This window comes from Calliphora vicina, chromosome 3 (genome assembly GCF_958450345.1).
Source record: "Calliphora vicina chromosome 3, idCalVici1.1, whole genome shotgun sequence".
In the NCBI taxonomy this organism is placed as follows: Eukaryota; Metazoa; Arthropoda; class Insecta; order Diptera; family Calliphoridae; genus Calliphora; species Calliphora vicina.
The window spans coordinates 2,672,519-2,816,697 of NC_088782.1; the positions used below are offsets into that span (position 1 = coordinate 2,672,519).

At 30.3% G+C, this 144,179-nt stretch overlaps 5 protein-coding genes across 6 annotated transcripts; 2 read left to right on the top strand and 3 right to left on the bottom strand.

The window, feature by feature from the left end:
- The first annotated feature begins 3,031 nt into the window (after window positions 1–3,031).
- LOC135953359 (agrin) lies at window positions 3,032–27,095 on the top strand. Its single transcript, XM_065503225.1, has 6 exons — window positions 3,032–3,332; window positions 22,267–22,643; window positions 25,231–25,337; window positions 25,409–25,921; window positions 25,994–26,191; window positions 26,260–27,095. Exons 1-6 carry the CDS (start codon window positions 3,047–3,049, stop codon window positions 26,801–26,803), a joined length of 2,025 nt encoding a protein of 674 aa, XP_065359297.1. The 5' UTR covers window positions 3,032–3,046; the 3' UTR covers window positions 26,804–27,095.
- Window positions 26,938–33,408, bottom strand: Exo70 (exocyst complex component 7). Its single transcript, XM_065503224.1, has 9 exons — window positions 33,269–33,408; window positions 33,033–33,198; window positions 32,450–32,967; window positions 30,573–30,634; window positions 30,048–30,507; window positions 29,690–29,981; window positions 29,290–29,612; window positions 28,452–28,585; window positions 26,938–27,194 (listed from the first exon to the last, which is right to left on the bottom strand). The coding sequence occupies exons 1-9, from the start codon at window positions 33,314–33,316 to the stop codon at window positions 27,092–27,094; spliced, it is 2,106 nt and encodes a 701-aa protein (XP_065359296.1). The 5' UTR covers window positions 33,317–33,408; the 3' UTR covers window positions 26,938–27,091.
- Window positions 30,901–31,587, bottom strand: mtrm (matrimony). Its single transcript, XM_065503226.1, has one exon. The coding sequence runs from the start codon at window positions 31,525–31,527 to the stop codon at window positions 30,901–30,903; it is 627 nt and encodes a 208-aa protein (XP_065359298.1). The 5' UTR covers window positions 31,528–31,587.
- A 1,531-nt stretch (window positions 33,409–34,939) lies between the features above and the next one.
- LOC135954625 (uncharacterized) lies at window positions 34,940–41,356 on the top strand. The gene is made up of 4 exons (XM_065504819.1): window positions 34,940–35,069; window positions 36,885–38,242; window positions 39,985–40,163; window positions 40,275–41,356. Coding segments are annotated over exons 1-4 (2,097 nt in total). The 5' UTR covers window positions 34,940–35,067; the 3' UTR covers window positions 40,833–41,356.
- A 7,026-nt stretch (window positions 41,357–48,382) lies between these two features.
- On the bottom strand, window positions 48,383–59,057 carry tow (target of wingless). 2 transcript variants are annotated; one of them, XM_065503816.1, is made up of 5 exons: window positions 58,890–59,057; window positions 52,770–52,944; window positions 52,649–52,691; window positions 51,602–52,579; window positions 48,383–48,779 (listed from the first exon to the last, which is right to left on the bottom strand). In XM_065503816.1, the coding sequence occupies exons 1-5, from the start codon at window positions 58,966–58,968 to the stop codon at window positions 48,537–48,539; spliced, it is 1,518 nt and encodes a 505-aa protein (XP_065359888.1). In that variant the 5' UTR covers window positions 58,969–59,057; the 3' UTR covers window positions 48,383–48,536. The 2 variants fall into 2 exon arrangements, with proteins under 2 accessions (XP_065359888.1, XP_065359887.1); XM_065503815.1 differs by having other exon boundaries at window positions 48,384–48,779; window positions 52,649–52,706.
- Between the last annotated feature and the right edge of the window lie 85,122 nt (window positions 59,058–144,179).

Below are 144,179 nucleotides of genomic sequence, written 5' to 3' on the forward strand. Positions count from 1 at the left end.
CATCTATCATACATACATACATATGTACACAGAGTACCGTGAAATATTATAGCAGTGCAAATTTGAAACGTCAAAAAAATTATGATATGTACATAGTTGTCACGTTGACACATGGCAATCACATATTTATTTGTCATGGCGATGTTTATTCTTACAACCGTTTTGTAAGATCAAACAGCAATTCAAATAAAATACAACTAATTATCTGCGGTGATATGTCCTAAGAATTAAAATTCTTACATATGTATTTGATTTATTGATTATATCATTTTGGCAATATAATATAATTAATAATGTATTATTCATTAGTTTAATGTCACGTATTATGTACTATTATAATAGAAAACAAATGTGTAAACGATTTTTTAAAATCGTCAATATTTTTTTATTTTCTAGGAAATGTACATATTTTTAAAATTTACATTGCTATAGTATTGCTCAGTTCTGTATGTAGATGTGAGCATGTACATTAGATCTGCCCTTAAAAAATTTATTTTTTTTGAAAGGGCCATATTTTGTTCATTGTTAGCTAAAACTAACTAATTTGAAACAAATCAGATATCAAGAACACATGCCATGTCGCAAATCGATTGAAAGTTGTGAAATTGGGATAATGTTTTTTTTTTTTTAATTTGTTAAACAGAGAAATTATCAACAATGAATAAAACATCAATATCTCTCAAAGGAAAAAAGAACCAAGTAATTAGCATTTTCTAACGTCGCACAGTGGCTCAGAATCGTTTTTGATTGGCCAAAGCTCTGTAACTTTTGAATAGATTTTATAATTTTTTTTTGATGAAGAGGTATTATTATTCTCCAGTTTTAATTTCATTTAATTTTTTGTTATTTGAATCGGCTGTACTTTTAAAAAAAATGTTATAAGCTGATAAAAAAAAAATATTTCAATAATACCCAGAATAATTTTGTGAACAGGTTCCACTAGAACCGGTTCTTAAAGAACTAGAATCGTTTTTTATGTTTATTTTGTTTTTTATTTAAATAAAATTTTTTATAATAACTCAAAGTTTTTTAATGTTTATTTTGTGTTTTATATAAATAGCAATAAAAGAAAATTATAATTATTACTCATTTGGTTGGAAAATAGCCTGCAAATATTCTGTCCTCTAGCAGCCCTTTTGCTTCTTCATTTAAGTTATACTTTCCATTAACTTCGAATGCTAGAGATGAGCGGATCTGACGTTGCCAGTAATATATTAAATACATCTCAATTTGTTGAATTTCGTGATAATTTTCTGGTATTGTGATCTCTATAAAATCTGTAATACTTATAGCATTAATTTATTCATTGCACACAAGTACATCGCACATTTTTTTGGAATCTTGAAGTAAGAATTATATCAACACCTATTATTTCAGATGCTCTTTCGGGATCTGAAAAGAACCTTATTGCTGTGTTCCCATCATTCGTATCAACCCATATTTGAGAAATTCGTTAGTTTTAGCTACTAAAGAACATTCAAAGCAAATCTATTTTGCAGGAGCAGGTCTAATGTAAATACATATGTATGTATATTTAAATGTACATATGTACATATATTAAACGTGATCTACTACAATCGAAAACCCAAAAAAGCTTTTCACGACTTACAACAATTAAAATCATATTAGTGTGTATATTCATTAAAACTTGATGCACTTAGAGAAATTTAAATACAGCTTTCATATGAGGGGTATAGTCTAAAATAGGCATAGTCTAAAATCTCCTTCCATACATTTCTACATTTTCGAGAACTTATTTTATTTATTTTCAAATATGTATGTATGTACTCAATATACATAAATTTATTCAAAGTATTGGCAATTTTTTCCATCCACTATCGGATACCTTGTTCCAAAGTGAAGCGTATCCCAGAGAGAGCGTTCTAAATCGATCGAAACAAATAGTAGTCGGACGGGGCACGGACTGGAATATAAAGCGGGTGAAGCAAAACACTTCATTATAAATTATTTTTAACAGGTATTGCAACATGTTGCCGAGCGCATATTCTGGGCGTTTTTCGGCCAATGCTCGCTTTAAAACGAATCAGTTGGTCAGATTTCAGCAGCTCATAATAGATAAGACCATGTTGCTCCTTACCCTAGCGCCATGGATATTTGGTATCGATTCGGCTGGTTAGCCGGGCTTCACGTACGATCTATAAAGGATCCATTGAACATGAAGCCGCGGTTTCTCGGCTTTAGTTTAGTTAAAGAAACCTAGCAATTTCTATGAACACTTTTCGAAATTAATATGAAATGTTGTCTTGATCGTGCCAAGTTTTAATTAACATTTAGACATTTTGTTTCGTAACAATTAAATCTGGTAAGAAAATTATAACTGTTCAGACCTGACCATATTATAATGAAATGGATGTGGCTGCAGCAAACCACACTAGATCGTAGTATAATAATTTTCTAATTTTCTAATGTTCTTCTATCTTTTCTATAAGTGTATATGCAATGAATGTACATATGTAGGGATATGTACTATTATTGTTACTGCAGAAAATCTCTACATGCACGGATGAACAAACAAACAAATGACTGACTGACTACTGGCTGGACTTGGCTTGACTAAGTACTTATTTACTACAACTGACTTTGCTGGAATTTTGTTCTATTAATTGTTTAATTTGTGTCTTAATTTTTATAATCGCATTTAACACTTCATACTCTGTGGGGCAGTCTAATAGAGAAAACTACAATATTAAATTGAAATTTCTACTGAAAAGATTCAAAAATCCATTGTGGCTAAAACTAACAAATTCAAATTGTTTAAAAAATTAAAAAAATTAAAAAATAATAGTTTTTTTCTTCATGAGTTTATGGTGTGTTTTTAACTTTCTTCTTCGCGATTTTTATTTCAAAAGCTATAAAACAAAATCATAAAGACTTGCAGAAACTCTTAAGGCTTTGAAAAGTTTTAAAGAAACATTTAAAGTATAAAAATTCATAGTAGTTGTTAATTTTTTGGTTTATTTGAATTCAATTTTGTGAACAGCAATTGTTAAAACAGCGAAAGCGTTACAACGAAAGTGCAGTGAAAATGTTTCGACTATTACCAGCAGCAGCAGCAGCAGATGAAGCAGCAACAACAATAACAACAACGACTACAACAATGCCAACCACAACAATTAAAAAAATGAATACTTTACCAAAAAGTGTTAACATTAAAATCAACAGCAACAAAACTCTACAATTCTGGCACTGGCATCAGCAACAACAACAACACCACCACCACCATCGCCACCACCAGCAGCAGCAACTTCATCCTCTCATTTTGATTATTTGTATAATACTGGCTCTTTGCCAGCATGTTCATACTGCAGCAGGTAAGTGCAGCAAAGTGTATTTTTTAAGCACCATTATAATAAAATCAGAGAAATTTAAAAAAAAAAAATTATTAAAAATCATAATAATAATAATAATAATAAATATGTATGTACTCGTATTATAATACTGAGTCTACTACATGTACATATGTATGTAATTTGGAGGGCAAGAAATTCAAATTAAGAAAATACATATATTTTCTTCTTTTACACTAGAAAAAATCTAAGAAATTATGAAAATAATTCACAAAGTAGATAGATAAATCTACAAATTAAAATAAAAATCGCATAACTTTAATGAAAAGTGAAAGATATTTTGCAAACACACCAAATCAATCAATCAATCAGTCGGCGAGGCAATTTAAACAATAATATTTATTGCTGGTTATAGTCCATTCAATTGATTTGTTTTTCTCTGGCAAAATCTCAAAATAATAAATTAAATAACTTTATTGTTTTTGATAATTTGCGTTGCCAATTATGCAACTTTTTCCTCATTTACATTTAATGGAAATATTCGAATCGAATCACGTTAGTTTTCAATTGCCATTAATGCTTATAAAATATCTAGTAAATCATGAACTAAGGGAAAATACATAAAGGCAATAGATCGACCGACCACCTTACAAAGACAAAATGTTTGCTATGGTCTCATCATCATATTAAACTTAATTTGATTATCTAATTCATTTCTGTTTACTTATTTATTTATACCCTTTACCAATTAATTTGATTATCTAATTAATTTGTATTTACCCTTTTGTAAGAGTGGTAAGTTCCGTCTGAATATTTTCACAAATTTCCCTTGACTAATCAACTGATAAATAATGTAAAAACAACTTTAATTTAAAAGAAGTAAGAAAGTATTGTCGGTCAAACGCGAACATATGATACTCTACACATAATAAACACCAGCGACTTAAATCTTTTTTTTCAGAACCGAATCTATTGTTCAGCCCAATTGTTCCAACAAACCGAAGCTTTTAAATTTTAATCGATGGATAGATTTTATGATTTTCATTATCTTAAAAAAAAATCAAATAATTTGTGGTGTTTACTCACTTTTGAGGCTGTGTGTCATTAGCGATTTCGCAGTTAAAAGGGTTTTAGTGGATCTCATGGAGCGCTTTTATGAAAACTTATTGCTTTTGGTGTCGGTAATAACTTCTCTCGATTTATATCGAGATATTTCTCAGAGATCGCACTATACGAGTTGTTATAGATGGAATCTCATCAAACGACTTTAAGATCAAAGCTGGAGTACCGCAAGCCCTCTCTTTTCTCCTACTGTACTTCTTATCATTCTAAACGACCTTCTACGTCAAACTTCCACTCTACTCTTTTGCAGATGAAAGCATATTCATTCAATAGGCTGTCGGGGATTGGGGCACTGAGGCAAAACATGAATGATACGCTTAACCATGATCTTGTGACAATCTCTGAATGAGTCGATTTTAATGCACACAAGACTCAATGTTGCATGTTAGCACACAAACGCGCAACAGATCATGTTGCTCCATAAATATTAAGGAATCAGAAGCTATTGATGATCTTGGCATTTGTATGCATTGCGATGTCCGCTGGACAAATCACATTTTTCATGTATCGAAAGAAGCATTCAATAGCCTTGGTTTTGTAAAACGGTGTAGGAAATACTTCACTCCATCTGATCTCCTTACTATTTACACCACTTATATCAGACAGGAGAGGTCGAAGGTGCTTATCGGTGACAGTAGGGTATCCAGTTCTATTGACTCGCTGGAACATCGTCGCAATGTGGGTGGTTTTTGTTGTACCGATAATGCAATAGTATGTGCTCTGCTGAAATTAGACACACGATCTTCGGCAAGGGCTCATCAATTCGTTGTCGACTGGACAGTGGATCGCACAACACACTACAGGGAAAATTCGTTCTTTAACCGTCTGTCCGTATGGGAAATAAGCTTCCTCCTGAAGTCTTTCCTGTCACTTATCAATATAGGAAAATTCAAATCAAATGTCCACAAACACTACTCCCTCTATCCTTCCTCCCGTAACCTATTTTCATAGTTCCAACACAATGCAATGCATGAGTAGGGGTCATCCTCTGAGTGCTGGTCCAATAATAAAAAGAACAACCTCTGATATATATAATTAATAATTCAAATGTTGGATGCAGTTGTCTGTAGATGATTCATTCGGAAGGTCAAACTTTTGATCAATATTTCCAGCATTCATATCTTGTGAATTACTTGTGAATTACTAACTACTTCTGACTTCACATAAGACCAAATAATGCAGAGGTGTGATATCACACGATCTAGGATATAGGCCAGTTGATAGGTCCGTAGCGTGAAATTAGCTGCTCACCAAAAAGATTTCTCAAGAAAGGCATTGTTGCTCGAATAGCAAGCCAAATAATTTGGAGACGTTGTTGGGGTGTGAGTTAAGATAGATCTGTGCTAAAACAACTGAAAATTAATCATCCTATACTTCAGATATTTATGGCCGATTACGACCAATTTCGGAAGGACATTTGTATGCAGACTAGATGAAATAATGGACCGATTACAAACATTTTCAATAGGTTACGTTCTTGGCCAACTATTGTTGTATGATATTCAAAAATTATTACAACGTTTGATTAGGTATTATTGCAAAGGCCAATAAATCGAGTAAACAAATTATTTTGAGTGGATTGGAATACTTTAAGCTGGAGTTTATCCAATAATTATAAACATCAGCTCAAACGCATTACATCCTCCCGGTATTGTGAAATAACTCCCCACGAAAAGATGAAATAACACCCAACAAATTTTTCATACAACTTAGGACTTATTTCATTATGAAACAACTCCTAACGCATAGGGAGTTATTTCATAATTTTGTTGTTGGGAGTTATTTCATAATGCAATTTTATTTTGGGAATTAGGAGTTATTTCACTGTATTGGGAGTTATTTCATTTTTGTTGGGTTCTACTTTGCAAAAGCAGAACCCATAAATATCAAAAACTGGCTTCACTCAGAAAAGTTTTTTACATTGCCGGCCTTCTGCCGGACGCTAAGGTTTTCTCCTCAGGGGTGTATCAAAAATTCTGGGGTGTATCAGAAAAGATTATTTTTACATCGTCGGTCTTTGTCAGGTTGCAACGATTTCTTAATCTGGTGCGACATGAAAATCGGCTTTCTGAAATATTATAAAACCTTTCTGCAATGAAAGAAATCTTTTCTGAGCGAATCCAGATTTTTATACACCCCGGAGGAGAAAACCTTAGCGTTTTGCAAAAAAAAGTTTGGCAAAAAAAATTTTTGGTAAGGAAGGAATAATTTCACTTTTGAAGTTCCTTTTTTTTCATTACATAAATAAATTGCTTCGGTTTGGGAATTATTTCATTGGGAGTTATTTCGCTTTTTTGGGAGTAATATTTTTAAAATTATGAAACCGCCGATTATTGGGAGTAATTTCATTTTACCCTTTGGTAGTTATTTCATTTTTCAAGTTTGGGAATTATTTAATTTTTGATGGGAATTATTTCATAGGGAGTTATTTCATTGGGATTTATTTCATTTGGGAGCTATTTCACGGTACCCATCCTCCCCACTACGGTGGTGTAGGGTAAAAATGAAAACTGATATTTTAAAATGAGTGTAGCTTGGCATAAACATCTTGGCAAAAAACAAATTATAAACTTTCTTCATTTATTTAAAGTGTGAATTTATTCATTCATATTCACACATCCATGATGTTCATCATACACAAACGTACGAACAACATAAACACACTCATTATTACACGAGTGAACATCAAATTTAAAAATAAGTAATGAAAAAAAAATAACGTTGAAATGCCCTTTTGTTGCTGCTGTTGAATTTTTCTAATTCTTTTCTTTTTTACCAACCACCTTTTGAGTGATTTAATTGTTGTTTTCATTAAATTGTAATTTGTAAACCATTAAAAGAAGAAATACCATCTAAATACATATAAACATACATACGTATGAATGTATTCTATTGTGCGGTACAATAAATAATGAACATTTGAAATAACGCATTAAATTTAAGAAGAAGAAGATGAAGAAATAACGGTTTCATTATGCATTCATTCATTCATTCTTATATTTTAACGTTTAATTTGAAATTACATATTTCTTATTTCTTATAAAAACCAAACTTTAAAACATTTTGAAAAATAAAAGATCATCATGAATGACTGCGCAAAATTTATTATTATTATTATTGTATATATATGTATGTATTATGATCAAATAAGCTTACGTTTATTATTATTTTATTAACTCATAAAGAGAGATTTGCTAAATATTTTTATTTAATTTAAAATTCAATTAAAAACAGCCATATTAAATTGGACCTAAATATACAGTGGTTGTCAAAACAATGGAAACTTTTCAAATATTCAATTAATTGGTAAAAATCCCATAAAATTACTAAGTAATTTATATTTTTCTAGTACATATTTCATTAACAAGTATTCAGTATTATGGTATTGACTAAACAATGGAAACTTAGGTTTAATTTTTACCAAAATTGTCTGACCCTTTTATTGACTCATTATTCTGTTGGATATGATTGTTTTTATTACTGCTTCACAGCGATTTTTAGCCCGTATTTTGCGAATTTCCAATATGTTTTCTATGGGATTGAGATGTGCCGTTGCTCATATGTTGATCCAAAGTACCGCATTCGATATCGGTAAAATTTATAGAATTTTTTTTATTTGGGATTATGGCATTCGATTCGAACAAGAAATTTAGTATATTTTATCATAATTTCGATATTGCAATTATTTTTCGACACGAATGCGGCAATTCGGCTCCATTATTCGATTTCTATCTCGACCAGTTTAAATGTTTATTGGCAAATTGTATACGAGAAGTACGATTTCTTTTAGAAATAAGTATTTTTTTTTTGCAAGCAAGTCCAGCCTCAATTTCCAATTTTTAACATGCCCTGGAGTGGTTTTACGAGTACTTTTTTTATGTTGATTAAAAACGTTTTTGTTTCTTTTAAATTTTCACAAATCTTGGCTGTAGCCATTTTTACTAACTGTTTAAAAAACTTATTGTGCGAAAATTATTACAAACATAAATGATCAAATATAAATAAATATTGAAATGTAAACATGATTTTTTTACATAGTTTTCTTACATAGTCTTCTTTCTTGCAGAAGTTTTAAAGTATCTATTGTTTCACCAATGATAAGAAGAATAACCACATTCTGTAAATGTATTTCTTTAAAACTTAAATATTTAAAAACGCTGAAATTTACAACATTTTAATAGAAAATCTAGTAAATTTGAATTATTATGAATTTATCTTGAATTACAAATCGAAGTTTAGTGGATAATATTAGTGATCATAAACTTTTAATATTTTTCCCGACATTTACTAGAGACTTGAGATATTAAAAAAAAGTTCAAATTTAATAATATCATCTTTTGGGACCGTTAATTTTCCCTACTTCTGAAAACACGATCTGATATTTTGTTATGGATCAAATCAATTTACTGGGGTATCTATCTGCCCTGTTCGGATGCAATGAAATAAACAGTTTGTAAACAAAGTTTGTTGTTTACATTCATAAACTGATCTTAATTAGAAAATATTTAAATGATCGTGCTCCTACATACATATAAACAAATTTAGATTGTTTGCATGTACTCTAAAATTTTTTTCTAAAAATAATCTTTTCAACTCGCTGTTATAACTCAATTTTGAATGCAAAACCCCCCAGAACTAATTAGAAATTGTATAATGTCCATCAATTAAAAAAAAAGTCGATTATTATGTAAGTTTTGAATTTAAAACAATTAAAATTGTATCATACAACGACAACATTAACATCGTTATAACGATCTTTTATCTTCATTTCTGTAGCAATTAAAACAAAAGAAATAGAAAAAGTCAATTTAACATTTTCAAGCGATTATTAAGTGGCATTTTCTACAGCATATACATCTGTATGAATGAATGTACATTAGCCAGTGATTTTTTAATGAAACCACTTAAAATAGTAGAAAAAATTAAAACGAATGAACTAGTGTATATCGTACAATTATATACAGTGGGTCTGGTCAGGTCTGTTGTGCTTTTTTTTTACAAAATAAAGTGAAGAGCATAACAATCTTCATAATTTGAATGTTGCCTAAACAATAAGAATGAAGCATTTCTGTGGGAAGTGCTTTTTTGCTCTTATATTTAATAATATTTTAAAAAAATAATAAAAATCAAAGGGGAAGAAAAAAAATATTTTCATTCTGCAACAGATCATGATCACTAACGCAGTTCAGTATTAAGTGCGAATAGCCTTGCAACATTGCAAAATTTGATAGGTTGTAGTGTGTATTTTACTTTTATTGGGCGTATTGGGATCTGCAATAGATGGCGTATCTTTTGAACAAAGCGTCATGTGCGGGAAGTTTTGCTTTACTTTTTTAATTTGAAAAAAAGTGCCGCTGAAGCAAACCGATTGCTCACCAAATCTTATGGCGAATGTGTTTCCACTTGCGAGATATGGTTTGTGCTGTTCAGAAGTGATGATTTTGACAAGGAAGACAAAGTTCGCCCTGGCCAGCCAAAAAAGTTTAAAGACCAAGAACTCCATGACGATTTTTGTAAAACTCAACAAGAGCTTGCAAAATCATTGGGAGTTACTCAAACAGCAATTTCAAAACGTTTGTGAGCTGCTGGATTCATCCAAAATCAGGCTAATTGGTTACCATGCGAATTAAAGCCGAGAGATATTTAAAAACGACGATTTTACATATCCGAAATAATGTTTGAACGCTATAAAAGAAAATCATTTTTGCACCGAATCATTGCGATAGCCCGAAGGACATATGTGAAGCTCGGCCAACCAGCCGAATCGACACCAAAGCGAAATATGCATGGCGCTACGGTAATGCTGTGTATTTGGTGGTAGCAATGCTGCTGAAATCTGCCCAGACCATCACATGGAACCTGTACGGAACGAAACTGATTCGTTTGAAGCGAGAATTTGCCGAAAAACGCCCGAATGCGGCCAGACATGAATCCCTAATATTCCATCATGACAACGCTAGTCCACATGTTGCAATACCTGTTAATATCTATTAAGAATGAAGGGGTAGAGAAGTTTTGCTTCAAAAGATGAGCGGTTCTTTTGGTTCGGAATTCATATGTTGCTGGAAAAGGTTTAAAATAGCCAATACTTTGAATAAATGTATATTGTACAAATGTTTCAAAATAAAAGCTAAAAAATCCCGCATTTTTAAGTCATACAACCAATACTATCATGCAATAATGTTAGCACTTAATACTGAACTCCGCTTATCTTTAAATATTTCTTAAAATATTTGAATTTTTAGACAAACATGTTTTCCTGGTATGTATGTTGAATGCAGTACATAATTGCAAACATACATACATATCCCACTGTGCACAGCATATAATCATCAGACATACCACACTAATATTAGTTCACATTCTTTATTATCACTCACTTTATAGTGCTGAGCAGAGGAAAAAGAAGTCAGCTTCTTATAAAGGTGTTAAGCTGGTTTCGTTATCTGGCCTCTAAAATATGCACACCTCTTGCAACACGAAAGAAAACGTTGAAAAAAATAAATAAACATTGGTTTAAGTATAAATTATGTTGTTAAGAGAATTGAGAGTAGGCTGCTTGTCTTAAACACATACAGCAAACTAAACAATGTAAATATCTATCTATATATATAAAAGAGTAACGTTACTGACTCACTGACTGACTGACTGATTCATCATCGCACAGCCCAAACGACAGAAGCTAGAATCATGAAATTTTAACTGTGGGTACCTCCCTCCCCAAAACGAAAAGGGATTTTTGGAAATTCGAACGTTTAGGGGGTAAAAAAGGGTAAATTCGGTAACCTTATATCTTAAAAACTAATAAAGATACAAAAAAACTTAAATTGCATGCTACTCCAAAAAATAAGTGTTTCGTACTTTTTCGAAATTCGAAACTTTTAGGGGAGAAAACGGGTAAAAACTGTATTTTGGTACTTTTTTGGTACCCTATGTATCTTTTAAACCAATAAACATAGAATCAAATTTTAAATCGTATTCTTTACTCATCAAAAAATAAAAAATATAAGTTTGGTACTTTTTGGAAATTCGAACCCTTAAGGGATAAAAATTGTGTTTATTTTTGGTACTTTTTCATGAAATATGTTTTTCTTTAATTTGACATAGACATACGAATATTTTATTATGAGGTCCCACCACGTTACAGAAATTTATTTCAATAAAATTGTACCACCTCAATGGGTATAAAAAAGGCACCAAAAAGGGGATAAAATCGGGAAAATACATTATATTTGAAATTATTAAGCCAAATTTGATAATTTTTTTAAACGTTGGTTCCTGGATTCATACAAAAATTAACTAACAGGGTGTTATTTGGAACACGAGTACCAAGGTGTATATTGGGCCAAATCCGGGTAAACAGTTTGGTACTTTTGTTAAAACATATTTATTCTTGGGCACATTAACACAGATTTTAATATTTTGAGACATGCCTGTAGCATAAACAATTTTGGCAAAATTGAATATTTTTAAATTTCAAACTTGACGGGTGTTCAAGGAAGAAAAGGGAAATTGGTACTTTTCTACTAATGGTACTTTTTTAACATTTTAAATTATTTCAGTTATCGACATTAAAGTTAGCTGATATGTATCTGAGTGAAGTTAGTGTTAGGAATAGGGGATAATATTTAGGTACCAAAATGTACTTTTTTGTTCTTCTAATGGTACTTTTTTGAAATTTCTATAACAATGGACTTAGAAACATGAAATTAAACATATATGGTCCTAAGTGAGTGAGAATTCTAGGGGTAGACTTTTTGGTACTTTTTCCTAATTGGAATCGTACTTTTTGTAATTTCTTCACCAATGAACCTAGAAACATGAAATAAAGCTTATATATAAACCGAGTGAGTGGGAAACCACAAGTGTGGGTTTTTTGGTACTTTTTCTATATTCTAATGGTAGTTTTTTGAATTTCGTATAATAATGGACCTAGAGTTTCCAAAAATCTAAGAATTTCAAAAATTAAAAACCGATCGGTTTCGGTTTTGTGATAATTTATTAAATATTAAGTATTATAGAAACAAAATTAGTTGATAATATAGGAAATGATATACAAATCTAAAATTCAAACTTGAAGGGTTATGGTTTAGTGAATGCGAATTTAAAAGTGATAATCAATGGTACAATTTGTTTATTGCAATGGTACTTTTTGAATATTTTATAATAATAAACCTAAAAATTTAAAATTAGGAACACATTTTGCATTTTCTATAATAATGAACCCAGAAATATGAAATTAGACATTAGACATTTACAAATAGATTCACAAAGTGAGACTTGATAGTACTATTTCTTTCTTCTAATTGGGGTGGCGAAGCGCACCGGGTCAGCTAGTGTACTATATAATAGTACGTAACAAATGGATCAGGGATAAAATGTTAGGAGCTTAATGAACTTTTTATATATGGGGCATTTCATGTCAAGTGAACCAACTTTTGAAATCGATGTCTTCCGATCGGGATGAAATTTGCACCAAGGTTAGCTCTATTTGATAGTAACTCAGACACAATTTTTCAACAACATCGGTCGAGAACTCTCTGAGTTATAGGGGGTAAAATTTTGACAATTTGGTCAAACAGGGGTTTTTTCTTATCCATGTAACTTATTACCTATTGTTCTTAGCAAAATGTGTCCCAAATAGTATAGATAGCTATTTCTTCGATCTTTCGAAAAAAAATATTTAAATAAAAAAATAAAAAATTTTTAATATTTTTTTCCGAAATCAAAAACTTTTTTGACTTTTTTTTAAAATACGTCATTTTTTTATTTTTTTTTTTTTTTCTTAAAATAAAGTTTAGATATTTTCCTTGAACACCTACTTGGTCGCTTAGTGGGATGCGAGTGGGATATCTATCAAAATAAATATTTTGTAACTCAAAACATAAAATTTTTGACTTTTTTTGCAAAATCAAAAACTTTGTTGACTTTTTTTTTTCAAAATGGACCCTTTTTTAATCTTTTTTTTAGGTCAAACAAAAGCTTAGATATTATCCTTGAAGACCCTTTTGGTCGCTTAGTGGGATGCGAGTGGGATATCTATCAAAATAAATATTTTTTAACTCAAGACTTACAATTTTTGACTTTTTGTTTTGCAAATTCGATTTTTTTTCCAAATGGGCCCTTTTTTTAAAATTTTTTTTGTAGTCAAAAGAAAGCTTAGGTCCATTCCTTTAAGATATTTTTAGTCCCTTAGTGGGATGCGAGTGGGATATCTATCAAAATAAATATTTTGTAACAATTTTTTAATTTTTTTTTGCAAAATCGAAATTTTTTTCCAATATGGGACTTTTTTTAAAAATTTTTTTTTTGTTCAAAAGAAAGCTTAGGTCTTTTCCTTTAAGACCTATTTTGTCACTTAGGAAGATGTGAGTAGGATATCTATTAAAATAAAAATGTTGTAACTCAAGACATTCAATTATTGACTTTTTTTTTGCAAATTCGAATTTTTTTTCAAAATGGGCCCTTTTTTAAAAATTTTTTTTTAGTCAAAAGAAAGCTTAGGTCCATTCCTTTAAGATATTTTTAGTCCCTTAGTGGGATGCGAGTGGGATATCTATCAAAATAAATATTTTGTAACAATTTTTTAATTTTTTTTTGCAAAATCGAAATTTTTTTCCAATATGGGACTTTTTTTAAAAATTTTTTTTTTGTTCAAAAGAAAGCTTAGGTCTTTTCCTTTAAGACCTATTTTGTCACTTAGGAAGATGTGAGTAGGATATCTATTAAAATAAAAATGTTGTAACTCAAGACATTCAATTATTGACTTTTTTTTTGCAAATTCGAATTTTTTTTCAAAATGGGCCCTTTTTTAAAAATTTTTTTTTAGTCAAAAGAAAGCTTAGGTCCATTCCTTTAAGATATTTTAGGTCCCTTAGTGGGATACGAGTGGGATATCTATCAAAATAAATATTTTGTAACTCAAGATATACAATTTTTGATTTTTTGGCAAAATCAAAAACTTTTTTGACTTTTTTTTAAAATGGGCCCTTTTTGTAATTTTTTTTTTTGCTATAAAGAAAGCTTAGGCCTATTCCTTTAAGATGGTTTTGATCGCTTAGTGGGATGCGAGTGGGATATATATCAAAATAAATGTTTTGTAACTCAAGACATACAATTTTTGTGTTAAAACATTTATTTTGATAGATATCCCACTCGCATCCCACTAAGGGACTAAAAATATCTTAAAGGAATGGACCTAGGCTTTCTTTTGAGCAAAAAAAAAATTAAAAAAGGGCCCATATTGGAAAAAAAATTTGATTTTGGAAAAAAAAATGAAAAAATTGTATGTCTTGCGTTACAAAATATTTATTTTGATAGATATCCCACTCGCATCCCACTAAGGGACTAAAAATATCTTAAAGGAATGGACCTAAGCTTTCTTTTGACTACAAAAAAAATTTTAAAAAAAGGGCCCATTTGGAAAAAAAATCGTATTTGCAAAAAAAAAGTCAAAAATTGTAAGTCTTGAGTTAAAAATATTTATTTTGATAGATATCCCACTCGCATCCCACTAAGCGACCAAAAGGGTCTTCAAGGATAATATCTAAGCTTTTGTTTGACCTAAAAAAAAAGATTAAAAAAGGGTCCATTTTGAAAAAAAAAAGTCAACAAAGTTTTTGATTTTGCAAAAAAAGTCAAAAATTTTATGTTTTGAGTTACAAAATATTTATTTTGATAGATATCCCACTCGCATCCCACTAAGCGACCAAGTAGGTGTTCAAGGAAAATATCTAAACTTTATTTTAAGAAAAAAAAAAAAAAAAAAAAAAAAAATGACGTATTTTAAAAAAAAGTCAAAAAAGTTTTTGATTTCGGAAAAAAAATATTAAAAATTTTTTATTTTTTTTTTTAAATATTTTTTTTCGAAAGATCGAAGAAATAGCTATCTATACTATTTGGGACACATTTTGCTAAGAACAATAGGTAATAAGTTACATGGATAAGAAAAAACCCCTGTTTGACCAAATTGTCAAAATTTTACCCCCTATAACTCAGAGAGTTCTCGACCGATGTTGTTGAAAAATTGTGTCTGAGTTACTATCCAATAGAGCTAACCTTGGTGCAAATTTCATCCCGATCGGAAGACATCGATTTCAAAAGTTGGTTCACTTGACATGAAATGCCCCATATGTATAATTCCAGTTTAAAAAATACAACAATGTTGGGTATCGTTAAGCTACCGTTACCGAAATAACTGCAATTACAGTTTCGTACCTACATATATAATCGTAAATATCGTTACCTCTAAATAATTTCAAATAATAATAATTGAGGTTCAATACATTTATTGAATTTAAAATAAAATCAAAATTAAAATTATGTCAGACATTTTATTTATTTTATAATTCCACCACTGTGTGACATTAATCACACAAAGCATGATATAGACCAGTGGTCCACACTCATAGCCTATGTCAACAAAGTTCATAACATATAAAAATCACATTTGGTCAATTCACAACGTCTCTTATCATGTCATATTGTCATAATGTCCTAAAATAATACTACTCTGTATGCTATGTTTACTGTGTTATCGAAACCAACCAGCAGAGACCTCTTCCGAACGCCTAAGAGTCGGTTAAGCCGAGCCTCCGAGTCATGAAATATTAGGACTTTATGACAATATGACTGATAATAGACATTGTGAATTGACCAAATAAATAGATCAGATTACAACATATAATACCAGCCCAATTATGAAAAAAATATTCCCCGGGAGTTTTTTCCCTTTTCGATTTTTTAACATAGAATTTGAATAGGAAAAATGAGAAAAGGGAACAAAAACTCCCAGGGAATTTTTATTCATGGGCTGTACATGTTCCATATTCCCTTTTAATCGACCACTTCTATAGATAGACCTTTGTCTTTATGTTCCATAAATCACATGTCCGTAACTCCAGATATTGGAGGTGAAATGTCACAAAAAAATCTAGTTTTTGCATATATCTTATGCTGCCTAAGAGTTTAGATAAAATATTTAGAGAATAAAATTAGCTACATCGAAAATGTTGGTACAATTCAATCAGAAAAAAAGTACTTTTTCTGATTTCGTCGTACACTTTAAAATATTTTTTTCGCATCGCTAATGTGTGTCGATTAATAGTGAAGAGTGTTGACCAACCATTACATTGCACTAACAATGTGTTAACATGTCATTAATAAAAATTATTAAATTGTTTTAATTTTTCTTCATTTTTTATTTTTTCTTGTTATTAAGAATTAAAACTCGTATAAAATAAATGCGGTGGCAGTTATTTAAGTGGTAGTTTAGTTATAGTTATAACTACTATAGTAGTTAAACCAACTGACTAACTACTCGTACATACATATGTACGAGTAGTAGTAGGTTACACATGGAACAACCATATTTTGTATGTTAAACTAATTGAATTTTATTATGGCAAAATCAGAAAGGAGAAACCAAACAACTACTAACATACAGCCACATAGTAAGTAGTATTTAGCAGATACTTGTGCAGTATTTGCTTATTTTCATATGAAAGAAAGTTAGTATCGTTTTTTTATTTTTTTATTTTTGGGCTGTTGTAAAAAGAAATGAAAACGGATTACTCTAAATAAGAGCGAGAAAAAAGTGAATTACTATCATCAACATTGTCATGTTACTTGTAGTTATTATCATATACACTGTGTCCAATCGAAATTAATATTTACAAATTTATTTTATGATCTTCAATTTCGAAGAAAATGACTAGTAGGATTCTCAATAACCCCGAAAATAATATATTAAGCCAAAAATCAGTACAATTTTTCAAATAATCTGTATACACTTTTGCTAAAATAGAATCTGGATAAAATTCGTTTCGTTTTCATATCAGAGTGTATACAAACCTTATACAAGAATTATTGTCATTAGGTTTTTTATACCCTACACCACCATAGAGGGGAGGGTATTATGCGTTTGAGCAGATGTTTGTAACGCCCAAAAATATAAGTCTAACACCTTAAATTATACCGATCGACTTAGAATCACTTTCTGAGTCGATTAAACGATGTCCATCCGTATGTCTAAAAATTTAATTGCAACATTATACTAAAACTATTGCAATTTTGTACACTTGCATTTTTTGTAGTATATTGTAGTATATTGAAACTGGCTGAAATCGGTTCATTATTTAACCTAGCCCCCATACAAATGTCCTTCCGAAATTGGACTTTATCGGTCATAAATGTTTAATTTATAAATGTATCTCCACAAATTGCGCTCCAAATAAGTTTTATATATACAAAATTCATGTCACCAAATTTTGTTACGATCGGTCCATAATTAGTCATAGCTTCCATATAGACCCGCTTCCGAAAATCACTTTAACGTTCATAAATCGCTTAAAAATGTTCGTATACTCACAAAATTTAACATATTAAACTTTCATATAGACATAAATCACACGACCCAATTTCATGGTGATCGGTCCATAATTGGTCATAGCCCCCATATAAGGCCCACTTCCGAAAATCACTCAAAAATATAAATTATTGAAATTTTAAAAGAAAAATGTTTTTGCTCTTTTACTTAGTGTAGGGTATTATATGGTCGGGCTTGAACGACCATACTTTCTTACTTGTTAAATATGAATATGCTTAGAAATTTTAATGATTCCTTTAAGAACTTAAAATTTCAATTTGTGTTAAGTCGGCTTACTACAAAAGTAAATTTTCTTGTTTTAAATAAACGTTTGTATTTTTCCACTGAAATTTATTGTTGTCCGCCTTATGAAAGTTAAAGATATTATTATACAAATAAAACTATAGAGCGAATTAAATATTACAGAAAACTATATAGCGAATTAATTATTACAGACACTCAAAGTTTACTTTTAAAATGTCATAGCTTAGAGGAAAAAATAATTAAGAGAGCTATATTCGGCTGTGCCGAATCTTATATACCCTTCACCAATTATACTTTACAATAAAAATTTTAAATATTTTTAGGTAAACAAAATTTTTTTTTCCAAAGTTGCTTTTAATTTTTTGTAAAAAATTTTTTTTCGAAATGTTTTTTTTAAATTAAAAATTTTTTTTATATTTAGCGAAAAAAAATTTTGGTAAAAAATTTTTTTTCCGATTTTGACTCATTGTGGATCCAACTTACTATATATCGTTGCAAACGTGTCTGAAATATCTATCATTAGATATCTATGTTGTCTATATTAATGACTTCGTAATCCAGATACAGTGCCGGACTTAAATATTCACACAGCATGCAGATTTATCTTTAATCGTCCATATTTTGTGCGGATTTCAACAAAAATATTTATTTACATATAACGTATGGAAATATATGGAAAAACTAAACATAAGGTAGCACATTTCAGAAAAATAATTATCTAATGTTTCGAAGTTCGATTTTAAGGGGGACAAAAATATTCACACAGTTTCTAATTTTTAATAGGAAAATAGTTTAATATTTTGTGGAGTAGCCTATCTTTTTAATTACTTCTTTTAATCGTCTTGGCATTGAATCGACCAATTTTTGGTGACGTCAGCTCCAATATTTTGCCATTTTTGTAACAGGACTTCTTTAAGTTAAGTCTTAGTAATAATAGGGTGCTTTCCTACACGTTCCGCCAATTTATCCCACAAATGTCCTATGGAATTCATGTCAGGTGTTTGCGGAGGAGTCGAGAGAATGTGGGGAACATGATACACTACCTATATTCAGACGTCATGGGCAGTGTGTTTGGGGTCATTGTACTGATGATAACAGAAATATTCGCAAGCTTTAACTTTAGAGCGCATTGTAGTAGGTTTTCTTTTAAAATATTAAGGTACACTGTTTTGTCCATTGAACCGTTGATGAAAACTAAGTTTCCTACACCAGATGCAGCCCCACAACATGACCCCTTATCCACCATGTTTGACAGTGTTTACTACATTGTTATTTTCCAATTCAGTGTTTGGCCTTCTATTAATGCAAAAGTGTTCTACAAATGGTGTGAACAAAATATTGTTAAAAGTAAATATATTTTGTTTGCATCCTAAACATACTATGAATACACATATAGAAACTTAACATTTAATAGTTATAGAAAGAAATCATGTTTTCAGCGACCAGGCCACCAGCAGAATCAACACCAAAGCCAAATACCCATGGCGCTAAGGTAATGCTCTGTATTTGGTGGGTCCAAAAGTGTCCTATCTATTTCCGTTGGTTGGTTCACTTGACATGAAATCCCCCATATGTCCGTTCGTCTGTCTGTCTCTCGATTGAAAACACGATAGGGCCCAAAGGAAACCTTATGAACACAAATATTCTGTGTTGATTAGGTTTGTTTGGTATTGAAAATGGAAAACACCAGTCCATGTTTTCACATGCCCCCCATACAAATGTCCCACCGAAATACTGTTTGAGGGTTATAAATATGTTGATTATGAGGCAATCACTCTGAAATTATACTTTATTCCTCGTCCCCATACTATGTACCCTTCAGAAAATTACTTCTTGTGATATATTGATGGTGGGCAAGCGCGGATCCAGCGATTCCCCCACTTGGAAGATATAGTGACCATAATTTTAATTTAATTCCATATGTATGTATATAAAAATGAAATGGTCCATGTATGTTGTAATGGCATCACGTGAGAACGGCTGGAGCGATTTGGCTGATTTTTTTTTTATTAGATTAGTAAAGAAACAAAAATTAAAAAAAAATCGGAAATTTTAATTTTTAATATATTGCCTTCTTTTCACTTCTCACTTTTCTTCATAAGATAAATTTTTTGGATAAACTTGAAGAACTAACATTAGTAAATAGCTACCGGACGAAGCCGCCTAGCTATATGACCGCCCTAGTATAAATATAAAAACCAAAGAATGGCAGATATATTGATTATTCATAAAAATAAATGGTTTTTCTTTCTGAAGTACGAATAATTATTGAAAGATAGAGAAATTACAAAAATATCAATAAAATTGCACACAATAAGTTTTTTTCGTACCACAAATGTAGGCTTGTTTGCTGAATATTTTGCCATCACACATACATTTTCATGGACATCTAAGATAAAAGGAATTAAATATAGTTAGTCCCTCTGTAGAAATATTTGTTCAACTAAACAACTATAAAAATTGGAAATGGTGTACATTTAAATGCAAATATAGAAATGGTAAAAGTAACAATCATATCATGTTTTTAGTAACAACTTACAACAGATTTTCTGTTGGTTGTTTCTTTCTTAAATTTTTGCTGGTTGGAATTGTTAGCAATTTGTAACAGGAAAAACATTCAACAATCATAAATAACCATGTTTGGATTCTTTATTTCTCTACATAAAACATATGGTGGTTGGATGGAACCTACAATATTTTGATTTCCTCTATGTTCAATTTTTGAAACTAAAGGTTTCGTTGATGGTTTATCTTCTCTTCTTTTAGAAGAGTCGACTGTCAGACTGACTGACTGACTGACTGGCGAACTACACATAGTAAGAGTTCAATCATAAAGATCTTTTATTTTTTGTTTGTTTCTACTTTCACTTTTATTGTTATTGTATAGGTACATATAAGTATACATATGACTTTTCTTTAGAGCTGTTTTTTTCTTCTTTCTTCTTTTTCGTTTCGTTTGTGGCACATTTGAAGTGGTGGGCCATGCGTCTGATTTCGTTATCTTTGACTTTGATGTACATCATAACGAAGTGGACGTATGTATGTATAGTATAACTATGACTTCGAGCAATGTGGTGGTCATTCTTCTAATGGTTGAAACATGAAAATATGCGCACATAAATAAATGTAAGAGTATCAAAGACATAGAGTTTGTTTAAATTAAAAAGAAATAAAATGATAAAAAAAAGAAGAAAGAAATTAATCTTTAAATTAAATTCCGCACATGATCGTTAAATCAAATCATGCACATGGCATTTATTTAACTTTTTTACTCGGCGAATGACCCATAGTATGATGAACATTTAATGGTACGAGTATATAGAAGATTGTTATAACTATCTAGATACATATGTATGTATGTATGAATCTACTACTACATATTGCGTTTTAGTGAACCAATAACTAATTTATGTTATGTAAACAGTTAATGATTACAAAATATAAACAAATCGAAAACAAAATTATGCTCGTGGGTTATAAAACAACAAGTTGAGTTTATGTTCAGAACTTAATTAAAAATGATTAAATAATTTTGTTTAAATCTAACCTTCAGACTATATAAAGTATCTACATAAATTTGGGAGGAAAGATGTATTTTTGTAACTCAGTAACAGTAAGAACTTTTTAGCGATCACTTAGTAAAAATGTTCTAAAGAAATTTTTAGCGATCACTATAAAATTGTATAAAGAAACTTTTAGCGAACACTATAAAATGAGCTATAGACATTATGAGCGATCACTGAAAAATTTTCAGTAGACATTTAGAGCGATCACCACAAATTCGTCTAGAAATTGTGAGCGATCTCTACACAATGAGTTATAGAATCTTTTAGTGATGTATACAAATTTGTAGAGATCACTGACATTTTTAGCTAACTATAGAGCCAAAATATTTTTAGAAATATCATAAAACAAAACAATGATTGTGGATGGCAACCGAACTTCAGTTGCCTAAATGATATTACAGATGGCAACGGGCAGCTATCATTTCTGTTGTAACCAGAAATTTGTGGTTGCCCTCTGTCATCGCAACTGAAGTTCGGTTGCCATTCATAATCGACACACAAGGTTTTTTGAGGTCCATATAGTATATTATAGTATGCGAACGTAGCCAATATAAATATAATGTTAAAATCAGGAATAAGCAATTTTTAATCCTCTTTTATTGAGCCTAGCAACTAATTAAAGTTCATTTTATATTTCCAGTTACCGATTCTCCAATAAAAATCATAAAATTGCCTGCACAGGCTCCGGTAATACGTTATAGTCGCATTGAGCTGCAACCCGAAGAAAAATTACCAGCAGCAAATGAGTCATTCATAACAACAACAGAAGGTGCTGGCTTGATGCAGCAAACAGATGCGGATTTTCAAAATGACGATCCTTTGGGTTTGCTCAATTTGAGTGGAGCAATAAATTCGTTAATACCACGCCAGAATCGTGGTAGCAACAGTAACTGTCCAAGATCCTGTCCGCCTAGTATGACAGTGGGTGCTGAGCCAGTGTGTGGTTCGGATGGTTTGATTTATGCCAATTTATGTGATATGAAAAAGAAAACTTGTTCCAGAAATGGTGCCATAAAGGTGGGTTTGTTATACATATATATTATAGTCTACCGAGGAACAGTTTCTTTGCGAATGTGATGTATAAATATCTCTCAAATGATGCATGAAAGAGTTGATTATGGGAAAATCTAAAAAATAAAACAAGTAGGAGAGCTATATTCGGCTGTGCCGAATCTTATATACCCTTCACCAAATTATACTTCAAAATAAAAATTTTTAATATTTTTAGGTAAACAAAAATTTGGAAACATTTTTTTTCGATTTTTTTTTTAAATTTTTTTTGTTTTTTAATTTTTTTTTTTTAATAATGACAAACTTATATATAGTGTACTCTCTCAAAAGTGGACACGTCCCATAAACGGACACTTTTCAGTCCCAAAAAAATTCTTTGGAATTATTTTCTACTCTCAATAGCGGACACCTCTCAAAACTGGACAAATTTGTGAGTCCCTTAGGTGTCCGCTTATGAGAGAGTACACTGTATACCCTTCTCACGAAAGTGAAGGGTATAATAATAGCACAAAACAAGAGAAGAGAGTACAATAATAAGAGTTATTTATCTGAAGGTGTTTGGATTTCGCTATTTCCAGTATTATCTAACGGAAAAACTCGGAATGTTCTATTTACTTTTAGAAATTATTGACCGTTCGCTATCGTCCATATACGAAAAAACCCAAATAGTGGTTTATATTTTTGTGTTAAAAATAAATCACTGAAAATAATAGTTATAAAATGATTTTTATTTAAATGGTTGGTATGACCTTTATTCGTTTTTGTTGTTTTTTAATGGTTTGGTGTGAGAGTTGTTACTAGTTAGTAACAATTGTTACTGGAAAAGCGTTCATTAACTCAAAAAACTTGCAAGTAGAGAAAAATTCAAGAGCGTATAAATTTTTGAGAGTGCTCTCTCGTTGCAAACTATTACAAGTTCTATTTTGAACTCGTAATAATTAGCAGCTTATATTTCATATGTTTTGTGTTATTGTTTATTTATTTTCAATTTTATTTTTGTGGTGAAAAAATATAAAAAAATAATTTTCAATAAAATTGAAGAAAATGTGAGTATTTATAAATTTTAAAAGGAATAAAATATGAAAATTGTGTGTATAAAACAATTGTTACCAAGGTTGCCAACTCTTCAGCTCAGAAAATGGCTAGATTTAGAATTAAAAATGGCTAGAAATGGCTAAAACCCAAAATGACTGAATACAAATTCATAAATATTGTATTTTTATTTAGTGAGATCGCCTTTACTAGTATGTATATAAAATATTACATTTCTTAGCAGATTAAAAAATTGTAATATCAATATAAATTGGTTCCTTTTTGGTAAATTAAACAAATTTCTGGGCACTTATAAACAAAATCGGATCCATTAAATAAATGCAAAATTGATTTTTGAATATGACTGATGTGTTTGCGTTGGAAACAATTACGCAGCCTGTTCTCATCAAATTCACTACGTAAGATTTTTTTTAAAAAAAGACTATTTCTTTGTCATTTGATTAAAAATAATAGTATATTTTTTAAAAAAACTTCAAGAAAAGTTTAAAATAAAAAAGGCTAGGACAAAATAAAATGGCTAAATCTTCCGGCTAGATTAAATCTAGCCATTTTTTTATGGCTAAATGAAAATAAAATCGCTAGATCTAGCCGGAAAATGGCTAAATTGGCAACCTTGATTGTTACTGGAAAAGCGTTCATTTACTTTTTACTATTTTTGAGATTTTAAGAGAGTAATTTTGTAAATTTTGATTTTATTCTCTCGTTGCAAGTATTTACTGGGAAAGTAAATGAACAGACCTATTATTAGTAATTTTTAACAAATTATGGAAATAATATAACAACTATGAAGTAATGAAGTCTGAGTAACAGAAATGAGAATTTTTATTTAAATTGTTATTAATCTTTTGATAAATTTTATATATTTAAGCGTTGATTTGCATAAAATGCATTTTTGCGATTTATTTTCATGTTCGCAAATAAAAGTCACAAGCTAACCTTTACGAAAAAAATAAATTATAAATCACTCATCCAGATTAGTTGTGTTTGTTTCTTTTTCTCTCAACCCCAAACCTAAAATGTTCTCGAATAAATCACTCTCACAGTGATATATCACAAAAAAATAATTTTTAAATGGCTGCGAATGAGAATTTACCATTGAAATGAAAGTGAACCCGTTATTTTCGGTATCTGGTTAGGAGATATGGACCGATTCTAACCAAATTCGTCCCTGGAGGGTCTGTTTAATTAACCTACGCTTAAATACCACTATGTAAAATCTTGATAATTTAGTGAGGTAATTACCCAGTGTTTAATTCAGTACTGAACTGTTTTGTTTTATGTTCGAAATATGCAAATTTTTTCCTCAAATTTTCATTCATGAGTTTTGTCGAAAACATTCAAAATTATGTAATTTTTGAAGAAAAAAAAAGCAAATGTTTTAAGATGCTGATTTTCAAATTGTGGTAGGGAACTGAAGACCTTTTTTAATTTTTTCTGTTATCAGCTCACTAATACACATCGTTGGAGAGGTATTCCTAAAAACAATTTAGGCGTAAATATATACATATAATCACTGAAAATTTGTTCTTATTCCATTTAGGATGTTAGTAATGGTTGTGAAAGAGCTCGTGGTTCAGATTGTAAACATCGTTGTCCCAGTGAAAAGGATCCTATATGTGGTACAGATGGTCGAACTTATTTAAATAGGTCAGCAATAAAAACAAAAAAAAAAAAAGAATAAATCGACAAATGTTTTTATGATTTTTAATTAATTACAGATGCATGTTACGTGTACAAGCTTGTCGTGTTGGCATGGCTGCGGTAAAGATGGCCCATGTAGGACCCTGCAGTAATACAAGCGCCATACGTGAATCTTGTCCCGTGGACTGTAACAGTGCGCCCAAAGATGGTCCTATTTGTGCTTCAGATGGCAATGTCTACAACTCCACCTGCGAAATGAAATTGTTGACCTGCGGCCAAGGTGTGGTGAAAACCAGCCGAAAGCACTGTCAGTCAACTAGAATGTGTCGTGAATCATGCTGGCGCGTGGCTCGTCCCACCTGTGGTTCAGACGGCCGACTTTATGCTAGTCCCTGTAAAATGCGTTCCTCCAACTGTGGCAAACATGTGTTTGAAGTGCCGCTGTCTTTCTGTATGCCTCAAGAACGCAATGGAAATCAAGTGGAGAACTGTCCCACCGAATGTCCCAAAACAGATAGTTCGGCTTATGTGTGTGGCAGCGATGGTAATATTTACTCTTCGTTGTGTGAATTGAAAATGCTAAACTGTGGGTAAGTAAGAAAATGGAATTTAATTTTTATTGCTGGTTATTTTTTCTAATTGTCCGAAATCTCTGTTTATAGGCCACAGCGCAAGTCAATACAAAAAATGGGCATGGATAAATGTAAATCCCGTCTATCCAGATGTAAACAACTGCCTCCCTGTAAAGATTTTAATAATCTGTTTGGTTCGATATTCTCCTCCAAGAAAAGTGATAAATTATGTGGCACCGATGCCAAGACCTATAATAATGAATGTGAATTGGCTCATGCCACATGTTTGTAAGTGTTTTCAGTTTACATTCCTCAAGAAATGTTATTTAAATAGTTTCCCCTTTTTGTATTTGCAGAAGAGGTGTTAATTTGGCGCACATTGGACCCTGCACTGATTTAAAATCACCGCCCAAGGATTGTGGTGAACGTTGCAACAAACAAGATATCGAAGGAGGACCAGTGTGTGGCTCAGACGGCAATACTTATGCCTCTAATTGTGAATTTAAACGTAGAACCTGTCATTTAAGAGTTGTTCAAGTATCCCTGAAAAACTGCCTTTTAACAGCTGACTGCGAAACCGATTGCGATGCCCAACCACCGAATTTCGTGTGCGGTTCGGATAATAAATTCTATAAATCAGAATGTCATATGCGTAAGGAAAATTGTGGCAAACATGTTTTCGTTGTGCCCCTGAAAAGATGTCTGAGTAATGTGCAATTTAAGGGATGTGCCAAAATATGTCCACCCGACTTTGAACCAGTCTGTGGTACCGACAACATGACTTATTCGAATGAGTGCTTTTTGGATATGGAAAACTGTCATAGTAACAACACAATAGCGATACTACATTATGGTGCTTGCGGTCGACCAGAAGCACCTTCAACGAATTTCTTGTATTAATTGAATATAAACAAAAACAAAACAAAAATCATATTTCCATATTGTTGTTGTCCAGTTGTCAAATTAAAAAATTGAAGAACATACTACAATATATTTAATTGCTAAACGAACGATTGATTATTTTTTTACATACATACATACATACATATTTAATATATTTATGAAATTATTTATTTATTTGCTTAGTTAATAATAATTGTTATACGATAAGACATTTTTTATATCTAACTTTATAATATAAATTTAATGAAATTAAAAACGGAATAAATAAATTTGTGTGATTATAAGTTAAGCAGAATCGTCAAAGAGTTTATTAAGGCAGGCCTTAATTTCATGCGGCTTATATTTAATATACTTATCAGGATTTTTACTAAATTGAATACCAGCATACCTACAAAAACAAAAGAATATATAGAGAAACAAGTTTGAGAGAGTTTTTTCCATTAAAAAAATCGGTAATTAAAAAATAAAAATAAAAAGTGGGTAGAATGAATGAAGTACATATATAAATAAATTAATGATGCAGCATAATATAGCTTTAGTTGTTAGATTTGTTAGTTTCCGAAATATGTATTAAAGATTCAACATACCGTCGCCTACGAAAAGATATATGAATTTTCAACAACTTTTCAAGAGAGCAAACTGAATAAGGACTTTTAAAACCCAATAAAGATATTTTAAAATAGTTTGGTAAGTAGACGAACGATCAATGGGGCTTTCAAAAGGTCGAATAAACAAATATTTAAATTTCATACATAAATCATTTCTCCATCCATTTTCACAAACTTTTGTTTTTTTTTTTTTTTTTTTGGTTAAAATTAAATAAATAAAATAATTAGACAAATTTTGCGCTATTACATATTTCACAAAGTATGTAGTTCCATTTGGCTGAGGCAACAATTTTGCAATTTTGACCAGCAAAAAAAGAAATGGACCACTTCTGCATACCTCAATATAACAAGGAGAAAAATAAAACGAAATATAGTTTTTTAAACAAAAGTGGATTTTTACTTATTCTTCAACAATATCCCTCTGTCTATTGATATCAACTATCAGAAGCTACAAATAACATACAGACATGTGAATTTATCAATATATGTATAGGGTCTGATCTCAATAATTATGGTACTGAAAACAAGCAAAATCAATCCAAAAATGGATGTGCAGACATCTGAAGCATTCCAAAAATGGTCAAGATATATAAAAAAAAAACTTGTAAAAACTATTCTAAAGGGAAAAAATCGTGAAACCCAAACCAAATAAAACGATTTTTTTTAAACTCCTAACTTTTAATTCTATATAGATGATATTCCTCATGTTATTTTTCTAAGCAGTTTGGTAAAAAAGTAATGGACCAAAATGAGAAGCAACCTCCAATAAATTAAATAGAGGTAACAACTTTCAAGTTTCAAAAAAATCAAGAATCAGTTGCTAGGAATAAACGGAATTGGTATCAAAAATTGAGTCTTGTTATTTAAACAAAACTGTATGCTATTAAACATTATGGGAAGAGCATTCATTGATGGGTATGTAAAATTCGGTTTAGCTGAACAATTTTTACATTATACAAATATTGAAATGCATTTATTTAAAAAAAAATAATAGAAAAAGAAAACATTAAAAGTAAAACAGAAACAAAAGTACTTACATATTGAAAAATTCATTATATTTGGGTAATATATGTTCCTCATTATCACGCTTAATACCTTGTCTCAACATAACATCCGGAATAGAGATGCCCCTTTGAATTTTACAAGCTTCTTCAAAGTCTTTGTTGAAAGTCTATAAAAAGAAACATATATTAATTTATTATTACACATTAGACCGACTCGCCGAAGAAAGTGTTTTAGTTAGCTCCCTTAAAACAAAATTTGGTTTGTTTTATGATACAAATATTAAACACCAAATAAATAAATTAATAATAAAAAATGGTCCAAAGAGAAGAAAATTAACTTCGATTTAAATAAAAGTTTATTTAATCGAACATTTAAATAAATGCATGTTTAAAAATGTTTTTTATTATTAGAATTTTCGAATATATCTTTAAAATCTTATTTATTTTGTTTTTTTCAAAACTTTTAAGTTCGAAATTTTAAAATGATATAATTTCGAATTTTCGAACATATTGTAATATTGCATTGTCATCAGATTTATGCAAGATTATTTAAAAAGCTTTAAAAAAATTTCGAACATAAGTTCGAATTTGATTTCGAATTTTTGAACATTTTGATCAAAATTTCAGCCTATTCGGCCTACGAGAACTGGTCCAAAATTAAGTTAAAATTTTTTACCTAAACAAACATACAAACAAACGTTGCAAATTAAATAAGGTCCAGCTCATGAACGCTTATCACTTGACTCAACATATTTTGGGAAATATCATAAAACAAATCAAAGTTTATTTGTTTATTTGTAACAAAGAAACGTATAGAAATAAAAAACTGCAACACTCTAATGTTGTATGTCTTTCCTTTAAATTTACTCACCACAAACTTTTCCTTTAAAATACTGCGGTCTTTATCTTTAACTTTACCCTGTGTAGGTTTGGGCAACTCATCTAAAGGCGATATATTCGATAGCATTTTCGACCAAGTTTTTTGATACGAAAATTTCAATTCTTTTATAGTTTCAATATAACTATTGCGACAATCGGGTTCGGCAATCGTCACAATATCAATTAAATTCGAAGTTATTAACGAATTTAATATATAATTGATGTTATTTAAACGGAACAAGTGTTTGGTAGCCTGATCATTGTATTGTTCACATTTATTCATTATGGAGAGATTTAATTCAGCTAAAGCTTTTTCTAAAGGAAAAACAAAAGCAAATGAACATTTATTGAATTTTTAAAATGAATTAAAATATAAAAAACAACTTTCTTACTTATGTAAATGGCCAATAGTGCCTTATTGCGTTCCTCTTCGGGCAAAGGTTTTTTCATAAGTATTGTATCCAGCTGTGTGGAGTAGAGTACATCCGGCTGTAGTATTACACCAATGACATCGTAGTGATTTAAAAGATTTTCTATAAACCATATTGTGTTCGATGTTAACTCGTGCACAGTAGCGTCCTTAGGTACATTGACATAACCCAAAGTACTGGAATTCATGCCCACTATATTTGTTGTTGTATCGCCTCTTACGGCTTCTAGGAAATGTTCCAAGGCTTTGGCACCCTTGAAAAACATAAATAGTTTTTTTTTAAAGAAATAAACACTTGTGAATTAATAATTTTATCTTACCGTGTGCTGTAATTTATTTAAAACGTTTGTCAATTGTTCTCGCTGTTGAACATCATAGGTACGATCGATATCGGGTTGTAGCAGTAAAACATTTTTCAATGTCTTAAATATACCTAAAGCCGAAGTCCATTCTTTGCGTGTGATGCTACGCATTATGCGATTTGTTATTGCTTCGGCATCTTTAACCACCATATCAAGCGATTTGAAGGCGAGTTTAGCAAATACATCGGATTGTTTTGAATTCGGTATTATCTCTTGCATTAAAGCACGTTCCCAGTTAAGAAGACGCTGTAGTCCAAGCAGCATGACCAGATATTTATCTAATTCTTGATCACCATCAGCATACTCTTCAGAGGATAAGTGCTCTGAATGAGAAGTGGCTTTTTTAATTGAAATGCCAGTTGATTGTTCCAAAGTTTGGGTGGCTTTTAAATACAATTTATTGGCTTTACGTTCAAATCTGAGCAGAGAATTCAGTGTATTTTCAAAGTATAAATGCAGAATACGTATATAAAAACTACTTACATTTGTTGTAAACGCATGGAGGGACTTTTTTTTGTTTCCTGGCGTCCAGTATGACGAGATTTCTACAAGAAATTCAACACAACCTCAATAAACATCTTGTAATCTAATGAATCTTTTTTTATTATTATTATTATTGTTAAATAAAACAGTCTTTTTTGATCAGTAAATAAATTTATTAAAATGAAATAAAAAAAATATATAAAATTTATTTAATTAGGTAACTTTTAAAAATACAAACATATTAATAGTTATCAATAGGAACACGTAAACGAGGCTAATACATTTTCTCAAAATGGCGTATTTTGTTAAAAGGTTTTTTACATTTCTTTCAGGTTGAAAAGACATTTTGAAACATTTCCATAATGCAATCACGATCCTCAACAGACTTAATACCTATACCTTGCAGATCAGAAGTTTTAATATCCATAAGGTTCTGGCAATCAATGCCTGCTCTTTCGAAATTCTCACAGTAACACTCCAGGCCCAGAGTTTTTAATAATATTTTAAGCGTTAAAGTGTGATTCAGAACCGAACTATTTTTGCTATCTTCCAATGGAGAACTTAAACTGCTGACATCGGCATTGCAATAGGAGGGCGAATGTGAAAAATTACTGCCAAAAGCTGGACACGGACTTAAGAATGTTTTTTTGTCGCCATATTTGGGTGATGCTGTATAAGTGACTACTGGTTTCGCCAACAAGCTGGGTTTTTTAAATTCCATAAAAGAGGAACTATGGTGTTCAGTTAGGGGACTCGATAGGGATCCGGGCAGCTTATAAATGGGTGACAAGCAGGGTGATCGAAAGTTGGTATGTACCGGTGTAAAGCAACGTTTGCTAGCCATGATGTTGTGAACTTCTTGATAAGTGTGTGCTGTTGGAGTCATGGCTGTAGGAGTTACATTGAATTTAAACTCTCTGACAGTGTCAAAAGTCGGTGTACGACAATCTTCCATTTTATTATTTTTAACTTCTTTTTTTTTGTTTTTGTTATCTTTTAAATTTGATTTATTATTTAGAATACACTCGAATGATTTAAACACATGTAAAACAGTTACGAAACTAAATGATATTCTAAATAAATAAGTTGGATTGTTATTTTTTCTTCAAATATTTATAACGGTATGCGAGTCATTGGAAAATGAACGAAGGTATTCACACATTTTGCTCTTTAGCAAGAGAGACAAGAGAGTCATAAATAGGGTTCTTAATTTCCTGGACTTTTTACATTCCCGGGAAATATTAAAAAATTCCGGAATATTTTTTAATAATTTGTTTCGAAAGAGAGCTTTTTCAAACCAGAATGTATATAAACAAATTTAAACCAGTATAATGAGTATTTTATCTAAAGCGAGTCGTGCTATCTACTATGGGGATTGCGTATAACTATGATTGTAAATCGAATAAATATTAATAGAATAATCGGGGAAAAATATAATTTTCAATTTATAATAAAAAAATATTCTATTAATCGAATAAATTAATTTTCAAGTTAAAAATAGAAAAACTAGTTTATATTAACAAATATTATAAAATAAATTTTATGAAATTATTCGAACAATATTTTTTACATGTTATATTCGTTCGAATAATCGGGGAAATTTTAAAAATTAATCCATCACTCGAATAATAAAAAAATTATAAACTTTTATTCGATTAAAATAAAACTCGAATAATTGACAAGCCTTGTATCTATGTTCTATACAGGTTTACTTTTTTGTTCATACTTATATTTGAATTCAACTACATATGTATTTGAATTGAATCCCTTAGTACATTTTGTGGGTATGCCTTCAAGCGTAAAAACTTTTGGGTGTATAGTTTTCCATAAGGCCCATTCATTTTCATTATCAATAAGGCAATTAAAATTCAACTTACCAATGCTTCATTGCCCCAACTGCTACTTTTCTGATGATCTTTTAAATTTTGCAACGAACGAAATACAACTTCTCCCCGTTCGATGGCATAAATCACAGTATATTCGAATCTTAAATTCTGCTCCAACCAATGTGATATTGTAAACAATTCTTCCCTAGTACTTTGAGTCAACTGTCTAAAAGAGGTGTATTCATCATTTGATGAATCATCTTCATTATAGATGAGATCCAAAATGTCCACAGGTTTTAAAGGCGATCCGTTTTTCTTCAACAACAAACGATAGTGATTGTTGAGGCCTTCGCAGCCAGTATTAAAAAGACTGGTTACATTTTCCAATTCAACGCTCTGGGAATTATGATGAAGAAAATACTCCATGGCAGAGCGCAACCTACCCAATGCTTCGAGAAATATGCCCACACTACCCTCGGTTGGACCTTGATGTATAAGATTGCATACTTCTTGTGAGACATCATAATGGGACAACACTGTTTCCAAACAATTGAGAGTGGCTTCCAAATCTAAATTAATAAATATTTATTGATATACAATTTGTTGTTGATTTTACAGATAATTTTTTGCTTACTATGCTGACGCTTTTGTAATTGCTCAGTTTCTTGATAAACTGGTAGTATGGTTTGCTCAAGTTTTCCCAAGCGATTTTCAAACACTGTTAGGATATCGGACATCTGATTGGACAAGTCATGGTATTTATCCACCCTCTCGCGTAACAAAACCAAATTGGAAGTCTCCTATAATACAGTATAAAATTAAATATATTTTGTTGCTACACAATATTGCACTACAAGCATAATAATCTACCTTTTCCAATTTAGAATGCACTTGCAAACTTGTATCTAAATTATTCATATTATATTAATAATAAATATTTTAGCAAAAACTTAAGAAGACAAACTGATTAATAAATAACTATGAGATACACTGCCTTATCTGGGGAACTGATTTATCGACATCAGGTTTGGGCAAAAACTTTACAAGTTACATGTGACAGTGATGATATTTTATGTGTAATGGATTAATTCAGTGTTGAGATTTCGATAAACTTGGATAAAGTACACATCAAAAAGTTTCTCTAAGTCTGCTTTTACACAGGGCAAGTTTACTTGAAGCAAGTCTCTTCGATTCCCTTTTAAACTTGCTCGTCTGTTTACACACAGCAAGTCTGTGAGCAATTTTGTATGTCAAAACCTAATAGACGCCATAGTGAAAATGAGAAAACAAAAGAAAATTGAAGAGACTTGCCAGTACAAGCAAGTGTGTACCCAAAGTAAATTAATAAAGTAGCGACAGTACTACAACAAATACAACATTTACAAAAACCACAAGCAATTTTGTTTTTGGTTTAAGGTCTGAGCTGTCAAAGTTGCCTGTTGTTGTTTTTGCTTTTGGGCTTGTGGTATTTTTCGCCACAACAACCACAAGTGAATTGACAGTTCAGACCAAAGTAAAAAAAATAGTCAGCTGTTCTACTGAGTCTACTTTATTAATTTACTTTGTGTGTACCCCTCTTCTTTCTTCTTGCCTCTCTCTCCTATAAACTCTAGACTTGCGCAAGAAAACTTGCCCTGTGTAAAAGCAGACTAAATTTCAGAGTAACCTGGCGTTTACACATGCAAGTAACTGAATACATTTATACGTTTGCACTAACACAAGCACTATGCATGTGTAAATTTGCACAATATATTAGCGGTATTCACTGTTAACTGCGAATGGTCTAGCATCATTGCAAATGCAAAATTTTACCGTAATCCAATAACAAAATACACACAAAAACATTTACAATGATGCAATACCATTCGCACTTAATACTGAACTCCGCTATTGTATAGTGTTAGTGCAAAAGTATGAATGTGTAGAGTTTTTGCAACTGTTACTTGCATGTGTAAACGCAAGGTAAAGAAATTGTTGATATCAATAATACTTGGTTTCTCCCGAATGGGAACAATTTTAGGTATTTTCCAAACATTTAACAATTATTAGTAGATATTTTATAGAATATATAATATCTGAATTTTCGGTATTTGCGATTATATCGGTAACGGAATTTTAGCGTTAACGGTAGTTGAGCGAGTGCGTATGTTAGAGGTTTTCCTGTGCATTTTTCTCTAAAAAAAAAGAGAAATCGTTTTATCTCCTCCTGTTGTTTCAAATTATATGTTTCTGCTCAAAATGGTTTATTTTTAAACAAGTTTTATGGCGGCATCTGACTTATTACAACAGATACAATTTAGCTCTGAGTCAACTATAAAAATATGAGCATAGCAATTTGAATGAAGAAAAAAAAACAGAATACATCTATAATGTACATACAATTAAAAAAAATTTTGAAAATGTCATGCTTTGTAAACACATGAAATAAATACAAGCAAAACACAGCAACTAAAAGTAACCAAATCTGTTTACAATCTGTAAATTCGCTTTACTAATATGGTAACACTGGCCGAAAGTCTCATCACTGATGCAGACTTTCGTATTTTCTCTCATTCTTAAAAAGTATTTTTCCGTAGTAGGTGAATTATTTGTGCTCAAGATAAGAAATTAAAAAAAACTATTAAAATTAAATTATTACATTTATTATAATTCACAAAAATACAATAAAAATGTAAGTAAATAATTTTATTGCAAAAGATATGCATAAAATACAATTTAAACTCAAGTAAAACACATTTTCACTTCGTGCCTGATGGAGATAAAAAAAAGAAATATTGTATAAAGAAAACAAAATGGCCGACCTGAAAAAATCAATACCTCTTGCATAAAAATTGTTAGCAAATGCATCATCACTTTCAATTTACAAATTTATAAAGAATATATGATACACAATCCAATTAGGTGCAAAGGTCATTAATTTGTAAAAATAAATTGTTAAAATTTATTTAGGGACTTGTGTGTTTTAGTATAATATATTTTTACATAGTATACATTTTTTTCCCTTGATAAAATTCAATTACGTTTCTTTTTTATGTATTCAGCGAAAAAAAACCGAAAACTATTATACATACTGACAATTCAACGTAGTGTAGTTATAAAAAAATACAAATTTGGACACAAATTGTCTACAATATACTTATATTTTCACACATATATGTATAAATATTAATAAGCGTAGTCTACAGTATTTTTAGAGGGGGTTTTTATTTCAATTTAAACAAAAAATTTGCTTTATTTTAGTTACTTACAACTAAATACAAACTTTCACACAAATGGTCTACAATTTATTTTGCATATGAATTTACATGTAAGTATTTACAGTATTCAATGATTTGATACATTGAACCAGTGATAGGTATTGATTTTTCAAATAGGTAGCATTAAAAATGTCATCCAAAATAATGTATTGATTTCTTTACGCTTTTTTAAATTATGTAGTTATTATTTTGTAAGATAAGGAAAATGCATTCTATCTTAAGAAAAATTCTAGCAAAACTAGTAAAAAAGCATAATTTTACTAAAAAAAAAAATACAATTTCTAAAAATACAGTTTTATCCTATAAAATTATTTAAAAAATTTTAAATCTTGTTAAAATTATCCGGCAAACGAACAAATTGTGTGTACAGTATTGTTCGAAACCTAATGAATTTTTTCTGGGAACATATCATATTCGTCTTATAGGTATATTTTTAAATCGTTTTATTAGATATGAAACATTTATTTTTTATTAGATTCTATTGAATTGACCATTTCAATCTCCAGAATAGAATCACATAGTGAACCTTTTCTGTATTCTGAAGCGCAGGGTCGGAACTCACCATTTTAGTAATAAGCTTCAACGCTTCAATTCTAACAAATCGTATAGAATCTATGCCAATATGATATTCAACAGATATCATACTATGTATGTCATAAGTACTGAAAGTTTCTAAGGATTTGAACAGTAATATATAGAGATTTAGTTTTGTGTTTGTGGTTTTGCTACTTGTCAGGAAATGGAATTAAAGTTTTGTTATTATTAGAATCTACTCAATAATCACAAAATTTAAATACAAATGTTTATCAACATTTAAATACAAATGTTTTAAATTATATTTAAGTTATATATGGCTAAATATTCACCATTATTCTATTAGTCGCTGTCGACACAAAGTCACGTTGACAGCAAACAAATTTTATATGTTTCGTTTTTAGCTGTCGACGTGTCTTTGTGTCGACAACGACTTGCAGAATAGGGATGATTTGTTGTATTTTTTGTAAAATGAAGAGAAATACACAGAGCGGAAAGTAGAAAAAATTCAAATAAAAACTTACTCAAAATAATCACACATACACAAGTGTTGTTTTTGTTTTCATATAGCTTTTTTACTATGTAATAGAATCTCACCACTTTGTAGATTTTTGACAACTGAGTTAGGTCTTCGACATGAGATTTCTGTATATGTATTTAGTACGTTATAACATAAATTTCTTTTTTTCTTTCAGGTTTGAAAATAATCAATCCAATATGCAAATGAGCCGTCATGCTGGTGGACCACCTGGAGGTGGTTTCCGCGATCAGCAGCAACATCGTGGCGGACCTATGCGTCATGGCCCTGGTGGTGGTGGTGGTGGTATGCAACATAAACGGCCAACACCATACGGTCGTCCACAAAATCCTCAACAACGTAATAACGGCCCCAAAGATATGCGTCCATTCGAAGGTGGCAACTCAAATTCAAACAATACATTCGCAGCAGGTGATCGTTTGCCAAACATCATCTGGTCGGAGATAACTCTCACTCCGTTCAAGAAGAACTTCTATAAGCCGTGCGACTCGGTGGTGGCGCGCACCCAGACAGAAGTTGATGGTTTCTTGTCGACAAATGAAATCACTTTGAAGGGTGTAAGCATTCCAACGCCAAGTATTGATTTCGATGAAGGTGGTTTTCCCGAATACGTTATGAGTGGCATAAAGAAAATGGGTTTTGCTAAACCAACAGCCATTCAAGCCCAGGGTTGGCCAATCGCACTTAGTGGGAGAGACATGGTGGGTGTGGCTCAAACCGGTTCGGGTAAGACGTTAGCATATGTATTGCCAGCCGTGGTTCATATTAACAATCAACCACGTTTGGAGCATGGCGACGGCCCAATTGCTTTGATTCTGGCACCCACTCGTGAACTAGCTCAGCAAATCCAGCAAGTGGCAAACGAATTCGGCTCCCAGACGCATGTACGCAATACGTGTATATTTGGCGGCGCTCCAAAACACTATCAATCTCGAGATTTGGAGCGGGGAGTCGAAATCGTTATTGCGACTCCTGGTAGATTGATTGATTTTCTTGAACGTGGTGTTACCAATCTGAAACGTTGCACCTACTTGGTGTTGGACGAGGCCGATCGAATGTTGGACATGGGCTTCGAACCCCAGATCCGTAAAATCATTAAGCAAATTCGCCCCGACCGTCAAGTATTGATGTGGTCCGCCACCTGGCCTAAAGAAGTGCGCAACTTGGCCGAAGAGTTCTTAGACAACTACATCCAAATCAATATTGGCTCGTTGACCTTGTCGGCCAATCACAATATTTTACAAATTGTCGATGTGTGCGATGAAAATGAAAAAGATTTCAAATTGATTAAACTCTTGGGGGAGATTTCCTCCGAGAAGGACACCAAAACCATCATATTCGTAGAGACGAAAAAGAGAGTCGATGAAATAACTCGCACAATTTCGCGTCAAGGCTGGCGAGCATGTGCCATTCATGGTGACAAGTCACAACAGGAACGTGACTATGTTTTGGCTTCATTCCGCAATGGACGCAATGCCATTCTAGTGGCTACTGATGTAGCTGCTCGTGGCTTAGGTAAGCGTTATGTATATGATTTGCACATTGCACAATCAGTGTTCTTATGATTTGTTTATAATGGCAAAGCGAGTGATGCTGTGGATGAAAATTTTTATTAATGAATTCTTTCATTATTTGACTTTGGTTCCTCTGTGATTCCTGTCATTGCTGAAGAGATGTTCTCAGTGTGAATTGCAGTATGAATCGAAACTAAAACCCAACACCGTTTATCTTTTTCTTTATAAATTCTCTTCTTGTTTCAATTTCAATTTGAAAGACAACGATAGTAAGAATTAATTGTAAATCGCGTTTACTTTTTAAAAAAAAAAATTAACAATCGAGTAAAACAAATTTATTTGAAAAATGGAAAAACTCTCAAATTTGGAGAATTTTCTGTTGAAAAAGACAAAAAATCATAAAAATTATGGTTAGGTGTATAGTTTTTTTTTGATTGTTTATTTATTTGTTTTTATTTGTTACGTTTGTTTCGTTGCTGGTGTGGGGTAAATAATGAGGAGAATTTTTTTTTCCATACATTGCTGGTTAATACATTGTAACACACATATTTATATTCTGTATATGGGTCAGTCAAGGACAAAAAATGAAGTCGTTTAAAAAATTTAAAAGGAATTCAATTTAAGAAAAATAACTTAAACAATAAGATCAGTTGTAATTATAAAAATTTGGAATAACAACTCGAAAGCTGATGGACCAACAAAAAATGGGCTTAAAAACTGTTAACAACTGTTATACCTACTGTTCATGAATCCAATGGTTTTCGAGATGATGATGGGAACGATTTTTATTGAAACTTTTTTATGGTACTAATTTCAATTGTCTCCTTGATTTGATTGTATTTTAAATTTATTTATTCCAACATTACGGCTATCAAATATATTTTTGACTGACTTTAAGAAAACTATTATCCTAGGTATATTTCCTAATTATATATCAAATAATTGGGAAGAACTTTATACAATGATTACATGTGAACAAAAATAATAACATCAGTTTCTCAAAAATTTATTTTTTAAAAAAATGGACTTCGATTTTTATATACTTTTTAATATATACTTGAATATTTTTTTTGTTATTGTTATCGTTACGCTTAAGCTAGTCATAATTAAACCTTGCTTTAGTACGAAATGAAATTCCCATAAAAAATACATAATTTCAAGAAAGCTAAATTCAATTATCCTTTGGTTTCCGAAAAAAAAAACCTCTGGCAGCTGTTTTATGTCACTGCTGCATTTTATAAATTCTTTCTCATTCACAGTTCTAATAGGTTGACCCTTTCCCTCCATTTCCGGACATTGAGGTAAGTGCACACTGGATATATTCTACTAGATATTTTTCACTTTTCTTAGTTTAATAAATGAATTAAGCTTTAAATTTTATGTTATTTTTTCTTAATTTTTTTAAAAAAAAAAAAAAAATACAATAAAAACGAAACCATTATTTCTGTACGGATGTCTGAGACATTTGTAGTTTTATATAAAAATTGTATGTGAAAAAGGTCGAGGTCCACTATTATGAAAAAAAGTACATAGAAAACTGAAAAGAAGATTGTCATATAAAAAAAGAAAAATTCAAAACTAATTACAACTTTGTGTATATTGATGGATGAATTTTTGTTCCAATTAAGTATAAAAGTTTTTTATATCTGTTTTTTTTTTATCTATATATTGCAAAAATGCAATGTTTGTTTGCCTTGGGTTAACATAAAAATTGAATTTCTTTCCACCACATGCGACAAATAGATGTCGATGATGTTAAATTTGTCATCAATTATGATTACCCATCAAATTCGGAGGATTATGTACATCGCATTGGACGCACTGGACGTTCGAATAATACGGGAACGGCATACACTCTCTTTACAAATTCAAATGCTAACAAGGCCAATGATTTGATACAGGTCTTGAAGGAAGCAAATCAGGTGAGTTTCGTTTTTAATCCAAACATCACTTTACTTCACTTCACATCACATCATTTCATTCTTTATTGTATCATCATCTAAACTTGTTCCTTTTTCTCTATATTCTCTAAGGTCATAAACCCCCGTCTAGCGGATATGGCATCGTCACAGTCCAGACGAGGTGGTCGCAATAACTCGCAAGGCTATAAGAAAATGTCAGGTCAACAATCGTATGGTGGCAATAACAACTATCAGCAGCGTTTCAATAATCGACCCAACAACAACTACGGTCGTCCCGATCAACAACAACAACATCAGGCACCTCAACACCAAAGACCGGCATATCCACAATATCCTCCCCATCACCAGCAACCACAAGGCAGTGGTGGCTATCCCCCAAGATCTCAAAATCCCAACAATACACAAATGACACGCTCAAATGGTCATCAGTCGCGATTCTCATCCGCTCCCCAGTACGATAATGGTGAAGAGAAAAAGTCACGTTTTGGCCAAGCACCTCCTTCAGGCGCTCACCATCATCAGGGTGGCGGCTATGAAAATTATTTACCTAAAAATTTGGCTGCTGGCGGCTATGTACAACAACCTCCTCTACCAACAGCTGCGTATGCCGTTCCCACATCCTCGGATATGTATGCATATCCTCCACCCCCCTTACCGGTTCCAAACTAAATAGGAAACCGTCTGTTGCAAGAGGCTATAAAGAAAACTACACATATAAACTAAACACATATTCATTATGTTTTTTATACATATATAAATTAATTAATTAATTAATTATAACTTTAGACTATTATTAATAGTAGTATTATTCTAACACTTGTATGGATTTCTTAATATTTTATTTCTTTCATTTTTATCTCGTTTCCTTTTTCCTTTAAATGTGTTTATTTTTCTTTACAACCTTCTCTATATCTACATATATATTTTTGCCTTTATATACCATTTAAGATTTTACTAAATATAATATAATACAATATGTATGTATGTATTTTTAACGTTTGGATTAAATAAAACGTTTTAATAATTTATCTCTGCAGTGACTCGTAACCACTTGATGTTGCAAAACAAACTGAAGCATCAAAATAAAATACCAACTAGAATAAAAAAAGAAATAAAAAATATAAAAAAAAACTAAATATTTTAACAGCTTTTGGTGAAATAAATATTTAACATATTCCATTGAATCCCAACAAGGAGTGGTGTTTTTTTTATTATTGAAATGTCTATATTTTAAGGTTTGTTTTTAAATGAAAATTGAGGCTTAACTCATTGGCGATTAAAATAATCATATATTCGGACAAGCAGAGTATATGGAAGAAGCGTTGTTCTTAGTTTATGATGCCATCCATAATCGACACGATAGGTTTTTTGTGTCTCTGTAAGGTTTTTTAACAGCGTTTCACATCTCATTTGGTTTTAAATATCCAAAATGGTTGGAAAATCGATTGATAATTTTCGTAGTCGAAGACGTTGTGGTAGACTTTTTCATTTAGTATTCGACAAGACGATACAGTTACACGTAACAATTCTACAACAAATATAACTTTACAAAAAACAACATCAAAAGTTATTTTTGGGAATACAACATTTAGTTTAAATTTATTGATAAATTCACAGAAATTTATTGTTGGGAGATAGCTACTTCCTATGCGCATGTTTTTGTAAAAAGATTTCCTAGCTGTCCAGCAGCTAGAAAACAGCTGATTGAAAAAATCAAAAACGGGTGAAAATAAATAATTGCGAATATGTATGATTTCATGAACTACAGGAACGCATTTTATTTACATATATTTTTTCTTATATGTATGCCAATCATGAAATCCATCAGACATCACAAACAAATTGAACTTGACAAATCTTCTGTGGGGTTACTCGAAATTACGAACATTTCCGTTTTCGGATTGAGTTACGCGGTAACCCCCCTGATTTTTACATTAATCACAATCTGTGATATCTTAAATCGTTAATAACTTTGTAAATACAGCGATTTAAGCCAAATTAAGCTCAATTTGTGATCACTCATTTTTCATACTGGAAATCGATTTTTAGTACAAAAAACTCAGATATGTTAAATCGGTAATAACTTTGTAAATAATCGTTAATAACTTTGTAAATACAGTGATTTTAGCCAAATTAAGCTCAATCTGTGATCACTCATTTGTCATACCAAATACTGATTTTTAGTATAAAAAACTCAGATATCTTAAATTGTTAATAACTTTGTAAATATAGCGATTTAAGCCAAATTAAGCTCAATCTGTGATCACTCATTTTTCATACCAAAAACTGATTTTTAGCATAAAAAACTCAGATATCTTAAATCGTTAATATCTTTGTAAATATAGCGATTTAAGCCAAATTAAGCTCCATCTGTGATCACTCATTTTTCATACCAAAAATCGATTTTGCATATAAAAAACTCAGATATCTTGAATCGTTAATAACTTTGTAAATATAGCGATTTAAGCCAAATTAAGCTCAATTTGTGATCACTAATTTTTCCTACTAGAAATCGATTTTTAGCATAAAAAACTGAAATATCTTAAATTGTTAATAACTTTGTAAATACGGCGATTTAAGCCCAATAAGCTCAATCTGTGATCACTCATTTTTCATACTGGAAATCAATTTTTAGTATAAAAAACTCAGATATCTTAAATCGTTAATAACTTTGTAAATACGGCGATTTAAGACAAATTAAGCTTAATCTGTGATCACTCATTTTTCATACCAAAAATCGAGTTTGCATATAAAAAACTGAATTATCTAAAATCGTTAATAACTTTGTAAATATAGCTCCATCTGTGATCACTCATTTTTCATACTGGAAATCGATTTTTAGTATAAAAAACTCAGATATCTTAAATCGTTAATAACTTTGTAAATACAGTGATTTAAGCCAAATTAAGCTCCATCTGTGATCACTCATTTTTCATACCAAAAATCGATTTTGCATATAAAAAACTGAAATATCTTAAATTGTTAATAACTTTGTAAATATAGCGATTTAAGCCAAATTAAGCTCCATATGTGATCACTCTTTTTTCATACTAAAAATCGATTTTGCATATAAAAAACTGAAATATCTTAAATCGTTAATAACTTTGTAAATACGGCGATTTAAGACAAATTAAGCTTAATCTGTGATCACTCATTTTTCATACAAAAAACTGATTTTTAGTATAAAAAACTCAGATATCTTAAATCGTTAATATCTTTCTTTGTAAATATAGCGATTTAAGCCAAATTAAACTCAATCTGTGATCACTCATTTTTCATACTAGAAATCGATTTTTAGTATAAAAAACTTAGATATGTTAAATCGGTAATAACTATGTAAATACGGCGATTTAAGACAAATTAAGCTTAATCTGTGATCACTCATTTTTCATACCAAAAATCGATTTTTCATATAAAAAATTGAAATATCTTAAATCGTTAATAACTTTGTAAATACAGTGATTTTAGCCAAATTAAGCTCAATCTGTGATCACTCATTTTTCATACTGGAAATCGATTTTTAGTATAAAAAACTCAGATATCTTAAATCGTTAATAACTTTGTAAATACAGTGATTTAAGCCAAATTAAGCTCCATCTGTGATCACTCATTTTTCATACCAAAAATCGATTTTGCATATAAAAAACTGAAATATCTTAAATCGTTAATAACTTTGTAAATACGGCGATTTAAGACAAATTAAGCTTAATCTGTGATCACTCCTTTTTCATACCAAAAATCGATTTTTAGCATAAAAAACTCAGATATCTTAAATCGTTAATATCTTTGTAAATATAGCGATTTAAGCCAAATTAAGCTCAATCTGTGATCACTCATTTTTCATACCAAAAACTGATTTTTAGTATAAAAAACTGAGATATGTTAAATCGGTAATAACTTTGTAAATACAGAGATTTAAGCTAAATTAAGCTTAATCTGTGATCACTAATTTTTCATACCAAAAACTGATTTTTAGTATAAAAAACTCAGATATCTTAAATCGTTAATAACTTTGTAAATACATCGATTTAAGCCAAATTAAGCTCCATCTGTGATCACTCATTTTTCATACCAAAAATCGATTTTGCATATAAAAATCTCAGATATCTTGAATCGTTAATAACTTTGTAAATACGGCGATTTAAGACAAATTAAGCTCAATCTGTGATCACTAATTTTTCATACCAAAAATCGATTTTGCATATAAAAAACTGAAATATCCTAAATTGTTAATAACTTTGTAAATACGGCGATTTAAGACAAATTAAGCTTAATCTGTGATCACTCATTTTTCATACCAAAAATCGATTTTGCATATAAAAAACTGAAATATCTTAAATTGTTAATAACTTTGTAAATATAGCGATTTAAGCCAAATTAAGCTCCATCTGTGATCACTATTTTTTCATACCAAAAATCGATTTTGCATATAAAAAACTGAAATATCCTAAATCGTTAATAACTTTGTAAATACGGCGATTTAAGACAAATTAAGCTCCATCTGTGATCACTCATTTTTCATACAAAAAACTGATTTTTAGTATAAAAAACTCAGATATTTTAAATCGTTAATATCTTTGTAAATATAGCGATTTAAGCCAAATTAAACTCAATCTGTGATCACTCATTTTTCATACTAGAAACCGATTTTTAGTATAAAAAACTCAGATATTTTAAATCGTTAATATCTTTGTAAATACATCGATTTAAGCCAAATTAAGCTCCATCTGTGATCACTCATTTTTCATACCAAAAACTGATTTCTAGCATAAAAAATCGATTTTTCATATAAAAAACTCAGATATCTTAAATCGGTAATAACTTTGTAAATACAACGATTTAAGCCAAATTAAACTCAATCTGTGATCACTCATTTTTCATACCAAAAATCGATTTTTCATATAAAAAACTCAGATATCTTAAATCGTTAATATCTTTGTAAATACAGAGATTTAAGCCAAATTAAGCTCAATTTGTGATCACTCATTTTTCATACCAAAAATCGATTTTTCATATAAAAAACTCAGATATTTTAAATCGTTAATAACTTTGTAAATACGGCGATTTAAGACAAATTAAGCTCAATCTGTACTCATTTTTCATACCAAAAATCGTATAAAAAGTGAGATATCTTAAATCGTTAATATCTTTGTAAATACAGCGATTTGAGCCAAATTAAGCTCAATCTGTGATCACTCATTTTTCATACTGGAAATCGATTTTTAGTATAAAAAACTCAGATATCTTAAATCGTTAATATCTTTGTAAATACAGTGATTTTAGCCAAATTAAGCTCCATCTGTGATCACTCATTTTTCATACCAAAAATCGATTTTGCATATAAAAATCTCAGATATCTTGAATCGTTAATAACTTTGTAAATACGGCATTTAAGACAAATTAAGCTCAATCTGTGATCACTCAATTTTCATACCAAAAATCGATTTTGCATTTAAAAATCTCAGATATCTTAAATTGTTAATAACTTTGTAAATATAGCGATTTAAGCCAAATAAAGCTCAATCTGTGATCACTAATTTTTCATACTGGAAATCGATTTTGCATATAAAAAACTCAGATATCTTAAATCGTTAATAACTTTGTAAATACAATGATTTAAGCCAAATTAAGCTCAATCTGTGATCACTCATTTTTCATACTGGAAATCGATTTTTAGTATAAAAAACTGAAATATCTTAAATTGTTAATAACTTTGTAAATATAGCGATTTAAGCCAAATTAAGCTCCATCTGTGATCACTAATTTTTCATACCAAAAATCGATTTTGCATATAAAAAACTCAGATATCTTGAATCGTTAATAACTTTTTAAATATAGCGATTTAAGCCAAATTAAGCTCAATTTGTGATCACTAATTTTTCATACTGGAAATCGATTTTGCATATAAAAAACTCAGATATGTTAAATCGGTAATAACTTTGTAAATACATCGATTTAAGACAAATTAAGCTTAATCTGTGATCACTCATTTTTCATACCAAAAATCGATTTTTAGCATAAAAAACTCAGATATCTTAAATCGTTAATATCTTTGTAAATATAGCGATTTAAGCCAAATTAAGCTCAATCTGTGATCACTCATTTTTCATACCAAAAACTGATTTTTAGTATAAAAAACTGAGATATGTTAAATCGGTAATAACTTTGTAAATACAGAGATTTAAGCTAAATTAAGCTCAATCTGTGATCACTAATTTTTCATACCAAAAATTGATTTTTCATATAAAAAACTGAAATATCTAAAATCGGTAGTAACTTTGTAAATACAGCGATTTAAGCCAAATTAAGCTTAATCTGTGATCACTAATTTTTCGTACCAAAAATCGTATAAAAAGTGAGATATCTTAAATCGTTAATAAATTTGTAAAAACAGCGATTTAAGCAAAGTTAAGCTAAATCTGTGATCACTCATTTTTCATACTAGAAATCGATTTTTAGTATAGGTAATAACTTTGTAAATACTGCGATTTAAGCAAATTAAGCTAAATCCGAGATCATTCATATTTCATACCAAAAGTAAATACAATTTATGTTTGGTATTTTTTGATAGTATGTTCGAATTTTAAAAAAAGTACCAAATACCTGTCTGCTCATTTTTGAGTTGGATCAAGATGAAGATTTTAATTATATGTGGCTTTATTAGTTTTGAATTTATCCGATTTTACCTCCTAAACACACGAATTTCAAAAAATCGCTTCATACGAATGTCTGGGCTGGGCGATGTTGAATCAGTGAGTCAGTCAGTCCCTCAGTAACGTTACACTTTTATTCATTTATGTATGTATTCATTAAAGATGAATTTAAAAATTAAAAATTTTATTTTTAATTTATTATTTTTATGTAATAAGAAAAATTCCACCCTAAAATCATCATCGTCTTTTATTTATTATATTGTTTTTGTTTATTTTTTCTTTTGGCTTCATTATTATTAATTTCATTTTTTGTTTGTTTTGTTTTATAAGAAAAAACTATTTTACATCAAATTAGAGTATATAGAACTAATAATGATCATAATAATTATAATAATTAAATTAATTATAAATACAATATTTGTTTTATTAATAATAATATATAATAATAATCATAATAATAATAATAATTAATAATAATATGCTACACATTATCATAATTATTTTCCTTTTGTTGTTTTAATTTCTTCAATATTTTGTTTTCTTTTTTTAATTATTTTTTTAAATTACTTAAAATACAATACAAGTACGATTATAAAGTTGTTCTCTTTTTGTTTTTGTTTTTTTTTGTTGTTTTGTTGTTTATGTTGCAGTACAGTACATCAAACGCACAAAAGTAAAACAGTTATAATTCTCATTGGGTTTATTTATTATTTGGTACATTTTGTTTTGTCATTAATTAATTAATTAATATTTATTTATATTTTTATATTTAATTTATTAATTTCCTTTCGTATTTGTTTTTATTTGTATGTACGAGTATGCATGGATTTGTTTTTTGGAACGATTCAAATACGAGTGAGTGTTTTTTTATGTAGTTTTTATTAGTATTTTTAATAAACTTTTGTTTTTATTTCCGGTTTTTTGTTGTTGTTTTTTGTTTGTATACGTAGTAATTCCTATTTGGTGCATCAGGATTTCAAAAATAATAATTATGAATGTGTTTGTGTGTGTGTGTATGGATGTGTTTTATTTATAACAGTATGAGTATGAGCATGAGTAGGTAGGCATGGTTGTGTTGGGAAATAAAAGAGAGTCTTTTTCTTTTGAATTGAATTAAATGATGTGTAAATATGAGAGAGTACATTTTATAAAGAGGGGAGGGAGCGATAAATCCGAAATATTTTGTAAATTTATTAAATAAATATGTAAAAAATAAAAACGGAGTCCTTTTGTTTTGTTATTAAGTAATTTATGTGTGAATTTTCTTAATATTTTTTCTCGTTTTTAGTTATTTGGCTTAATTTTTTCTCTTAATTTTATTTAATTATTCTGAATCAGTATTTTAACGAAACTTTTTTATTTTGTATTTATTTGTTTTTCATTTAATTTTATTTCTTTTTTTTTTTTGTTTTGTAATAGTAAGAATGTATGTATGCAATTTGACTCCTTGTGAACTCATTCATGTATTTGTTCTTTTATGCTTAAATTGTCTACAATAAATTATATCCACCACCTTGGTGGAGCCTACTTATTCAACTCAGCCACTCTGTGATTCTATTATGCATTTTACGTTAAATTTACTTGTTATTTAATTTTTTTTGTCCTTTCGCTTATTAATGGTTGTTTGTAACTTAATTTGTTAACGTGCTAAATTTTGTCTTAATTAGCTTTAGTTTACTATGGGTTTGTTTTTTTACTGTTTGTGTTAATTATGTAGATATCACGAGAGTTCCTGGGAGAATTGTGTCTCCAGGGTAGGTCTTCTGTTGGTTGGATGATTACGCGCTGTGACAGCCGCTTGATTGCGTAGCGGCGGTGGCCCAGGACTGCCGTAACCAGCAGCATATAGTTGGGGACATGAGTCTTTAATAAGTTCTTGAGTTTCGCGCAGCTGTCGCTGCACTTGGGGTGCCAAACGTTGCACACTTATTGTTGGTGGGAACCGGTATTCAGTATTAGGCGCCTAAAATGAAACATTTGTTTATAAATTTACATTAATTTAAGTACATACTTCACTTAAATGACAAAATCATAAATATTCGAACAAAATCAGATCAATTCGTAATCTCTGTAAAAGAAAACTCGAAATTTCCTCTAATTGTTTTAAGGTATTTTTTCTCTATTATTTTATTCATAAAATCGTATATCTTGCTATTACATTTGGAAACCAATTTAAGATTTATTAACCCTACACCATCACAGCGGGGAGGGTATATTGGGTTAGTGCTGATGTTTGTAACTACTCAGGATCACTTTCTGAGTCGATTAAACGATGACCGAGCGTCCGTCTTGTAATCAAACTACAGATCGCAATTTCAAAGATAATTCAGCAAAAACTGTTCTATTACACCAAGGAAAAAGCCTATTGAATTTGGTTAGAATCAGTCCATTATTTCTCCTAGCCCCATACAACTGTCCTATCTGAAAATAGTTAAGCTCTCACAAATATCTTAATAATATAGATATCCAATCTAAGGTGCCTATTATGAACTAAATTCGATTTTCGATTGTAGTCGAAATATCTGATCGAACGAATTGTCATTTGGTATTATGGCGCACATTCGTTGCTTACAACCTTAGACCTGCATAAAATTAACGAAAATATTTCAGTTAGTGGTATTTGGTCCACCAAAAACAAATAAAATTACAGATATTTTTATTTTCAACAATATTTTTAATTTTATTTGCAGTGTCGAAAGCAAAATTGTGTTCGTTGAAAAATTCGATGCACAACGAAATTTTCGGCAGCGATGCCAACTTATAATACGAATTTTACATTCGATAGTCGATATTCGATAGCCAACGAATATCGTTTGTCGAATGCAACTCATAATAGCGGCCTAAGTAAATTCAACACAAATAAGTTTTATATAAGCTGAACTCGCACTACAAAATTTAGCACCATTATTAGGAGCATTCTCGAAACTTTCATTAATGAGCATAAATATCTGATATACATACATATTGTTACGTAATTGTACTTGAATTCAAATATAACGATTTTTACGGCTGATTTAAAAGTAGCCTAATGCTTTCAAATAACAGTGCTGTAATAGCAAACTGTAACATAACTGTGGGCATTATTAAATAAAAGTTTTCAGTTGACCATTGATCGTATGTTGGCAACGCTGCGACCGTATATTCGAACTCGAATATTCAGTTAAAGAACATTGTAGAAATATAGCTTTCTAGATGGTTATGCAGTGTTATAAATAGTGGCAGAGGTTGCAATCGTGAGTGAGTTTATCAGAGACGCTATTTGAATAAACATCAACTGAGTTCCTTAAAGTGTGCTGTATATTTCAAGTGAAATCGTATACATTATAAAGTGTCTGTATTTCTGAGAATTTATAAACGTGTATAAAAAAACATTTAGTGACTATTTAATTCTGTTGTTGTACATTTTACATTTGTTACAATTTTCAAACTACTAAACGGCTTTTATTTGCAATCAAAAGTATCCGGTTTATTTAAAGGAAATAAACCAAACGTTTTGAAAAGGTTAAAACGTAACAATATGTTAGTATCCAAATAAAATTCAACACAAATAAGTTTCGTATATATGCAAATAATGTCATTAAATTTTGTGACGATCAGTCCACAATTAGTGATAACTCACATATAAGAGACACTTCAGAAAATTACTTTATCGAGCATAAATCTCTTAAAAATGTTGGAATTCATGATGTAATCGGTGTAGGGTATCATATGGTCGGGCATGACCGACTATACTTTCTTACTTGTTTTATTTGATAATGTTTGATTTTACAAAACACTTGTAATAGTAAACAACGTCAAACAAATTTGTGCTATAAAATTGATTACGCGTACTTGATAATTTGTAATAATTTGTACAACTTATCACTGGAAGTTAGGGATCCGTTCGTTTACTTTTAAAAACATGTAACGAGAGAGCAAGAGTGTGTTAAAAGTGACAGTTCGTAGATAGAGAACATGATATTTTTTACTGGACATTTTTTGTCTAGTAAAAAATATCAACATAAAATATAGGTTTAAAACATATTGTTGCAAATGTAAACATAACAAAAAAGTTGAAAATTAACACAATTTACAAGTCTTGCAAAGAAAATAAGTAAAATAACACAAAACAAACGTTTTAAATTGATTTATAATAAAATACAACTCATTGTTACAAATTGTTGTTCGCGTACTTTTTTTTTTTGTAATTTATCAGATTGACCCCCATTTTCTCAATATCTGGTTATCGTTTTTCGTAACGATAAACCTCCAGTTAACATTTTTTTGTATGAGTACTGTCAGTTTATCGTCACGATAAAAAATAACCAGAGATTGAGAAAATGGGGGTGAGAGTAATTTATTTTTACTCTCTAAAATAAAGTTACTGGATATTTTTTACTGGAAAGTACGCGAACACACCTAATGTATGTATGACCTTAGTGGGGCAGAATCAACATTTTTTGTATGTATATAAATCTGAAATTTCAAAACGGCTGGTCCGATCGGGATAAAATTTGAGGTGGGCGTAGCTAAGGAGTATTAGAGTTTAAGTTATTAAAATGGGCCCTAGAAATACTCCAGGGCACAAATTAGGGTACCTTCGACATGTAAAATATTTAAACACATGCAATTTTTTTGTTTCCCTTTCGATTTCACAGATTTTTATATTTTCGGAAAGCGCTCGGCTAGGTCTTGCAAAAGTGTCATATTTTTGAATCTAATTGAGATATTGAAACGGATTTTAGATGCCCTGGAAATGAACACCCAATGCTGTTGTTTGATAACAACTGGTATTACCATACTTGCCTGAGCGTTATGCATGACATCACCATAATAGGGGCCTGGTCCTACCGATGTTGATGACGAGGGTGTTTGACTTTGGCTATGTGGAGTTTGTTCATATTGTTGCTGTTGTTGTTGTTGTTGCTGCTGTTGTTGTTGCAACTGTTGCTGTGTTATTGTTTCATTATACTGTTGCATAGTCTGTTGCATTGTGGCAGCTTGTCCGTAGTACGCCAATTGCATGCCTACCGCCGATTGGTTGGGTGGCGGCGCACGTCCACCATTGACATAATTTAATGGTGCTGTTTGTTGCTGTTGCTGTTGTTGTTGTAAATTTGGCGGGGTAGCGGTAATATACTGCTGTTGTATAGGATTGGTCGGCGGGGGTGGTTGCATTTGTTGTGTGCTACACAATGGACTCGTCGTATTGATTATTAAACGTCCATCCGCCAAACGCTTAGGACTAACCTGGCCAGTTTTGCCTAAGAGCGGCGAGGACCCTGTCGGTATGGCCAGCATATATTGTGGCGTATTTTGTGCATTGGGCGCCTGCATAATTGCCAGGGCATTGGACGTATTAGCGGTGACGGTGGCCATGTTGGGCGACGATGTCTCGGTGTTTATACTTAATGGTATTTGTGGCATAACCGATATTTGATGCAACATGCCAGAATTCATTTGAGGAATGGTTATTTGTTTACTAGGCGTTAGTTTGAGTGTACCACTAGACGTCAGTTGGCTGCTTGTGGGTGGTGTACCAGAATGAGGTAGAAACTCTGAGTTTAGGACTTGTGGTGGTAAACCGGTTGGCAGCATAGCTCGCGTGGCCGTGGTCATTTGTTTGGCTGGTGTCTGCCTAACCGGTGTCGTTTGTAGTGAACGGCTGGCCGAGGAACACATTGAAGCCGTCAAACTGGCCGATTCCCAATGTTGCACCAACGCATTTAAACGAGCTTCTTCCAAAGCAATTTCCGTCTCACTGTTGGAATCGTAGTCCGGACCCTAATAATAATTAAACAAATTGTTTTAGCTGTTTGAAAGCATTTAAGTATTACAAGCATACAAATTTACCTCTTCAATTTTTTTGTCTAGCATTCGGAAGAAGTTTTGCTGACTACTGGAAATTTCCCTAAAACAGGGCAATTATTAGAGTATTTAAGTATGCAATGTTTTACATTTCGAATATACTCACTGGCTTTGCAGTAACGAGAGATTTCTCGCTCTCAGTAAGGACACCGATACATCCTCATCCGATTCCCCCGCTTCTTTATTGCTATTCTCTTCAGACTCCTCAGTTCTATCACGTTCTCGATTTTCAGCATCTTCGATATGGCCTTCCTCCTCGTCTGTTTCGGCTTCTGAATCGCCTAAAAAAATAAATTCATACTAATGACATTCATCTACAATACTTCGTTGTTTTTAAAGTTAAAGTTAAAAAATAAAATTAAAATAATTCGTTGATATAAAGTTAATGATGTGTAAATTTTGCTCAGTACATCGTAGGCATGTTAAAAGAGTTGCCTAATGCGAAAGTTTTCAATATGATTTAAATAATTAAACCATAAGTTTTTGATATTTTTAAGCACACAATTTAGGTCAACTCTGGGAAGAGTGTGTATTAAAAAGTTTGGAAATTTGTTGTCATGGTTTTATAATAAAATTAGATAAAATCTGAAAGCTTGCAAAATCATTTTGGTAGTTGAGGCTACAAATATACAACCGGCAGTTTTTGTAAGTATCTTTCTACAATTAAATTATATAATTCCAATTGTTAACTTGAGTTGTATATAAGAATGTAAGTAATCGTTTCGATTAATTATTCGCTATTTAAAGTATGTTTTCGTATTAATCGAATTAATCGATATAAACACTTAACTGTTTTGATTTTATAATATGTTATCAAATACAGTAGTACATAGTAGTGATATTTTTGTTATTGTATTCGTTGTTTTACATCTTTTTAAGTACAATAATACCTTAACAAATAGAAATATTTTTGCATGACCTGAATCCTTTGTTTTCGTTTATTACTTTTTTATTTTTTACACTTGATGACAATTCATGTGTATCTTTTGCAATTTATTGTTGTCGTTACTTCTACTTCCATACTGCTGCCGCTATTACAACAATATATGTATTACGAGAACAAAATACCAGGAGAACAATGTTGTTGCAGTGTCTGTACTGTATTCCTCTTCCTTTCAATCAAGTAACAAATTAGTAAAAATCAATCAGTCATTGCAAAGTGTTTTCTCTCATTTTTTTCTATTCTGTTCTATTCAAGCGTTTTAATGTCCTTCGAGTTTGCGAAAACAATCAAACAGGAAAGAAAACAAAAACGGGAACGTAAATGGGAAATAGGAAAAAACTATTTAATGAACCAACAACTGCAACGTTGGACTGCATCAAAATATTTGTGAGCGTATTGTAGTTAAAGGATATTAGGTAAAAGGAGTGAAAGTGGTGAGGAGAAGAGAGAAATCTGTGATTATCAGTGATGCAAGAGACATTTTATCTATATTTCAATGATCTATAGAATTAATTATATTTTCCCACATAAATACTCATAACTCTCTTATAAATACCTTTATTATGCATTAACCTACATAAATATCTAAAAAAAACTGTATATCAAATCATAATTTTGCACAGATCAGTAATTTAAATCCCAAAATCATACCACTGGATTTTATGAATATCGGTCCATAATTGATTATTGCTTCCACTTCCGAGAATCATTATAATAGCCGTTAAACTCTGGAAAATTTCAGCCAGCTAGCTTTTTTCGTTTTGGGCCCCATCGTGTTTTCAATAGAGAGACAGATGGACGGACGTAGCTAGATCGTATACAATCTTATGAGGACCCAGAATATACAGTAGAAGACAAAACTGTTCACGAGTTCTTGACATTTTAGTTTACACATTATTTCTTGCACATAACAACTGGTCTGATAACATTTTACTTTTGTTAATTGTTAAACATTCTATTTACTATTATCTGCTAACTCACTCTGAAACTATCGGAACTTTTATTAGTCAAAGACATCGTAAGGCTCGTTTAAATTTCGCTAAATCGTACGAAAACTTCACCATTGGCGATTGGAAACAAATTACTTGGTCTGATGATACTAAGATTAATCGGGTGGTATCAGATGGACACACATGGACATGGTTTGATAAACGCTTTGTAGTACAAGATCGGAACACATGTCAAACTATGAAATTTGGTTGTGGGTCACTTAAGGTGTGGTTATGTTTTCTTGGCAATGAGCTTATTTTACTTAGGCGTATCAATGGTATTATCCGTGCCACAGACTATATTACCATATTGGAGGCGTCTTAACTCCCGAGTCTGGCTATATTCGGTGTTGAACGTGGTCAACAAGAAATATTTATGCAGGACAATGATCCAAAGAACACCGCGAAAATGACAAAAAAATGGTTTGTTGATAACGAAATCAAACTGCTCGAATAGCCTGCCCCAGTCCCCAGATTTTAACTCTATCGAGAACCTTTTAACAATTTTGAAATGGAAAATTTTTGCTGAAAACACTTTCCAACACCCGTAGTTGAATTGTAGGAGTGAGCCCTTCTAGCATGGCAAAATATTAGCCCAAACAATTCGGAAAATCTTGTAAATAGTATGCCAGAAAGAATCAAAAAAATATAATTTTAAAATTACTCAATTTTTGAAACAAGGGACAAAACTGTTCACACCGACTTTTGCTTTAAAAGTAGTATGTATGTATATTGTATTAAATAATTTTTTAAATTTAGTTTTTGTGTATTGTTTAAGTTAGTAAATTGATACCCTTTTAAAATTGTTCATATACATATTTAATAATAATAATAAAATCCATGTTTAATACAAAAATTTCGGGACTTTTTGTGAACGGTTTTGTCTTCTACTGTACATGGACATGGACACACATACAAATGTGGGTTTGCGACAAATAATTTAATGTGTTATAAACAAAGATCGAAAATAACTCGTCCATATACCAAAAAACCCAAATTGTAATTTATATTTTTGTGATAAAAATAAATCACTGAAAATAAGAGTTATTAAATGATTTCCATTTAAATGGTTTGGTATGAACTTTATTCGTTTTTGTTGTTTTTTAATGGTTTGGTGTGAGATAAACAATTCATTTGTTCTGGCAATTCATTTGTTATATATTTAAGCGTTGATTTGCATCAAATGCATTTTTGCGATTTATTTTTCATGTTCGCAAATAAAATTAACAAGCTGACCTTTACGAAAAAAATAAATTATAAATCACTCATCCAGATTATTTGTGTTTGTTTCTTTTCTGTTTCTCTCAACCCCAAACCTAAAATGTTCTCGAATAAATCACTCTCTCAGTCATATATCACAACAAATTATTTTTAAATGGCTGCGAATGAGAATTTACCATTGAAATGAAAGTGAACCCGTTATTTTCGGTATCTGGTTATAAACGATAGTGATGGTAGGTATAAAAGTATAAATGACTTTGTAATTTTTTTTGGATTTTGATCTATAATTGAATATTTCAAATGCATTTATTCTTCCGGGAGGGGAATATATTTATTTCTTATGGTCATGCAAATATCACTAATTAATCAAGATCTTTAATTCCATTATAAATAACAAAAATTTCAGTTTATTGGAAAATAATTATAGTAAATTCATCTATCTATATGTTGCACTAAAAATATTGACGTAAGGGAATAGAAGATAAACATTAAAATTCTTACTTTATGCAAAGGAATTTCCAAATCCCTTTATATTATATGAGTGTTAGTTAGTTCAACGTAAAATAGTAGATTTGTTAAATAGAGTAAATATGATTTTCAAAAAGTTAAAAACGAAATTCTCATAAAATTTACTAAAGTTTGTTCTGTCAATTAAATAATTCTATATTTTTAGAAAATAGTCCATAGGTCTCATAATCGGTTATATTGTAGAAAAAACAAAGACTACCGATTAAAAATTGTTATAAGGTAACAGTTAAAATCGTATCGGTCAGTTTGTGAGATATTACCAAAAACTGTAATTAAGAGCTTATCTTCCATAGATTTTAAATCCATAAATAGTTTTTTTAAAACATTCAGTTGAATTCTTCGTTCTTGAGTTAAAACTGCTTGAGAAATCTTAAAGTGAAAAGTTTAAAAATGATCGTACGATTTTTAAATTTTGTACAGATTTGTGTTCAGCGTGCGAAATACCTTTTCAAACATTTTATATTGCAAAAAAAAAAAAATATATGCTATGAAAATGCCAAATATGGATATGGATTTCGAGCCCAAATGAATTACTCATATTTTGAGGTCAAGATCGAATCAATCCAATATCGGATACTCTGTTTCAAAGTGAAGCGTATCTCGGAGAGGTCGGTCTGCATCGATCGAAACAAATAGTAGTCGGGAAAATTTCCCAAACACTTCATTCTAAATACATTTTAACAGGTATTGCAACATGTAGCCGAGCGTTGTCTTGATGTAATATATATTACGGTTTTATGTAATATTATGGTATTATTGGATGAATCCTGCTACTCGCAAACATGTTTAAATTACTGATTGAGTAGCTCCCAATAATTTAGCAAGCTCTTGTTGAGTTTTACAACAATCTTCATGGAGTAAAGCCTCCAATTCTTGGTCTTCAAAATTTTTTGGGCTAGTTTGAGCGATCTTTGTCTTCCGTGTCAAAATCACCACTTCTCTCGCACGTTGAAACCGATGAAACATATTCACCATAAACTACGGTGAGCAATCGGTGTTCTTCAGCGGCAGTTTTTTTTTCAAATTAAAAAAGTAAAGCAAAACTTCCCGCCTAAGACGATTCGTTGGTACAAAATTCGACATTTTCGAAGCAAAAAAAAATTTGTTGTTTACACTACAATATTCAGTAACTAATTGAGAATAAAAGGCAGATATGTACCCTTCAAAATGACATACAACTTATTAAAAACAAAAACTGCGTTCAAAAGATATGCCATCTATTTTAAATCCCGCATTTTTAAGTCATACATCCAATATGTTTTACCATTCAAACAATAGAGTCTTTTTGAAAATCGGTTGGAAAATCTATGTACCTCGTTTATGTTTCTTCATGCTCATGTTTTAGTGAAAAAGCAGCTTTCCAAAATCAATTCAAAAATAATGGATTTGTATTTGAGTCTCTTTATTGACTTTTTGAAGTCGTAACTCTAAGGGCACTGCTACACGTTCAATATACATATGTATGTATATTGACCGCGTGTAGCATGCAGTATTGATGGATCGCGATCCAAATCGCAGAATAACCTTATGTTGCGTGATCCATTACAATGGATCGCGATCCAAATATCACAATATATGTATATTGAACGTGTAGTAGTAGCCCTAATATTCTGAAATCCATATCGCGATCCAAATATCACAATATACTATATTGCCCTAGAAATATCGTTATTTCATTAAAACGAAGTGATCGAGAAACGCTATAAGTATTTCAGTACTCTATGGACTCCAACAAAATGGAATTGCTATATGAAAACCCCAGCATATTTTTCGTTCACTTTTGTATCACTGTGTTATCATGAATTGAAAACCGTTTAAAGATTTTAAAGTAATTATTGGCCTGCTCTCGTAAAGTTACGATGAAGGGTCGTTTTATTGAGAGTAGTGTAATGATCTCAACAGTAAGACAAGTGTTGTCGACGTGTCTTAACACAATTGAAAATCCATAGATGCCACAGGCTTAAAAACGTTTCCTTTCTGAATTTGTATGTATAAGAAATGTTCAAGTGAAATGGCAGCTTTGAATAATTGATTTCTTTGGCTCTTGTGAATGAATAGATTAAAATAGACAAAGGCTATGAAACAACATTCGTTGCATTTAGTTTATAGTGTTAAACTTAAATAAGTGATTAATTAATACATGTTACTTACTCCTCATTTAGACTTGCAACATGAAAACTGTCTAACATTGTACATTGTCTATATGCAATGAGGATTTAAGACCCCAATTTAAATAATTTGTTCTGCACACATACAAGTTTTAATAGCTGAACTGAACTAAACTACAGTAATATGAAATAGTATTGGGATAACCGAACAGGTGGTGGTAGTATCCTTCGAATGAAGAAATTGTATAAATGAATGAATATTCATAATACACACATACAAATCCACATGTGTGACTGTGTATGTGTGTGTGTGTGTCTGTTGGGGGAGGGGTGTTGGGCACTTCTAATAAGGGTGGGGAGTTTTAAAATAAAAATGTGTGATTATAACTTTTTTTTTCTTGTTTCTTTATAACATTATTTCACTTTTCAGTACTTACCATGCCCTCCTTTCTTGCCATTCGCTTTACTTTTCGATTTTCTAGGATAAAGATGAATTTTACTTTGTCCACAGCCCATAATATTTTATTTGATTTGTAATAATAATTGATGATATTAAAATCACTTATCGTTTGTTAAATTTTTTGTATGTATTTTAGAATTTTGAAACTGGGGCCGCAAAAACTAAAATTAAATACATATTTAGATGCAATTATATAAAGAGAAATATTTATTTATTTATTTATACAAGTAAGTAAGTAAGTATTAACTGATTTTTAAGGCCTTTAAGTTTAGTTTAAAATTTCGTTTCTTTTTTCATTTATTTTATTTTTTTTGTATATGAATGTATTAGCAAGCAGTCAGGATTTCTTTTAAAGGAATGTGTGTATGATGAAAAGGATTCTGTTCTGTTCTTTTTTTTTTGTTAAATTTTTTTACACAAGAGATATGACCCGTTTTCTCAGTTCTTGTCTCTGTTGATTATAGACAGCATAATTTTAATTTAAATAGACCCCGAGGGTATTTATTTATTATAGTTTAAAAATGTCCTTAATTTGTTGAAATTTCTTTTAGTTTTCTTATAGTGTTTTTAATATTTAAGTCACCATTATAATGAGTTTTTCGTTCTTCTTTTTTTATTCCTGATGGTTGGTCTATGAAAGTGAAGTTATGCCTTGGTATATGGTAATGATGATGATTATGATTAAGGAATCTCTGGATAACATGAAAAAGGAAAAATTGAAACTGCGCATAGTCATTTAAAACACAAATTGTAATCGGTATTCGTCATCTAAGCAGCATTAGTTTAACCCTCTGGTGTACAAGAGAAATTGTTTGAAATAGTAAATTAATTATTTTTTTTTTTAAATTTTAAATTTTTTATCATTGAAAACTTTTGAGATGTCATTATTAATATTAATTAAGTGATAGAATGAAAGGAGAAAAAATTCTCACATATGTGTGATACAATAACAACACCCATCAGTTAAGCAAGTAGTCAAATGAATCCCTCATAGACATTAATTGTGACTAATGTCTAACTACTTGGCTGACACCGATTTGTATATTTTTGGGTCATTTGACATGTAAGTTCTCTATTTAGTGCAGAATGTAGTCAGGTAAACTAGCGTGAAGTCAATTCCACAAAAATTCCCACAAAAGACATCTATCTGATGTCTTTTTAACAAACTATTTGAGGTAAATTAACCCGTTAGGTAGTTAGTAAGGTAATTGACTATGTTTAACACTGCATCCACACGATCAAGTTTTTCTTGATAGTCTTTTACATATACTGTTTGTCAAAATTTACCAAAAGTGAAAGCTGTGACGTAGGCTGCACGCAACTTGAAAACAATAGTAGTGTTCGCGTACTTGATAATTTGTACAAACTATAACTGAAAGTTACTGGATTCTGTTCGTTTACTTTTAAAAACTTGTAACGAGAGAGCAAGAGAGTGTTAAAAGTGACAATTCGTAGATAGAGAACATGATATATTTTACTGGACATTTTTTGTCCAGTAAAAAATATCAACATAAAAATATGTTTAAAACATATGGTTGCAAATATAAACAAAACTAAAAAGTTGAAAATTAATACAATTTACAAGTCTTGCAAAGAAAATAAGAAAAATAACACAAAACAAACTTTTTAAATTGATTTATAATAAAATACAACTCATTTTTACAAATTGTTGTTCGCGTACTTTTTGTTTTGTAATTTATCAGATTGAGAGTAATTTATTTTTACTCTCTAAAATAAAGTTACTGGATATTTTTTACTGGAAAGTACGCGAACACACCTAATGTTAGAACAAATTGTGCAAAAAATGTAATCAGCTGATTTCTTGAATGAAAAAAAATTTAAACACCAACTTGAATGAGAAATTGAATGCAAGTTCGTTTCAATTCTTAAAAGTGTGAGTGCATTAGTAAAAAAGTGTGAGTGTATTAAAACTTGAAAGGCAAAACTTGATCGTGTAACCCCCAATTAACTGGTATGTGAATCCAATGCGTTGACTACTTTGGACCAGCCTCATTCTAATCCAAAAGGGTTGATTGATCCCCTAGTAATGTGGCTAGTTATCTAACTCGTTGTCACCCTAAATAGTAGTGAGATTCTCCCAGAACTGCATCGAATATACTATGTATTGGGTGCATGACTTAAAAATGCCGGATTTACAATAGATGGCATATCTTTTGAACATGGTTTTTGTTTTTAATAACTTATATGTACGTAATTTTGAAGTGTTAACAACAAAGTTTTTTTTGATTCGAAAATGTCGAATTTTGTACCAACAAATCGTCATATGCGGGAAGCATTTCCCCATGAAGATTGTTTTAAAACTCAACAAGAGCTTGCAAAATCCTTGGGAGCTACTCAATCAGCAATTTCAAAATGGATTCATCCAAAAGCAGGGAAATTGGGAACCATATTAATTGAAGCCGAGAGACCTTGAATGTCCGAAATGATGCTTGGACGCTATAAAAGAAAATCATCATTACTTGCGATGTAAAATGGATCCATTATAATCACCCGCACCGTAAGAGATCGTATGTGAAGCCCGGCCAACCAGCCGAATCGAGACCAAAGCTACATAAATATTCATGACGCTAAGGTAATTCTCTGTATTTGGTGGGAGCAATAGGGAACCTGTACCGAACGCAACTGATTCATTTGAAGCGAGCATTGGGTGAAAAACCCTCAGAATTTGCCGCCAGATATGAAATCGTAATATTCCATCATGACAACGCTCGGTCACATGTTGCAATACCTGTTAAAAAGTATTTACAATGAAGTGGTTGGTAAGACCAGAAGATGCAGAACGCTCTCTCTGGGATACGCTGAACTTCAGAACAGTGTATCCCAAATTGGCTTAATTCGTTCTTGACCTCAAAACATGAGCAGTTTTCATTTCGCTCGGAATCCATATGTTGCCAGAAAGATGGGAAAAGGTCATAGCTAACAATGTCCTATACATAGAATGATTTTATATTGTATATTATATATGTATGTATGAACAAAATCCTGCATTTTTAAGTCATACACCCAATAAATAAATTTATTATTTTATATGTTTCTCTGCACTATTCTAAAATTAAATGGAGTTATGAAGCAATTTTGAACCTAATTCATTTAGAGGTTTTGTGGCAATTACGATAAAAAATTTGGAGATTGCTGTGTTTAGAACCGCATCTTTTTGATATTGAAAGAACTGCTACCCATGAAATTAACCTGTTGATATTATTTTGCTACATAGATTCATCATGAACAGGGGGTTACTCTCTATTGCGATGCGAAAGCAATTTCGATGCGAAAGGTAAATGCGTTAAGAATACAATTTTGTACTCTTATCGTCTACGCAAACGCTTTCGCAAAAAGAAGCAATACTGGCACCACAAAATAAACAATAGCGAAGAATGACAAAATGAAATGTCAAAACTTGTAAATAAAAACATTTTAATAAAGAGTACCAATTGTACCATTTTTCTTTCGCATCGCAATAGAGAGTAACCCCTAGGTCTTTGAAATAAAAACTTATATTGAAATCGTAAAATTTAAAAAATTAAAAGAAATATAGAATGAAGTTTATCCATCTAAAAAGATAAATACAAATTACTGCACACTTTCTATAGTTTTAAAATCGCAGAAAATGTAACAATTGATACATTAGAGGGTTAAAATACTACTCGTATCCATCATATGAGGGATTTGATTTGTTCTAACCATTTAATACAAGAAGAGTAGGGAGTGATAACCAAAACTAACCATATGAATAACGAGTAACGAATAACTGACATGATTTTATTTATACGTTTCTTTTTATGCTTTTTCAAAAAATACACAGACACAAAAGGAACACACACACACACACAAACGTAAATTAACTGTAAATGAAACGGCGCGCTGTGTGTATTCAACGAAAAGCGGAAAAATCCGAAAATGAAGTAAAAAAAAGAAGAAGATTAAATAAAAGCAGCAGGTGGAGGTGGGGTAGAGTTTGGTTGTTGGTCTGTCTTTCGGTCGCTCGCTCGGTCGGTCGTTTGTTGAACAAGGAAGAAGAAGCCAAAAAGCAGAAGGAGTAGTAAGTATGTGGAGACAGATGTTGTCTCTAAATTAGTCAGTAGGCCACCACAGACACTTTAACTAACTAACTGACTGACTTCGCCCATTTTATGGGAATGCGATGGCAATGGCGTTGGCTGGCAAATGCAAGTGTGTAAATGAGAATGTGATTTTTCTTCTTTTAAGTTGCCAAGATTTTTTCTGCTCTGTTCTGCTCCTGTTTTCCCAACAACCAAGGTATAAATAAGTTGTTGTTGGAAATGTAATTATTTTATTGTACAAAGTATATTGCAGTCGAAATTTTGATTTAATTTTTCTTTTTGGTTTTATCATTTGTTGGCCATAAATTTATGAGGTCACATTTGTCGGCATTTTGTCTGTAGGCCTTACTTATTGTCATTATTATTTTTTTTTTTAATTTTAATTTCGAAGGGTTAACGCCTCTTTGATTTCAAAAAAAGTCCTTGATGTGATATAAACAAATACAACTTCTTGCGTTTTATTTTTTGTTAATTGTTTGTTAACTTGTTAATGTTTTATTAGTATACTTTTTCTATTTTTCATTTTTTTCTTTATTATTTTTTTTATTGTTGTTGCCGTTTTTAACACTTTAATTTGAATAAATATTTATTTTGAAAATACTATGATGTGTAGTTGTTAGTGTGTGTGTTTTAATTTTTAGTTTAAATTAATTGCTATTGTTGTTGGGTTTTTTTTATTTTGGATTATTTTTGTGTTGTTGTTATTATTGTTGTTTTGAAAAAAGGAACACCCCATTTTTATGATTTTTGTGATATGACACAACACAACACAACACGCACATAAACACACAATTATTGGGAAAACTGTCGTTGTTTTTCCACATTTTCCGCAAGCATCTTGGGGAAAACTAAACGAAACTACAAGTAGAAGCAAAAAAAAACTAAACAAAAATAACAGGAAGCTCCCTTAAGAAAATCATACAAAAACAAATTTATGAGTTTCACCACATTCAGCTCTCTTTAGCTTTTATGTCTCTTTAAATTTCGCTCTTACCAAGGGGGAAGATCGTTAGAAATGTGAAAATGTACCAACAATATTGAAAAAATTGTACCATTTCGGCCTTAATTGCAATAATGTTTAAAACTAAGGGGACCAAACGCAAAAACCAGACATTTTTTTCATGCATTTTTATTTACATGTTGCCAGAGGGCCGATTTTGGGTACCATACGGTTACAATTCGTATGGCACCCAATTTCCCTGATATTGGATGAATCATGTTGCTCGCAAACTTTTTAAAATTGCAGCTTGAGTAGTTCCTAATAATTTATTTAACAAGCTCTTGTTGAGTTTGACAGCGGTTACTTACTTTCAAATTAAAGAAGTGAAGCAAAACTTCCCGCATATGACGCTTTTTTGACACAACATTAGAAATTTTTGAAAGAAAAAAACTTTGTTGTTTACTCTATAATGTTCAATAACTGACATATAAATTATTGAGAACAAAACCTGCGTTCAAAAGATACGCCATCTAAATAACGCATTTTTGAGTCATACACCCAATATAAAATGTTACTCAATGGTACTTACGTAGATTTAAAAACAATAAACCGTTTTAAAACTATTTAATTAAATTCGACGTTGTTGAAATAAAACTGTTAACATACGGATTTTAGTGAAAACATAAAAGTGGAAAGAAATATCTCGATAACAGACATATAAGGTTCAGAATGCCAAAATTATATAAAACAAGTAAGAAAGTATGGTCGGTCAAGCCCGACCATATAATACCCTACACTAAGTAAAGTAAGAGCAAAAAAATTTTTCTTTTAAAATTTCAATAATTTATATTTTTGAGTGATTTTCGGAAGTGGGCCTTATATGTGGGCTATGACCAATTATGGACCGATCAACACAAAATTAGGTCGTGTGATTTATGTCTATATTAAAGTTAACTATGTTGAATTTTTTGTGTATACCAAGTGATTTATGCACGTTAAAGTGATTTTCGGAAGCTGATATATATGTATGTGAGTTATAACTAATTATGGAACGATCGTAACAAAATTTGGTGACATGAATTTTGTGTATATAATTTGGAGCGGAATTCGTGGAGATACATATATAAATTAAACATTTATGACCGATAAAGTCCAATTTCGGAAGGACATTTGTATAAGGGCTAGGTTAAATAATGGACCGATTTCAGCCAGTTTCAATAGCTTTGTCCTTGGGCCGCAAAAATAATATCTACCAAATTTGTCGAAATATCTTCAAAATTGCGACCTGTCTCCCCACTATGGTGGTGTAGGGTATAAAAATATATTTTGCACGAGGAGACCTTTTTGGCTGTCGTGTAGTAGAAGTAGATATTTCTTAGCCTAAATAAAGACTTTTTAAAAAGTATGTGTGGCCTTAATGATGACTTCTTCAGGTAATTTATAGTTGAACCGGTGTACTTTTCCGGTTTGAATTGTACAACAGCAATAAGTACAATTAATTGTACCAACGTCTTCATCCCTAGTTTCACACTGAAAAACAACCTACAAAAAAGCTCAATAATTATTACTTTCACAACAACCCACTGTGGTTCCAAATCGAAATCTAGGTGGACAAAATTATGAAAAACTAAGTTTTTTCGGAATCTGACAATCTTCTCTCCTCCAATACAAATGGGTTTTTCAATTGGACATTTCGTTTTCTCGACAGAAGCGCCAGAAGTTCAACAAATTTTGAATCATATTTTCGTTAATTTTTTTTTTATTATTTTACAGCTTTTCTAAATTAGATATATGTATCTTAATTGTTTTACCATATAGAAATTCATACTTCAAAACATGGATAAACATTACTATAGGCTTTTATTAGGTGTATGTATATCTTATATTTATGGGCCTCTCCATTTTCCCGTTATAGTCCTTTCAAGTTGGGTCTCAAATATACTGATATTTTTTGTTTGTTCTAAGAATGTTTTATACAGTATTGGCCATAACTAAAGTACCCCCTCAATGAATTTTTTTCATATGGTATTTTTTTGTATAAAATCATAGTTTTAAATATCTATTATGTATTATTTTCATTTGTTAATATGTTTAGTATTGACAAACAAATACTTTCAAAGTTAACATTTCTATAAGAGGTAACTTAAAATCAAAAAATATTTTAAGGTAGAAAATGAAACGGACAAAACTAAAAAGCACCCCTTCAAGGATATACTATAAAAACAAATTTTAGTTAATTTTTTGTTGCAAATCCTTTGTTTTGGATGGCACTGGAACATCTCTTGGCATAGAAGATAAAATGTTTTTATGGCGTTTTTCGATATTCCTTCCCAGGCTATTTTAACGACATGAAATAAATCGTGAAAATTTCCGATCCTTATTTCAACAATTTTCACGATTTATTTTCATATTAACAATGTGCCACAAGTTCTCAATAGGATTGAGATCGGGAGATTGACCAGGCCAATGAAGAACTAGAATCTTATTGCTGTGTAGCCAAGTCTTACACACTTTGAAGGGGTGCTTAGGATCGTTATCCTGTTGGAAGCTCCCTATAATTGGCATCTCTTCACTGGCATAAGCCAACATTACGGCTTTCAATATATCACGGCACATGAACCGATCCATAATCCCATAAATTTTATGATTTGGCCCAAATCCTTGACCAGAAAAGCAACCGCAGACCATTACATTGCCTCCTCCATGTTTAATTGTTCCTTTGCAATACATAGGATTCAGTCTTCCTCCTTTTGGTCTGCGTACACGCCTTATTACAGCGGAACTTTTTAAGTTGTATTTGGATTCGGCAGGGAACAGTACTGTCTTTAATTTTTGGACACTCCAGTCGATGTGGGCTTTGGCAAATTTCAGTCCAGCTTTCTTGTTCTTAGCTGATAGAAATGTTTTTTTTTTGCTGGTCGTCAGCTGAATAATCGGGCTTCTACTACTCTTCTACGGATTGTTCTTTCGCTAACGCATAATCCTTAAACTTGTTCGTACTTGAATAGCTGATGCTGTAGGATCTTTTTGTATTGCTCTTTTGATCAAGGAATCATAATATCGTGTTTTCTTTCGCGAACGACCTCCAGAATGCACCGGAGATTTTCGACCAGTCTTAAAAAATTTTGAAACGAGCCTGGATGGAAATAACTGATCTGTTAATTGAATATTTTTTACTAAATTCATGTAGTGATAAGCCCGTCTTCCAGTCTTCAATAACTTTAATTTTAAATTTACTGGAGTACTTGTTCCTTGTCATTGCTTTTTTCACAATAAACTGTATAAAACTTAAATTTTGCACACTACGTCTTCCTATATTTTTATCTTTTGGAATTTTTAAGTCCATTCATTGTGATTCCCGATAACTCACATTGCAAATATGCAGTACCGAGTCGAATTTTTAAACATCTTATAAGATTGTGGGTGCTTTTGTTTTGTAAGTTGCGTTTTAAGTTTTTATATGATTTATCATTTTAAATTAATTTTTAATAAAATTATTATCTTTTACTAAATGAATATTAAAATGAACATTAACAATATTAGTTAATAAAATATATACAAAATACATCCCAAAAAAAGCCGTTTTTATCAAAAGAATTATGATTTGAAAAAATTCATTGAGGGGGTGCTTTAGTTATGGCCAATACTGTATATCTAGACCCTACTGTAACTTGAAAAAAAGTTTATATTGATCTTTTAAATTTTTTTTTTGGAATCGGAGATACCAATTCTAAGATAAAAGACCGCCAAATAATTTTGTCCACCTAGATTTTGATTTGGAACCACAGTGGACCTGGACGATGACATATTATTAACTAACGGTATTTACTTATTTTAGTACTTTAAAAGCTGTTCTAAAAGCTATTTAGTAACATTACTAAATAAATATACACACACACTCCCAATTTCCTCTCTTTTTTGCAATTTCTCTTTTAAATCAATCACACTATTTTGCCGTTATTATTCACACACACACGTTCTCACTCTCATTTATTTGTGGCACTCTTTTTTAGAATTTTTCACATGAATGGTTGGTCTCGTTCGTTCCTTGTCTGTCATTTATCATCATCATGGAAATTGATTTTTCTATTTTTATACAATGTGTGTATTTTTTTTTATTATTTGTTGGTTTGTTTGTATCTTATGTTAAAGAATTTTTTATGTTGCAAACAAATTCTATCTATGATGGCTCTTAGTGAGTGGTGTTTGTTTTATTTTTTGTTTTTTATATAAATTTTGTGGGAGGGGGGAGGTTTGGTTGGGTATACAAAAAAATATTGGAAAAAACTTAAAAAAATTGTTTGTTGTGATAGAAAAAATACAACCAACAAAATGTGTCTTGTGTGTGTTTTTTGTGTATGTGTAGGACCCCCTTAAATGCCGCTTTTTAATGTGCATGATTATTAAGAACGTGATGATGATGCTTGGCAACGGTGTTTTTGTTGTTTATTATTTATTTATTTTGTTTGTTGTTTGTTACTTTATTATAATAATTTTTATTCTTTTTTAAATTTGTTTTCATTCTTTTGTTATTGAAATTTCTTTCATAATATGACCAAAAAATCAACAACCACATTATATTAATTATTATTATTATTTTCTCGTTTTTTATTGGCATTTTGGAAAATTTCTGATTGGAAAATAAATATTTTTTCAATTTCCACAAAACTAATAAAACTCACTTATTTTAATTTATTTTCATTTCACGGTGGTTGTTGGTAATATTTTAATTTCTTTTGCAAATTGGTCGGTTGTTTTTTATATTTTTGTATTTTTTCGTGTTATACAGGAACTTTTTTTTTTTGGAATAATATACTTTTTTAAGCAGAAAAAAACAAACACTTTGTTGATACTTTTGTTGTTGTTTTGTGTTATGTTTTAATTTATTGCTTTTTTTTTGGAATATATAATATACTACGTTTAATTTTTTATATTGTTTTTATTGAGTACTACTTGTTTTTTATTTTATTTAAAATAATAATAAAAATAATTATAAAATAAATTTTTACAAAAAAAATAAATTGCTTTTTTTTTATAAAAACGTCTCGTCTTTTTAACGTCAGCGCAGCAATGACTATTTTACTTTTTAGTATCATTAATGAGAGAAGAAAACGTGCACACAACACACACAGGCAAAAGCCACACACCACACACAATACACAAAAAATTGTTTTTGTTAAATTCAGCAAATTTTCTTTTTTCATTCATTCACATATTTATTTATTTGTTTTTTTAATAACGTGGGGAAGGAAAAAAAGCTTTTTTAGTACTCTTTAAAAAAAGCTTTTTTAAAATTTATTTACAAAAAAAGCTTTTTTTAAAAATTCCCGTATTCTTTTTTTTTTAAAAATTCGCATAAATACCACGAACCCGGTTTTCTTAAAAAACAGCATGCGCAGGAGGAGTGAGGTGGTGGGTGGTGGTGTTGTGTTGGTTGTTGTGTGTGTGTGTGGTGGGTGTGTGTGTGTGTTGTTGTGTGTGGGACGAGATGGACGGACGGACGGACGAATGAATAAATTAGCGGCAGGCCAGGCCGGCCGCACGCAGCGAGGAGAAAGAAAGCGACGGACGGACAGACAGACAGACAGACAGACACAGAGACGACGACGGAAGGAGACAGACGGACGACGACAGTGTGAGAGGGACGGACAGACGACGGACAAAAAAAACATGACGGACGGACGACGGACGGAATTTTTTTTGCTTTTTTTATGTGTGGTGAATAAAAATCGTGGTGAATAAAAAAGTGGTGAAAAGGGAAATCGTGGTGAATAAAAAAGTGGTGAAAAGGGAAATCGTGGTGAATAAAAAATCGTGGTGAATAAAAAAATCGTGGTGAAATAAAAGAAATTCACCACACAAATACCGTTATGTCAAATTTTTCAAGGTCATTTGAATTCGTCATCCCTAATGTATGCAGTGGATTTTGTGTATACTTCTTCGTTAGGTGGTTGTTGGATTAGCTAGCTAGCTAGCTAGCTACATTCCGTTTTTTGATACAAGGAAGGTGGTAGGTATAAAAGCAAAAAAGGTGCGTGTTCAGAATAAAATAAAAATAGGTAAAAAAAATAATGTTGCTAGAATAATACAGTACAGACAGACCACCACATCCGTAAATTATTTATTTAAAATTCAAAAATTCATTCAAACTTTACATGATTCAGTTTCATATCAGTGCATGAGGTTTAACCAAAAATGGTAGTGATCGCACAGGGGGTGTGTGAGTCACCTACCAAAAAAGTAAATAGTTATTTCTAAACATCTTGAGAGAATTTCTCATCACTAAACATGGCTGGGATAGGAACGGTGGGTGTGGGCTTTCCATACAAAGAAAGTACCTTACTTACGGCCATTCTCACAATGTACGATTAAAAGTTAACGTGAACTTTAACCGCAAGTTAGGCTAATTTGAATTTCACAATGTATGATTAATTCTTAATTGACACTATTTAACAACAAAGTTGCTGTTAAATATAACCGAACAAATTTCGCCGGTTAGCATCTTAATTGTAAGAAATATAATAAAAGAACATGGAAAAACATTTATTTATATTTTTGTAATATTTATAATTTTTAAAAGTGTAAAGCGAAGAAAAGTAAATTTTGCACGTGGTGATCCATATAGCATCCGGATATTGCACTTACAAACCAAACAACAAATGTGCACTTTTGCTTGTTGGTTTTCAGTAATTGTTGTTCAGTTTGTTCTGTAAATTTTACAGTTAGGTACCTTAATATTTTTGAGTTTTATACGTTTTTTTTTATTATACCACTAAGAAAACACAAACTATTATTATTTTTTATGCCGTCTTTTAGACAATTTTTTATATTTCAATCTTTCATTACACTATTTTTCGTAAACAAATGTATGCATTATTGCCATACTTTCTACTGAATGCTTTGGTTAAGTAATCAAATGATGGTGAAACGTAAATCGGTAACCGTTGGTTAAATGGTCCCCGTTAAACAAACCGACAGTTAGTTAATTTTCCGGTTAAAATGAAATAATCGTACATTGTGAAAATGGCCGTTAATCAATTTTGTATATCTGGATAATTAAAATTGCAAGACTCTTCAAATTTTGTCCGAAACATTTTTTTATAATTTTACTTAATTTATTGTCTGAAAAGGGGCGGGTGGGTTATTAATAGTGGACATGGAACTTAACATACAAAATAATTAGATATTATCGAATAACTGTTGAACTGTATTAGAGAAAGTCGTAAAACTTATATGGATTTATTTCGTTACCATAGTGCGTAGTTGGCTGAAAATGTGCTGGATTGTATTAGTTATTTTCGAATATTTGGAGAACAAAGAATAATTGTTAAAGTCTCTGAGATTAGTACCACTGTACGAAGTTTAGCAAAAAATGGGCGAGATCGGAACAGAGGGTGTAGGACCTACATTACAAAGAAAATTGTAAATTGGGCGGGATCGGCTTAGTGGGAATGACCTCTTACATATAAAGAAAATAGTTATAATTGAATATCTAAAGAATTATAATAGTTAAAGTAATGTTTCAAATGAGTTAGTTATTTTGTTACCATTGTAGATAAAATATATAAATATTCGAATATCAAGTGAATGTAATTAATTGTAAGAGACTTTAAACTTTGTGTAAATTACGTTGATGCCAGAAATTAAGAAGTGACGTGCCCCCTGCAATACAAAGTAAATATTTATTATCAAATATCTGGTGAACTCTAATATTGCAATTCTCAATAATTTGAATGTGTTATATTGGTACCTCGACGTATTGAAAATTGATATCTAAACAACTGTTATAGCTAGAGTCTTCTAACTTTTTATAAATAGCTTTCATATCATTGTAAGGAGTCTGACTAAAAATAGGCGAATGTCTTAAAAAAAACTTCAAGATTTTTAAAAATCACAGGATATTTTTTATACATTCAACGGCATAGTATGCAATTAATCACAAACAAGAAATTCCGGTATTAATTATTATTATATTCATTTATCTTTTCACATATTTTTTTTATTTTACTTCGACAGGGGTAGCGAAGCGCACCGGGTCAAGCTAGTGGATATCTAATGATAATAGATATTACAAAGACTTTGTTTGCAACGACGAATATATAAAGATCATAGAAAGTTGGACCTACCAAAAGATTTGTTTTCGCTAAATATTAAAAAAAAAAATTTCCAATGAAATGAAAAAAACAATTTTGAAAAAAAACTAAATTTTGTTTACCTAAAAATATTTAAAATTTGCATTTTAAAAGGGTATATAAGGTATATCTTACATGTTTATTTAGAATTTTATCGCCAATGTAGCTGATATTTTAAAAATGAATTTTGACCCTCCTAGGCTCCTCGCCATATCTAAAAAACTTAAAAAGTCGAAAAAATTAAAAAAAAATATATCAATAATCCAATGAATGAATGTAAAAAGTGTTCATTCATATTTTGGGGTGTTCATATTATCGCGGGTGCACTGTATTCGAAGATGAATCAATCTTATTTTTAAAATTATTAAGTAATTTTTAACATCTCCAAGATGCGTAAAGACGGATGGATTTATTATTTTCTTTTAAATAGATATTTAAAATGTCCTTCAAATATACACATATTTAAAATATTGACTTTTATTCTTAAGTTGATACAGATCATATTTCGATAAATTTTCTTAAAATGAATCAATTTTTTAGTTTTCTATTTATGACCAATGATGTTGACAATTTTAGTTTTTAAGATTCCAATCTTACGGGCTATTTATGGTCAATCATTTGTTACCAAATGTGTAAATAAAAATCAAAGTATTTTCATTTTTATTATTATTTACCCAACGTTTCGTTTGTTTGTTTCAAACTTCTTCAGGGGTTTTCTTTTATTGTTGAATTGAAATTCTATTGTTTACATTGTCAATTAACTTATTATTTAAAAAACTGGACTTCACGACACAGAATTAATAAATAAATAAATAATCATTACAACACAAACATATACTATAAGTCAAACTTAATACTAATATCACAGAACTTCAATTTATTTTAAAAATTATTAAGTAATTTTTAACATCTTTTTTCTTTTAAATAGATATTTAAAATGTCCTTCAAATATATGTACATATATTTAAAATATTTACTTTTATTCTTTCTTATGTTGATACAGATCATATTTCGATAAATCTTCTTAAAAATCTTCCCATCAAACGCATGTATGAGAGAGAACTGCTGCATGAAAGTTGAACTTTGACCTGCATTATTTCGGAGACGAAAAAAAAATATTCCACTGACACACGTCCATGGTAATAAAACATTGCAAAAGTTGTGGACAAAAAAACTCCCAATTCCGTTTCGGCTGACAAAAGCACAAAAAATGCAGAATAATGAGAAAAAAGAAACAGTAAATTCACAAAAACCAGCACAAGAAGTTCACAATTCATATAAAACACATACTAATTTACTAACACTAAACTGCACACATAAATAAACATACATACATACTCACATTCATAAATAGTAGTTGCATTATTACGCACATCATTTTCATAATAAAAAACATTCATTATTTATTAACAACCCTGCTTCTCTCACTCGCTCATCCTTCTTCGTATTCCGTGTATTCTCGTGCTGTATCTCATCTTTCGTATCATTTTCTTTATTCGTTGTTGTGTTTTGTTCGTTTATTTGTTGTCGTTGTTTAAGTTGTCATCATTATTTATGAAATACGATTTGTTGTTGTTGTTTTCCTTGCAGTTTGCTCATTGTGGCCTCTTAAAGGACACCCTGCGTAGTGGCGTGTGTCGAGTGTTTTGATTTGTAACGTTTGTCACTTTATTATTTGGCGATATATTATTACAACAACAACAAAAAAGCAACAATACATAAGTCACTCATAAACAAACTTAAAGTATTAACTATATTGTTGTTGCTGTAGTTTGTTTGTTTGTTTGTTTGTTTGGGGAGGGGGTATACAATGAAGTGGAAATGGAGCATAATTATGAATGGTCAAGAAATAGTATGGAATATTTTGTATGTATTTCCTTAGAGAAAATGTAATAAATGTTTTGAGTATGTGTGAGAGTTGGAATACATTTATGAAATTTATAAAACATTATCATTTCCGGTCTAGTTTTTTCCGGTATGTTAAAAAAATTAATAAATATCATTGTGATTTGTTGGTTGGCATAGAGCTTAGGCAAATTCATCTTTGGGACGGACTTCTTTAGCTATATTGAATTTTTACAATTCTTAAGAAATTTTTTAATAGAAAAAACTGTTTATTCAAGCAATTTTTCATTAAAAAAAATGTTATACAGGCAAATTCCAATAGAAAGAAATATACACACAATTTTCGGTAGAAAATACTGTAATAATACACAATAATTTACGAGAAAAAAACTGATATACTAACAATATAATTTTCTCCTTCAAAGTACTAAAGTTTCAACTATTAATTTAATGTATATTTTTTAAGTTCTGTACAAATATAATACAAAATTCTCCATAAAAAAACTGTTATACACAAAATGTTTTGTTAAAAAAAGCTGTTATACAGACAACTTTTAGTAGAAAAAACTGTTATACAAGCAAATTTTTCATTAAAAAAACTGTCAAATTCCAATAGAAAAAAATATACACACAATTTTCGGTTGAATATACTGTAATACACAATAATTTACTAGAGAAAAAATTGTTATACTAAAAATACTTTTTCTCCTTCAAAGTAATAAAGTTTCAACTATTAACATTATGTATATTTTTTAAATTCTGCACAAAAAATAATACAAAATTCTCAATATAAAAACTGTTATACACAACATTTTAGGTTAAAAAAGTTGTTATACAGACAATTTTCAATAGAAAAAACTGTTTGTTATACAAAACTGTTATACAGGAAAATAATAATATTATACACACAATTTTCGGTTGAATATACTGTGTAATACACAATAATTTACGTGAGAAAAAAACTGTTATACTAAAAAATTTCTATAGAAAAAATGATGATACACGCGATTTCCATAAGAAACTGTTATACAGAAAATGTTCCATAAAAAAACTGTTATACACAAAATTTTTGTTTAAAAAACTGTTTTACACAAAATTTTAGTTTAAAAAAAACTGTTATACACAAAATTTTAGGTTAAAAAATCTGTTATACAAAAAACAATTTTCAATAAAAAACAGTTATACAAGCAAATTTTGAGGGAAAAAACTGTTAAACTAAAAAATGGCGATTTCCGTAAAAAAAACTGTTATAAAGAAAATGTTCCATAAAAAATGTGTTATACAGACAATTTTATATAGAAAATAATTTAGATTCTTTTCTTGGTTGGATTTCAACCACAAAATAAACATGTATTGATTAGACAGCTTAACATAACATGAATGGACAGCAAATCATTTTGAGTCTATAGAAATAATTATGTATGTAAATTTGATTTTAAATAAAAGTATGATTGTGTCCGGCTAAGTACTAAGAACAAATTAGGAATGTTTCAGAAAGGTAATTTTTAGAAAATGGTCATCGCTAAACTGACCTATAAATTGTAAATTTTAACACATTATTAAACTACATATTTCTAAATTTTACTACAGTAGAAAAATTTATAATTTAATTATATTTTTTTTATGCTTGTAATGTTTTTCACATTCTACCTGAAATTAAAAAAAAGAGTTTCACGTTAATGAAAACAAAACGAATAAAACTTTTCTTAATAACTCTATTTCCAGCAATGTCACCTCATCATCCACGTCAGCCTCAACTCAAATGATATCATTTGGGGTTTTCATAATTACATGTCACCCCGGCTGCGGGGCAATCAAGATATTATTTGTGCTAAATCACGGAGCTGAACTGAAGCGGAAGTGATTGAGGACTTATTGACAACACGCGTTTACATTTTGTTTGCAACCAAAATACAACAAGTTAAAACAAAAGCATTGAACAATATTTTCTTTTTATTTTTCTTTTTGTGTTTGCGTTAGAATTTGATTTAATAATACGCGCGCGACAAAACTAACGCACAGGGTGCACAAGTCACGTGTCTCCCAACAACAAATGGTTGAACGAACCAACGTACTGAGACAATATAATGGACAATATCAAATCAATAGGCATGAGAATGGGCCAAATAGAATGTTTTTAAACAGCAAATAATGACACGCCCACTTATCAAATATGTATGTATGTATGTATTTATATGGAGTTACGTTTGGTTGTGTACTTATGAAACGATTTGTGATAACTGATTTTTTATTTATATGTAGTTTAAATTTTTATTAAAATAATGGATGATTAAAAATGATTTATTGCTAGTGACAATATAAAAGTATTTATAACAAGGAGTTTAAAAAAAATAGTACTAATTGGGGAAAAATAAGAAATAATTATCTTCCTATTTTAAAATAAAATTTTACAAATTCAAAATGTTTTGCTGTTGATGCTGGGCCCTTGCCTTTCCCCTTAGTGGTTCGATTTTCCTTTTTCTAGAAAACAAACTAACTTTTTTTAAAAACCATGAAAAAAATAAAATTTCTCCTTTATTTTATTTCATTAGAATAACATTATTGGCCGGATATTGTTAAGACTTTTTGTTCATAAAATAAATATGAAATTACCTTTTTTAACTAACACACCCACACGAATATGAACATCAGGGTGGTACTTATTTTGCACTTTTTGGATTTTCGATGCTCACTAGATCTAAAATAGATCTCTGTCATCTAAAAACCATTGAAGACACGACATACTTTTATACTATTACTAGTTGACCGCCCCGGCTTCGCCCGGTACATTTACTACTGTTAGTTTTTCAAGTTTCTCCAACCCACGCACACCAGCCTGTTCTTATTTATTTGCAAATAAAATATCTAAATTTGTACTGCATATTTTAGGGAGCTTTTTTATTACACTTGACTGGACTCACAAAAAACAGAATTTCCGAGTTTTACCCGGAATTTTAGAATTTTTTTTCTTTACAAACCATCTCCTGAAAATTTCGAATCGAATAAAAAAAAATCAGCCAAATCGCTCCAGCCGTTGTCACGTGATGACATTACATACATGGACCATTTCATTTTTATATATATAGATTATACAAATTACAAAAAAAAACAATAATTTATATTGTTAAACTATACAGGTAAATATAATTTATAATTCGTTTAAAAAGTTATGAGGTCAAGATAAATTTTTGACTACAAATTGAAATTGAAAAAATACGAATTGAAATTGAGAAATGCTAATTAATATTTTCTTGTTGCTTGGAGAGGGAGTAGTGTTTGTGGACATTTGATTTGAATTTTCCTATATTGAAAGAGACTGGAAAGACATCAGCAGGAAGCTTATTTCACATACGGACAGTACGGCTAAAGAACGAATTTTGCCTATAATGTGTTGTGCGATCCACGATATTTATTTATTGTGTAAAAACTACGGGTTTCGGGAAAATGTGCTGAAAAGGTTAGCTAATGGACGAGCTAGCGTCGAAGAACGCTGCTTGTTTATGTTAAGATCCGCTAAAACGAGCGCGAAAAGATACATTCGACATAGTAACTGATACTATTTCAAGCTATTTGCAAATAATTCAGCCAAAAAAGGTAAGTTTTATCATCCGGGTCAGTAAATAATTGGCCATCCATTAAAAGAGTAGGAATTTATGAACTAGCATTATCCATTATTCTTCTAACGATTGACCAAAAGCTTTTTCTGACCCGAGGAGTAATAAGAACTTTGGCTCGGAGTCGATGCTCGTGTAGAGATTCGCTCTTAGCTCCCGTATATTGCAAAAGTCAATCCGGAAATAACCTCTTATCTATATATATAAAAGAGTAACGTTACTGACTGACTGAATGACTGACTGATTCATCATCGCACAGCCCAAATGACTGAAGCTATAATCATGAAATTTTAACTGCGGGTTCCTCCCTCCCCAAAACGATCCATTAAGAAGGGATTTTTGGAAATTCGAACGTTTACGGGGTAAAAACGGGTAAATTCGGTAACTTTATATCTTCAAAACTAAGAAATATTACAAAAAAACTTAAAATAAGCTGACAGGTGTTTCGTACTTTTTCGAAATTCGAACCTTTTAGGGGCGAAAACGGGTAAAAACTGTATGTTGGTACTTTTTTGGCACCCATGTATCTTTTAAACCAATAAACATAGAAATAAAATTTAAATCGTATTCTTTTCTTATCAAAAAATAAAAAATATAAGTTTTTTACTTTTTGGAAAGTACCAAACTTTTGGTACTTTTTCATAAAATATGTTTTTTTATAATATGACATATACATACGAATATTTTATTATCAGCTCCCACCACGATACAGAAATTTATTTGAATACAATTTTAGCACCGCAATGGGGATAAAAGGGGTCAAAATCGGGAAAATACATTTTATTGCTAATTATTAAGCCAATAATTTTTTAACATTGGTTGCTCGATTCATAGAAAAATAACTTACAGGTTGTTATTTGGAACTCGAATGCCAAAGTGTATATTGGGCCAAATCCGGGTAAACAATTTGGTACTTTTTTTAAAAAATATTTATTCTTGAGCATATTTACACAGATTTTAATCGTTTGAGACATGGTCTGTAGCATTAACAATTTTTGCAAATAGGAATATTTTTAAATTTCAAATTTGAGGGGTGTTCAAGGAGGAAAAGGGAAATTTGTACTTTTTTAACATTTTAAATTATTTCACTTATCGACATTAAAGTTAGCTGATATGTATCTGAGTCAGGTTAGTGTTAAAAATAGGGGATTATATTTAGGTACCAAAATGTGAGAATTGAACTATAGGTACTTTTTTATTCTTCTAATGGTACTTTTTGAATTTTCTATAACAACAGACTTAGAAACATGAAATTAAGCATATATGGTCCTAAGTCAGTGAGAATTCTGGGGGGAGACTTTTTGGTACTTTTTCTTTATTCGAATGGTACTTTTTGTAATTTCTTCACCAATGAACCTAGAAACATGAAATAAAGCTTATATGGAACCGAGTGAGTGGGAAACCACAAGTGTGGGCTTTTTGGTACTCTTTCTATATTCTAATGGTACTTTTTCAATTTTGTATAACAATGGACTTAGAAACATGAAATTAAGCATATATGGTCCAAAGTGAGTGAGAATTATAGGGGTACTTTTTATTTATTCGAATGGTACATTTCGTAATGTCTTCATCAATGAACCCCACAAGTGGGGGCTTTTTGGTACTTTTTGAATTTTCTGTAGTAATGGGCATAGAAATATGAAATTAGGTGTATATGGTCCCAAGTGAGTGAAAATTCAAGGGCATACTTCATGGTACTTTTTCTTTATTCTCATGGGTACTTTTTTGAATTTTCTATAAAGAGTTTCCAAAAAAATCGAAGATTTTCAAAACCGATAATTTATTAAATATTAAGTGTTATAGAAACAAAATTAGTTGCTAATATAGGAAATGCTATACAAATTTTAAATTCAAACTTGACGGGTTTAGTGATTTAGTGAATTCAAAAGTGATAATCAATTGTACTATTTCTTTATTGCAATGGTACTTTTTGAATATTTTATAATAATAAACCTAAAAAATAGAAATTAGGCACACATGATTCTGAATAAATTTGAATTCACAAAAGATAACTTTCTTTTGCATTTTCTATTATAATGGACTCAGAAATATGAAATTAGACATTTACAATTATATTCACAAATGGAGACTTAATAGTACTATTTCTTGCTTCTAATTGGGGTGGCGAAGCGCACTGGGTCAGCTAGTTGCAATATAAAGAAAATTCAATTGAGTTTTTTAAACCTAATACGATTTTGCTGATTTTTTTTTAGATGATAGAGAACAATTTTAAACCTTTGCATTGAAAATCTAAAAAGTTAAAAATAAGGGCCACTCTAATGTACATGTATGCATCCATTACGTTGATATTAACGTCTATGTAATGTGTGATATGCAGGGAAACCGGAATCATGAACAATTCATGATTTTTCCATTTCGGAACATTTTAAGAATTTTTGCCATCGATTTGTTAGTGCATATTTTTACACTTATTAATTTTTACTGTACATTTATGGCATATTTTGAATTTTTAGAGCATATTTGGCCTTTTTGCATGTATTTTTTTTAATTTTTCTAATTTTATATTTATTTTTTTATCAAAAATTTTTTCTTCAAAATTTTGGTTTATCAAAAATATTGGTTAATCGCTATAATAAAATATACTTAGGTGATTGTACATATATTCGGTTCTATACAGCCGAATATTGATTTTTTTATTGAATCTGCCTAAATACTATTTTGAATATTATCGCAATATGTAAAAAATCTATATGGAAATATCTAGGAAATGTTATTGTTAGAATTTGAAATTCAGCTATTTTAGAAAAAAACAACTATTCATCCGAAAATCTCTAGACAATTCGTCAGTTCTTTAAAAATATTGGTTGTTAATTTTAACAATAACTTTGCTTTGCTTTGTATTATGCATTGGTTACTCTTTCAGTAGTTTAGTAAATTAAATAAGCAGAAAATATTTGAAATCTACATCAAAGCAAAAAGTTTAAAAATCGATTTTTTGTCTTGAAAAACTCGTATTGAAATCGTATTGAGTTTTAATAAAAATATTTTTTTAGTTTTAACAATTAAATTTAAATTGTAAGGGCATATTCTTCGGTTTTTATAGCATATTTTATGAGCATAGAACATATTTTTAAGAGCATATTTCCGGATTCCCTGTTGATATGTAAATATGTAATATTAATGGGTCCCTGAGCTTAAAGCTCCGTGTTAATTTGCTTAAACGTTTTGTAATCAACTCCACATGTTGTGGCAGTTGTTGCAAAAACTCACACACACTCGCAGTCACCCACTGAAATACAAGCAAAACATGCAGTCACACATAAAATCTCAATTTTACACAAATATCCTTAAAATATTTTGTCCTACAAGTGTTTGACAAGTTCAACCCTTTTTTTCCACTAGAAAAATTTCTCTTTTTTTTGCATAAAAATTTTGATTTTTCATGTTTTGCTTCGATGGCAAAAAGCAATTTGAATATTTTTCTTTTTTGAGTTTTTTATTTTGAAGCGCGTGTGTTTGTGTCTTTCTCATCATCGACACAATAAATGCTGTGAAGTGAAAAATTGTTTTACAGTTTGATTGTGAATCCTTTTTTTCGATTTATTCCCATGTATTGTGTTGTTTGCGATGCCTTCTGGTTTGGTGGGATTGTTGTTTGGTTGGCTGGAGATGGGAAACTGAAAAAAAAGAATCAGTTTTGCATCTTGTTTTGTCGTTGGCTTGACAAACAGATTGTTGAACATTCAATAAGCGTGAGTATGATGATGAGTATGTGTGTTAAATACACGCTTGGGGAAAGGAATTAATTTTTAATGTTTAACATAATTCATACTAATATATTAAAACAACATGAAAACTGTCAATTGTTTAATGATTTCAAATAAATTGTTTAGACAAATGCTTTAAAAGCCTTAGCGTAGAGTATTATCGCTTAAGGGTTAATGTAATACAATTGGCTTTGCTTATATATCTACTTAAAATACAATTTGGAAATGATGTTTTTGGCAAGATTTAATGAAATACTGCAGTAAACATTTACTCAGTCTTTAAGTTAATAAGTGTAGGTAGGTGACAAGCCTACTTGAGGACTTCATCATACTATTGGAATTTATAATACTTAGATTTTGAAAAAAGGAGTTATAAACTACTCTTGAAAGGTAAAAGGTGGACCCTACCTTTTATCTTTCAAGATATATGAGTCCTTTTTAATCCACATTAGCATTTATTAGAATCGAAAAATTAGTTTTATAAAATTTTGTTAAAATAAATGCTGAAAATGTAAAACTTGATTTGTAAAAATGATTTGTGATAAGCAGGGAAACCGGAAATATGTTCTAAAAAAAGCGTTTTAGGCGCTTTAAATATGCAGTAACAACTTTAAAATATGCTCTTAAAATTTAAAAAAATATGCTCTTAAAGAAACAAACTTTTACATAATTTTTAACCAAAAAAAATTTACTTAAATTTTCAAATAAAAATCGTTGTCTATTGGATCTGAAAACATTTTTATACATAGAAAATGTTCTTTCGACATCAACTGATGTTACATGAGCAAATTTAAAAGACAATATTTCTTTAACACTTAGAACGGTTAAGTTTGAATTATAACTAAAATTTGATATTTAGATGGAGCTATTATTAAAATAGTGCTTATTTTATTAAAACAAGTAAGAGTGCTATATTCGGCTGTGCCGAATCTTATATACCCTTCACCTAATTATACTTCAAAATAAAAAATTTAAATATTTTTAGGTGAACAAAATTTTTTTTTCAGTTTTTTGTAAAAAAAAATTTTTTTTTTTAGTTGAACATTTTTTTTTAATTTTTTTAATTATTTGGATAAAAAAATTTTTCGAATTGTTATTTTAAATTTTAAAAAAAAATTTCTGTTTTTTAATTTTTTTTTTTTTGGTGAAAAGCCATCTATTTTTCAATTTTGAATTTTAAACAAAGGAAGTAAAAACCTGTAACACAACAGCGAAAAATAAGTAAGGCAAAATTTGTTTTTGATAAACTCAAAATATGCTATTAAACAGTAAAATATGCTCTAAAAACGCAAAATATGACATAAATATGCTCTTAAAACAAATATATGCAAAAATATGTATTTAAGGGTAAAATATGCAAAAATATGCACTAACAAATCGATGCCAAAATTCTTAAATAGTTCTGAAACGTGTAAATATCTTATCCATGTGCTCATTAGACTCACCAGAAAAAACATGCATTTGCATATTTTGGTTTCCCTGGTGATAAGCATACATTTTTTATTTTAAAGTAGTATATTGTTATTAAATTATCTCAATATTGTTACGTTTTTAACTTTTTAAAACGGAGGTTTATTTCCTTTAAATACTTTTGATTGCAAATATAATAACCTCACATTACTGATTTCAAGCTCTTGTAATAAAAAGCTTTAAATTCATTTTTAGATATTTTGTATAAAAATTAAATTTTGTATTTATAAACATATTTATTTATTTATAAATGTTGTAAGTACTTGGAATTTAATTTCTCTTTAAACATTTAACTTTAACAGTCCACAATATGTGTCCACTTGGCTGGCTTGATATCTTTTATACTTTATTTTTTTTTGCTACATTTAAGAGAATAATTTAAAGATGGAAAAAATAATAAGTTTTCCATGAATATAATTATGCAAAATATGTATTTGAAAAATAAACTTTTATGTTTTCTCCACTTGCCAGCACGCTACAAGCACTTGCCGACACGCTACAAGGCAATGCCAACATACATGTGAATTTATGTTATGAATTCTTGAATATTGAAGTTTTGAAATGCATTGGAAACAAATTTTAAATATCACATTGTTTTCATTCACAAATAAGATTCTTTCTTGTAATAAGAGTTTTGAATCACCGTAATATAAATTTTGTTTTAAAAAATTCACTATTTTCGGCCATTGGCTGAAGTAGGGTGCAGTCATTTTTGAAACCAGTTCTTACTTAATATGTCGAAATATTATACATTTTCTAAAACATCTTTGAGAAATATTAAAAACAATTTAGATCCATTTTTGTCTAAATTTTGAAATTTTTCAAACTAATTTTAAATTTTTGACTTTCTACTAGGCGGATTGAGATATTTCCCGAACACCACTTTCCCTGTACATATCTGTCATTTATTCTTACTTAGTTATTGAACATTTAGTGTAAACAATTGAAAAAAAAAGTGCAGCTGAAGCTTACCGATTGCTCACCAAAGCTTAACCCTTAAATGCATGATTTTTACTTTTATTTTTCTATAAAGTATCAAATATTTAGTTGATTTTTATTTATTATATTCCATTTAGCTTTAGTTTGATTTAGAATTTCGTTAGCTGAAACTTTTCGTACTCCATTTGATTTTTCTGAATTAGAATCTGAATTAGTATCAAGCTTATATTCGTCTAAAATTAAGGGGAACTGGAATGTAGACAATTGGCAACAATATGCTTTAAAGGGTTAAGCTGTAGGTCCACACCACGCGTTTTACGCTTTCTCGCATTCTACGCGGCTGTCAAAAAATTAGAATCAATGTATTTGTACGCTGCAAGTTACAAGTACAAAAGCGTAGAATGCCATGACGCGTAGAATGCTTAAAGTAGATCTACTTTCTACTTTTATAAGCGTCACAGGCGGCGCACGAACATGTCAGATGATTTTGACAATTTATATTCTTATTTCAATGTCTATTTTTCAATTTTAATAAATTAAAACAAGTTTAATGGTTAAAAAATAAATAAGAGCAGCAGAAAATTCGAAGTTTTTTTAATAATAAAACAAAAAATTGACACTTAAAAAGCATCGCATGTAACTTGAAGCGTAGAATGCGAAGTAGGTATGAAAAGCACGCAACGCTTTGACGCGAAGACGCGTAGTGTGGACCTCCAGCTTTATAGTGAAATCGGGTACCATACGAATTGAAGCCGAGAGAAATTAAAAGACGATTTTGCATGTCAGAAATTATGCTTGAACACTATGAAAAAAAATAACTTTTGCACCGAATCTTTATTTGCGATGAAAAATGGATCCATTGCGATAACCCGAAGTGTAAGAAATCGTATGTGAAGCCCGGCAAACCAGCCGAAATGACACCAAAGCCAAATATCCATGGCACTAAGGTAATGCACTGTAATTAGTGGAAGCGAAAGGGTCCTATCTATTATGAGCTGCCGAAATCTGGACAGATCATCACAGGGAACCTGTACCGAACTCAACTGATTCGTTAGAAGCGAGCATTGGCCGAAAAACGCCCAGAATATGCGGTCAGACATAAAACCATAATATTCCATCATGACAACATTAGGCCACATGTTGGTTGCAATACCTATTAAAAAGTATTTAGAATGAAGTGATTGTGAAGTTTATAGTCCAGAACGTACCCCGTCCGACTACTAGTTGTTTCGTTTGATGCAGAACACTCTTTTGGGATACGCTTCAATTTGGAACACCTTGACTCTTTCTTGGACTTAAAATGATGAGCAGTTCTTTTACGATGACTCGAAGCGTAAGATCGTATGTGAAGCTCGGCCAACCAGCCGAATCGACACCAAAGCCAAATATGCATGGCGCTAAGGTAATGCTCTGTATTTGGTGGGAGCAAAAGGGTCCTATCTATTATGTGCTGCCGAAATCTGGACAGATCTTCACAGGGAACCTGTACCGAACGCAACTTATTCGTTTGAAGCGAACATAGTTGTTTCGATCAATGCAAAACCCTCTATTTGGGATACACCACACTTTGAAACCGCTTGATTCGTTCATGGTCTCAAGATGATGAGCAGTTCTTTCGGCTCGGAATACATATACTGGGATGAGGTCATATCTAACAATGGCCAATACTTTGAATAAATTTATATTGAGCAAATGTTTCAAAATTAAAGCTAAAAACTAGAAAAAATTCTCGCATTTTTAAGTTATACCCACAAGAATTGAAATTTTCTTGGAACAAATTATTCTTTTTTATGGGTTTCAGATAAAATGAAGAAAAAATTCTTAAATACAAATGAAAATTTCTGAAATACAAATGGAAGTATTACTGGAATTACCAATTTTTTGGCGACGTTGTGCTGATATAGTAGGGTATACTCAAGTCTACTTTTACTTTAGAGATTATTGTCTTGCTTTAATGTCTAATAGAAGAAAATATATAAAAAAGGCAAAGAGAGTAGAAAGAAATCTTAATAGATTTTCTTATAATTTTGTTCACGACTGACCAAAAAAGAATATTGTTTTATGTTTTAATATTTTTATGAGATTTTTTTATTCCACTTAAAAATAATAATTTCTACAGTCTTCTTTTTCCCTTAATTTGGTGACAATTGTTAATGGTGTTGCAGGGAACAAACCAAAGGAGCTGTTAATAATTATTATTGTCCTTGTGTTTCATTTAAATCAAAATCTCCAGGATACTTGTATTTATTTTAAGATTTTTTCTTTCCATTTTTTTTTATAACAAACTGTCGAAAGGATTTTTCACACTGTACAATAAATTTGCATATTTTTTTTAAGGCATCAGTACTTTTTTGTAAGGGTTTTCCTACTTGTGGTAGCAAAAGCAGTTCCTTTACTCTTTGGGAGGAAAAGGTGCGACTTTGGCTCGTCAAGTTGTGCTGGGAAGAGCCTGAGAAAAAGTTTTTAATTAATGTTGTTTAAGTGTAATAATAATTTCTATATTAATTTTACACCATTCTGTAAAAGGAATAAAGAGAAAAAAACATAAATAGAACAAGTTTAAATTCTTTTTTAAATTTAAATTTATTTTAGGGATTTTTACTTTAAATCAAATGTAAATTTTGTTGCCATTATTATTTGTACGAGAGTTCAATTATTGTTTAGCTACAATTCCCTGCAAGTTTAATTTATTTAATCTCAAAGTATCTAAAAGTCTAAGAAATTTATATTTACATTTGCATCTATTTGCTTTTCTTAGTGGTGTCTCCTTTCCCTCAGCCCTGGCTTATTTGTTTCAATTTCTGGAAATTTCTTCTTGTAACACAAATCAATCATTTAATTTAGTTGGGTTTTTACAATATTAAAAAAAAACATCAATATTCCTTGTGCCGTATTGTTTGTTATTGATGTTTTCCGTTGTCTGCTCCTTAAATATTTAACTATAATTGACTTTTTTTCTATTTCCCTTTCCCTTTCCGTTTTATTTTTATATATTTTTTTTTTGGTTTAAGCTCTCATGCAAATCAACCTTATGTCTTAAGTCTAAGGACATGAATGGATGGATGGATGTATTGTTTTTCTGTTTCCCTATATGTCGTGGGTAAAATAACGGCTGTTGGTCTATACAATTCAAATCTTATCTAATGGAAGATGGGATGGTTTCCTAAGAATTATTACAAGATTTAAAAATTAAAGTAAATTTTCATATAAACCAAGAGAAAAAATGTAGTTGTACATTTAAATTTGTGTAAAAGTTTGTTTAACAATATTATTCATTATCTATATGATTGCGGTAACCATATTATGCTAAAGTTACAATCCACATAATATGTTGTTCACCGATTATGATAGATGTTAATGCTGCTAACATTAACATTAATATTAACATTAACATTAACATTAACATTAACATTAACATTAACATTAACATTAACATTAACATTAACATTAACATTAACATTAACATTAACATTAACATTAACATTAACATTAACATTAACATTAACATTAACATTAACATTAACATTAACATTAACATTAACATTAACATTAACATTAACATTAACATTAACATTAACATTAACATTAACATTAACATTAACATTAACATTAACATTAACATTAACATTAACATTAACATTAACATTAACATTAACATTAACATTAACATTAACATTAACATTAACATTAACATTAACATTAACATTAACATTAACATTAACATTAACATTAACATTAACATTAACATTAACATTAACATTAACATTAACATTAACATTAACATTAACATTAACATTAACATTAACATTAACATTAACATTAACATTAACATTAACATTAACATTAACATTAACATTAACATTAACATTAACATTAACATTAACATTAACATTAACATTAACATTAACATTAACATTAACATTAACATTAACATTAACATTAACATTAACATTAACATTAACATTAACATTAACATTAACATTAACATTAACATTAACATTAACATTAACATTAACATTAACATTAACATTAACATTAACATTAACATTAACATTAACATTAACATTAACATTAACATTAACATTAACATTAACATTAACATTAACATTAACATTAACATTAACATTAACATTAACATTAACATTAACATTAACATTAACATTAACATTAACATTAACATTAACATTAACATTAACATTAACATTAACATTAACATTAACATTAACATTAACATTAACATTAACATTAACATTAACATTAACATTAACATTAACATTAACATTAACATTAACATTAACATTAACATTAACATTAACATTAACATTAACATTAACATTAACATTAACATTAACATTAACATTAACATTAACATTAACATTAACATTAACATTAACATTAACATTAACATTAACATTAACATTAACATTAACATTAACATTAACATTAACATTAACATTAACATTAACATTAACATTAACATTAACATTAACATTAACATTAACATTAACATTAACATTAACATTAACATTAACATTAACATTAACATTAACATTAACATTAACATTAACATTAACATTAACATTAACATTAACATTAACATTAACATTAACATTAACATTAACATTAACATTAACATTAACATTAACATTAACATTAACATTAACATTAACATTAACATTAACATTAACATTAACATTAACATTAACATTAACATTAACATTAACATTAACATTAACATTAACATTAACATTAACATTAACATTAACATTAACATTAACATTAACATTAACATTAACATTAACATTAACATTAACATTAACATTAACATTAACATTAACATTAACATTAACATTAACATTAACATTAACATTAACATTAACATTAACATTAACATTAACATTAACATTAACATTAACATTAACATTAACATTAACATTAACATTAACATTAACATTAACATTAACATTAACATTAACATTAACATTAACATTAACATTAACATTAACATTAACATTAACATTAACATTAACATTAACATTAACATTAACATTAACATTAACATTAACATTAACATTAACATTAACATTAACATTAACATTAACATTAACATTAACATTAACATTAACATTAACATTAACATTAACATTAACATTAACATTAACATTAACATTAACATTAACATTAACATTAACATTAACATTAACATTAACATTAACATTAACATTAACATTAACATTAACATTAACATTAACATTAACATTAACATTAACATTAACATTAACATTAACATTAACATTAACATTAACATTAACATTAACATTAACATTAACATTAACATTAACATTAACATTAACATTAACATTAACATTAACATTAACATTAACATTAACATTAACATTAACATTAACATTAACATTAACATTAACATTAACATTAACATTAACATTAACATTAACATTAACATTAACATTAACATTAACATTAACATTAACATTAACATTAACATTAACATTAACATTAACATTAACATTAACATTAACATTTTTGTCTAGTTTAGATCATTCTAGTTTGGATAATACATGAAGTGTGTGTATTAAAAGAGAATTTTTTTTCTCTGGGTGTATATGAAAATTGATTTTTTTCTGAGTTATAACCTTTGCAGTATGACAAAAGGTTACCTTCCCTGCACAATTTAAGAACTGAAACATAATTTACTAGTGAATGTACTAAATATACATTCAATGTTTTAGATTTACGCCCATAAAACACTTGTTGTTTTTATTTTTTTTCCATGTTACCATGCTGAGTAGTACAAAGTCTCCATTTGCTGCCATTATCCTTAAAATAACAAGCATCTTTTTATTTTTTTTTTAGTAAATTTATCTTACCTTTACTTTGTCTTCTCTAAGGCTTGATCTTTAATGCTCGCCATGAAGTAGAATACACTCAGATACTACTCGCAGTTTATTTAGCGAGTTAAGTTTAAGTAGTATGCAAATTTTTCCTGTTCATCTTCTTAAGAAAATAAAATGAGTTTATTTTCTTTGAAAATCACATTTACAGTCAGTTGTGTAAGTGTTCGCGTATAAGAGTGCTTGGCATTAAAGTGTGGACATTAACATCCCCTAAAACAACATATTTTTTTTTAATAACGACCATTGGAAAAGTTGCCTTTAAATTGCCTTTACATTTAATTGTAAATAAAAGCGATCAGAAGTTTAAAAATTATAACAACTCTTTATTTATTTAAATTAACACAGCAATTTAAATAGTCACACGCGTTTAATAAACACACTTTATAATTTACAAGAATACACTGCTAAAACACTTGATGTTAACTCTAAATTTTGAAAACATTTTCTCCATGCTATGTACAAATTTCACGTGTATATTACGTTTTAATTCGCTCAGTATTTTCAGAGTTCTAGTATCAAATTGAAGAAAAAAAATATATTTTTTACATGAAAATAGCAATTTTTTGTTTTAAAAAAAATCATGAAAATTCGAAAACGGCAGAAATTGTTCAGGTTTATTGCTTTATCGCAAAGTCACATGTAATAAGAACAAAATGAGATATCGATTATAAAAATCGATGGATTCTTATCGAATTTATTCACAATTAAGTGAATTCGCTCATTTTCACAAAATTTGCAATAAAAATATATTTTTTGCTTTAATTTGTTATTATAGCTCTGAAACTACTGAGCCGATTAAAATGCAATATATAAACGGTATAAAGGTTATGTAAATTAAATTTTTTTTAAGTTTACTTTAATAATATCGGGCCGTTTTTGAGTAATTATTAATTATATGGAGAAACGTGTAAAAAAATTCTCAAATTTATCTTATTTTTTTTTTTTAAAACCTCTCCATATAATTAAAAATTTGGACCATATTTGTACTACTGGAAGCACAATACATCAAAATTGTGGAGTGGTTTAAAAAGCCTCTAACATTTTTTAGATTTTATTGCCCTGTGTAATAAGAATAATATTAAAAGACAAAAAATAATTAATATACTAAGCATAGAGAACATAGAGCGGAAACTCGAAAAAATACTCAAACAATAAAATTACTCAAAAAAGTTACACATACGAGTGTTGTTTTTGTTTTCACATAGTTTTTTTACTAATACATTCTCACCACTTAGGTTTTTGACAACTGAATTAGGTCTTTGACAGGAGAGTTTCCGCTCTATGTGTTTTCTCTATGATACTAAGTACATACTTATTTATGTGTACATAATGTCATAAATATATTTCATACCCGTAATATTTATATAAAAATTTCAATAGTTCTTTTTTCCAAATAAATATATGCTGGTTCTTTCCTTGACCTTTAAAGGTATCAGTAGCCTCAAAATAGGGTATGCAATTATTCGGGTTTTTTGTTTTTACAAATAAATACTTGTAGTTGAACTTTAATTATATTTAACGAGGATTTCCGAGAGTCAGCCAATTTGACATTGTTCACATTTCGCTAAATATTTATAGTATTCGTCCTTAGTAACCTTGTCCGTCCGATACGGAGCTTTCAATTAAAAAATTTTAAAGTTGTGACAAAACAATATGAATTAATTTGAATCTTTGGTGGGGTCATAATTTGTTCAATTAAAGCTGACCATTTCATTAAAAAACCACATCGATTAATCTTATAATCGAATAATTTAATCGAATAACCGAATACTTTTTAACCGGTTTCATACCCAACTACGTAACTTCTACTTATTTATGTATTGTAGTAAAACTGGTAGCAACAGAGCCATGTGGTGGGAAAGTTTTTCTTTTTCTTTAAATCGTTGAAGGTTGGTTTCCTTAGATTTTCTATAAAAACGTAAAATAAATTAAAATTCACGTGATCACTTTACAAAAGAATGAATGAATCAATGAATTGCTGGAGTCTTAAATGTGTGCGTGCACCGGAGTTTGTAATTGTGTGTGATATGATAATGTTGACGTTACCTTATTTGTGGCAGACAATGTGGAGTTGGAATACAAAAATACTAGACAAAATAATAACATTTAATATGAGTAGGTACTTGTACTTGTACATGTGCTGTATTAAAGTTACATTGTAGGTTTTTACACGTTTAAGAACCTACTTCTTCGTACCTATAAGTATTTAAACTACAAGTAGTGAGTTTTTTTTTGTTTTTTTTTTTCATTTTACATGAAGGACGTCACAGGAAGTTTATCACATACCAGAAATAAAATACATACATAAATTACAACACAACATAAAAATAATACAAGAAAAATATAAGAAAAAAATGCTTGAATTGAAGAACAAAAAAAGTACAAACAAAAACTGAATAAACAAAATTTAAACTTATGACTAAGTTATGAGAAGGATAAAAAACCAAGCAGAAGATGAAGTAGAAAGAAGTAAGTGGAGGAACAAAAAGTTCTGGAAACAAAACTTTTTAAGGTAATGCAAGACCAAACCCATGCCATATAAGAGAGATGTTGATGATGATGATGATTTTGTAGAAGTAAAAAAGCGAATACAAATACGCCAGACACAAGATGAAAGCTACACACAGCCAGCTTCAAGTAGAGGTGCAGCAGTATCACTACAATAGCGGTACAGTGGGTTAAAAATGAAAAATATAAAATAAATCAAGCAATCTTATATAGCCATCACCAAAGTAATACAAATTATAAAACAATTTAATGTATAATGTTTCTGGCTTCATTATTGCGAATAGTTCAAAAATTATTTTGCCATTCTGATTTTATGATTGTGAATTCTCAGGATACCATGTTCCCAGGTTTATTAATATTGTTACGAATTTGCACTAGCGATTTGAATCTAACGGTCTGTAGCAACTGCCAGCAACATTCATCGAAGCTTCAAGAAGCTTCTACTTATCAACAATGTTGATAGCATGCGGTTGTTAGCATTGTTTGAAAGTATGTGCAACACTGAATGTTTAAGCTGCGAACATTAACTTCGAAAGCTCTAGAATTCGAATATCTTAGTTGTCCGTTAAGATCATTGTAGAAGGTTCATGAAAGATGGCGTCTGTATAAATAGTGGCAGATGTTGCAGTCGTCAATGAGTTTATTATAAGCGCTGTTAGAGTTAACATCAACTGTTAGGGTTAACATCAACGTGTATAAAAACACTGAGTGACTATTTAATTCTGTTGTTGTTGAACATTTGAATAAATAAAGAGTTGTTACAATTTTAAACTACTAAACTGCTTTTATTTGCAATCAAAAGTATCCGGTTTATTTAAAGGAAATAAACGCTCGTTTTTAAAAGGAAAATCTTAACAATTTAGCTAATTCAAAAAGTACCAATAAAAGAAAGAAAAGGTACTTCCTGTGGGTTATTTTTTTTCTGCACACAAGATAATGTGTACCTAGAGCCTCCCTTGTAGTTTCTAACTAATTTTTTTCTCTATTAGCCCTCTTGGGAGCATATGGCTATCATAAAGCATCTCCATCATACTCGGTTTGCTGCTGTTGTTTTCGCAACTTCCCATGTGAGATAGCATTGTCTTAGTTCTTGGAGTATTTTGGGTCAACCACGGTTTCTTAAGCCTTGAGGATTCCACTCTATACCGAATGCAGTCTGTTTCTGCACAGATAGCAGAAGCAATCTACGTATTCAACTGGTTGGGCTTGTAGTATGATGTTCTCAGTGCTAATATTGTTAATTCAAATCCAAAATTACGCGCTTCTTTCCAGATCTTGTAGTTTAGTTTGTATGTTGGAGAATCGAAATCCTCGAGTTGGCGTGAAAGACTCCATGTAATTTCTCTTCGCTCATTGTATCATCCAGCCCGATAGTGAAGAGTTGAGGTGAGAAAAGGTATCCTTGTTTTACTCCAGCGTTAGTGTGAAAAACTGAACTGAGTTCTGCATCTTCGTACATAGCTCTAATGATTCGATTTATTTTCTGGTGGTATCGCCTGGTGGTATCGAAGGCTTTCTTAAATTCTATGAATAGTAGATATAAGAGGGTACGCCATTCTACAGATTGTTTTATTATAATCGGCCTGATAAGCTTCTATTTGGCCGGAAACCTACCTGTTCATCTCGCTGTACTATGACTGTATATGGTGTTAAGCAGACTAATTCCTCTCCAGTTGTTGAAATCATTATAATCGCCACTTTTCGGTAACTTTACAGTTATGCCTTTTTTGAAGTTGGAGAAAGCCACTCTTTTCCTTCCAGACTGTTGTGATGTGAGGCTGTAGAAGTTCAGCTGAGGTTTCGATGTCATCCCGTGGAATTTCAGCTGGTATTTCAACTCCATCAGCAGCCTTATTACTTCTTAATTTTACGATGGTCTCTTTTTCTCATTAGACTTGGACTGCTGTTGTTTCTATCGTTGTCTTCATTAGCTTCATCTACGATGACTTTATTAATTTCTTCGAAATGCTCTCTCCATCTTAGCGTCTGTTCATAATTGTTTGTTAGTAGTGCACCACTGCGATCAGCTACTGCTTGGATACTGTTGCACCTTCGATTATTTTCTAGTTAGCTGCTACTTCTGATGCTATTGCTAGCCGTTCCAGGACATTTCTTTTGTCTCTTTTTGCAGCTTTCTTTACTTGTTTAACCAGCAGTTGGTACTGCTGCTTTGTAGTATTGTTGTTGTTCAGCTGCAGCAAAGAAATTGCGTTCTTTGAGAAATTAGGTTCCAAGTGTCGTCTGATATCCAGCATTTTCTTTGTGGTTGCTCTATACCCTATATTTGATTAATATTGTCTAAATAATTTAGGAGCATATCGTTACCTTAATATAGAAAGGTCCATAAGAAGAAATACAAAAGTACCATATCAATGATTCTAACTTCAATTAGAAGTATTTGATGGAAAAATTTATAATTTTTTTATTTTGCCCCTTGAACACCTGTCAAGATTGAGTTTTCAAAGATTATATGACTCAGCGACGTAAATCATCATTCTCTTGCTCTAGAAAAATTATGTTTTAAAAAAGTACCAAATTGTTTAACCAAAATATGCCCTGTCTACTTATTCGCACTGGAATTTTTAATAATATCATGCAAGTTAAGTGTTGCATTTTCCCGTTTTTACTCTTTTTGGTACTTTTTTCCGAAATAAGGAAATATGGAATAATTTGATTTTAATAAATTTCAGCATCGTAATAACATATTGTGTAAAACTAATTTGGTCCCTTAAAGGTTCGAATTTGTATTTATAGGATATCAAAAAAGTACTAAACTACATTATTATCTTATTTCTCATGTAAAAAGTACCAGAATTTTTTAAGTATTAGTTATAAAATTTAGCAGTTTTTACTCTTAATGCCCCAACATTAGAATTTACACAAATCCCTTTATTGTGGATGTGATTATAAGTATTAAAGTCTCCATCAATATATTAAGACAGTTATTAGAAAAATTACCCACTGTGCACAAGCAACAGCAACTAGCAGCCAGCAAAGCTGTAGAGGGAAGAATAAGAACAAGAGGAATAAATGTAACATGATTTAATGACATGAATTATGTATGAGTTTCGTTGTCAATCAAAAACCACGTCAAACGTTTTGATGGCGTTGTCAACGCTAAGAAGGAGCAAACAAAAAAATAAAAACACAAGCAAACCTATAAAAATCAAATTCTTTATTAAAAAAAAACCTACAGAATTCTACAGACAAATAAAAAACAAAAATATAAAAAACAAATGTGTAAAAAACCTAAAAAAAAATCTTGATTTCATTTTTGTGTCGCAGATAAAAATCATCATCAGCCTCGTCATCAGCTAGATGATTGTGATTTTTACAACATTTCAAATAAATTGTATATAATTTTCTAATTCCTAATGAGTATTTCTAAGCAATTAGGTTCTACCAGCTGTATGTAGTCTAGTTACTGTAAACTAAAAGCAACCAACCAACCAACCGACCGACCACTCTAATTTATATGATCAACTGAACGCTTTCCAAGCGCCATTTGACCATTTTTGGTTAAAGTGTATGTTAGGCCTTAACAGAGGAATTCATTGATAATTCCTGAGCCATTGTGGCAGGCAGTCAGTGTGCGAGTGAGTATTTGTGTTTGTGAGGATCGTTTGGAGAGCTGGAATCATTTGTTGATAATGTTGCCACTTGTTAACACCAAATTAACGTGAATGCTGGTGAATTAATTTAGTCACTCACTCAGCAATCATGGGTTGCACTGTTTGTGGTTGTGCAAAGATTCTTTAGTGTGTTCATGTTTAACATTCATACAGTTGGCGTGCAAACATGTGTGTCTCTTTCACATATGCACCAACACAAACATTTCAAACAGCAAGAAACATAGCAACTTGCAACTGCTGCAGTTACAATAGTTGCTTGCCACGTAATAGACAAACAAGTTAGCTTTTATTTTAGTTTGTTGCTGTTCATCCTGGCATCGATCCATCCATCCATCCATCATGCCAGCCAATTGATCATGAAACTCAATGTCTCATTGATAAATCTCTTTCAAAGTAGAGAAGAGACTTGGTTCGTATTTTTTGTGTCTTTGCTGCTGAAACAGATGCCTTTTTTGTGTGCTTTTTTGCTGTGTCCCTGTTTTTATTTGATTTTATCAAGGGGATTTCATTCATCGTTTAGAAATGTGTGGCAACTTAAGAACAACAAAAAAAAACATCAGCAAAGATTTAAGTTTGAGAAATTGATTGTGTTCTAATGAGGGAAATATACCCGTTGATATTTTTCTTTCAAATAATGATAAATTTTTATAACTGAACTCCTATTTTCCAAGAAAAATGTCTCTTTTACTGTAAAAAAACTGGTTCTAAAAAGTTGGAAAAACTTTAATTTTTATCATTTCGACAAAAAACTATTGGGTTAGCTATGACCGTTTCCCTTCTTTCTGGCAACATATCAATTCCGAGCCATCTTTTGAGGCCAAGAACGAATCAAGCCAATTTCGGATATCCTGTTCCAAAGTGAAGCGTATCCCAGAGAGTGCGTGCTGGTTCGATCAAAACAAATAGTAGTCGGATGGGGCAAGGTCTGGACTATAAGACGGCTGAGGCGAAACATCCCAACCACTTCAGGTATTGCAACATGTGGCATAGCGTTGTAATGCGGAATATTACGGTTTCATATCTGACCGCATATTCTGGGCGTTTTTTGGCCAATGTTCGCTTTAAACGAATCAGTTGCATTCGGTACAGGTTCACTTTGATGGTCTGGCTAGATTTATGCAGCCTTTTGGTCCCACCAAATACATAGAATTACCTTAGGATCATGGACATTTGGCTTTGGTGACGATTCGGCTGGTTGGCAGGGCTTCATATACGATATCTTACATTTCGGGTTATTGTAATGGATCCATTTTTGATCGCAAGTAATGATTTGGTGTAAAAATGATTTTCTTTTATAGCATTTAATCATCATTTCGGACATGTTAAATCGTCTTTCAGAGACTCTTGGCTTCAATTCGTAGTTTACCCAATTTCCCTGCTTTTGGATGAATACTGCTGCTTGCAAATATCTTGAAAGTGCTTTTTGAGTAGCTCCCAGTGTTTGAGTTTTACAATAATCTTCATGGACTAATGCCTCCAATTCTTGGTCTTCAAACTTTTTTGGGTGGCCTGGTCGATCTTTGCCATCTCTAGCACGTTGAAACACATTCACCATATGCTTCGGTGATCAATCGGTGTGCTGCAGTGATACCTTTTTTCACAAGAACTAAAACATTTTCGAAAAAACTTGCTTGTTTACATTATAATGTTAAATAACTAATTTAACCATTGCACTATTGGTACAGTTCTCATGGGAAGATTTGACAATTTCAAATATCCTAATCACGACTACATTTGGCTTGTATTAATTTTCCGTTTTTTGGCGGCAGAAATACACAGGATGTTCCCGTTTTGACCTAGCGTAAGTATGTGATTTGTCGACCTGACCCCATAGTTGCTTTCTTGTTTTCAGATATCATCTTCTGAAGTCCTAGTCGTCTTTGAGGAGTTTTGAAGTTAACTGGTCAAACATTCATTTTAGTCATTATTTAGAGAAAATCCATATTTAAATATAATAATTTGTCTAAGAAGGCAACTTCCCAATCTCCCCATTTTTAGTTAAAAACGTCTAGACGCGTGCAAAAAAACAAGAATAAAATAAAATACATACAAATAAATTTGCTCAGTCCAGCTGTATGTATTAGCATTCCCAGGCCAAAGCATCACAGAAAACCTGATAAAAAAAATAACACTGCAGCAAACATTATTCAGTTATGATTAGAAACTCTATTTGGAAAACCCCTCAAACAAATGCTCGCACTTTTAGATACATAAATGCAGACAACAAGCGTTTGAATTTAGATCATTGTGGCGCTTATTGGCTGGCATTGTCATAATTTTTTGCCTCATTTCTATGAAACCCACATAAAATAGCGCCACTTAATGGCAAAACACAAGTAGACAAAAAAACATGAATTGTTTATTGGAAAATGTAGTAAAAAGTCATCATCACAATCCACCAGATCCAAACGAACAACCATAATGATCATCGTATGCTTATGATGAAAAATTCTTCAAATCCAAATATGGTTTCACTCGTACGCACTTTTTCTTCAAAAAAAAAAAAACAAAAAAAAGAGCAGAAGAAGTTCACAAATAAATGAAACTACTAAAATCAGGCAAAGATACACAAGCTCGTCCGCAAGACTATGGATGCGTGAGTATCGTATCTTTTCAGCTGGCTGGCTGGCTACTAATGTTGGTTTGTTGTTGATGCTGCTGTTGTCGCTCCTGTGTACAAATAAGGCTGAGTCTCCAAGGAATTTTTGTCATAAGGCTTTGACAATACATGGCGTCATTATTCCTGTTAATATGTTCTCACAATTTCAATTTAAAATAATGTGGTTGTTGGCTGGCTGGCTGACTGGCTGGTGGGATGTTTGGTTGCTGGGTTCGATGATGGAACCATTATTGGTTCAATTGTTTTGATAAATAGATTGGTTTTTGTTGGTTAGTAAAATAAATAAATAAAATAAAATACTCCTATATTGTTTTGTAGTCGAACATAAAAACCAACAATTTAATTCTTTATTTGTTTTTGGTTTTGTTTGGCATTGTGTTCCAACTTGTGTTGCTAATGTGCGAAATTGATAGAAATTATTGTAGTTTTATTTAATATGTCAACTTGGAATTTCAGTTACTGGATTTTTCTCAGTTGCTTCCACACCACACTATAAGTACTCGTATATACATATATATTTAGTAGGTTGGTAGTGAGGAAGGAGTAAGTTTTTGTTTGTTTGCTGAATGGAGCACCTGTCAAGTGACAAATGTCAGGCCATTTGCTGAATTTTATAATCAGACATTTTGGTATGTGAATTAATTCTAAGTAAAGGTTTTTAACGTGTCTTATATTTTTAGGAGATACCGGAAGATGTAGGAATTTAAGCTAGATGTGTTTTCGATGTATAAACATTTTAAAGGAAATTTTATTAATTACATACATAAATAAATAAAGAATTTATAAGTTTTGAAGTTAACCTCGAAATACAGATCTAAAAAAACTATTTCAAATGCGTCTACATCCATTTAAAAAATAGCAGACACGTGTTTGGTACAATACTTTTTTGAAAGTCGAACTTTTTAGGATAAAACTGTATTTTGTACTTTTTTTTAGCAGCAAATATGTATGTTGTTTAGTATCTTTCAACAAAATAAATATAGAATTTAAAAAGAAAATAATTTAAGTCATGTAAGACTTAAAAATTCGGGATTTACACTAGGTATGTTCATTTACTTTCCCATTAAATACTTGCAACGAGAGAATAAAATCAAAATTTACAAAATTACTCTCTTAAAATCTCAAAAATAGTAAAAAGTAAATGAACGCTTTTCCAGTAACAATTGTTTTATACACACAATTTTCTTATTTTATTCCTTTTAAAATGTATAAATACTCACATTTTCTTTAATTTTATTGAAAATTCTTTTGTTTTGGCATTTTTTCACCACAAAAATAAAATTGAAAATAAATAAACAATAACACAAAACATATAAAATATAAGCTGCTGACCAAAGAATAACAAGAAGGGAAGGCTCTCTCTTTTTCTACAACAACAACCTCTCTCTCTTCTCACATACAAGTAGTATGTGAATTCAACACACTTGAGAGAGAGATTTATCTTCAAAACTTTTTATTGAAAATTGCGATAAAATTGCAATTCTAATACACACTTTCACAAACACATACAATTTTTTAATTTTTTTCTACACATTTAAACCATTAAATTAACAGAAACATTCTTATTTGGCGCAAACGAAAAATATATTTTTTTATTTTTTTTGACATTCAATTTTTGGGTGTTGAAATTAAAACTGAAAAAAACACATTTGTAAAATTTCGTATTAAAAATTAATACAAAATTCAAATAAGTTTAATTTTTGCAGACATTATTGAATAAAAGGATGAAAAATCTATTTATAAAACCTTCCAGGTCAAATATAAAATAAATAATTTGAGAATTGTTCGAATTTTTAAATTTAACTGTAATAAAATTTTGTTATAATTTTTAAGGTCGCTTTTTTACAACTATGTGTGTTTGAGGAGTGTGGTGAATGTGGTTTTTTCACCATACATATAAACAATATATTACTAATACATTCATATAGTTAGGTTTTTTTTGACAGCGTTTCACTTCTTGTTAATATTCTTTGCTGCTAACTATTACGAGTTCAAAATAGAACTTGTAATAGTTTGCAACGAGAGAACACTCTCTAAAATTTATACGCTCTTGAATTTTTCTCTACTTGCAAGTTTTTGAGTTAATGAACGCTTTTCCAGTAACAATTGTTACTAACTAGTAACAACTTTTAGTTATTGAACATAGCTAATATCTATTGAATGCGTTATAAAATAAAAAAATAACACATTCTTATATTAAAAACGATGTCAAATCTAAAAGACTAAATAAAATATGCGACATTCAAATAGAATCAATCAGTCTTAAAATGATTAAAAATAAAAAATCATCATAAGAATTCGTTGTTTTCTTAATATTTTGTTGCATATCAATTATTTCTAATAACAGCATCAAATCTTTTGGGGATTGAATTTAACAAACTTTCGCATGTAGATCGGGAAATTGCATACCATATTTCCTGAATTTTCTGCCAAAGTTCTTCCTTGTTTTTAAATTTTTCAGGTCCGAGTTTGTCTTTTACTATTTTCCATAGGATTTAAGTCTGGTTATTGAGACGGCCATTCCATAACATAAATTTTGTTATATAAAAACCATTTTTTGGCAAGACCTGAAGTGTGCTTTGGGTCATTATCTTGCTGGAAGAGCCATTTTAAGGGCATATTCCATTCTGCATGTGGCTTTATAATATTCTCCAAAATATTTACATATAAGTGCTTATCCATATTTTCTTTAATCCAATAAATTGGACCAACGCAATACCAAGAAAAGCATCCCCATATAATAATATTTCCCCAACCATGTTTAAACGCTTTTGTCTTATCATCACTACCAATTAAATTACACATTTTGCCATTTTTTTTTAATATTTTCTGGCTCACACCAATCCTTATGATTGCTCCTGGTTTTAAATGAAATATTGGTAGTGATTCTATTGTAATGTCCGTCACTGTATCTGTCATTTATTCTCACTTAGTTCTTGAACATTAAATTAACGAATGCGGGAAGTTCAGCTTTACTTCTTTAATTTGAAAAAAGTGCCGCTGAAGCCTACCGAAGTTTATGGTAACGGAAGACCTAGAAGTGGAGGCATTACTCCATGAAGATTGTCGTTAAACTCAACAAGAGCTTGAAAAATCATGGGGAGCTACTCAATCAGCAATTTCAAAACCTTTGCAAGCAGCAGAGACCATGAAAGACGATTTTGCATGTTCAAAATGATGCTTGAATGCTGTAAAAGAAAATTTTTGCACCGAATTATTATTTGCGATGCAAAATGGAGCCATTAAGATATTCCGAAGCGTAAGAAATCGTATGTGAAGTCGATTCAACCAGCCGAATCGACACCATAGCCAAATATCCAAGGCGCTAAGGTAAGTTTCTGTATTTGGTGGGAGTAAAAAGATCCTATCTATTATGAGCTGCTGAAATCTGACCAGACGACGACAGGAAATCTGTACCAAATGCAACTGATTCGTTTGAAGGGAGCATTTGCCGAAATCCGCCCAGAATGTGAGGCCAGACATGACAACGCTCAACCACATGTTGCAATACCTATTAAAAAGTATTTACAATGAAGTGTTTGTTAAGTAATGCCTCACCCGCATTATAGTTCAGACCATGCCCCGTCAAACTAATATTTGTTTCGATCGATGCAGAAGGCTCTCTTTGCGATATGCATCACTTTGGCTTCATTTGTTCTTGGTCCCAAAGGTTGAGTAGTTCTTTTGGCTGTGAATCCATATATTAGCAGAAAGGTGGGAAAAAGTCTTAGCTAACATTGACCAATACTTTAAATAAAATTATATTGTACACGAGTTTGAAAATATGGAAGTCAGGCACCCAATATTTTTGGCTTTTTTCTGTTATTAAATTTAAATGAAACAAAGTGTATGTGAGATATCAACGACATGCCATGTTACAAGACTTCTCTGGGTGACGCCATTCCAAAAGTCAAATTTTCCATGACCCTGGCGATGTCTGGTTGTTGTCTTATTCACATAGACCTACGACTTAAGAAAACCACGAAAGAAAAAGTCTAAAGGTGTGAAATCACTCGATCTCGATGACCAGTTCACATGACCAAAACTTCAAATCGCTAGTGCAGAATATCCAATGTGGCATGAGCTTTGTGGTGTTCATATCATCCAATTCAGGCTAAAATAAGTTGGTAACCATCGAGTTATATCGCTCACCATTGACGGTGATGAAAACATGACGCCACCAGCACCAAATCCATACCTTGCTCATTCATCTTATGTGAATTGGTTTTGTCGCAAATTCAGCAGTTTTTTTGGTCTGGAAATGGGCCTCATCGCTGAAGATGATGATTTTTTTATGAAAGTTATGGTCAGAGCAGAAAATCCATTTTTTAAAAAAAGATTTTATCATTTGCACGTGTTGTTAATCCATCCATGGTGATTTGGCTAGAAAAAGTCAATAATTGACAGGCAATAAGACAGATGTAGCTTCAGCAATATGGCCTCTATCAACTGTCAAAGTTTGAAAGTCCCTATTGGAAGACGCTTTACTATAATTTAATTTATTTGAGTACATTGTAATAATTTCGCTTAATTAAATTAAAGCTGATGTCCATTATTTGAATCATATAAAAAAACTTTCGCCAAAATGTATTTTGAAGTATTCTGAAAATTCAAAATTTATGGGTATTAAAAGGGGAATAAGGAAAATTGGTACTTTTTTCTTCTTCTTTTCCAACATTTTAAATAAAATAACTTAACAACATAAAAGATAGCTGGCGGCTTAATGGTACTTTTTTCGTGCAATGGTACCAAGGAAGGCAGCCCTTAAAGTACTTTTTTTTTGTTTCTTTTAATGTTACTTTTTAATTTTGTATCTTAATATACTTAGAAACTTGATCCTGAATAAGTTTGAATTAACAAAGGTACTTGCTAATGGTACTTTTTGAAAGTTCTATAATAATGAATAATAATGGATAATTGACTCTATGGTATTTATTATTTAGTCTAATGGTACTTTTTAAATCTTTTCTATTTAATGAACCTAGAATCATATAATTAAGCACATGTTTACCTGTCTGGAGTACAAAGCAGCAAAATCTCCTTTGCTGTGTACTTTTTCTTTTGTTTCAATGGTACTTACTTTTAGAAGTTTATATGAACTTAGCTCCTGAATGAGCCAGAATTCATAAAAGAGGGACTTAATGGTACTTTTTCTTTATTCAAAATGTACTTTTTTGACGTTTGAGTATAATGAACTCATAACATCGAAAATCTTTTTTTTTTAGACAAATATGACAGTAACTAAGAAATAATCCACAAAGGAATTTCGAATGAATTATTTGACTACACAGCCAAACAGCTCTAAAATAGACTTATGAATTATATATCGCTGGCTTAACATGCAAAGGCTCTAAGTCCATATTTTAAAAATTTACAGGAGAGACAAAAAACATAGCTATAATATGTTTATGTAGATAATTGTAACGCACAAAAATATTAGTCTAACACCCACCTTAAATTACACCGATAGACTCAGAATCACTTTATGAGTCTATTAATTTTGAAGACATTTCGATAGAATGTGGTCTATTGAAACTAGCTGAAATCGGTCCATTATTACCCCTAGCTCCCATACAAATGTCCTCCCGAAATACTTTATACTATGGAAATCATGTCACCTAATTTCATGGCGATCGGTCTATAATTAGTCATAGCTCCCATATAGGGCCCGCTTCCAAAAATCACTTTAACAACATAAATCTCTTAAAAATGTTGGTATACACATAAAATTCAACGCAAATAACTTTGATGGCGATCGGTCCATAAATAGTCATAGCTCCCAAATAAGACCCTCTTCCGAAAATTACTTTTTTAAATTTTAAAAGAAAAAAATGGTTGGGCATGACCGACCATTTTTTCTTACTTGTTTTAATACATGTCATTGAACAATTTGACAGAAATGGTTAAACTGTACTTTTTATAGGGACTTAGAGCTTTTTCTTATGATAAATTGTGTTAAATTGGACTAAGCGCTTTTGCTCATCACTACAAAACAACAACAAAATGCGAGATAAATTTCTAAATGATAAATGAAATGTAGAAGCAAATAGTAAGAAGATCAGAATGTACTGAAATGTCTCTTGCATTTTAAACCCCCCAAAGCATTTGAATGCTTCTTTCGACACTCAAAAATCAGTCTATTCCAAAGGACATCACACAGAATTATCATGAGTTAATATAAAAATTCTGCTTAATTTACAAACCTAACGAAATAAAAACTGTAATATTTAAAGAACATACATATGAATATAAATATCAGCACAAATATCATTATTATTTTCTTAATGCAATTCAAATATGTATACAAATTAATAATGAAAACATACCTTTTTTGTGAAACAAAATATTACATTAACGAAAAAAATATGAATTCGTTTAAAATTCATAACATTTCATTTCGTAATTTCATATGCAGTTTTTATTTAACAAAAAAAAAAATTAAGAGAAAAAATGCTAATAATTTATAAATTCATATAACTCATACATGTTTTTCTTAAATAGAAATAAACTCATACAAGTATTTTCAGTATTCCATTCCATTATGGGACTCTGGATATACATAAATATTTTTTTCAAATAAATTTTTGTTGACAAATTTTACCTCATGTTTCGTCATCTACTTTGGAAAGGAAAGGAAAGAGTAAGTGTATTTTTCATTTTGTAATTTGCCTAAGTACCTGTGTTAGAAGCTATACTCTCAGACTTGCACATTTATATTTGAACATGAAAATAAAAAAATAAAAAAATATATTTGAAAAATATTCATTAGATTGCAGAAGAGATGAAGGCAAAATAGCAGCAGCAAACAACTTTATGGTTAAAGTGTCACAAAGGTGCAAATTTTAATTTATATGCATAAAAGAATAATAATAAAAAAATGTTGAGAGAGAAAATACAAGAAAAAAAAACGCAACATATACAACGAGAAAAACAGAAAACTGTCGCCAAACGGAATGTAATTTTGAATTTAACAAATTGAAAAAAGAAAACGAAAAAAATACTTATATAATCACATATACATATGTACATATGTATGTAAAAATAATAGTGCATCCTTGAACAACAATGTTGGAGGAAAAGGAAGAAGTGTCAGGCTAAATCTTTACGATATACATATGTAGATAGTATATATACTTGCATACTTTTTATATGTATATTGTATTTGTATACTTTGATATTAAAACTCCTAATGGAAAGGAAAATCCTTATTTCTATCAACAGAAAAAAAAATCCATTTGTGTGTAGAGTTGCTTCGATATGGGTGTTTTTAAATGTTAATGCTGCATTTTTATTTGTTGTTGATGTCTTGGAGTCCAAAACTGTAACATCCTAACGGTAGTTTTCTGCAACTTCGTTTGTGTATTTGTCTATATACATATGTATGTATTTATGTAGGTTCCCTTATTTGTGTAAGTGAGTGTAAGCATAAAATTTTCAAGAATCTGCTTTTAGGGGCATGTTACAGAACTTTACTAGAATTGAGTCTTTAAACAAATTAACTAATACTGACTTTCTCCGAAATTTCTAGATGTAGCTGGAAAATTTCAAATAGGATAACTAAAATTGGATTTTTCAAATGTTAATTGTCTTTCTTTTGCTACAATCAAAGATATCTATGTATAAAATCATATCATTATATTTGCATTATATTCTTTTGCTACAACTACTAAACATTAAAAACATTTTACATTGAAACCAAGGTTGGTTACCGTTACCCCTAAATTACTCTTTCAGCTCATCTACCGAAATAACTGCAATTATCGTTACCGATATAATCTTAAATGCCGTTAACGTTAAATAATTTAATTTTTAAAAATACACGTATTTTATTTTGAGTTTATTGAAATCTTACAATGCGGAATTTACATTAGATGGTGTATCTTTTGAGCGCGGTTTTTGTTTTTAATAACTTATATGTCATTTTGAAGCTTACATATCTGTCATTTATTCTCACTTAGTTATTGAACATTATAGTTTAAAACACAAAGTTTTTTTTGCTTTGAAATTATCGAATTTTGTACCAACGAATCATCATAAGCGGGAAAGTTTGTTTCACTTTTTTAATTTTAAACAAGTAAGAGAGCTATATTCGGCTGTGCCGAATCTTATATACACTTCACTAAATTATATGTACTTTAAAATACAAATTTTAAATATTTTTATTTAAACAAAATTTAAAAGAAATGTTTCAATATTGTTTTTGAATTTAAAAAAAAAAATTATTTTTAAACATTTTTTTCGAAATTTTTTTTTTAAATTTTTTTCCAATTTTTTTTTAAAATTTTTTAAATATTTTTAAATTTATTAGTGAAAAATAATGTATGACAAAAAATTTTTTTTGGTAAAAAAAAAATTAGGGTTAAAAATATTTTTTCCGATTTTGACCCAATGTAGGTAAAAATTACTATAGCCTTAATATCTGAAATATCTATCATTAGATATCCATATTGCCTATATTAATGACTTAGTAATCCAGATATACATCAAAAACAGGCCAAAAATCCAGGTTGTCCCGGTTTTTTCCTTATATGTATCTCAGCCATTTGTGTGCCGATTTTCTCGATTTAAAATAGCAACCGAGCCGGAAGAATTCCCGATAGATACGGATACGGGAAGTTGATTTCAACATACAGACGGACAGATGGACATGGCTATATCGACTTTGTTATCTATAACGATCTAGAATATATGTATATACTTTGTGGGGTCGCAAATGAAAAATGTAGAAATTACAAATGGAATGACAAACTTATATATACCCATGCCACTCATGGTTAAGGGTATAAAAAGTATCGCTGAATCATACCAAAGTTTATGTGAATGTGTTTCATCGGTTTCAACGTGCGAGAGATGGTTTGTTCGGTTCAGAAGTGGAAACTTACGAATTGTAGCCGAGACACTTATAAAAGAAAATCATTTTTGCATCGAATCATTATTTGCGATGAAAAATGGATAAAAATACGATAACCGGAAACGTAAGAGATCGTATGTGAAGCCCGGCCAAGCAGCCGAATCGACACCAAAGCCAAATATATGGCGCTAAGGTATTTCTCTGTATTTGGTTGGACCAAAAGAGTCCTATCTATTATGAGCTGCTGAAATCTGGCAGCAGCTAATTCATTTGAAGCGATCATGCACAAAATATGCTGCCAGGATTGAAAACGTAATATTCCATTATGACAACGCTCAGCCACATGTTGCAATAGCTGTTAAAAAGTATTTAGAATGAAATGGTTGGGAAGTTTACCTCACCTTTTTTATAGTCTGACTACACAGAGAAAACAGATTCGTGATAGCAACCGAATTTGTTACCAATCGAATGATTCGGTTGCACACATAGAATTTGTCAGTTCTAACCACAGAAAATCAGTTGATAAAGAAGAATTTCAGTTGAAGCAACCAAATTATAGTTAACCCTCCCAAAATATTGTAGCCATAACTTTAAAATTCGGTAACTAAGATAGAACCATTCGATTGGCAACAAATTCGGTTGCTAGCACGAATCTGTTTTCTCTGTGTACTATTTGTTTCGATCAATACAGAAGGCTCTCTCTGGGATACGCTTCACTTTGGAACAGAGTATTCGATATTGGCTTGATTGCTTCTTGGCCTCAAAAAGAGATGTGAAAAGGTGATAGTTAACAATGGTCAATATTTTCAATAAATTTGTACAATGTTTCAAAATAAAAGTTAAAAATGTGAAAAAAATTATGCATTTTTAAATCATACACCCATTATAACTTTGATATCGATCACGAATGCGCTAAGTCGGCCCCAGTTTTTATAAAAAATATTTTTTCATTAAAAAATTATAAAACTGGTTTCAAATAACAATAGTTTTTCGTTAAAAGCCACCTTTCTACAAAATAATGTGGGTTTCTTTAAAAACTTGAAATTTCCGTTAATAACCCAGGGGCCGAATTATCGCACTCGTGATCGAATGAACTATGGTATCGGAAAATAATTTCGATATCGTAATTATGACAAAATGTACTAAATTTCATGCTCGTTATCGAATGCCGTAATCTCAAATAAGAAAAATATGATCGATTTTACTCGATATCGAGTAAAATTTTATTTTATTAAAAAGACCAATTTTCATAGAATAACAGATTTTCATTAAGAAACCGATTTTCCATCATAAAAACTCAGATTTCCCGTAAATAAACCAGTTTTCCATTAAAAACCAGGATTAAAAAAAATTTTTAAAAATTTCCATATAAAATGTTTATAGTTGGTGGGCAGGACCACCATGATAGTGTTACTGGATTGTCTAATGAAATAAGTTACTTTATGAAAATGGATCGGAAAAGAGTAGATCTTGATTAGTGGCTAAGGGCATCCCAATATCTTCAGCCTTTCTGATTTCAGTGATAAGAACAAAAGTTAAGTACACATAGTGGTTAGTTATGGGGAAGAAGGACCCTCTCTATCCGGGTATCACAATTGGATCAATGGGGGATTCATATAGTGTGGCTCCCAGGAGTTGGAGGCCTGTTTAAACTAACCTAAATAAATTTATAGTTAAACAATTTATTTTGAAAATAAAATATTTTGTTCAAAAAAAAAAAAAAAAATTTACCAAACTAAATCTACCAAAACTACTCCTGTGAACAAATTTATGTGGAAGAATTTAACTAGAAAAGTTATAATGAAGAATTCACTCCTTATACATCTGATCTTGGAAATGAATGTGTGAAATCGTAATACAACCTACAATTGCCATTACTACTTATACATATGTACTGAAATTTCTCAGCGATAATTGTTTGTATGTTCGTTGTAGCCCGTTTTCTTCGTTAGTTACAACAAATTTTGCGAATATTTTGGTTTGTTGTTTTTGTTTTTCAGTTGAATTTTTATCAAATGGAAGTCAGCTCAAATAAAAATGATGCGCGCGCGTTAAAAAGGGGCGGAGTTGTTGAATACAAAAAAACAAAAAAAATATAAATTTTTTTTGCAGTAAATACTCGTGAATTTTTATAGATTTTTCTATTTACAAACAAAAAAAAAAAACAACAACAAATGAAAAAACACAAACAACATTTTTTTACTCCTATAATATGAGATACATAAACATGATGACGATGATAACGATGATGTTGATGTTGAAATTTCATCTCAGTCTGTATATTTTGGTTACAAAAACAAAACAAATAAACATCTACAGATGAAAAGCAGCATCTGCTGTCGGTATTTGGTTGTACGATTGGAAATCATCATACTTACATACATCCATACATACGTACATAGATATTATTATTTTATTTTGTTGAATTTTGTAAACTGTTTTTCGTGTGAATGAGGGGCGGAGCATATGAGTTGAATGTAATGGCAGCTATATAAATATATAAATATATGGATATATTTATATACATTCGTATATATCAAGTGGTGTTTTTAAGAACCTACATTTTCCCTAAAAAGAAAACAATAATGGAAAATAACCGAAATAAACATTAAAGTTTGAGCACATATTTATGAAAGCACTACACAATAACTACATATAGTTACATATTATGAACGAAAATAAGTTTTTATTTTATAATTGAAAAAAAAAGTTTAAATTAACTATTTTTTAATGAAATTATATTGTTGTTAACAATTTAATTGAGTACTCTCAGGTTTTATTTAAAAAATAAGAATGTTATGAATAAAAAGTTTTCATTAGTTATGCTTTCTTTAGCCACTTGAACGTATGATTGATATTGTTTTAATTAACATTTATACATAAGTAGAGTTTAAGGACATGGTTACGTATGATTATTTTTATTTAATGTTACTTATACAATTGAAGGGCTGATAAGTCATAAAAATAAACTACATATTAATAAATCACTTGGTTAGAATTTTAAAACTGCAGCCTGCAGTTAATAAAAAATTAATTAAACTATTATCAGATAGTTTTCGTATGAAGTATCTACATGGTTGTTGGATACTTGAAAAATGGACTTTTGGCAGTTGACAGGAAGATAGACAGATCATAGCAGTTTGCGGAAATACGATTCTAATTTTATATTGTAAGTGGAGGCATCTGCTGGGAGTTGTACCAGTATGGCTAAAGATAGAATTTTCCTTGTAATGTCTTGTGAAATTCACTGAACAATCAACCGCACCTAAAAATGTTGTTCTTATTAAAAGAAATTCCATTGTAGAATAGATTTGGATACACAGTGCTTAACAATTAGTCAAAATACAAACAAATTATTAAGAAATTGATATTTTTTTAATATTTCATTAATTTATACTTTTATTTACTTATATTATTTTTGTTTTTAAATTTTCTAATTTTTTTTCATACTCAGAAAAAATTAAAATTCCTATTCATAAAATTCATAAAATCAAACATATATTTTACGGAAAAATCAATCACTACAATAGTAATTTTTTTTTATTAAAATATTTGTATTGTTTCAACTAATTTCAACAATAATTTTTATAAAAGCAATTAAAAAAAATATTTGTTTTTTGAAAAAATCTCAGATATAGGGTTAATCTGAGATTTTTTTTACTGTAATTTTCATTAATATAAATAAATCCACATATTTCTGTAAAAAATGCAGAATGTTAAGGAGTTTCGCAAATTTATTTCATATAGATACATGGTAAAATTTTCATATATCTGACCTTTGCGCGTCCCAAAATCGTTATCCGATTTGGCTTAAATTTTCCGCACATAAATTTTAGACCTAGTATCACAATATTCCGGCCGGCACACTTTGGAATCTAAAAAAAAAACGGATTTCACCCTAATAAATATATTAAAAGTATATGCTATTGTTAGAATGACCTATTCCCATATTTCTGGCAGATCATACAAGATAGCACCCTTTTGGTCTCACCAAATATAAAGCATTACCTTAGCGCCATTCATATTTGGCTTTGGTGTCGATTCGCCTGGTTGGTCAAGCTTTACATACGATCTCTTACACTTACGGTGATCGTAATGGATCCATTTTTGCAAAAAAAGATTTTCTTTTATAGGGATGCAGCATCATTTCAGACATACAAAGTCGTCTTTCAAGGTTTCTCAGCTTCAATTCGCATGGTACCCAATTTCCCTGGATTTGGATGAATTCTGCTGCTTGCAAACGTTTTTTACAATTGTGATGGAGTAGCTCCCAATGATCTTGCAACCTCTTGTTGAATTTGACAACAATCTTCATCCAATCCAATTCTTGGTCTTCAAACTTGTTGGGCGATTATTGCCTTCCGTGTAAAAACCACCATTTCTGAACCGAGAACCGTTCAAATCGATGGAACACATTCACCATAAGTTTTGGTTAGCAATTGGTGTTCTTTAGCTGCACTTTTTTTTAAATTAATGAAGTAAAGCAAAACTTCTCGCTTATGATGATTCGTTGGTACAAAATTCGATAATTTTAAAGCAAAAAAAACTTTGTGTTTTAAACTATAATGTTCAATAACTAAGTGAGAATTAATTATAGATATGTATCTTTCAAAATGACATATAAGTTATTAAAAACAAAAACCGTGTTCAAAAGATATGTCATTTGTTGTAAATAAGAGCTTTCTTATATCTTTCTGCAGTTTCCTAGTTGTTAGCATATTTTTGTGGATTTTAGTGGCTGCTGGTTCAAATTCTACCAAATACACTGATTGTCATTTAGATTGTAACAATATAACACATAATTTACCATCGGGAAAATGATTAGAACTATGAATTTTTAGGAGGAAGGCTCATGAAATAGCCTCCCCAATAAGCATTTTTACTGGAATGCAAGTTGAAAGCAAGTGTAATTCAAGCCTTGAATTATAGTCAAGCAATTGAATTACAGTTGTACTACACTTCATTTGAACAGCATTTTCCAGTAAAAAGGAAACATAAATTCAAACCATATGTTTTTTTGTTTGAGAAATATTTAATTTTTCAAATATTTTTCAAATTTAAAACATATTTAATTACATTTGCATTCAAGTCAAGTCAAATGCCAACAAAAGGTTCAAGTGATTGAATTTTTGAGGCTTTGGTGAGCTAATATTCTATCTCTCATTATGACTTGCAGTAGCTTCGCTTAATAAACATTTTCTGAAAAAACGACCTTTGACAGGAAGCAACGTTTTTCTACTCCTGTTATGTCGAAAAGCAGTTTCGTTTAGTAAATACTTGTTTCCTATATTACAAGAATTTGGAAATCTTTATTAAGCAGTAAGAGAATGAATAGAGTCTTGAGGTACATCTGAGATCTACAAGATCTGTTAGAAATAATTCAGGCAAAAGTTTAACTTTATCAACCAGATCAGTGAAAGCATAATAAATTGGTTTTAAAACAATGACAATAAAGAACCTTTTGTGATTTAATTAAAAAAATAAACCTCTTAAGATGGTTTAGACAAATGAATAAACTCATTTATTTCAGTAAGTGATCCCCATTTATAATTTAAAATCTAAATTATTTAAGACACAAACATGTGAATATTTGAATTATTTGTTTTTTTTTTTTTAATTTGCTGTTAAAAACATTGTTGCCTGCTATCTATCAGCTTGAAGATAACTTGGAGATATAAAACACTGTTTCAAAATGTATTCCATCATTTCTCACATATTTCTTATCGAGGTGAAATTTAACAAATTTATTTCCTTACAAAAGCCCATAATTCTCTTAAATACGTTGCCAGCTCTAAACTCCTCATATCAAAGTACTAAATATTGTTAACAAATTATCCAACCATTAAAATTACAAGTAAGTATCACTCACTCACTCATTCATTCATTCACTCATTCACTTGAAACCGTTTGAATTGCCAGCCAGAGAAATTCAAAAATTTCAAATCATAAAATACTTAAAAGAAAAACAATGTCATCATGTTGCAAGAATCTTACAACTAAAAAAAAACGAAGAAAAACAATTTCAACAATTGTAAATATTCATACTTGAAATGAGAGTGTAGGTAGGAAAATGATTGCATGATCTTAAATAATTTTCTTAACATGTCCAGTAAATCATGTAGGCCACACTGTAATTAACTCTTCAAAGAAAAATTAAAAAAAAACAACATAAAAAACCATTAAAAAGAAATCAACTAGATGTTTGTTAGATAAAAAGAAAACAATAAAGAAATAAAACCAAAGATAAAAAAGAACAACAAAATAAAAAGCCATTAAAAGTAAAATATTTTTTCGCAAAATTATAAAATGCGCGTGAAAAATTCAAACGCAAACACGCACAACATGTTCACACAACACTAAGCAGTAGGAACTACACACACACACACACACACACACACACACATTAACTGATCTAATTAAAACGTTAATTAATTAAAACAGAACAAAACAACAATAACTACAAATATTTTCTTAAACGAAAGAAAATCTAGGAGTTTAGCTTGAAACTTCTCGCTGGAAGTGAAATTATTCCAGATTATTTTCAACAAAAGCTTGTTACTTAAGCCATAAATGTGTTTGAGAATAACAGTGATACTTTATATTTTACAACTAATAACTTGTTGGTTAATTTCTTAATAATAGTTTCAAGTTAAAACTTAAATAAAGAATTAATAAGGAATGTTTGAATTTTAAAGCTTCTTAATCTCTATCAATTAACCCTTTGACGACCACAGGCAAGATGTTTGCCAGCAGGTTTTTAATTGTGATTTGGGATTATTTGAGATATAAAATCCATCCACAGGCAACTATATTTACCGGGAAAACAATATATATTACACAGAACGAAAAATACTAAGCATACATGAACAAATGTTGGATAAACATTTATGGGAAATTTGGAATATTTAGTATTGGGTGGATGACTTAAATATAAGGGATTTACAATAGATGACTTATAACTTATAACCTATATGTCATTTTGAAGGGTACATATCTGTCATTTATTCTCAATTAGTTGTTGAACATTCTAGCTAAACAACAAAGTTTTTTTTTGCTTCGAAAATGTTGAATTTTGCACCATCAAAGCGTCAAATGCGGGAAGTTTTGCTTTACTTTTTGAATTTGAAAAAAGTGCCGCTGAAGCACACAGATTGCTCACCAAAGCTAATGGTGAATGTGTTTCATCGGTTTCAACGTGCGAGAGATGGTTTGTTCATTTCAGAAGTGGTGATTTTGACCCGGAAGACATAGATCGCCCAGGCTTGCCAAAAAAGTTTGAAGACCAAGAATTGGAGTCATTACTACAGGAAGATTGTTGTCAAACTCAACAAAAGCTTATAAGATCATTGGCGCATATTCAAGCAGCAATTTCAAAACGTTTGCAAAAAGCAGGATTCATCCAAAAGTAGTAAAATTGGGCTGAGAGAGCTTGAATGACGATTGAATGGCGATTTTGCGATTCCTCATCGATCCATTGCAATAACTCGCAAATCGATACCAAATATCCAAGGTGCAAAGGTAATTCTCTGTATCTGGTGAGAGCAAAAGGATCCTATCTCTTTTAAGCTGCTGAAATCTGGCCTAACCATAACATGGGACCTATACCGAATGCGGCCAGACATGAAACCGTAATATTCCATCATGACAACACTCGACCACATGTTGCAATACCTGCTAAAAAGTATTTAGAAAGAAGTGGTTATAATGTTTTGCCTCGCCCGCCTTATAGTCCAGACTTTGAAACGTTAAAAAAATTTTGATATAATAGGGCATTTGAAGCACCTTTCGAAGCCTATGAAGCTGATTGCAATGGCTTCATTTTCCATCGCAAGTAAAGATTCGGTGTAAAAATGATTTTCTTTTCAAGCATTATTTCGGACATTCTAAATCGTCTTTCTCTCGGCTTCAATTCGCTTGAAAAGAAAATCATTTTTGCACCGAATCTTTACTTGCGATGGAAAATGGATCCATTGCAATCACCCAAAGCGGCATCCAAGCCAAATATCCATGGCGCTAAGGTAACGCTCTGTATTTAGTGGGAGCAACATGGTCCAATCCTTTATAAGCTGCTGAAATCTGACCAAACCATCACAGGGAACCTGTACTGAACGCAACTGATACCTTGGAAGCGAGCATTGGCCCAGAATATACGGCCAGATATGAAAATGTAAAAAACTATTTATAATGAAGTGGTTGGGAAGTTTTGCCGAATAATATTTGTATCGATCGGTGCAGAATCTGATATTGGCTAGATTCGTTCTTGGCCTCAAAATATGAGCAGTTCTTTTTTCTCGGAATTCATATATTACCAGGAAGAAGGGAAAAAGTCATAGCTAACAATGGTCTTTGAATAAATTTATATTGTACAAATGTTTCAAAATAATAGCTAAACAATTGAAAAAATTCGGCATGTTTAAGTAATATACCCAATAAAACAGTTAACAACTTTAGAACTGTTAGTCAGATTTTATAATTTTTGATATCGTACCATATGATTCACAAAGTCTCCCGGGTAAGAGGGAACGATTTTTAAAATATGTGTAAGGGTTATTACAATGGCCTTAATAGCCTCGGAGTATATTCGGATCGAGCTTGTAATGTAACCTAACCATTTCTAATACATTTCAAAATTTGATTTTTTTTTAAATACTTGTGCTATAATGAAGTGAAAAATAGATTTTAAAAGTACCACAAAAAGCACAAGCAAAGGTATCAAAACAATCAAAACAATTACAATTAAATAATAAATATTTCAAATTTCTCATAAATATACTTCCAACATTTGTTCATGTATGCTTAGGATTTTTCGTTCTGTGTAATATATTTTAAGTTTTCGAATAAATTCTATCGTTTTGTTGTGAAACTATTTATAAAGAAATTAATGCAATCATCAGAGGGTATAAAATCTTTTAATTGCCCCCAAATCCAAACCATTTTAAGCGGTTATTTCTTCTCGTTAATGCGTTAAAACACAAATAAAATGTTTGCTGAATTACAGAAAAAAACATCTATAATTTCTTTATTGTTCAAAAATTGTTTTCTCATGTTGTTCATATTTGAAATGTTTGTACCCTACAGGAGCAAGGCTGTCGTAATAAATAAATGTTTTAAATATGTTTAACTGAAGTAACATATGTATATTTTTTAATAGAAGTTTTTAAAATATTACTATCTTGCATGGTTGTATCATAAAATGCTCTTTCAATGTTATTGATTTATTTTGAATTTGGATCCAAATTTTAGGATTTGAAAATTTTATTTATTTATCTCATATCATTCTTGTAGCATCTAACAATACCGACTCAACCTCAATAGTTTTCATACTTTCATTACATTTCATCTATTTATTTTTGTGCTGCTTGTACAATTGAAAATTATGTTGAGAATGCGTGTCTTAATGCAATTCGCATAATAAATAAATTTCATGTTCATACCTACAATTCGAAACTGAAAATGTGGCTTTTCTAAGCCACACAATTGCAGTATCTAAGTATGTACCTACGTATGTACGTTTGAGTGTTGTAAGCTGAGTTTGAGTGTTTGAACGAATACAAGTACTTCATCATACATAAATTCATAAAATGCACACACATCACATGCACTCATGTACTTAGAAAGATTGCAATATGAATTGTACATCTTTCTATGTGCAAGATATTAGAAACATTAAACAATTGAATGAATTTTTGCCAACAAACCAACAAACACACATCGTAGTTGCATGAAATGCTTGAATGATGTACAAATATTTTTAATACATATTTACTAGTACAGGGGTCTAGTTTTTAGTCGTTAGTTCGTCAGTCAGTCAGTCAGTCAGCCAGTTAGTTAGTTAGTTAGTTTGCTTGTTTGTTTGGTTGGGTTACATGCGTGCTGTACAGGAAAACAATACTTGTATTAACTGAATTACTATTATTAACTTTATTATCATGATAATTGCCATTGTTTAACAGTCTTAATTATATATTGTGTAAAAAAACAACCACTGCAAAATATGTTTGTTTGAACACAAACATATGTATTTGCGTCGATATATGTATGTACATTTTAGTGCATGCACAAAATACATTTAAACATATTTTCGTTAAAATGTCTTGTAAAGATTTATTACATTTTTACTAATTATATTATACAATTAATTTAACATTTGTTTTTTGTATATAATCATTTCAGTTTTATCATAATCAATTCCAAAGCGGCATTATTTCAAACACAAATTTGTATTTTTATCAAGGTTGGTTACCGTTACTGCTAAAATAACGTTACCCATAAAACCTTAAATAATGATTTTAAGTTTCTTCTTTTTATAATAGATTTTATTGAAATCTACAGAAGTTAAATTCAAGTCAGACTGAGATTAAATACATAATCCATATTAGAGTTTCCGTTATTATTAAACCGTTTTAAATATCACTGTGTGTAATTTTTTGAGTCATGGAAATATAACCATATAAGACCAAAAAAAAAAAGAACCGTGTCTACCAGTTTTACCCAAAGTCATGTACTTTTTTTATGGGCCCCCAAAGATTTGGGGCCTCGGTGTCATTTTTGCAAAAAAGTGATAATTTTCTCAGGCTCAGATCTTGCAAACAGTTGGGAGTATTGAGTTGTAGCCCTTGTTACAAAGAACAAAAATTTTGAACATATAAAATCAAAAAAACTTCATATTCCAGATCAAAATCGCAAAAAAAAAACTTTAAAAAATTCGAAATAAAATTTTTTAAAGCAGCCTAAAAGTATGCTTTGGTTTATAATAATTAAATAGTTTATGACCCAATCACTGAATTCCTTTAGTTTTTATACCCTTCACCGTCGTGAGAAGGGTATATATAAGTTTGTCATTCCGTTTGTAATTTCTACATTTTTCATTTCCGACCCTATAAAGTATATATATTCTGAATTCTTATAGATAGCGGAGTCGATTAAGCCATGTCTGTCTGTTGAAATCAATTTTCTGAAAACCCCAGATATCTTCGGGATCCAAATCTTCAATAATTCTGTCAGACATGCTTTCGAGAAGTTTCAGCAAAATCGGTCCATAAATAACGGAGATATGAGCAAAAAACCGGGACAACCTCGATTTTTAACCTATTTTTGATCTATATCTGGATTACTAAGTCATTAATATAGACAATATGGATATCTAATGATAGATATTTCAAAGTCCATTGCAACTATGTAGATAAGGCTATAGCAAGTTGGACCTACAATGGGTCAAAATCGGGAAAAATATTTTTTAACCCGAATTTTTTTTTCATCAAAAAATTTTTTTTGTCATACATTTTTTTTCAAAAAAAAAAATAAATTTAAAAAAAAAAATTTGGAAAATAAATTAAAAAAAAATTAAATTTTGTTTACCTAAAAATATTTAAACAAAATTTATTTTAAAGTATAATTTGGTGAAGGGTATATAAGATTCGGCACAGCCGAATATAGCTCTCTTACTTGTTTCTAACTAACTTATATTAACCTACCTAAAAACGGTGTTAAGAATCATTCCTAGGAAGTTCATATCTTCTAGAAAGTTGTTTATTGAGATCTTAGGCACATTTTTGTACTTAATTGTTTCCTTGAATTTTGACGGGTTTGCTACCTATGGACATGAAACAGGGGAAAAAAGGTAAAAAAATCGATTTTTTTAAAGTTTTTTAAGATATAAGAAAAAAAACCGGGAAATTGTATTTGAATTCAAATATAACGGTTTTAATGGCTGGTTTGTTGTAATGGAGAGTTCTAATTGTATTAACTGTGGACATTATTAACATATCTGTGGAACATACAGCTTTGAACAAAAGCTTTGAGTTGATCATTGTAGAAATACAGCTTTCAAGAAGAATCTAGATGATAATGCAGTGTATATACATAAGTTGGCCGTGAGAATATCAACGATTCAATCTAATTTGAAGCATCGTTAAATAAAGACAAATTAACTGCCTTAAAGTGTGCTGTATAGGTAAATTGTGAATTATAAACGTGTGTGTGTATTAAAACATATAGTATCTATCTGGTTTATTTAAAGGAAATAAACCACAGTTTTTAAAGGGTAAAAAAGTAACAATATGTTAATATAGATAAACAAGTTTTATGTTTATTATACAGTTACACAAATGAATAAATTGCATAGAAAAAATATCAATTTTGTAAATGAAATTTTTAGGTTACTAGGAAGTTTTCTGATGGAGCTTGATTTACTCAAAATCAGTAATTTCAACTGGTTTTTGAAATAAACGATTCAATTGTGAATGACTATAATTTAGGTTGGTTCTAATCAGTAAATTAAAAACTGTCAGTACATACATATGTATATCAAATTAATGGAAAATAATCTTGCAAGATTCAAAGCATATTTGTATATGTTCAACATTTAAATGACCATAACTGTAATAATATGTATATAAAATTAAAGGCACCCCCAACGCCATATATTTACCATGGTGTAGGTTATTTTATATTTAGCATAGCACTCTTAATTATTTTTACCTTAAATTTTTACAAATATTTAAAAACCTAAACTATTGAAACGTTTTATAATATTTCCTTTCCGTTTTCCAAACTTTGCAAATACGAAAAAACAGCACAATATAGAACCAATAAAAATCATACAAAGTATTATTAAGGATTAAGGTGTCTGAGAGTCTTAGAAGAACTGTATTTATTTATTTATTTAATATATGACCAATAACTGAGACCATAATCACCACCTTCACATACGTTAAGAACCCCCAAAAAATATGTCTTGCATACTCCAAATGTTTATTTAGTCCTCATTATAACTTTTTATTTCCTTCCCTTGCAAATCATTTTAGGTTTTTTTTTGCCAAGAGCCATTTGAAAATCTGATTACATAATAAGTGTCCTTTCTTTATGGTGATGTTTTTTCTACGGACTTATGACAATACTAATCCTGTCAAAATATAAAGGAAACAATAAAAAACAATATTTTTGCAAAAATAACAATAATAAAAAAACCAAAATGAAAACAAAAAAATAAATAAATAAAATTGTAAGAAATAGAGTAAGAAAGAACCCACATTAAATACAACACCCGCTGTGAATGACACATGGAGAGTGTGATGAGTTTGTACTAGAGGAGGAAAAAAAACCAACATGTCATACAATAATTCAGGCTGTAAACAGCAACAACAAAACAGCACAACAATTTTAGTGGTCTAAATAATGGCCCTTAAAAGACGAAGTAAGTCTATGAAAAAAAAAAAACTGGAGCTGTAACTTACACTAAGGAAATGAAGAAGTCTTGCAAAAAAGAAAAAAATTAAGGAAAATGGAATCAGAGCAACTAACAGAACAGAAACAGTAACAGAGAAATTGTTTTAAACCATTTAAGCACTTTTTTGGCAGTTGATAAAAAGAATGTCTTTTTAAGCCTCATAAACATAAAAACAAACTAAAATATACACACACACACACATACATACATAAACTGCTGCTCACCCATACAGATAAATAAAATGCTAAAATTCTTACAAAAAAAAGTGAAAAGTTTTAAGACCGGGGATTTCTTTGACTTGTTCTTAAACTTTTTCATTTTATTTTGATTTGAAATGTGTCGTCGTCAAAATCCCCCCTCAGTAAAGGTATGACCACAGCGCACCATGTTGAGTAAATGACTTGTTTTAGATTTAGTTAAAGCGACCGTCTGTTTGCCAAGTTAAGTCATCTTTGGGTTTCGGATTAGCTCCTGTTGCGCCTAAATTACGTTTAGATTTTTGCCTACAGACATATTTAATGGCAAAATGTAATGTGAAACCATTAGGTAATACTTATATTGCACATACTTTGTTTTTATTTGTTTGTATGTTGAGAAATTGGTTAAAAAATATCAGAAATTGTACATCTCTAAATTTGCTTAGGGTTCATTTGTATGTTTATATCTGTGTCCCACATCGGTACCATTCTCACATTTAATTTTCGATGCCTTTCTCAATCATTCTCACATGAGATTACGGTTTCGGAGATTCGATGATAGTTCATTATACGATCAATGAAATCCTTGCATTTCTTCCACGAACTTTCAGATTTTAGCATTTCTGGCACTATGTTTAAAGATGGCATCATTTCATCCCATTTAGAGCAGTGTAAGAGAATATGTTCGGCGTTACTTCTGCTGAGCTACAAGTATCAATTTTCCCCGAGCCTCAACAGCATCAATTATTAGCCGAGTTTTGACAGATCGACTAGGTAGCAAACTCTGGTTTTGAAATTTTCTCTGGTGTCTTGACCGAAATTCCATTTTCTAATCGAATATTTACGCCATCTACTATAATATAGTAATGCAAAATATAGAATCAACGACTATTGATACTCGTATCTATGTGAACAGTCATCCGGGAATCAAGGTTTTCCCATCCAAAGTGGTGATGGGAGTGCTAAGATGGGTTCCGGTATATGAAGGCAAACGAGGGAATGAGAACGTTGACGAATGTGAATTGAACGGGACGTCCTTAGACGAAGAAGCGGCGCGCAGCAACATTTAGTTCGATGAATGGACACTCATGGAGTTGGCACACCGTTGGCCTTCGATTGACATTTCGTCAGAGTTAGTAGTGGATTATATACATTTTCTCAACCCATTTCTCGACACTTTGGATGCATAATTTGGAGGGAACAGCAATTGAAACTCGCAATAATTCGATGTATGACTTAAAAATGCGGGATTTTTTCAAATTTGTAGCTTTTATTTTGCATTCAAAGTATTGACCATTGTTAGCTATGATCTTTTCCCATCTTTCTGGCAACATATGGATTCCGAGCCTAAAGAACTGCTTATCTTTTGAAGTCAAGACCTGATCAAGCCAATATCGGATACTCTGTTCCAATGTGAAGCTTATCCCAGAAAAAACGTTCTGCATCGATCGAAACAAATATTATTCGGAAGGGGCGTGGTCTGGACTATAAAGCGGATGAGGCAAAACTTCTCAACCACTCCATTATAAATAGTTTTTAATTGCTTCATGTCTGGCCGCATATTCTGGGCCAAAAAAAATCTCTTACGCGTAATGGATCCATTTTTCATCGCAAGTAATGATTCGATGCAAAATTTTTTTCTTTTATAGCGTTCAAGAATTATTTCTTTCAAGGTCTCTCGGCTTCGATTCGTTTGGTACCCAATTTCCCTACTGTAGGATGAATCCTGCTGCTCTCAAACATTTTGAAATTGCTGCTTTAGTAGCTCCCAATGATTTTGCAAGCTCTTGTTCAGTTTTACAACAATCTTTATGAAGTATTGCCTCCAATTTTTGGTCTTCAAAATTTTTTGGGTGACCTGGTCGGTCTTTGTCTTCGCATCTTCGACGATGGAACACATTCACCATAAGCTGTGGTAAGCAATCGGTGTGCTTCAGCTGCACTTTTTTCAAATTAAAAAAGTAACTAAGTGAGAATAAATGACATATAAGTTATTAAAAAGAAACAGATACGCCATCTATTGTAAATCCCCAATATTAAAGTTATAGACCAATATTATGAAAATTCAAACATACAAGTAAAAAAATTTCAATTTTTGTATTTATGAAGGGAGTTCCAAAAATCTCGAATGTTTTAATTTGAAGCCATTTCTACAATATAAAAACAAAAGAACCAGTTTGACAGCTGACAGTTTAGGGTTTCAAATTTGTGGCATTTTCATCATGATGATCTTTGGGAATGAACCTAACTAGTATTGCAGTATCAGATTATATGTCACCAACGTGTTACAAATTAAGTTTACCGATGTGGTTTACCGATTGTTCCAAACAGTCTAAAAGGGTACATTCCCATAAATATTTGAGGTGGAGATTTACGTCATCCTTATATGCTGTAATAAATGTTTAAGAAGGAGATTGAGGAATACTAGGATCCTTGTTATGTCAAATAGCCAGGCTGCTCTTAGAGCCTTATCATCAATGAACACGGTGCGCACAATGAACTCACCTTTTGGTGGGTTCTTGGCTATGAAGGCCACGCTGGTAATGAACGAGCAGATTGTCAGGCCAATAGGGGTGCCCGACGCTCGTTCATCGATCCTGAACCTTTCTTAGGCATCCCGTTTTGCCGGATTTTGGCGTACATGAGAATACTTACTGGATATTTAATTCTAATCTTCAAATTTAATTCAAAATTTTGAGAAACCCTTTATATAAACATTTTGGAAAGCATAAACCAAGAAAAATTTAAGTACATACATATTTGTTTGAAATTTGAAATCTAAGCAGTGACCCTTGGATTATGAGTTTAGGCAGGAGGTATTTTTCTTTTCCCCAGTTCTTATTACCTAAGTTTTTCTAGCGGTTGTAATAATTTTAAGGAACCATAAATTTAAACATTAACTTTAGAGCAAATTGAACTTGACGTTGACATGCAACATCCTTCCTTTTAGCTGAATGTTCGTTGCTATTTAGTATAAATGTTTGAAATGGGAAACATGTGCTGTGCTCAGAAAGCACATGTAAACTATATTTTCAACCAAGCACTTGGATATTGTTTGTTTCAGCTCAAACAAATCTAATTAAATGCTAAATTTAAGGCCAGTGACAAGAATTTCTTCTGCTGTATGTAATTTTTTACTCCATCATTATTGTATGTAGTTGGGTGGGTCAAACAACCAATGTTAACTATTTCTGTGTTGTAGAAATATCAAAACTACAACTTAACATGCAGTTTAATAGGTCTTTGGCCAGTTTTCTTGTGTTTAGTTTTTTTTTTATAGGATTTTCTTCATTTTTAATGTTTGACTTAGAAATTTCCGTTTATTTACACAAAAGAAACACAAATGGACGAGTAATTTATTTTGCGATATTTTTAAATATCTACAAGGTAAACTGCTGTAATTTACCTTAATTTCGTTGTTGTTGGAAGAAATTTTAAGGAAATCCTTTTAGACCTTTAAACTCATAAATTATGAAATGTCAAAAAAAGTAATGCTAAAGCAAAAAATGGTTGGCTAAACTATTATGACAGTTTGTCCTGAAAAAATATTGATGTAACAATATAACAGTTACAATACTGCTTAAATTTATTATTAAATTTTCTTTAATACACTCGTTTATACATATTTCTTTGATATAATAAACTTTAAATTGCCTCCTCTTCTATTCGCCTTTGATTTCATTATGCGGCTTAAGTTTGTTACCTTTAACGTAAAAAGAACAAAGTTTTTTTTGTAACTTATTTTTCAACTTGCTCAAAGATAATTTCTTTGCTTGCCTCTTAACTTTAATCCTGGGGGATGTTTCATGGTTTGTTCTTTAATAAGTCACTGATAAGCATGGATTTTCTTAACTAAAGAAAATTTATTACGAGTATTTTACACTTGTACTTGTGGAATAAATAGAATAAACTAGAGTCTAATAAAATATTATCTCGCAGCGTAAAATAGCAATAGCAATAGCGTTCATTCTTTCATTCTTTGTAGGCCTGGTATAACGAGACTTTGTGGCAATTAGTGCTCTAATCAAATAAGCTGTTTTAATTATTCGCCAGTGTTGTTGCACGTGGTACAGGTTTCTTAAAGTTTCTTTTAGCTAGTATGTATGTATGTATCTCTATAAGAAATGTGTGGTGGAATAGAAGATACTTTACAAACTGTTAAGGAATTTATTTTAAATTCTGATATAAGTTTAAGTTATAAATAGAATTTAAAAGCAGTATATGTATAAGTGTAAGACCATAATGATGTATGATGTAAGTTTTACATTGTAAAATTATATTGAATAATTACGTTGAATTATTTTAAAGAATAATTGATTTAAATTCGTTTTGTTATGTATTCAAGCTATAAACTTGAATGAGAGACTTCCTAATAAGAATTTTTACTGGAATTCAAGTTAAAAGAAAGTTTGCAAGTCTTGAATTATAGTCAAGCAATTAAATTACAGTTGTATTACATTTTATTTCAATAGCATTCTCCAGGAAAAAGGAAACATAAATTCAAGTCATACATATGTTTATTATTTGAAAAATAGTTTTCAAGTTTAAAACATAATTACATTACCATAACCATTTCAACATTTTCACAAGTTTTTAAACAATATTATGGTAACTGTAATTATGTATATGATGGCGGTAACTATAATATGTTTAAGTTAACATTCATATGATTTTGCTTAAACTAGCAAATAAAATCAATTAATCGATGATCCAAAAACAACATAAATCTCCAATCTTCAACTCAAAATCCCGCCTTAAGTCGATCCGTATATTTTAAGACTAATATTTTAGGGCGTTACAAACAACAGCACGGACGCACTATGGTGGTGTAGAGTATAAAGAATACCAAAATGAAAAATAATCTAAAAAAAATATTATAAAAAATTCCGAAAAGTTTAATTTTGGGATTTTTGGCCATTGGGTCAACATTTTCCCGCTGTCGATAAAAGTTTTTTATGGCATATTACACTCTGCAACAAGAAAATCTTTCCCGAATGAGACCAACGGGAAATGAAAGTAGATAATTAGTATACCAAAAACCCCAAAGGGTTTTTAAAAGTTAGCTCGTGTTTTAAAGTTATTCACCTTTAAAGTTCAGCTTTTTTGAGTAAAAATTTTTCATATATATTTAATGAATAATCTATTGAAGTTAGTCAATATTTATATAAAGTAATTTTAGTTGAATGTTCTAGTCAAATTATCCCATTTTGAATACACAAACCAAGCTAGACTGCATTATTGCAAAGCTTGGACTTTCACAACGTAAGTCCGAAGAACTGGCTAGATTTTTAAATTCAAATAATCTCTTGGCCCCTGGAACAAAAATATCAGCCTACAGACATCGCCAAGCAACACTGCAAGAATGTTTTTTTTTGCAAATAACGAGCAAACATCTGCTTACAGCTAGGATGTAGACAAACTACTGAGCCAAATGGACATTGGTTACAATGCGGCTGAGTGGAGACTTTTTATTGATAGCTCCAAAACCAGTTTAAAAGCAGTGTTGCTCCATCAAACAAACTAAAAACCATCGGTACCAATTGCCTATAGTGTAGAAAGGAAAGAGACGTATGACTCATTAAAAACTATTCTTCAAGAAGTAGACTACTACAATAAACATCAATGGAAAATATGCTGTGTCTTGAAGGTGGTAGCAATTCTTCGGGGATTGCAATCTGGATACATTAAATACATGTGCTTTCTATGTGACTGGGACTCCAGATATAAAGGTGATCAATATGCAAATCATGAATAGAAGTGTAGGGAATTAAGCAAACATGCGAATGCCAACCTCATTGAAGATCCCTTGGTACCTCAATACAAAGTTTTATTACCACCATTACATATAAAACTCGGTATAGTAAAAAGTTTTCTGAAAACTGTGGTTATGAGGGATGAAGTTTATACTACTTTAGCAAAAATTTTCTCCCGTCTCACTGAAAGTAAATTAAAAGAAGGTAAAACATTTAAAATAAGTATATTTTTCTTGATTAAAATATATACTTTTTTATAACTTTTCTTCCTTTAGGTGTTGTGAATGGTCCAGACATTCGGAAGCTGGTCAAAAATCAGGAATTTGATAATATTTTAAATAAGGTCTACTGATGTTCTACTATCACTTCCCGTTGGTCTCATTCGGGAAAGATTTAATGACCCGAAATTTGATGCACAGTGTTATCAAAGTGTATTCCACTGTGGATTTCCTGCTTTGGAAATTTAGAACAAATACGCTTTATCTGAAATTTCGATATAAAATCGGTTAAATTTTGGAAGGACCTCTGCAGACATTTAAATATAGTAAAAATTTGGAATAATATCTTTAAGAATATCGTTACGTCTTAACCTTTTAAAAACGTGGTTTATTTCCTTTAAATAAACCGGATTCATTTGATATAATAAAAGTTAAAAAAAGAAAAAAAGTTAAAAATTTGTAGCAACTCTTTATTTATTTAAAACTAGATGACCGCCCCGCCCCGGCTTCGCCCGTTAGCTATTTACTAATGTTAATTCTTCAAGTTTCTAAATTATTAATAAAAGTGAGAAGTGAAAAGAAGGCAATATATTAAAAATTAAAATTTCCGAATTTTCGAATTTTTTTTCTCTACAAACCATCTCCTGAAAATTTCGAATCGAATAACAAAAATTAGTCAAATCGCTCCAGCCGTTATCACGTGATGCCATTACATACATGGACCATTTCATTTTTATATAACGATGCATCGTTAAGTAAAGACATCGCGATGTTTCAAATTAGACTCATTTTCCACTGCAACCGCACTCATTATTTATACACACTGCCATCTGCATCTGAGTAGTCTAGATTGTTCTTAACGGTAACAACTCGAATATTCGAATTCTAGAGCTTTCGATTAAACATTTGGTATTGCCAGAATTAAAAACAATGCTATTCAACATTGTTAATAAGTAGAAGCTTCTACTGTTGCAGGCAGTCGTTACAGACAGTTAAATTCAAATCGCTATTGCAAGTTTCCCTTGTTGGAAAGATATCTTGACGGCATTGCTATATTATTCATTCCGCAATTAACAGTGGGGCAGATATATTTCTTAAATTTGTTCAAATTTTATAACGAAAATCTAACGGAAAATACAAAAATGTTAGGAATTGTAAAATTCTTAAGAGAAATTAATTAAATTAGTTTAATTATTTTGATTTTTTTTTTAATATTTTTATAGGAGTAAAGAGAAAAATACACAGGTCAATTGCAAATAGAAGCAATTGGTGATTTAATGAAAAATCAAGATATTGCTTGTGGTTTTAGTCAACGCTCCAGCAGAAGTAATGAAAATTCTGGTAAGATTTAGCACTAACATTAAATGGTTTCGGATCGCCTTTACAATATGCCGGCGGTTGGAGAAAAGTAACCACGTTTGCTCTTGCTCTTGTATTGTAGGTATGGACAGATTAACAAAATCGGTGTAATAAAGAAACTCTTAGCTGGAACAGGGGAGGTAAATTGTACTAACTGAAACAGAAGAAGATGTTAGCGTTCTGTTAAACTTAAATACGATTGTTCACGGAAAAACCTTTTTTATTTCACTTTTTAAAGAATAAACTTTTCTTGAAATGTCTTTTTCACGATCAGCTGACATAAAATCAACTCGTACTTAATTAAAACAGGGATGTTAAATTTTCTTCGCGGAAAATTTTACCATAGCAATGCATAATTGCAACTTAGGGAGGGATATTGAATAATTGAATTACTTTCGGATTCAAAACTCTCTGAGTCTACTAAATGCTTCTAGAAATGAGTTCAGGGTAAGAAATTGTATTCCAATGAGTTAGTCATATCAGAAGCCTACTTTGAAGAGTTTAAGGAAATCATCAATAAGATTATGTTTATGAATTAAATTCCAATCATGGTTTAGAGCAATACCTTAGCTGTAATCAAATATAAAGAGACAGTATCTATTTTTAAAAATTTATATTTAAAAATTGATTGCATTTTTCTGTATATTACTTTATTGGAATAAATGGCAATTTTAACTTTTCCCATACTCTCTTATGCTCGTATTAAAGATTAAAATCTTGATTGATTTAATGATAGATCTTCTAATCTATTAAATACAAAGTTGTGGAAAATCTCACATAATTTAACAATAACTTTGAAAATAGGGTGGCCCTTATAATGGACTTTGTAGATTTTCCGTACTGCTAAGGCCTGAAATTGTTCTATGTTATCTAAAAATCAAATTCGAAACATCGAGATTACAGATTTGGTTCAAAATAGCAATACATATTTGAAAAAAATTTAATGTTGAAAAAAAATATAGTTTTTGTATTTAATTTCCCATAGATAATAATAAAATATAAAAATTATTAGATTTCATGCATATCTAAAGTCCTATTTTTTTTTTCAAATTTTTTTATTCGAAATTTTAAAAAAATTAAAAAACGTGTTTTTGATTCTATGATTGAATATAATAAAAGTGAGGATTAAAAATGCAACATTTAATTATGGAATAGCGTGAGGACCTATTTAAAATTGTCAGATTTCGAGTAAATTTTGTTTTTGGTCACAATCCGATTCTGCTCATTCATTTCTGCATTTCGTTTTTTGATGACGAAATATTGAAAATGAAAAAATTCCAATATAAAGGCTGCCCTAATATACACTTAAACTCGTATTAAAGACGAAGTTAGTAAATGGCTTGTTATTTTTAAATGTTGTTTGAATTATTCATAATTGACAAATACAATTATTGATTGCTTAAACTCAGTTTATGTTACAAAGTGAATAACAACCAGACAACAGCAGATTGACACTCTTGAATGTTTAAATAATAAATGCGTTAAAAGCGTGAGGTCTTTTCTATGTACATACGAGTACAAGTATATATGTATTATTTACGGCCATAATATGGCCACCTAAATCGTGTGTGCCACTCGGAGGCATGAATGATGTGTTTGTTTGGTGTTGGCTAAATAACAAAAAGGTTTAAATGATTTCTATTAAAATCCAAGTGTTTGACATGATGCCATAGATATTTGTCAAGATTATGATATTTTCATATATTTTGTATGATTTTTATTTGGGGGCCTTTTGGACATACATAATTTATTTTTATATTTTGTACAAAAATGCTGTTAAAATTTTTTAGCTGAAAGACCGGTTTCTTTAGTTTAAATAAATAAATGTTTAAATTTTCCAACAAAGAAAAAAAAAAAAACATGTGCATTTTAAATAAAATTTTCACATGTTTCACATTTATGATTGAATGAGTCCATGAAATACATTGCACATGTTATTGTTATTTGTTATTTATTTTTTGTTACCTATTATTTCAATTTGTGGTTCACTTTTCTCCCAACTGCAAAAACATAAATATAAATGAGTAAATGTTGCTGTGAATCTGTGAAATACAATATAATTTTCGATATTAGTTAAATCCATCTCATGGCATCGAAAATAAATGGCAAAATAAAGTCAGTTGTTAATGTGTAAATGTATCTATGTGAGTGAGTGAGTGAGTGTGTATGTGTGAAAATAACATTGGTTTACAAAACAATAACATGGAATTTACGCTTTAACTGGTAATGAAAACAACAGAAAAATAAAATAAAACATTTAACAAAAATCGCTTCATTTAACAAATAATAACTGGGAGCGACAAAATATACGAACGAGTGAGTACGTTGATATTAATGTAATGTATCGCAAGTACTTGGTTATACATATATTCTACTACCAATATGCTAAATTTAATATGAACATAAGTAAAGCTGGCATTTATAATTTATTTAACCCTCAATGGAACAAGCAACCTTAATGAGCAGTAGGATTAATCCAAAAGCATACGAATTGCAGCTTGAAATACGATTTTGCATGTCTGAAATGCTGCTTCAATGCTATAAAAAAATCATTTTTATAGCGAATCATTACTTGCGATAAAAAATGGATCCATTACGAATTATTTGTAAAGCCCGGTCCATCTGCCGAATCGACACCAAAGCCAAATAACCATGGCGCAATGGTAATGTTTTGTATTTTGTGGGACCAAAAGGGTTCTATCTATTATGAGCTGCTGAAGTCTAGCCAGACCATCACAGGAAACCTATAGCGAACACAACTGGTTCGTTTGAAGCGATCATTGGCCGAAAAACGCCCAGAATATGCGGCCAGTCATGAAACTGTAATATTCCATCAAGGCAACAATCGGTCACATGTTGAAATACCTGTTAAAAAGTATTGAAAAGGAAGTGGTTGCAAGGTTTTGCCTCACCAGATTTATACTAAGTATTTGTTTCGATCGATGCAGAACGCTCTCTTGGGTATACGCTTCACTTTGGAACAGAGTAACCGAAATCAGTTCATGGCCTCAAAAGATGAGCAGTTCTTCTTCCATATGTTGCCAGAAAGATGGAAAAAGATCATAGCTAATAATGATCAATACTTTGAATAAATTTGTATTTAAAAAATATCGCATTTTTAAGTCATACATTCAATAAAATCTTTCTTTCTATCAACAACAAATTAGTTAAAAGAGATCCAACAAAGCTCGATTAATGATAAATTTTTTATTTGAGTTTGTTCATGTTCCAATGTCGCTAATTTTTTTATACTTGGTAAAAGCCCATATTTTTGAGGACCGAAGTGCTTACAATAACATCACAAAAATGGAAATTAACCCTTAAGAGCACTTGGAGTGAAAATAACTGTGTTTTTCGTGATTTTAAAAGTTCAGGGTCATTTGGACCCCAAGTACTCTTAAGGGTTAATTTCCATTTTTGTTCTGTTATTGTAAATACTAGACTTCATTTTATATTTTTCTTAAGTTTCATCAAAATCGGCCCAAAAGTATATATAATTTCGCTATCTCTCGCTGAAAAATTCCAAATATTGAAAAATTTGACCTTTGACCCTCAAGATTTAACCCTTATAAATTATCAAATATTTAGTTGATTTTTATTTATTATATTTAATTCAGCTTTAGTTTGATTTAGAATTTCTTTAACTGAAACTTTTCGTACTCCATTTGATTTTTCTGAATTAAAATCTGAATTAGTATCAAGCTTATATTCGTCTAAAATAAGAGGAACTGGAATGTAGACAATTGGCAACAATATGCATTAAAGGGTTAAGGCTTAGCGTTTTCCGATTTTAGTAAAACATTCAGACTATATTTAAATTTATCTGGACTATAATATTCTGAATTGGTTTTACTTTAAAATCATAACAGTAAGGAAATTCGGCGCATTCGCCAAAATATAGCCAAAAAATAGTTTTTCTCGAAAATCGCAAAATTAAAATCGCAGGTACGGAAAAACTATAGGAGGTCTTGACATACTTTTTTCACATTTTTATTCCCTATTATGTTGTCAATAAATCCCCCTGTGATGATCAACAAAATCTGAAATTTGTTTAACAAAATTTTTAAAAATTTGAAATTGGAGTTTTGTAACTGCCGTTAAAAATTTTTTTTTTTTATTTATTCCTGCAAAGAAGAAGTTAACTGTATCCTATGAAGATAAAAACTCATATACAAGTAAATATGGATATATTTTAATTAAAAATAAACTTTTGTTTTAATATTTTTCAAAATATGTTAATTTTGTTCCTACATTTCTTGTTCTAGTGGCCTGAGACACGTTAATGGCCTGGCGATTTTTTAATAACTTTAACATTTTTTAACCAATTTTTGTCTTTTATATCTCATTAGAACGAAAATTACGTACACATTTCTATTCTTTTAAATTAAATTGCAAAAGTAATTACTTAATAGCAAATTTAAACTCAAAAAAAATGCATTTTTTCCCCTTGTAAATGCACCTCAAAACTAAATCGAAAGTCGGCACGGGTTGCCCTTCTTAGAACAAGCTAAAAATTTTTTGTTGGTATTTTAGGTCATTACGAAAGTTTTCAGCGGGTACTGTTTCAACGTTTCAAAAAATTTCATTCTAAGGGACTCTCTAATGTAGATTTGTAAATATTTAATTAAAATCACTACAAATTACAAAGCCAAGTATTCCCTATGTATGACCCTATTAACAGTTTAAGGTTTAATCACCTTTAAACATAATGAGGGTGGCTAAATGTAAACATCTATTCCTGTATAGTTGATGTTCTTGTTGCTTTAATAAAAGGCATAAATAAAATGCCACAAAAAAAAACAACACAACAAAATATGTATTTTCAAAATTGTAAAAACATAATTAGCAAATTGTATGACGGCTGAATCTGCTCTACTTATAGTGCCTGTTGCTCTAGAACAGCTCGTTGAACAGCATTCTAATACAGTTTATAAACAGGATTTCCACCACAAAAAGGATACAGCACACTGCAGCAAGGCTACAACACTCTACTACTTGTAGTCTTTTATAATGAAATATTTTGTACATATTTAGAAGGGGAACAATTTATGTTGTGGCTTTATTGTTTATTTTTATACTGATGAGCAATTGTTATTTTTATGGAAACATTGTTGTTACAATTCGTATTGCGTTTAAGTTGCGTTCAAATTTCTGAAAAATAAAAAAACACAACACTAAAGAAAACAGCACCATGACATTAAGCAAACATAAACAATATTTCAAGTGTTCGTCAGGACCGAAATTCTAAAGTATTGAAAATTAAGTTAAAAAATTTAAAGTTGATCAATACATTTTCTAACTTTCATTTTAGCCTAAAATCCGATTTACCAAAGTGTTTTAATATTTGTAAGTATTTTAGGTTTTTATTTTGGGAAGCACCTGTTTTTATTTTTCTTCTTTTTATTTTATTTTGAAATTTTTGCATAAAACCCAGAAAAAACTTTTCAGACATAAAAACATATTATTTATATAAAAATGTTTTCATGATTTAGTTTAGTAGCTATAGTTGAATGGGAAGTATATTTAGTTTTCGTACAGTCCCTGTACAGTCCCACTAGGCATGTGGTTGTCCCAGCTCATCTGACCGATTGTGCGGCTAGAATGCCAATCCCATTCGAAGGCCCAGAAATCCCAATCGAATCCCAAAAATATTTTTATTATTTTCTTAAAGATATTATTAAATACATTATTCCAACATAAAAAAACATTTTGATACAGGTCCTTCACAATTTATGTCGAATTATTTTCCGATTCACGATAGTTAGGAAGAAATCTGCTCCTGTAATAATCTTTAAATATCAGGCAATCTTAAAGAGGGCCTTATCCCATAACCCTTCCATCTGACAGCATATACCCTCAGTGCTGCCCTGGATTGATAGTATCTCGATAGCTTGAGGTATAAAATAATCTGACATTTAGCATTCAGACTCATATACGAGTTGAGAGTCAATTGTCTCTTACTACCTCAGACCGAATAGAGAAATTTTCATATATTTAAGATATTTTTCTAAATTTACTATAGCAAACATTCAAAATATTCTGATGCTTTCGATGATTGATGGTTTGTGTGTGATATTTTTTTCAGAGCTGAAGTATGTTTTGCAATCAAATGTTGAAATTTTTCACTCATTCATGTTGTTGACGATGATGAGGATGACAAAAGAATATTGTCCTTCTACAACTCAAACAAGTAAAAAGAAAAAAAATTTACAAAAAAATGTGATTTGCCCGCGTTGACATGACAAAAGCGGATCTGCATACATTTGCATATAATTTTTTTGGATTTTGTGATGTTTTTTAAGAATTTTATTTTTATTTATATAAAAAAATAAAAATAAAAACATTTTCAATGTATATTTAGTTGTTTCTTCAATGTTACAAGTACATCATCTTCCTCGTCATGATGAGTATCAGCATCGTCATCTTTAACATTTTATACGTCAACAAAGGCACATTAAAAATCCTTTAAGTTCTTTTTTTTTTTTCTCTTTTGGAGGAGGAAAATCTCTTGCGATTTTCTTAATGTCTCTTGTCTTCAATACTGTTGTTGTCCCATTTACCCCTTTTTGTTGAAGAAACACGCATAATAATTTGACAAGTGCAAAAAATCCAAAAGAATCTTTCAAAAGCTTTGCATGTATTATTGAGTTACAAATGAAAAATTATTGTATTAAAATGTGTCATTGCTTGAAATCATTTATCACTAGATTTGAATGGCTTTCATATGGTTGTAAAGGATTTTGATGTTTTAGTCTAGTATTAAGTATTTTCTTTTCTTTTATTTAGCTGTTTGCACTCAAGAGACTATTTAACATGTGTTTCGCAAATAGATTCTTTTTTTATATTAAGCCAGATGGATTATTCCATTTATGTCAGGATAAGTGTGATGACAAAGAAAATAAAGGTAGAGTTTTTTTTGAGATACTGAAAGAGTTTATGGTTTTAAATTATCAGGATTCCAAATTAAGTTTTACATATTACAACTTGCCCAATTGCTTCCCTTTCGCTAGAACTCTAAAAATGAGGTGCCTTGCTATACCTTTGTCTAAAAGAATGTGAAATTCCATCCAAACTTTTCCGCGGTCTTGCTAGAACTGTCACTCATTTATGTTATTGGGGACTTAAAAAATGCGGGATTCTTTTTGTTTTAATAACTTATATGTCATTTTGAAGGATATATATCTATCATTTATTCTCACTTAATTGTTGAACACTATAGCGTCATATGCGGGAAGTTTTGCTTTACTTCTTTTACTGAAGCACATCGATTAAATGTGTTGCAACGGTTTTGAACACGGAACACGAAGTTCGCAAAGCAAAATATCCATGGCGCTAAGAAAATTATCTGTATTTGGTGGGAGCAAAAGGGTCTATTATGAGCTGCTGAAATCTGACCGGACCATCACAGGGAACCTGTACCGAACGTAACTGATGCATCAATATATCGGGAATTCTTACGACTCGGTTAAATCGGCCCTCAAATGGCTAAAATATAAGGAAAAAACCGGGACAACCTCTATTTTTGGCCCATTTTTGATCTATATCTGGATTGCTAAGTCATTAATGTAGACAATATGGATATCTAATGATCTATATTTCAAAGCTCATTGCAACGATGTATATAAGGCTATAGTAATTTGGACCTACAGTGGGTCAAACAAAAAAAAAAAAACAATTTTGAATTTTTTTTTCTTAATTATCCAAAAAAAATATTTAAAATTTGTATTTTAAAGTACAATTTATTGAGGGGTATGTAAGATTCTTCACAGCCGAATATAGCTTTTTAATATTTAGAATATTTTAATATTTTCAAAATGTGTACAACAAATTCTATACTTTATTCCCATTTGGGATCTTTTAAAAATAGATATGAAGATCATAGTACATATAGATGTCTTCAGATATGTCACATAACCGAAAAAAGTGTATAAATTCATACATATCTTGAAAAATAGAGATATTTTTATATAATATTCACAGCTTCTACATTAAGTTTTATAAAATACAATAGATTTAAAAAAATTATAAAATTTACTGCATCTTAGAAAGGGGTTGTGGTGTTAATGGACATCAATATTTTAAACAAATCATTATGATCCCTCAACGACATTCCCTGGGGGCAGGAGAAGAGCAAGCAGCATTTGATAAAAAGACACTAATAAAATTTTATTGCCTTAAAACAATTTTTGGACAATGTGAAATTTTAAAAACAATTTCAGTTAAAACATTCCCTTTGCCAGCCAAAACAAACTACATACACAAACACTAACGTAACCAACAATGACCATTAACAACTTAACAAGGATAACTGAAAATAACAACAACAATTTGTTACATTTAAATGTTTAAAGGTGTGAGTGTGTATGTTGCTGGCTATTTAGTTTATTTGTAACAATTTAAACAAATAAATGTTTGGTTGGAACAACAAATGACCATTAGCCAAAGCTTAAAGTAATAAATTTGAAAAGTACCCTTGAGGCAAATATTTACAAAGTAACACACATACGAGAAGTCCTTTACATATACACACATACACACATACATCCATGCATCTATAGATAAAAGGAGTAAGAGAAATGTAATGAAATGAATACGGTTACTTAATATAAATAACACTCTTCAACACAAACACACACTCATGTCCTTACATGGAATATTCTTCTTCATCGAAATCATTATAATAAATACAGGAGTTGAAAGGAAAAAAAGGGTTTTAAATAACCACATTATTATTTTTGTACCAGTTAAAAGGAAAATTCTGTTGAAAAGTAATAAAATTGAAAGGGTTGTGTGTTGTATTTTTATTTTATTTATATGGAGAGGGGCGTTCAATAATGTTTAGAGTAACTCATTTTTATTGTAAAGACTTTGAAATTTTACTATTATTTTTTTTTTCTCTATGTTAAGAATAAGTTATTTATTTTTATTTTATGGCTTTAGCTAAATTGTTTTTATAGGCCCATTTTAGCCAGCTTATTAACATTATCGATAATGTTTTGTACGAGCAGTATTGCTGGAAGTAATTTTAAGACGAAGAAAAAGGAAAAGTTAAAAATAACAAATTGTAATGAAAACAGCTTTAAATTTTTTATTATTGTTTAAAGGGAATTTAAGAAAATGCAAGGAATTAGATCTGTAACAGCAGCAACTTTAAATAACTATTAAAAATACCTCTTTAATACAAAGGTAATAACACAGTGGGGCATCTGGAAAAAAGTGGAAATAAATCGGCTGCGTATTCTGGGTTTCAAAAACGATCTCTTACACTTTGGGTTATCGTAATGGATACATTTTTCATCACAAGTAATGATTCACTGCTAAAATTATTTTATTTTATAGCTTTCAAAAATCATTACGGACATGCAAAATCGTCTTTCTAGGTCTTTTCGCTTCAATTGGTATGCTTTTTGATGAATTCTGCTGCTCGCAAACGTTTTGAAATTGAGTAGCTCCCAATGAGTTTTCAAGCACTTGTTGAGTTTCACAACAATCTGCATGGTCTTCAAACTTTTTTAGCTGACCTGGGAGATCTTTGTCTTCCGTGTCAAAAATCACCTGAGCAGAACAAACCAACTTTCGCACGATGAAATCGATGAAACACATTCACCACAAGCTTTGGTGAGCAATCGGTGTGCTTCAGCGGCACTCGTTTTCAAGTTAGAGAAGTAAACCGAAACTTCCCGCATATGACGCTTTGTTGATACAAAATTTGACATTTTCAAAGAAAAACAAGTAAGAGAGCTATATTCGTCTGCGTCGAATCTTATATACACTTCACTAAATTGTACTTTAAAATACAAATTTTAAATATGTTTAGGTAAACAAAATTTTTTTTTAAAATTTTTCAAATGTTAAAATATATTTTTCCCGATTTTGACCCATTGTAGGTCCAAATTACTATTGCCTATATTTATATCGTTGCAATGGACTTTGAAATATCAATCATTAGATATCCATATTGTCTATATTAAAGACTTAGTAATCCAGATATAAATAAATAATTGGTCAAAAATCCAGGTTGTCCCAGTTTTTTCCTTATATCTCAACTATTTATAGGCCGATTTTCTCAATTTTAAATAGCAGCCGAGTCGGGAGAATTCCCGATATATTTGTGTATCCATTATGTTTGTGAGTTATTTGGGGGCTACGGAAAGTTGATTTCAACATACAGACGGACGGACGGACATGGCTATATCGACTTCGCTATATATACAAATGAAAAATGTAGAAATTACAAACGGAATGACAAGCCTACAAAAAAAACTTTGTTGTTTACACTATAATGTTGAATGGTCAGAACGTTACAGTCAACGGTGAGCAGTTAAGAGACACGCTGACTAACTTTTTCGTGACTTAATCGGAAGGCATTAGTATTACAGACATGTAGTTTTAGCAGGATGGTGCTACATGTCACACAATGCTTGATACATTAAAAGTTCTAAGAAATAACATTTGGCAAACGAATAAGTTCAAGAAATATTAGATTATTTTCTCTGGAGATATGTAAAGTCCCAGTTCCCAAAAACGATCGAGCACTTGGAAGCAAATATACGGAACGTTATTGGAGAAATACAGCTTGATTTACTGCGAAGGGTGTGTGTAGAGTATCCAAAACCGAAAACCGGTCAAACGGTTTTTTCATCTTTGTAAACTTCACCGGTTTCGGTTTTTTAACAAACCGGTTTGTAATGAAATATATTTTCTAAAGCTCTAACATATTTATGAAAAACTTTGATATAATTTTCAAAAATATTGATTTATTTTATAGAAATTTATAGAATTTAACAATATTTCGTAAAAGATATAAAATACATAATTGCATAAAGATTAAAGCTCTATTCAAAAATGCTAAATAAAAATTTAATATTAACCGGTTAACCGGTTTTTCTTTTGAAAATAAAAACCGAAACCGTTTAACCGGTTTTCTAAAAAGACAATAATAAAGACCGGTTTTTTCAAAACACACACTTTTTCGGTTAAACCGGAAACCGTTTTTTTAGGACACTCTAGATGTGTGAAAATTAAACATCCAGGATACGCCATGTTTGCACTAGCCTCAACGGTCCCATTCCCGAAATCATATTTACACAGTAAATTAATAAAACCAATTGGATGGATATTAAAGACGTTTTTCTACGTTTTATTTCAATCTAAAGTTCAATTACTATCAATCGTATTAAATATGTATTTGAAATCAGTACAGAATTCCGATCGATGTTTTTTCTATGTGTATAAATATGCTGTAAAATGTTGGGCCAGTTTGTGCTAAAATTTAAAATTATTAAACAAAAATTTATGAACTCACCCCTTTCTTTGTATCAGGGCATTGAGATGACCGTAAAAATGTTTGTTATGAATCCTGCAAAGAAAACATGAAAAAATTAATAGCAAAAAAACGTAATCATCAGACCATAAAATGTTTAACAATTAACAGAAAAATGCACAATCGCGCCAGTTTACAAGGTAAACATGCCTCACAAAGTCATTGTGGAAAATATTTTTATTTTTTATTTCATTTCATTTCGTTTCGTTTATTTTTGTTGTTATTCATTGTTGGAGAAAAAATGACATGATATTCGCGTTCGCGAATTACATGAAAAACAATTTGAAAAAAATAATAAAAAAAAAAATTGTTATGAGAACGCGAATTGAGAATACATGGAAAAAAATAAAGAAATAAAACCCTTTTTTATGCCAAGATTATGAATGTGAATTTGTCATGCAAGCATTAGCAGAAATTGAAGTTACAAACTCATACTCACTCGTACACAAAAAAATGGCTAAAACGTTTCAAGTATTCGTTTGCCACATTCAGGTTTTTAGTTGGATTCTCTCATACAAATGCATATTGTGAGGAAGGAAAGGGTTTTTTTCATTTGATTGTGTCAGACCACATTGTTTTAAATACAATTATAAGGCTTAGATTTGTCTAATATATATGTATGTATGTATGTATGTGAGAGTATAAATAAATGATGGTGGTCGGAATATTACGGTTTCATTTTACAATTTGTTAAAACCACTTACAAAAAAATACTTGGCCTTAAGTGTACAAATATACAAATATTTATGTAGATGGCTATGAGTTGTGCTTAAAATAGTACAAGTAAAATGAAATGACATCCCCTCCATACATGAACATGAAAACATTTAACATTTTACCTACATTTAGATTAGAACACAAACAAGTATGAGTATGTTCTCTGTGAAATATTTACATGTTTTTTATTGTTTCATTTAAATTTCAATATCTTTATAACAAACACTTAAGATTTTAATCAAAATTAAAGCAACAACAACAACAACAAATATGTACATGTTTACCGGCCATGCTTCCTTTTTAAACATTTCCTACTACTCTTCTCCACCGCTCCTCCACCTTAAACTAATCTAGATTCTAGATATACAATAGAAATAACAACAACAGATCTTTGTAATTTCCATATTTATGAGTTGTGGCTCATCGTAAATGTTTTCGAAATTCATTTTAAGTGAATTAAATTGGTGACATACAATAAATAAATAAATAAATGGATTACATTTTCTTTGTATTTACAATGAAATAATTTATATTGGCTGATTGATTGAATGAAGAATATTTGATTAATTGTGTGTGTAGGATTTTAGCAAAGCATTTTCTTATTTAAAAAGTTTGTCTTTGTATTTTATATGTCTAATAAAATATTTATAGTTGAATATTAAAAAGTTTGTTTTTATGTTTGTTAATCCTTAAGGAAAGTCGATACTTGAGAATAAATGTCAACATTTAAGTGTGTTTTAATATTGTGTTGTATAATAAACACACACACACACATACACACATGCACACTTAAACTCAAAAATGTAAATAAACACACACTCGCACACAATGTGTCATAATATGTTTGTGTTTGTGCTAAATTTTGTTTGTGTAAGGATTTATGCTGAAATTTGTTGTTTGCCAAAGGGACAAATTTGCCAACAGAAGCCAGGATATTTGAAGTGTAGCTTAGCCGTAAATTTTAAAATGTATTCAAAATAAAATTACATTTGATACTAATTTTCAATGAAATTTTTGTCCCCAAAAAATAGTTTATGATTGAAGATGTGAAAAAATTAAATACCAACACCATTGTTCATATAATTCATACAAGCCAATTTATCCTAAATTACTTCTATGTAGAAATACCCTGATAAAAATTTATATGATTAAGGTTTAATTAAATAGTAAATCACAATTCAAAGCCTAAAATAGAGCGAAACAAATTATACAGGTCAACAGCAAAAATAGGCTTGACTAACCACTATATAGATTTGATGCATCATGGCTACCTAATTACAAAAATTGTAAAATTTTTTAATTCTATGGATAATTTTTTTTTTTAAAAAATTTTAAGTAAAATTATAAATTTTGTAATTAATGATAACTCAAAAATGGTTAGTCCGTTGTAGAGTATCCAAAACCGAAAACCGGTCAAACGGTTTTTTCATTCTTGTAAACTCAACCGGTTTCGGTATTCTTTAACTTTTCGGTTTTTTGAGAAACCGGTTTTTGTAAGACAGTTAACCGGTTTTAATGAAATATATTTTCTAAAGCTGAAATTCTTTGATACCATTTTTAAAAATATTGTTTTATTTTATAGAAAATTGTAGCATTTGGCAATATTTTGTAAAAGATATAAGGTAATATCGCACACAATGTATAAAGGTAGAGCATTAAGAATTAAAAAATTTAAAATTTTCGAAGATTTAGTACACAATTCTTAACTTATTTCTTATTAGCGTTCACAAATATAAATAAATTTAGTAGACCTTTTCCATATTGAATAAAAATTTTTAAAAGACAAAAGTCAGAACTGGTTTTTTAGACAAAAAATTTTCGGTTAAACCGCAAACCGGTTTTTTTAAATTTTACAGTTTTTTGGACACTCTATTCCGATGTTATCAAAATTAATTTAGAAAAGTTGAGATTTACATAACCTTTAATCATTTTTATACCCTACACCACCATAGTGGGGAGGGTATTATGCGTTTGTGCGGATGTTACAAACATCTGCACAAACGCATAATAAAAATATTAGTCTACCCCACCTTAAAGTATACCGATCGACTTAGAATCACTTTCTGAGTCGAAGATATTTCGATCAAATTTGGTACATATTATTTTTTGGCTGAAATCGGTCCATTATTTCACCTAGTCCCCATACAAATGTCCTCCCGAAATTGGACTTTATCGGTCATAAATGTTTAATTTATATATATATCTCCACAAATTCCTCTCCAAATAAGTTTTATATATACAAAATTCATGTCACCAAATTTTGTTACGATCGGTTTATAATTAGTCATAGCTCCCATATAGACCCGCATCCGAAAATCACTTTAACGTGCATAAATCGCTTAAAAATGTTGGTATGCTCACAAAATTCAACATAGTAAACTTTCATATAGACATAAATCACAAGACCTAATTTCATGGTGATCGGTCCATAATTGGTCATAGCCCCCATATAAGGCCCACTTCCGAAAATCACTCAAAAATATAAATTATTGAAATTTTAAAAGAAAAATGTTTTTGCTCTTTTACTTAGTGTAGGGTATTATATGGTCGGGCTTGACCGTTTTTTTTTTTGTTACAATAACAAAACACATGTAAAATGGCGTACATGCAAAATAGTCTTTCAAGGTCTCTCAGCAATTTGTATGGTACTCAATATCTCTGCTTTGGGATGAATCCTGCTGCTGATTGAGTACCTCCCAATCTCTTGTTGAGTTTAAGAACAATATTCATGTAGTGCCCTGGGCAATGTTTCTCTTACGTGTCAAAATCACCACTTCTGAACCGAACAAAACATCTCTCGCACGTTGAATCCGATGAAAAACATTCACCATTAGCTTCGGTGATCAATCGGTGTGCTCCTGCGGCACTTTTTTAAATTAAAGAAGTAAAGTAAAACTTCCCGCATATGACGCTTTGTTGGCATAAAATTGGACATTTTCAAAGCAGAAATTAAATTTCTCTCCAAATATGTTTTATATACATACACGCAGAGAAAAAATATAGTTGGACATGGTTACTGTAACCATTTCAATATTGTTACAAGTTTTTTAACTATATTATAGTCACAGTAACCATTTACATGATTGTGGTAACCATAATATGGTTAACTTACGATTCACATGATTGTCTCAACCATATATATGGTTACAGTAAACATATATATGTTTGTGACAACCATTTATATGATAAAGGACTTATCATATTATGGTGCTCTCGGCTTAAGGCTTATCATAATCTGAGAACAACATATTATGATAAAATTATTCATCATAAATATGGTTGCCACAAACATATATATGTTTACTGTAACCATATATATGGTTGAGACAATCATGTGAATCGTAAGTTAACCATATTATGGTTACCACAATCATGTAAATGGTTACTGTGACTATAATATAGTTAAAGAACTTGTAACACTATATAAATGGTTACAGTAACCATGCCCAATTATATTTTTTCTCTGCGTGTATAAGGAAGTCATGTCACGTAATTTTAACGAGCATAAATCTTTGGTATCCAAATATAAAATAAAATCAACAAAAATAAGTTTCATATAGACATACATTACGCGACCTAATTTCATGGTTATCGGTCCATAATTGATCATAGCTCCCATATAACGTCAACTTTCTAAAATCATTTACGAAAATAAATTATTGAAATTAAAAAAAATGCTTGCCCGACTTTCTTACTTATAAATAATATATGAAATGGAAATTCAAGTAACGTAAAGTCATTTAATGTCGGCTAACAAATAAAAAGCGAGGAAATATTTTTAAATCTTATAATTTGGAATATAAATTTATATTATTCCAAATCCTACTACAAACGATTTTATACAAAAAGTCTAGCCCAATTCACAGAGTTATGCAATTTTGAAATGCAAGTCAAACCGCACTTCTGTTTTTGATATCGTCCACAATCGCATATTTTTGCTTATATCTTTAACACCTTAGGGTTAATTGTTGGAATATTTTTCCTGAATAAAGTGGTATTTAATTACTTCCCAAGTATAAAAAAACTTTTTACAATTTTGACTTTTTCATTATTTTTTTAACATTTTTTTTCTATCGCAATGTTTTTATTACACTGCTTCAAGATAGAAAATGTATAAATCTAAACAATGTTAGAATAGCTAAACAAAATTATATTCTAAGATCATCTACTTCTTACTATAATTTATACTATGTTAA

Bases quoted from the DNA above. Each gene is read 5' to 3' on its own strand.
- LOC135953359 (XM_065503225.1), top strand. From the start codon at position 3,047: ATGTTTCGACTATTACCAGCAGCAGCAGCAGCAGATGAAGCAGCAACA. The intron at 22,644-25,230 runs GTGGGTTTGTTA...TATTCCATTTAG, and splicing joins CCAGAAATGGTGCCATAAAG to GATGTTAGTAATGGTTGTGA. The intron at 25,338-25,408 runs GTCAGCAATAAA...AATTAATTACAG, and splicing joins GGTCGAACTTATTTAAATAG to ATGCATGTTACGTGTACAAG.
- mtrm (XM_065503226.1), bottom strand. From the start codon at position 31,527: ATGGAAGATTGTCGTACACCGACTTTTGACACTGTCAGAGAGTTTAAA.
- Exo70 (XM_065503224.1), bottom strand. From the start codon at position 33,316: ATGAATAATTTAGATACAAGTTTGCAAGTGCATTCTAAATTGGAAAAG. The intron at 33,199-33,268 runs GTAGATTATTAT...ACTGTATTATAG, and splicing joins TGCATTCTAAATTGGAAAAG to GAGACTTCCAATTTGGTTTT. The intron at 30,635-32,449 runs GTAAGTTGAATT...AATTTCTTGTAG, and splicing joins GTTGGGGCAATGAAGCATTG to AAATCTCGTCATACTGGACG.
- LOC135954625 (XM_065504819.1), top strand. The intron at 38,243-39,984 runs GTAAGCGTTATG...TGCGACAAATAG, and splicing joins TGTAGCTGCTCGTGGCTTAG to ATGTCGATGATGTTAAATTT. The intron at 40,164-40,274 runs GTGAGTTTCGTT...ATATTCTCTAAG, and splicing joins TCTTGAAGGAAGCAAATCAG to GTCATAAACCCCCGTCTAGC.
- tow (XM_065503815.1), bottom strand. From the start codon at position 58,968: ATGGGCTGTGGACAAAGTAAAATTCATCTTTATCCTAGAAAATCGAAA. The intron at 52,707-52,769 runs GTGAGTATATTC...GCCCTGTTTTAG, and splicing joins CTCTCGTTACTGCAAAGCCA to GGAAATTTCCAGTAGTCAGC. The intron at 48,780-51,601 runs GCAAGTATGGTA...GTTTCATTTTAG, and splicing joins ATGTCATGCATAACGCTCAG to GCGCCTAATACTGAATACCG.